Source organism: Crinia signifera, chromosome 5 (assembly GCF_055691185.1).
Source record: "Crinia signifera chromosome 5, ASM5569118v1, whole genome shotgun sequence".
NCBI classification, from domain to species: domain Eukaryota; kingdom Metazoa; phylum Chordata; class Amphibia; order Anura; family Myobatrachidae; genus Crinia; species Crinia signifera.
In genome coordinates, this window is record NC_139221.1 from 213,021,366 (window position 1) to 213,165,544 (window position 144,179).

Sequence of the window (144,179 nt, forward strand, 5' to 3'; positions counted from 1 at the left end):
CCCTCTTATCAGGCACTGTTCTCTCTGCCATAAACTTTTCTAACTTCTGACCCATCTCAATCCTCTCTTTTGCCTCCAAACTCTTTGTGACTCTCTTGGTTGTCCTCCTACCTTTCTGACCATTTTTCTCTGTCTCCTCTCATGATTCCACTTCTCCCACTTTTACTGACTGTAGTTGTCCCACAATGTTGTGTCCTTGGTCCTCTTCTTTTCTCTCTCTATAAATCCTCTTTAGGTGAGCTCATTAGCTTTTGCAAAATGATTTATATGATGAAGACTCAAATCTACCTTACCTCCCTTTGCCCTGCTCATTTTATTTGTATCTCCAACTGTCTTTCTGTCCTATGCTATCTCTTATTGGATGTCCCAGCGCTTTCTTAAATTCATCATGTCTAAGACTAATCTGATCATCTTCCCACCCTACCACATTGTCTGTTAATAGCACAACTATCTCCTCTAGCATCCAAATGTGCTGTCTTGGAGTTTATACTGACTCCTACTTCTCCTTCAAACCACACATTCAGTACCTCTAACAATCCTGCAGTTACAGCTGCAAAATATTTCCAGCATCAGACTTTTTCTCACCCAGTATGCTAATCCTCCCCTGTCCATTCTCTGGTCATTTCCAAACTGGACTACTGCAATCATCTCTTATCTGGCATGCCTGACAAATGCCTCTCTGCACTCTAAGCCATCCTCAGTGCTGCTGCCTCTCTAAAAAATCCTCACAAAATGTACTACATCCACCTCCTCTTTCTTACAAGCCCTTCACTAGCTTCCCTTCCTCTTCAGATTTCAATTCAAGCTTCTCACACTAACTTACAAAATTCTACATCACCAGACACCCCCTTACATCCTAGCTGCCTTGTCTCCAATGGTAGATTGGAGGGGAGACCATCGGAGACACAGCGACCAGTAGACATGGGGGGGTATAATTTTCTCCACATTCCGTGGGGTTTTTAGAACTAAAAATCCTGCAACCATGTTTTTTTTTTATTAACTACTGCTGGTATCGGGTGCACACATACCCATGGTAGTCCAAAATTGTATGCAATGGGATTGAGATTTTTTGTGGAGAAAACATGGCACTTTGTCTCTAATTTGTAGCTTAACTGCACTCTACTTTTTGGCAACACCATTATTTAATTTTGTTTGCTAATTAGCCAATTAACACGATAGCAAGATTATTCATAACCTATGTTGCTCTGCAGTTCTTCAGTGAAAAACCCATCAAAATTGCTTTAGTGGTTGTGGCATTTACCCCATATATACAAAGGAACACAGACAGAGAGAGAGATAGATAGATAGATAGATAGATAGATAGATAGATAGGGTTCTTTATCAATCTTGTCCATAGAGATATTCCTAGATAGATATCTAGCTATCTTTATATAGATATGTATTGGGGAAGTACATACGGTGTAATGGTTAGCATTACTGCCTCCCAGCACTGAGGCCATGGGTTCAATACCCATCATGGCCCTAAAGGTGCGGAGTTTGTATATTTTCCCCGTACTAGCATGGGTTTCCTCTGGGTACTCCTGTTTCCTCCCACATTCCAAAAAATATACTGGTAGGTTATTTGGCTCCTAACAAAATTAACCCAAGAATGAATGTGTACATATACATGTGGTAGCATGACTGTAAGCTCCACTGAGGCAGGGACTGATATGAATGTTCAAATATTCTCTAAAAATGTATAATTATATATATATATATATAGAGAGAGAGAGAGAGTTAAAAATGTTACATTGCAAAAACAATCTGTTGCATTCTTCTAAGAAAATGCAGCCATAAGACAACCAATAAAATAAAGTACTGTAATAATTATTTAAAAAGCAAAACAAAACAAATATGGATGATAAGATATATGCCTTACAACACCATGTAAGTCCCAAAAGTGAAATGAGTGTAAAAAAGTAGTCAGCCTCTGTAATTTGAAGTATGCATTTAGAAATGATGCAGACAGCTGACTTAATACTGATGTGAAACATGGTACTTGTAGAAGCAGACACAATGAAGACACAAAATATGAGCACATGGGACTGTTTTGTTAATCTCTTCTGGCAAATGACCACTTGCACTCATAAAACAGACACCCACAAGATGATTCAAACCACTGCAGACAAACACCTTTGTGAAGCGGATGCATGTCTGTGAGGTGAGTCACACAGGTATAAATACATTCACTAGAGCCAAGCTTACTCACTTTTTTCTGCTACAAGAAACAGCAGGATATTCTCTGGAAAAATCAAGAAAGGCAGTTTGTTATTCCAACCTTTAATAAACACAAAGTGACAGGGAGCAGATTGCTACCAACATTGTCATTTTTCTGTTCCATCATAATGTACTCATAAGGATTTCAATTATGTCATACATTTACCCATTAATATAAAGCCACCTACTTTGTATATTTATCAAAGTATTATGTAACGTTCCGGAGATCATTAGTATTTACAGTAATTTTGCTACCTGTGACACATCCAACATTACTTTAAAGGAAGACTGTCATTGCACTTAAACATGGTCATATTTTTAACAATGCAAAACTTGAATATTTATCTATTTTAAACCACACTGTTGCTAAAATTGCCAGTTAAAAAGATAATGAAATAATCAGATTTGAAAAATATTACAGTTAGCAATCTAAACAGTATAAAAGCAATATCTACTATAGCAAATACAGTCTAACAGTGGTATCACAAGGAGCTGCAGATGGAGTGAGGGGATGTTTCTATTGACCGCACCGGGTGCCACCGAAAATTTCATTTCAAATACATTTTTTTTTTTTTAATTTACAAGTTAAAAAATGCTTTACATCCATAAACAGGTGCCATTATTAAAATATATTTGAAAAATACTGCTGAAACAAGAAAATATTGAAATACTGTAGACTATACTGTATACAGTATATGCTTTTAACTCCAATAATTTACCTTGAGACTTTATAACACATTGAGATGTTTGGGACAAGTGCATTGATCTGTGTTTGCACAATTTATTAGTTTTTGCATTCCAGTTAAATTAACAGTAATATAAAACTTTAGGGCGTAGTAATCTGGGACAATTGTATCTATTTATAAATAGGCCCCTCCCATGATAAAGATATTTTTAACATGTAATTTCACTTTATCAAAGGGGGCAGCTGAGCTACGCTACTGTTTTGGTCACTGTAATTAGACCAGTCTTGGGGGTTTTCAGCTACTAGGTGCTTTGTGAGTATTACAAGATATAACTTGTATTACAAGGCATTTATTGTTCTTGCTTTATGGTAAAATAAAAATAAGTTACTGCACTACCAGGGATAATTAAAAATAATGTAAATCATAACACATCTGGCTTTAAGCCGCTTTTAATAAAGTATTTCAACATAGGATGCGATTTTTGAAAAGGTGCTGGGATCATACCTAAATACTCAGTGGCTTAGGAGGAAACCACACCCAAAGGCTAAGGTATGCATGGAAACAAGTCAAGATGGATCAACCAAAACCTGGAGTGCTGATCCGGTGAGTACATAGAAACTCCACAAAAATTATAGTGACTGCTGCATAAACACCGGCGGCTTGTAACACTAGCAATGGGTTATCCCCTGGGCCCCCTGCAGACCATTTTGAGCAATGTCAGATGTCAGATTAATGGGCCAGTGCAAATTGAAGGGTGGGCCCCACTTCATAAGGGACCTGCCTCTTACCTTAGGACTGCAGGGCTGACCATATCTGTGCTAGCTGATAGAAGTAGTCCTGCCACCTTTCAGCACTCTTGCTCCCAGCCATACTCTGCCTCTAGTTAATAGACTGCTGTACATTTTGCCCATTCACTGCTATATGTATATTAAAGGCAGTTCACACCTGGAAAGCACAAAGGTCAGGGGCCCCTGTCACAGAGTAGAGACCACTGTGTTCCTGCCCCTACCAACATGCACTCTGTTCTCCACACCATGCAGGGCATTGTGCTTGTACCACTTCCACCCACTATCTCTCCCTGTTACCCAATGCTCCCCATCGTCCCCCTACCTGCCGCTTTCACCATCTGCCTCCTTTTGCCTTTTGTTTCACTGTCTTCCTCTACATGTCAACCTCTCCCGGCAATACATCACCATTGGTCACCCCCTGCACTCCCCTGCATTTTGTTGTCACCCTCTACCTATTACAGACTGGTTCCCCCTGCCCTTCTTACACCCCTGCTTTCCATTGTCATCCACTGCCTCCCCCAGGTCAGACAATTGGAAAAGGTATCTACTGTAATAACTATATATTCACTATGGAGCACATTTAACACAGGTACAGATGGAATGTTTGGTTTCTCCCAGCTCACTGAATGGTATTAGTAACCAGTCTAGAACACTACATGATAATAAGAATTCAGAGATATTGGTTACATATACTGTATTGCACAGATTTATGTGTAAGCCCCCAAGCCATTGTCAAGGCTTCTCTGTATATTGGGGGTCACTGACGCTATATCCAGGTGCAGGGCGCGGCACCCCAAAAAACCAGCACAAGCTAGAAAGCCCAGAGCAGCACACCAGTGAAAATACTATAGTGTTAATAGGTATTAGCGATGGGTAGCCTATATATAGATAGTGATAAAGAAAAATATTTGTAAAAAAAATGAATAAAATGAAGTATAATTAAAATATGAAAGAAATAGTGTTAGTGAGAAAATAATTTGTGCTAAGTATTAATAGAATGTAAAGGCCAAACTAGATCTACCCAGCCAAGCCAGTCCATTCAGTGAGCTGGGTAAAACCATGGATTGTTACTTTCTCAGTATTTCCCCTCCTCCCATGCACCTGAATGGTATTACTAAACTAATTGAGCACCTGCCACTAGCTATGTTGTGAGAGGCAGTAGGGAGCCCATATTAGGAGGAGATGTGGGTCCTGATATGCCACAAGGAGTATTATGGGGCTGCTCCAAGGTAGGTAGCTCTTAGTTTAGATATATGTAAGTAAGGAGGCATTATCATGTGGCTCCTTGCTGGATAATCGTAGAACCAATTTAGGGTAAAGGTGGTGTAGGGTTCAGTTACCCATGACTGGTTTGGCTGGGTAGCTCTAGTGTGGCAAACCTTTACATTCTATACTGTATATTCGCTGCCTAGCCACTGGATGAGCACCGCCCGCTTCCCTGATGAATGCTCAATGCCCAAATCCCCTCTGTGGCATGTGAGAGGATGTGTACATGAACACATCCCCTTGCATGCGGTTTCCCGGCTGAAAAAGTCATTTGACGGTCACCCACCATCGAATGATTTTATGCCGTTTGCCGATAAAGGGTAGTCTGAACTGACATTTATCTTGCCTACTGATCACCAAATTGGGGGCATCCGCTGACATCATGTGATGTTAGCCGCCTGTCCCTTGCCTTTCCAAGGGAACACCCAGCTTTCTCATGGCACCCCCCATCCAAACCCCCCCCCCACCCCCACACACACACCCTCCCATACCCGTTTAAACTCCTCAGCGAATGCGATACTCACCGAAGGCATTTGCACAGTTAGTCTGCACATGCACAAATACGCCCCACCATCGGAACATGGCCAAATTTGTCCCCTTTTAAACAAGCCTGAAACAGGCTGAGGGATCAGCCTGTGCGTCTATCAGGGCTGATCATAAGGACCAGCGTCAAGCTCAGCCTGCACTGACAGCAGGTTTTACAGTATATTATAGAACATATTCTTAAAACTGTTACATTACTTACAAATAATGCAATTACTGGAAACCCAATATTCATTATATTATTGATAGGTCAATAAAGAAACAAGTGGAACAATAGCTGGTGACTGTCTTTGGAACACAGTAAGATAAGTATATCACAGTTGAAATCAAATATCAAATAATTTTGCACACGTCAGAAGTAATGTATAAAACTGTCAATTGCTACACTTAACCACATACGTTTACAGTATTACCAGATGGAAATAATATTTTCTGCTTTCACTTGCTATGAATTAGGATTCCTCCTATGAATGAGCATGACCAAGTCTTAATTTGGCTGGGGGATGATATCACAAAGTCATAAAACATCTGTAGTACATGGTTAAGACTCTGACCTTTTCCTATGTCACGTTATGTGGCACCGAGGTTGTACTATATGTATCAGCTTTGTAGTAATGCATTGTCTGCTGTTTAAACTTTCCAAGAGGAAGAAACTTCTAAGAGTCCTCATAGTGGGGGAGAGGGGCTTGGAAAACATATATCAAGGATTACTAAACAGAGGAAAATGAGTAATTAAGGCATCATTAAATTGGTACGATTGATGTTATACATCACTACAGCCACAAGATTTTTATTTTTTTTACTTGATTGCAGCCAGTGATAGTAACTTTTGAGTTTTTATACAATTCCTTATGTTTGATATGTTATATGCTTTTGTAGTTGTGGTTGCCACTGGACAGCATGATGTTGCATTGAGTACATTTCCTGTGGTGTAGCATGATCATTTAAAATTGCCTTCTTGAAAGGAAACCACAAGTTAACACAACTCAGTAATGTACAAAGTGGCAACAAATGATATTATATTTTATATCCGGAATTATGCTTTCTTGCAAGTAATACTGTAGTAGATGCATAACAGATTTAGGAGGTTATTGTAATTGATTCGCTCCCCTGCGCATTCGCACAGGGGAGCGATATTTAGAGACTGTGCACAAGCATTTATGCGCATGTGAAGCCTCTTTCTGCGAGCAGGCATGGTGAATTGATAATTCACCTGCCGCTCGCACACTGCAGTGCCGGTGGGGGGCATGGGGCTGTGGGCCATTGTCGCGCCCATGAAAATGCTGGCCGTTCCCATTGTTGTTCCCATGAAAATGCTGGCCATTCCAATGGAATGTCAACTGCCCGTACTCTTTCCGTACAGGGCACCGCAGGTCTAAGGCTAGCAGAGACTGACTTAGATTTGCCAGCGCTTGCAATATCATTGCACCCGCACGCAAGCTGTGAATGGATGTCTATCCGGGTACAAAAACACATGTGATGTCTCCTGCTGTCGTAAATAAAAGTCAGTCTCAACTGACTTCAACGGGGCGGGCGGCTGAAGTCCTGTGATGTCAGCCACCTGCCCCCAGCAGGCATCGGTCCATCCGCATACCCATGGGAGTGGCCAGTGTTTTTATGGGGCCAATCCTCCCAGCAGCGAATGGCCTGCCCCGTTCTGAGTGATCTTGAATTAGGCCCTTATAGCAGCCTGCTGAGTGTAAGCAAACTCATTTCAGTACAAAGAGTGATGCAAAGAAAGGACAGACCATTCTGTATTTTTTATATACTTTGGTACACCATTCAAAGAGATAAAAATGTATCAGTTATGTACCGCTATCTTTTACAGTTGGATGATAACATTTCAAAGCACATTTTCTCATTAAATGGAATGTGAGTCACTTCAGAACATTGAGGTCATACAGGTTGTGCGGTGGAAGGGGCCTTGCGAACATAGAGTACTGCATATTAATAATTCTGTTCAGTGGGGTGATACTAGCATACTCTCTGCTAGATATATGGTTAGATAAAGAATATGACTTTGTACAATGAGCTCTTTGGAATGATTTTGATATTTTAACTACTTTCTTTTAATAAGTCAACATGCCTGGATTTATTCGTTAATAACCTGAAAGATCGTTTTTCCTAAGTTTTAAACTACAGTAGCAAGTTTTTTGTGTGTTTGCTTAAATGAAATTTGTATTGTTTTTAGAATGCACACCAACAGTGTATTTCTTTTTTTTGGACTAACAAATGAGTAACTAACATGCTGTAGACAAATATAGCACGTTTATAGAGTTATGGGATCCATACATCAACAATAAAAAAATATATTAACTGATTCTGTATTTTTTTTAACAATTTAGCAATTCCTCAATTAACCGATATGTGCCCATGTATTACCAATAGATTCATTGATATGAAGATTTTGTATCCAAATATCAGATCTGCAAATCACGAAAGTGACAATTTTCATTGTAAAATATTATTAACGCCCAGCAAATCAGACTATTGTTGCCATATACTAGCAATCTATGAGCAGCTCTCTGGTCACTAAAATGCAACATATTGGACAACTGGATTTACACATTCTGAACACTTTTTGGTTGGAATAGGCGATTGGTGTACCCAGGGCTGTCCCAAGCTTAATTTGTTTTAAGTAAATAAAGATTTGGGCATATCTCTCATACTTTATAAAGGGATGTATGGGAGGGATGCAATTCAAATGACATCAACAATAGCACAATCACAATGTCCACAGTAATGCAAAGTAATGTCACTTAGAGCGAGATGTATTAAGCTGAAAATGTGGTAAAACCCCTGTTTTACCGCATTTTTCTATGTATTAAAACCTGGCCGCACCGATACCGCATAGTATGGTATTGCCACCTTTGGTTGGCGATAACCTATAGAAGCCTATGGGCTTCTCTTCGCCACCTCCGCCGCAACCCCGCCGCCTCGCCGACCCCCCTCTCCCTCCAGCTTACCTTCTTGCAGGTCCTCCTGGACCCAGGAAGGTAAGCCCTTACTCCCCCTATCAAGGCATTAGGACGTCCTTCCGGCTGCAGGGGGGAGGAGGAGGCACCGGGGACAGCCACGCTAAGCTGTCCCAGCTGCAGGGGAGCAGTAGGTGCCTGGGAGGTGACGGAGACCTCCCGCACACCACAGTACAGGTATTGTGGGGGGCCTCCTTCACCGCACCACGATGCCAGCGGCATATGTTAGTACATATGCGCTGGCATCGCGGCGGGGGTGTGGCGAATGGCGGCGATGTATATTAATACATCCCACCCTTACACAGAATGCCCACAGTATTAGTGCCGCTTATACATAATGCCTACAGTAGTATTGCCTATAGCACATAAAGCCTACAGTAGTTGTGCCATTTACTTAAAATGCACACAGTAGTTGTGCCTCTTACACATAATTCCAACAGTAGTTGTTAATGTCTGCAGTAGTTCAGCCCTTTATTTATTTATTACACAATGCTATCAGTATCCAAGTACAACAAATGCTATTAGTATCCAAGTACAACAAATAGGTGAATCCACCCTAGATTCTCAATTAAAATCACAGAATATTTTGTTCAACCAACCCAGCATCACTAGCATGGTGGTGCTCTCAGAATTTCAGAATTTCATAAATGAAATAGTTTTTCAAATTTTTGGCCTAAAATGGGAAAAACAGTGCTTATAGCAGTTGTGCCCCTTAAATAATGACCACAGTAGTTGTGCTGCACATAATGTCCACAGTAATTGTGCCCCTTACACAGTGCTCACAGTTGTTGTGCCACTTACACACATTGACCACAGTAGTGGTTCCCCTTACACAATGCCCTCAACAATTGTGCCCTCACACAATGCCCACTGCAGTTGTGCCCCTTACACTATGCCTATATTAGTAATATTTACACAATGCGCATAGTAGTAATGCCCCTTACACAATGTGCACACTAGTTGTGGCCCTTACCCATACTTGCCTACTTTTGAAAACTAGTTTCAGGGAGATTATAGTTGGTAGTAGAATTTAGCAAAGCGCCCCATTGAGGAGGCATGTCATGCTCCACCCAAAGGGTGTGTCTATTTCCATATATGGAGAGATTGTGAAAAGAGATTGTGAATGTGGCACCTAGAAGCGCGGGTGTGTACTGCTACATCTGAGTGGAATCTTGAAAAATGACTTATATCCAAATGTAGATGATCCCCAAAGCAGTTAGTAAGAGCTACTATACTTGGTAAAGTGCTGGGAAATGGTGCTGATGGTTCAATGTAAATGTATCTATCTCTCATTCCTTTTTTCCCCCAAAAATGTAACAGTGTAATGTGAGCTAGGTGAAATATGGGAGACTGCTAGACTAATGAGGGAGAGAGGGAGATTGCTGCTATTTCAGGGAGTCTCCTGTAGAATGCAGGAGAGTAGATAACTATGCCCTTACCCAATGTGCACAGTAGATAAACTCCTTACACAATGCCCACAGTCCATACTAAGCCCTGTTCCTGCGCCCATTACCATCCAACAGCTCCCCATGCTCAGCCCTATGGGAGAGATGGCATGATGTTGTGATGTATTTCCCTTCAAATGCTGCAGGAGTAGATAGAGCTGAGGAGTAAACTCCAGCCTCCATCCTCCGGGTGCAGGTAAAGAGGTTTATTTCGGCAGCATCCTCCACAGTATACCCAGCTTAATGGTTGAGCCAGCCCTTAGTGTACAAATACATTGCAGAATTTCTCAATCATCTGCAAATTGTATACAGTAATTGCCCCAATCTGGCGCAGATGTATAGGTTCAACTAGGGTGCAATTGGTGAAACCATATTACTGTATGTGTTAATCATTTTTAAATCTGTGTCTATATAATATACTGTAGGTCTCAAAAAGATTTTTGGCAAATAAATGTAAATCTGTCAGTTATCCGTAAGGTTGTTATTATATTTGGTAAGAAATAAAATATCAAATTTACATATGTTGAAACAATGTTTTAGTACTAAATATTCCCAACTAATTTATTTTTATCATACAGCATAAATTACTAATATTCACAAAATATTATTTATGTTTCTTAAATGACATTTAGTATATAAAATAATTATCGTTTAAGCTTTTTTCTCTTGAAATGTTTTTGACTTCTTGTAAACCATCTGTTTTTGTTTCAGCAGCCTCAAGTATTTTTTTGTTTTATACTTATATAGACTTTTCAATGTACATTTATTATGACACAAGAAAAGAAGTACAGTAGTAATAGCATTACCTTATTTTAACAAACTTAAAAAAAAATGTTCTCTCTCTCGTCTGAGTATTGATCAGAGATCATATCAGTTGTTATGTACTGTAAATACCAGCTTACATTTACATTTTATTTACAAATTAAGCTGTTCTCCAAGGGGTTAATTTACTAAAGCTTCTGAAAATGAAAAGAGGTAATGTTGCCCTAAGTAACCAATCAGATGCTTTATATCATTTCTTTGACGCATCCTAGAAAAAGATAGACAGAATCTGATTGGTTGGTATGGGCAACATCACCTCTGTTAATTTTTAGAAGCTTTAGTAAATATTCCATCCCACACAACAAAGCACAGAAGAATGCCAGTGAGTATTTTTTGGTGACTGTCAAGGAGGAATCTCCCATGAGAATATCTGTGTTTCCTCCTGCTGTCTGTATGGCTGACAGGCAATGTCTAGGTTGACAGTCAATTAGTTGACACCAAAAAGTTGGCATGCACAAGATCAACATTGACAAAAGGTCAGCTGAAGCAAAAGGTGAACATGGAAAAAGGTAGACACATAAAAAGGTCAACATACTCAGGGCCGTCTTAACGCATGGGCTTGATGGGCAGTTGCCCAAGAGTCCCATACTCCTAAGGGCCCAAGGGCCCCATAATCCTAAAGGCCCAAAGCCTAAGCATTCCACCCCAGGCCATCGGATACCTCCCCCATCTGTGGCACTGTTCACCGGCGCCTGCCCTGCATTGGGATGGCTGGACAGTTTGCTGGTCCCTCCCGGTTGGTGTAATGTGGAATGTCTGGTGTTCAACTTCCACTGGTGCGGAGTGCAGACTGCGGAGTGAGGCTAGGAGGAGGTCACTTCCACCCAATCTACATCCAGAATCCCGGCCTTCCACCGAGTGCAGATCCCCACCAGCCTGCACTCCCACCTGAGTGATTACTGCTCCCCATGCTGCCCTGCACCTGTCAGCCAGGAGCTGGCTACACTCAGGGGCAAACGCAGGATTTTCAGAAGGGGGTTTCCAGAGAGGGGCGGAGCAAAGCACGGAGATGGACACTTAGGTGACCCAGTATATGCCGGGTCAGTTAAAGTATTATATATAGACCAAATGTATATAAATAATAATATATATATATATATATATATATATAAAAATATATATATATATATATATATATATACATAAATAACAGCAGTGTAGACCCCTGGGCATAGCAATGTATTGGGGCCCCTACCTATCCTCCAGCGGTGGGGGGGTGCTATGAGTGGAAGCTTTGATGTCCTGTGGGTGGTAGGGGGTATTATTTCAACCGCTCAGCATGTAGGGCCTGGATCAGTAATTTTCACTAATTACCCCTTTACTGCACAGATGGTGGGAGAAGGGGGCATTGGACTGAATGAAGGGGCCCTGATACATAACTTCCAGGGTGGTAGAGGATGTTTAATACTCAGAGCAGGGGTGTATAGTGGAGTCGGCTTATTATTTATAATTTTCGGTACTTATGTAGTATCTGGGCTGCCGATTTTTTGATTGTATGCCTTAAGTTAAGGCATACAATCAGATGCGATGCGATACGATATCGCATCGCATACGATGCGATGCGATGCGATGCGATGACCCGATTTTTCCATAGGATTCAATGTTAAAATGGACTGAGTCCATTTTAACATGGAATTCAATGGGAAAAAGGGGTCCTTTTCATACCCCTACTATCCAAGTGGGCATGGAGTTGGATATAAACCTGTGGCGAGCGTAGCGAGCCACCGAGCCCGAAGCGTGGCGAGCGAAGCGAGCCCCGCGAGGGGACGGTATTCTGTGTCCCCTCGCGGGGCACGCTACGCTCGCCACGCTTCGGGCTCGGTGGCTCGCTACGCTCGCCACAGGTTTATATCCAACTCCATGCCCACTTGGATAGTAGGGGTATGAAAAGGACCCCTTTTCCCATTGAATTCCATGTTAAAATGGACTCAGTCCATTTTAACATTGAATCCTATGGAAAAATCGGGTCCATCGCATCGCATCGCATCGCATCGCATGCGATATGGTCGGGTGCGATGCGATGCGATGGACCCGATTTCAAAATCGGCAGCCCAGTTACTACATAAGTACCTAATTTTCTGTTGGGAGGAGAGCTTGCTTGACTGCAGATATCTCCAGTTCCCGGAAATAGATTTCTTAGATTTTGATGGAATTAAAAAGGAGGCAGAGCAATCCGCCAATGAGAATATAAAACTACATACCAGGTGTGTAGAGCTGGAGCAGTAACCAGCTGCTGGAAGGCTGATATTTCTGGTTCTGGGCACAGTAGAGACAAACTATTAGTGTGCATCAAAGGGGGAGAGCCAGCTTTTGGAATATACCCTCAGAAAAACTCTAAGTCAGACAGAAACTGAAATATCTGACTGGGAAGAGCAATTAACAGGCTTGGATCGGGACCACTGCTTTGAAGTCAGATATCTCCGGTTCCCTAGGGACGATTTTTTAAATTCTTGTACCCATGGAAAGAGGGGACCCTCAGCTTTCAGAATGGGGCCCATAGATTCCTTGGGGGGTTTCAGGGTACTCAGACACTGGCCCGCAAAAGTGCGTGTTCGCCACTGGACTACAGCCTTTAAACTACTTAGTGTATTGCCAGTCTGACGCTCCATCTTAGCACTTGCTGTCCCCTGTGCGGTTCTACATCTGACCGTCAGCTGTGGGTTTGATACCATTTTTTAAACTGTGCAGATTACCATCACCCTGCAGCTGCTCTCGCACTATTACATCCCTGGACACAGACTCTGTTGTACTTGGTGAGCCCATTGACCATTATTTACTCCAGCTATTTCAATATTTCAAATTATGGCTGCTGCAGAGCCCTGCGAGGGGACGCGGAATACATTTTAAGTAATCTCATGGGGCTCGCTGCGCTCGCCACGCTTCGGGCTCGGGGGCTCGCTGCACTCGCCACGCTATATAAAATCAACTTCATGCCCACTTGGATAGTGGGGGTATGAACAGGACCATTTAACATTGAATCAGGTATTATACAAGTACAGGCCAATGGTTGCTGCAATTGCCCTGACCGCTAATATTCTGAGTAATGTATTTTGTGTGCTGGTGTTGTGTAGTTGATGGACTTCACCTCCTGGCTAGACAGGCTAGTTATCTGTACCCCATTCCTATGGGCTGTAGTTCACCTGCAGTGCACTCTTACTCAGCTTGGTGGTGATCTTATGTGACTGACCTCTATAGTCTGAGCTCATACAGGGCAATATCCAATCAATTGCGATAACATCTATATATGCTACAGTACTTCTTATTATTTCAAAGTTGGCAAATGTTTGTCAGTGTTACCGGTCACATTCTTTGGCAACGCTTACTCAGACTTGAGTCTATAGAATCTTTGATTTTTGTTTAGTTTGTGTTTTGCCATAAGATTCTATAACTTTACACTGCAAAAATAATGGCTAATTTTAAAGTTTCTAGAGGGTTAATTTAAAAAGGATTACTACTGTAGTAATGACCAATACTGTGGTGGCAGGTATGGTATGCAGGTGTATATATATTAGGCAGGGGCCCCGCTGCACTGCTTTGCCCAGGGGCCCGTGATGCTGTTAGAATGGCTCTGAATATACTGTAAGCTTTTGGGGACTTTTTTAAGTCTTTTACATTTTTCATACTTTAACATCCACAAGAGCTATGATTGGGAACAGTAAGTAAGCCATGCCAGCAAAAGCAAGCCTTGTGAGGGGACGCTGTACACTAATTGAGGGTTCACGTGCTCAGGTGTCAACATTGACACCAAAAAAAGGTGAAAAATCATGTCACCCTTTTCATGTGTCTGCATGTTTCACATCGACTTGTTGTTTGTGCCCACATTTTGTCAATGTTGACCTTTTGCATGTCGACCTTTTGTTGTATACCTAAGGACTGTCCAGGGAATGCAATATGCAATTTCGGGTAACGCTATACGCACTGTGCTTCTCCGGTCATTTTTGGAGGGACATTCTCATCAGATTCCATGTGGACGTCATGGAATCTGCATAACAGGTGGAGGAGCCCCCAAGCCAACGCATGGTCTGTCGGGGCTATTGTTATGCCGCTGATTTGAACTTGCTCTAAGTTGGCGAAAAGAACCGAGTTAAAACTAAACTGCTTAATAACTAATTTGTCCTCTTCTTATTATTTTAATATATTAATTTGAAGAATTAAAGAAGCATTAGATGTCTAGAAAATAAGTTTACTTGTGTTTTATCCATAATTTAAAAGAGCCTACTTTGCCTGCAGGTTCTATGTAAGCAATGTACAGTATGCACACAATCTACAGTGTATTAAACTCATGTACACAATCTACAGTGTATTAAACTGTTGGAATTACAGATGGAGCCTTGCTCATCCAGGCAGCAGCTTGATGAGCCAGCCACTGCCAACCGCCAGCTCCCGCCAGGGGGCGCACGCACACAAGACGCTCGCGTACCCCCCCTAACCCTGCCTGTCTCCCTGAAGCGGAGACACGCAGGATGCCCCGTGGCCGAAGGATTGGGACGCGCATGCGCATGTGACACACATGCGTCCCAGTTCAATATAGTCCCTGTCCGCCGGCACTCGCCAGAGGGGAGGCTCTGGCAAGCACCGAGCAAAGAGGGCTACATCTGTACCATACAGTAATATTGTACCAAGGACGTAACTACCATAGGTGCAAGGGGTGCAGCTGCTATGGTGCCTAGAGCTGAAGGGGGCCCATCTTTGCTGTCTACCTAATATGAAACAAATGCAGGAGGGTAAATTTGAATCTGCGCAGGTGCAGCAGCTTGGGTGTTCTTCAGCACCCCTACACGTGCATATTGCAAAGAAAGAAAGTGTTAAAAACCCTTCACCAGCGCATGCAAAACAAAGGGTTACCTTCCTGTTAACTGCTATCTGGAGGTCTGTTATGGTATTTTCAATACAGAAATATCACACAGGTATCCACATTAAGGGTCCATATGAAAGAGAAATGCATAGCATAGTGCAATACAGTTTTAATATGTCAAAACCCTAATACAAATAAAATCTATCACATGAACAATTTACAAGATGGCACACAACACATAAGTCTTCCCCTATGTGGGTAACAGCTGTGGAGGCCTTAACTGGAGGTGTTGGAACTGTCTTTTTGGGAGAACAGTTCAAAAGCGCTTATGTGAAACAGGGCAGCAGCCGGGGCAGCCAATAGTCTGGATCACACGTGGCAGGCAAAGACAGCATACAGGTGTCACCATCAATAGGGGAACGCCGACGTGTTTCAACCGGATGCCGATCTTTTTCAAGGCTCCCTCAGTGTGTCTACGTAATATGTTTTACATACATTTATCACCATCAGTTGCTAAATAGGGGGCCCTTACAAACTTTTACTATGGGGCCTACAGTATCTCTGTACTGTAATGTACATCACACACATGTTTAAAGTGCATACATGTATATGAGAAATTATGTCAAGAAATAATTTCTGTTACTTTAGTTGACTTGATATTACAGGATAGGTGCCTTGGTGTTCCTTTGGCACAAATGCTTAGACAAATTTTTGGGAACTATGAATTATCTGTACCAAACCATACTATTGATTAAAGGAATTGTATAAATGTATACAATGTGTGGTCTTGTTACCTTATTTATTGAACCTTCATTATACATTACTGTTTATGTTTCATGTTTTTTTATTTTATTAATATAGGTTTGCTAAAGTGTTCTGAGGGAGTGTGTTCAAACCTTAAGGTGCCCATACACGGAGCAATGTGCTCCGTACTTTTTGTGCTAGATCGCATGGCATCTAGTACAAAAAGCATGCGCTGTGCTGCAGCAATGTTCTTTTTGTACTAGATGCAATGCTATGGGTTGCACATACTTTCTGTTCTGTGCCATGTGATGTGCGCGGGAACACACATTGCATAGCACGGCCAGAATGCACCATCTCTGGGCACCTTTACTTAAATTTGATCCTTATTACTAAATCTAGAACTGACAGTCTTTAGTTTACTGTATACTGTGACATGCTGCATCACATGTATATTTAAATCCCATGGAAACAGAAACGTTATTATGACAGATTTATTATTGTTATGCTAAGAAAATTCAAAAGATCCTTATGTGAACTCAATACCACTTTAGCCTACATAGTTCTCCAAAAATATATCGTATTAATCTATGACAGGCTCATCATATAAATTATTCCGTGTGGAGACGTGTGCAGCCCTCCACGTGTCTCTTTTTACCCTAATTTACCCTGAACATGTATTTATATTAACGTATTTGGAATATTCTCAGAATTGCTAATATGCATTTTAAATAAAAGTATTTCATACTAAAGTATGGAACCTTTTTTTATGAAGCCAAAATCATAAAGAAATATCTGTTTATGCATGAGTTAAACAGCTATTTAGTGTGGTAGGAATTTGACTAAGGCTGATCCCAGTTGATATAACAAATATTTTGTGTGTTCTGTTATTAAGGGATGGCTCTACCATTAGGCAGCTGTAGGCAGCAGCCTAGAGACACCAGAATCTGGGGTGCTGAAACACCCTGCACCTTGCACTTAAGTTTAAAAAATTTTCATAGAGAGTCCCTAAAACAGCTACAGCTATTGTCAATTAGCTGATGTAGTGGGATACATACGATATTCTGCTATGAGCTAGAATCCCAATACGGAAAATCCCAGCAGACGCTCTGTCCTAACCATCCCATGCAGTAGCCTTACCCTATCCATCCCCCACTGCAGGCTGACCCTAACTCTTCCCATTACTGCCTATCCATAACCCTGCATGCTAACCCTACCCCCGCTTGTAAGTGCCTAATCCTAACCCCCCTCTCGGAAGCCTAATACTATTGGAGGTTGGGTGGGGGGGCGCGCACAGCCTCCATTGCTATCCGCTGTACTGAAGAAACAGCATCGGAGGCAGGGAGGAGGTGAATGGGTGCCTGGGTGTGCACAGAGGCTGGGGGCAGCCCAGCAGCTAACCTTGGGGCTGGGCTTGCCCCCAGTGCAGTTATGACATTGCAGGGGTCCCGGCTGGTGGAATTCCCGGTGCTTGGAGATGATGTCATCTCCAACTGCCGGCTCAGGAACCGCCTCTGCCGGGGGGGAGCAACTGTGAAGTTTGCTGGGGAGGACGCCGGTGTAAAAGGTAACAAACTCCGGATCGCAAACGGGTTGAAGCTGGGTTCCAAAACCTGGGTGTGACCTTGTATTTTGGTGTAAAAGGCGTATTAGTAACTTGCACCTGTACATGCAGTGTGTGCAACAACTCGCTATTTGTATTTACAGTATTAGCAGTATCAGGCCCAATGAATGACTAAAAGCAAAAATACTTTTTATTACTCATGGTGCTACATAAGTGTATAACATACTTTATATGGTTATAGGAAACTGATTGAACCTGGATCTCTGGTAATTCCCTCAGCTGTATTGTTTCCCAGCAAGCCTGGAGGGCTTTTACTTTAATTATGACTATATTGTATGTGTCTTGCTTTTATGCATTTGTGTCATTTACAGTATCTTAAACAATGTAGTATTCTTCTATTATTTACACTGTATTGTGAATTACTATTACTCCTATTGTTTTCTGTAGAGAAAACGGCAACTGGAAGCATGCCTCTTTTCAACAGCGTCTGGGTTTTCTTTGAGTGGATTTGTCATGATAAAACACTAATACATGTTCAGCATTCTTATGCCACTACTTCACCATCTGCTTATACTTGCTGTGACCCATTTAGTCTGGAATCAGCCTTCTTCTGTGAGTGTGCATTAGGTAACTGCTAAAAGCTGCTCTCACTGGTATCCAACTACATAATCGTGCACATATTTGAAATATCTTTTGGAATACCTTTAATGTCATACTTCCGCCTGCCGCTATATGGAATATATAACTGTCTTTTGAAAGATTACATTTAAGTCATGTGCTGGACAGGTTTCATGAATGGCTTTCAGTATTGAGGAGTATATGATTTTGTTTTTTGTTAATGGAAAGTATCAGAATAAACTTTTTATTTTAATGAATCTTGATAGAACAAAAACAAACTTCCTTTCATAGTGTCTTGTTTGTTCCTCTCTTTTCCCGAACGTTTTAGCAGATTGCCAATGAAAGTCCTGGTTCCAGCAATTTGTCTGAAGGTCTCAGGATTTGATTATCTGGCCCTAGGAAGAAATACAGCTTGTCTACCAAGGGAACAAGATGCTTTTTGGCTGCAAGAAGGAAATATGGCTTTTTCTTACTTGCATCAAAGCAATAGTCATGATTCAAGACTAATTGGCATGATAATAAGCACTTTTTATTATAAATAGGGGGAAATGTAGAGCAGGTCAATATAACCCAAACACATGAAGAAAAATAATAATAATATTAAAAATAACAATAATATTAATCATATAGAACTATATGATCCATTTTTCTCCCACTCATCTTCAGCCTTCTACCTGTTCCGTTTCTTCTTCTTCAGGAGGTCCTCTCCTCATTCTCAGCCAACAACTGAGCTCCCCCACTTTGCGATTACTAATTTAAGATGCAGCGAGTGGGTGAAGCTATGTCATGGCAAGCTGCTTTGGCTTTCTCTAGCCAATCCTTGTTGGCTGCAAGAACATGAACCTTAAATGGTGAGTGCCCAGGTCCAAATTGAAGAAGCTTTTGCTTTTTCTTATTGGCCATTGGTCCTAACATTAGATCTGTTGTCTCTATGATTAAAATCACATCAGAGTTACAGCCATTTAATTTAACAAGGTACTTGTTTCCTAGCACGGCGCCCACTACTCCATTTGCGTAGAGGGCTATTCAGGGTAAGGAAATCACATCGCATTGCATGCCATTAATGGCATGTTTTTATCGCATCCTTTCTTATTAATGTATTCACTGACAGCCCATTAAAAAGATAGGATGCGATAAAAAATCGCATCGCATGACATTAGTGGCATGAGATGAGATGCGATGCGATTTTTTTATCGCATCCTATATTTTTAATGGGCTAAGTCAGTGAATACATGTAAAAGATAGGATGCCCCTCCCCCCACTATCCAGGCCACCCCGAAGCGTGACGAGCGGCGGCGGAATGCGTCCTCTGAATTTTTCATTACCCCACTATCCACGTTGGCTTGGAGTTGATTTTATATAGCGTGTCGAGCGCAGCGAGCCCCGAGAGGGGACGCAGATTACTTTACATGGATTCCGCGTCCGCTCGCCACGCTTCGGGCTCAGTGGCTCGCTGCGCTCACCACACTATATAAAATCAACTCCACGCCGACGTGGATACTGGGATAATGAACAAGTCGGAGGACGCGTTCCGCCGCCCCTCGCGGGGCTCACTGCGATCGCCACGCTTCGGGGTGGCGTGGATAGTGGGGGTGTGCGTTAGACATATAACCAAAAAAATATATATTTTAAAATAATCGCAAAGCATCGCATTGCATCGCATGTGATCAAATCGCATGCGATGCAATGCGATTTCCTTACGGTGCCGTACGTAGAAAATCTGGGCACCGTGCTAGGAAACAAGTACCTTTATCAGTATTCAAATGAGTTTTATGGGAACAGATTCCTGGATGTGCCCCTTTATATGACATTTGTTCCACAGTCTCCTTTACATACCATTATAGCCCACACATACACTTCATTCCATCAGACACCTGTTGTATGCCAGTGCATCCTTATGCCCAGCCATTTATGCCATCATACAGTCACCCTGACTATAGATCCTATCTTCACAATAGGGCCAAGAGTAGAGGGGATAGGCTGAGAGGTTTGTGTCATGTATCATAATCAGGAGCGAGGATGGATAGTTGATCATATAAGAGATATGCAAGGAATGTCAAAAGAAAAAATTGTTGCAAGACATACAGGTAGATATCTTTGGACAAGTGGATCTGTTTATAGGTGAGCGGATGCATGGTCCAGGCAGGGTTGTAACTCCTAGAGGCAATGGAGTCTCCTGCCTGCAGGATCTAAGTCTTAAAGGAGCAACTGCACCAATGTGGTTTACAGTGGGATCCAAGTGTGTGTGGGGGGGGGGGGGGACTGGTAAGAGGATTTATGCCTCAGGGTCCAGGTAGTGTATTACAGTCGTGCTCAAACCCTTCCACATGCCCCTGTGTTCATTGTTCCCAGTAGAGGAGTTCTTTAATTGGACTGCATTTATTTACCTGACAATCACTACACCCTAAACCAGATGTGAGGACCTGACCCACAAGCTGTGCACCTCTTGCTTTATGCAATCCTCCTAGAACTAATTTTCAATTGTAGATCCAACTCACAGGCCTAATCCACAGCTGCACAATTCCATTCCTTGAGAACGTGCTATTTAATGCTTCCCTCGCAGATATGTCAATTAGTTTAGTCTACAGTCTGCTAAAACAAATATTTTTGGTCACAATTACACCACATTAGTGATATATCTGCTAAAATGTTTCTAGTTATAAATGTGAACGCTTTCATTGAAAAATGACTTATCAGTCCTGCCTTGATAGTGATATATTGCTTTCACATACAAAGGAACAAATAAAAATCCCCACCAGACTAACCTTGAAAATGGTTTTAATGAAATCATTCCAAATGGTTTTACTTTCTTTTAAAAATGACTTTTAATGCAGCGTGTAGTAAAGAGGAAGCTACAGAACACAATCTGACATTTCACAGTAGCCAATGTTGCAGCTGTTGTTAATAAAGAATGACTTTAAAGTACATATACTGGTAGAGATAAAATGTTCAATTGTTATGTGGGAAGAACAAATTTACCAACCATGAGTAGTGTGGTATCCAACTTCCAAAAGGGATCGTTTGTCTTCCCACACATTACATGTTCTTTTTAGTAACATTTGTCCTCTATTGTCAGCAGATGTTACCCAAAATACCAATATGGTAATTTGCTGATTAAAAACAGTAACTACTTTTGAAGATACATATTGTACAGTCAACACAAAACCATAGTAACATCATTACCGGAAAGACTGAGTTCATTACTGGTATCATATGACTGTGGCTGGCATGTGTTTTTGCAGTGATTAAACAGGACATTGATAAAGAAGGCTCTGATGAACCATTTGAAATATTGTAAAGGATATAAGGATAGTGCCCCTTAGTCTGTATTTTGTTTCATTCACATTTAAAGTAACAGTTAACGTAATGAATGAGCTTGTATGGTTATAAGTTAGAAATTGGCAGCTCCGGAGAAGGAGCTGCTGCGCAGTCAAAAATTCAAATAGAAGAGCCCGAATATCACTGACCAGAATTCAGTGGCAGTTGGTGTGGCTCCCCTATTTGAATTTTTGACTGCGCTGCAGCGACATCCTAGAGCTGTTACTGGTTAGGAACACTATCCATAGGATAAATGAACTTTAGTGGCTGTTGACCATTGCAAGCAGGAAGCTATATAATATGAGATGTATTAACTTCTCGGATTCTAGGGAGGGAAAACTTCCTCCTCTGACAATCCCTGTCAAAGCACATAGCCCATCAGCTTAGTGTGTTCAGACTATGGGCCTTATTCAGATCTGCATGCATTCGCAAGCAGTTCCGATGTTGCCCATCTGTGCATGCGCAGACGGGTATCTGCGCATGTGCAGGCATATGGTGCGTGCACCCACGGCGACCTTTCGGGTCACCGGGTGCACGCACCCATGGCAGCGAGGGGGGGGGCGGAGATGGGCGGGGAGCGCCGGGCTGCCCCATCACCATATGGGAACGCCCTGCGTTCCATGGGCATTCCCATGAGAATGCTGGGCGTTCTCATGGAAATGAGGCAGTGACGCGGGTGTGGGGGGCGGGTGGCTGACATCACCGGATGTCAGCTGCCCAGCCGTATCCACGCCAGAGTGCACGCATATATACGCAACTAAAAAGTCACTTATGTATGCGTGCACGCTAAACATCATTCGATGGTTGGTGACCATCGAATGATGTGGGCGGACACCCCAGCAAAACGAATGGATGTTTATGCAAAACATCCATTCGCTGCTGTGCGGGCGAAGCCGCACTTTGCTGGGGCGGCGGGGGGGGGGGGGGGGGGGGGGGGGGGGCGTGCGTTCGCCCGGCAGGGTTTGGTGGACTCGCAAGGCTGCGTATTCGCAGCCTTGCGAATCAACCTGAATAACCCCCTATGTCTCAGTGCCTGGTAAATGCCACAGCCAGGGACATTGCTGTCCCTGCTGCAGTGCATGGACAATTACACTTGCAGCTGTCAATAAAGATAGCTGCAGGTTTCAAAGTGGTCAAAGCTTCTTACATTTATACATTGCTCACTGCTATCTTAACCCCTTCAGTGATGGTTTTTTTAAGGTAGCGCTCCCCACTGCCTGGCCCTGCACCCCGGCGACTCGGCCCTGCATCCGGCAACCCGGTGTGCCAGTATCTGGCATTGCAGGCTGTAATACAACAGGCCCCTCAGCTGTGAGGTGGGGTGAGGAGGAGGTGCAACGGAGGAGAGGGAGCTGGGCAGCACTGAAGCCAGCTGAGTTCAGCGCTGCCCGGCGCCAAACAATAGCAATCCCGAGAATTTTCCTGGCTTGCCAGTCTGCGCACTGAAGCATTGCCCGGAAGGAGTTAGATATACTGTAGCAGCACTGTTAATGACATGCTGAAAAGAGCCTCTTTCATGAAGCCCAGTTCTCCTACTTAACACGTGAGGGAGAAGCAGTATCTGTTCAGATAATGGTGCTGATACCGCCTATCCCCACATAAACATGTCTTACATTTGCCACAAAATTCGGAGTCACATTTAAAGCAGTTTCAATTCTAGTCCCTTACGACAGGGCTGGCCTAACTGGTTCCTGAGATCTACCAAGTGTTCACGTTTTGGAGGCCGCCTACCTCCGCCTACCTCCATGACTTACGGTCACATTTTCCAACATATGTTCAATTCATTCCTAACTGACACATTCTACAGATAAACGGGTGGTCTGGAAAACATGAACTATTGGTAGATCTTGAGGACTGGTTTAGTCAACCCAATCAAACCGCCTGTGGAAAACTTACCCTACATGTGAGCAGTCCATTGCTGCCCATTTCCACCCAAAAAAGCCCATTTAGCTGTAAGTGAGAAGTGACCAAGATGTGTACAAATTGTAATAATTTGCAAATGCTCTATGGCACTTATACAGTGTGCAGCACATAGTCAGCGGGACAAAAATCTAGAGACCTATCTACATTTAGCATTGTGTGCACCTGTTCTTCAGGACTAAAATCTTCAATCAAATAAAACTTGACTTTGTAATGTTCCTTTGGATCCCAATGAATATCAATAGCATAACTGCATTGGTACTTAGTTATATCTGTTAAGCACAATAGTAATTTTAGATTATTTGTAATTATTGCAATTATATCCTATTGTTTATTGAATGTAATGGTTGATTAGGTCAATAATCTTTACTAAACATCTTAACCTGGAAATAATTCAGAGCTTATCACTGTTGTGCGAATTCGCATAGGTCTGCAACCAGATAGCCGCAGCCCAGACAAAGTGAAATCCCGCCCCTGTGTAAGTCTGCGAATGGATTGCTGATCTGCAAATCAATTTTCAGGTCATTCACCATCAAATGATTTTGTAACTCATGGCTCTCTTGGGCTCTCCTGGGGTCCAATGCATATTAGTGCTGGTTAATGGGAGTGCAAAAAGACTATAGTTATAAACCTACTGATACAGTATATACTAGTCCAGCAATTCCCAACCTGAGGTATTTATATCCCTGGGGATACGCTGCAGACAGGTTGGGGATACTTGAAAATAATATCTCCTGATGGTGGAAAAAGTCTTCCATTGACATGGAGACAAATCATGTTGCCTCACTTCCAGTTTTGTATGTAGCGTCATCAGTGTCTCATGCTTTTGCAATCCACTGAGAGCTGCCCACACTGCCCTCAGACATCAGCATTCATCTGCCCCACACTGCCACGGGTGGAGGAAGCAGTGGCATTAATCCTACAGGAATTAGCTGGAACCCAGCGGCCAGACACAGATGGATCCGATTCCTGACCACACACTACTCCTTTGCTACTCCTTAATATAAGGACATGCATAAGGATATGCACACAGCTCACTTCCACTCCACATGCAAGTACTGTGGATAATTTAAGTTGAGAGGAGGGGTACTCATAAATAAATAGCCTGATGAAGGAGTACGGGGAGAATAAAGGCTGGGAACTGCTGTACTAGACTGATACAAAAGTGGCTGGTTCTTTACATTGGCATCCACCAAGTTCACACAGCTGTTCTGGAATGAACTTCAAGAAGACAGTGAACTAAATATTGGAAATTTGTTGAAGCCACAAATTGTAATGTCATAGGAATATACAACCTTTTCTAAGCCATAATTCCTAAAGCCCAACACTTCCAAAAACCTTTTAATTGCTCACAGAACCATCATCATAGGCGTGCGCACGGGGGTGTCGGGGGTGCACAGGCACCTCCTAATCCTGACTTCTGCTTATTCCTCTCCTGACTGACACGGGGCTGGCCACATCATCTCTTCTATCAATGAACCTGCCGGTGTACACAGCGTGCCAGTGTGAGGCAATATTCACTGGTAGGCACATGATCAGCCTGCCAGATCCCCCCAGCAGCAGACAGTCTTGCTCAGGAGGCTGTGTAGGTGTGCAGTGCTGCAGACATGCCAGGAAAAAAAAAAACACCAACAGCAAACACAGGTCAGTGCTCCTATCACATTGTCTATCATTGTTTCATTCCAGTGTCTCCCACCAATGCCACCATTACTGTCCTCTCCATGCCTACCAATGCCACCATTACTGTCCTCTCCATGCCAGCCCAGTGTCTTCCCTCCTTCCCTCCCCAACCACCTTAAGGCACCTACCCAGTCCAGTCACAATGCCCCCCATCCTTTCATTCAGCTCATTGTCCCCTTTCTTAGGCCAGGTGTCCCCTCTCCAACCCCTATCTCACTGTCCCTCCTTTCCTACTAGCCCATTGTCACCCACAACCTCACCGACCCCCTATCTCATTGTCTCCATTTCCATCCAGTTCACTTCCCCTCCACTGACTTTGCTGCCCAATAGGCAGTGGTGGACACGCCCAGTAGGCGGTGATGGACACGCCCCTCAAATAGTGAACCCCCTAAGAAAATGGGCTGCACACGCCTATGACCATTGTCCCTACATCTTACCAGTGGTGACTAATACCTTTTGGGGCATAGGGGAGCTGCCTCTGGCCGCAGGTGCCCCCTCCCCCTGTCGCTGCCGCTTCTTCTCCCGGTCCCCGCAGAGTTCCTGGTGCCTGTGCTATGATGACAGGCTCTGGGACTGGAACATATGCAGTACAAACCTCTGTACTGCGAATGTGACCAGCTTCTATGGGCTGCTTCAGCAACAGCCCATAGAAGGCACAGAGATGGACTCGTGCGCAGTGATCAATATTGGATTTTGCTTAGCAGCCCGCAGAAAGATGTTCTGGATGGAGGGAACACCACCCAATGGGACTACCTTGGTGACTGGCAGGTCGGATTTCCAATAGGAATTTGCAACACACCAGAACCACATTCTTTAACTGTAAAATGCCCCCCCCCCCCCCCCCTCCCCCGGAATTTGCCACATAACTGCAACCCAGTCCAGAGTCCAGATCACAGCACAGGGGCAGCGCAGATGGTGTAATGGTTAGCATTACTGCCTCACAGCGCAGAGGTCATGGGTTCAAGCCCCACCATGGCCCTAACTGTGCAGAGTTTGTATATTCTCCCTGTGCTTGCGTGGGTTTCCTCCCACAATCCAAAAATATACTGGTAGGTCAATTGGCTTCCAACGGAAAAAAAATTAACCCTAGAATGTCTGTGTCTGCGTTTGCATGTGGTAGGGAATATAGATTGTAAGCTTCACTGGGGCAGGGACTGATGTGAATGTTCAAATATTCTCTGTTAAGCGCTGTATGCGCAATATGTATGCGCTTTATAAGAAACTGTTAATAAATAAATAATCAAAAATATTCAATAATTCTCCTCAAACAAAAAAAAGGAGGAGCATCTTCAAAAATCAATAACTGAAGGACAGTTTTTCTGGTTATTTACAAGATGCTCCTCTTTGTAATAAAGTACCTTTAATCAAAATGCATGATGAGAGGCAGCCCTATAAACAGTGGAAAGTGTTTGTATTTGCTTCCACATGATTTTTTTTAACAATATTTAGCAGCCAATGCATATGTTTGATACACTGTGCTTGTATTGCTGTGACAATGTAGGGGAATGTACTGTACAGACTTTTTTTTTCAAGCCTGTGCATAAGAAACACTTTCCACCATATAGGGAAATAAGTAAGATTAAAAAGTGAAATCCTCGAAAGTTCAATTATATTAGCTAACAGTTTATATTTGAAAAACCTATTTTTCAGTGCCAAGCAGCGCCTGCAGCAGCCTTTCATATTGCAAATCATTTTATGAAGCATAAGAAACTTTTAAGACAGACATTTTGAAACATTCTTTTCTAAAACTGGAAATGTTTTATTTGATAAAGGAAAGAGCAAAGTCAAAATAATGCAAGCTTTTCACATGCCTCTATCTCCCCATACTATACCCCTTATAAAAGGAGGAGATTTAAAAGGAGCTGGGGGCTTAATTCAGCATAGCATGCTAAAGTGAGGAGATCGTTATTCAGGAAAAATGCAACCGTCGTGCTGGTGGGTGAGGTGATACGGCATTAGGAGGATGGTGATGTGGCATTGGGGAGAGGTATGTAATGGCGGCTGCATGACATCAGACTCAGATGCTGCAACCCGAAACATAGTGTCGCAGTGCCTGCATTCACAGCTGGGCTGTACAAGCAAAGGGCTACCATAAAGATGCAAGTGCTTCTCTGTTCAGCAAAGCATTCACATTTTTTGAGATTTGATTCCAAAGCTTTGCAATCGCATTGCTGGAAGGAACCCAGTATGCATGGCGGAAAGTATATTAACCTTCTCCTCCCAGAGCATAACCCTAACCTACGCAGTAGCGCACGCAGGGGGGGGGTTTCTGAGTACCCAGAAACCCCCCCAGGAGTCTAAGGGCCATAGGCTGATAGCTGAGGGTCCCCTCTTTCCATGGGTACAAGAATTTTAAAAATCGGCCCTTGGGAACCGGAGATATCTGACTTCAAAGCACTGGTCCCCATCCAAGCCTGTTGATTGCTCTTCCCAGTCAGATATTTCAGGTTCTGTTTGATTAGAGTTTTTCTGAGGGTAGATTCCAAAAGATAGGACTCTTCCACTTTGATGGACACTAGTAGCTTGTCTCTCCTGTTCCTAGAACCAGAGACATCAGCCTTCCAGCAGCTGGTTACTGCTCCAGCTCCACACACCTGGTATGTAGTTTTATATTCTCGTTGGTAGATTGCTCTGCCTCCTGAACTCTGATCCCCTAGTCCCCAGTATCATTTGGTAGGTGGGATTCTCTAGTTTCTCTAGTTTAAAATCTAAGAAATCTATTTCTGGGAACTGGAGATATCTGCAGTCAAGCAAGCTGTCCTCCCTCCAGAAAATTGTGAATAATAAGCCTACTCCAGTATACACCCCTCCTCTGCGTATTAAACATTCTCTACCACCCTGGAAGTAATGTATCAGGGCCCCTTCATTCAGCCCAATGCCCACTTATCCCATCCCATCTTCCACCATCTGTGCAGTAAAGGGGTAATTAGTGGAAATTACTGATCCAGGCCCTACATGCTGAGCGGTTGATATAATACCCCCTACCACCCGTGGGACATCAAAGCTTCCCCCACCCCTACCGCTGGAGGATCGGTAGGTGCCCCAATACATTGCTATGCCCAGGGGTATACACTGCTGTTGACGCCCCTGTGTGTGTATATATGTGTGTGTGTGTATATATATATATATATATATATATATATATATATATATATTATTAATATTATTATTATTATTTATATACATTTGGTCTATCTATAATACTTTAACTGACCCGGCATATACTGGGTCACCTAAGTGTCCATCTCTGTGCTTTGCTCCGCCCCTCTGGAAACCCCCTTCTGAAAATCCTGCGTTTGCCACTGCTACCACACCCCCACAGCCTAACCCTATTCTCACCCTAATGTGCAACCCTAATACCAATACTTATGGGATGTGTCAAGATTTTGACCTGATCCTGTTTTTAGCTTTGATACCTAGGAATAAAATAAAAAGAGAAGACATTTAACAGCAAATTGTTAAATTTGAAAATGAGTCAAGTCTTCATTTTTGGAAGTTTGTGTGACATTTAAGAGATGGGTCAGACATGTTTCTTAAAAACAATGAGCTTCTTGCAATATTTTCCTGATTTTCAATAATCCATTGCGTAACAAAATCTATGTACAGTACAATGATGCTGCATGGCTTAGTTGGGGCTGATCTTAGAAAATGATGATTCTCTGACCTCTTCTGTGTAAGCTATCGGGTGCCGGACGGGGTCCTGACAGTCGGGATCCCAAAGTAATTTACCCAGGGTCAGGATCCTGACTATTAAAAACACAGACAGATGGGTTCCCGACGGCCACTGGGTATTCTCCCTCGTGGGGGTCCACGACCCTCACGAGGGAGAACAGAATAGGTGGCGAGTGTAGCGAGCCACCATGCCTGCAAGGGGCTTTGTTGCGCTTGCCATACCACACCTAAATTATCATGGTAGATTTGCTTTTTTGACAAATGTATTAGTTTACTGCAATCCATTCAATCTGGAACGTCAGGGAAATTATACATGCATTACACAATTTTTCAATACTTTAAAAGGTGTGAAATTAAAATTAAATTTGTAATATAGCAGCTTGCTAAAGGGAATATTGATAAACTTCCATAACCTAAAAAACTATGATGAAAGCACCTATGAAAGCAAGCATTAAACATGAAGCTGACACATTTCCTCAAGGGGATACATATAGATGGCCAGTGTTTGGGATGCCGGCATTCAGAATATCAATGCTGGCATCTCAAAGTAAGGAATCCTGGCAGGGGTCAATTAAGTATACTTACCTTTCCCAGTAACCCTCACTACCTGCAGCCTACCCCTAGTCTGATCCTAACCCTCCCCCATAGTGCCTAACCTTTAACTATGCATTATGCTTCCAAAATGTAACCCTCTACCCAGCAGCCTAAACCTAACCCCCTCCCTGCAGCCTTACACTTACTTTACCCCCTTACACACCCTAACCCTAAGTATTCCATTCCTAGAAACTTAACCTTACCTACCCCAGGTGTGACACTAGCGCTCCCCGGTGTACTTACCGGCAGTTGAGATTCTGGCTCCAGCATCCTAATTGATATTGGGATTCCAGCACCAGTCTCCCAGAACTACTGTAGATAGGAGGCCGGTGTCGTTATAGTAAACTCATATATCGCTGAATGCATCCCTCTTTAAGGCCTTTTGCTTGGTACTGAAAGCTAGTTTCCTAAAGTTACGAGGGTTACAGGCACTTCCTGGTATTTAGGAGCCATAATCCATATCCTGCAGCCACATTGAATACAGTAGCTTTATGTACCATCTTCCTCTTCCTAACTACTTCCTCATACAACATCAGCCCACCAAAATCTATGTATAATGTTGAAATAGTATGTAAATAATTAATAACATTAATGAAGATTTTTATGGTAATGCTAACCCTTGTCACATGCAGTATGCCCGCAGCAAATTCCCAAAAGTGTTATCTGATTCTTAACCCTCTTTTTCCCACTTCAGTAATTTCACTTTTATTAATTGTATCAGGTCGTGGAGTCCAGAACTCTGATTCTTATGGTCAACTTGTCTCTGTATGTCCTATTGGCAGTATAACCTGATTCACCCTGCATGCCCCTTGTGGTCTTTCCTCCATCATAGACTGCTGGGAGCTGCCATGACTATTATTCCACCAACCACTAGTCCTATTTCGGTCACCTGGTTACAAGGACGACTCAAGGGTTTTTGCAACCCTAGGCAAAACATAAGCTTACTGCTCCCACCACCACCCACACACCAATACTGATTTTCCTGAAATATAGGTGGTGTCTTACAAGTTCAACACCTGCTGTTCACCTTAAGCTCAACAGGGATGCTTCTCTCAGAGTCACCCATAATTTTGTGATAATCAGACTCAGACTTAGAGGTGCCCTCTCTGCTTAAAGCTTCCTTATTAGTAGAGTCAGCCCTGCCTGATTCTATCAACCAGTCACATTGCAGTAAGGGGGATAAAATGTCTTCCAAAGCATCAGGTGAGTGGCCTGGTGACTTACCTTTATCTATTGTAAACACTTGTTTTTTTTCTTATCCATTTTACTGAGAGGCTTCCTCTTCCTTACATGTTAATATCCTCTGACTGAGCTGGGTTGGTTTAAGATACCTTGATAGGATTTGTTTTTTAAGTTGCTGTCTGCTTACGGAACGCACCACAGTAAGATGGCGACCGATGTTTTTGGTATTCATACTTTTTATCAGTCTTTTAACATGGTGAATTTGGGGTTTTGAGAAGTAAACCTTTATATGCACAGCAGTATTTATCCCAGTGTAAGTAGGGGATGCCTCCTTGTTTGAGTGTCTTTCACCCCTTTCTTCTCTTTCTAATATGTTTTGGGATAATGGTATGAGAAAGTTATATTCTGACTCTAGTTCCTGTTCTACCAGCCTGACTCCAGTTCCTTTTCTGGCCAGTTCAAGTATACATACTATTCCAGATATACACTCCAATATATGCAGTTGCTACTACAATAGCAATCCTTTTCTTCAGCAGCCAGCTCTATCTCCAGTATCGTCTACCTCATGAACAAAATCTACATTGGCCCGCCAACTTTCCTGCATAAAATGCCAATTAATGAATCATTGCTGGCGTCCCCCACAGTGTCACCTCATGTGGAATCAATTTTGTACCCCATCTCACACTATAAAGAATAATATTGATCCTATAGAGATATCTTTGATTCATAGGTGCAAATGCGTACCCAAATTCAAAAGTAGTAATCATACCAAGGTATGTTTGGATGGTTTAAACAAATGCGTATCCCAACTCACAGAATACTAAATGATGCCAAAGCAAAAAAAAAAGTTCTCATCCAAAAATAAAAATTATTTTTTAAATAACATAATAACAAATACCATAAGACAAGGTGAAATAAAATTCAGAAGGGGTACATTCTGAATGTGTGTGGGGGTAACCCCTTTTTTATAGTGTGCATGTGGAAATATATTTGCATATTCCTGTAATCAGCCTTCAGAGAGACTACTATGAGTTTATATTCGCACCCTTTGAGTGTAAGTCAAGTGTGCCCACTTTTCCATATAGCCCTTGTTTTGGAATGTAAAGAAACCTTTATGCATCCATCAGTCTCACAAACTGTTGTGTAATATCTATTTTTAGCCTATGATTCAGATGTTGTCAATTCAGATAAGATTTGTTTGAGTAAACATACTGCACATTGCTCTTTCGACGTTTGGGTTTTTTATATTCATCAAGAGAACATTACTTCAGGATCTCAGCCAAGGGACTAATACCTATACACATGACATTTATATGACCAATTGTATCTGCTTACAAGGGATATAAAGTATACAGTAACTGTGGAATCCAGATGATGATTACTTGCTGGATAGAGATTGAAGTCTGGATGATGAGTATTCGCTGAATAGCCACTTTCTTGCTAAATAGCAACTGGAAACTGTATTGAATATTTGCTAGATAGCAGCTGAAGCTTGAATACTTAATTGGTCAGTTAGTGGCTGTGTCAGGATGAGACACAGCGTAAGAGGGACTGGAAGAACGGTCAGCGGCTGCAGCTAGATGATTCCGAATAGCTGGACAGTGACAAATGATTTGATGTGGCTGGGAAGCTGGGCAGTGATGGTGTATCAATAGTGCTGGTTACAGGTACAGGCATAGATACCAACAGGAGCCTAGAAGCATCAGATAGTGATGATCAGCATTGAGGACAAGGACACGTCAGAGAAAAGGAACCAGGTTGAACCAGCAACGTGGTTCAAGGCAGCTTCCTGTTGTTTGAACAGGATATTTTATCCCCTTGCATAGCATGCATTGGCAGAATAAAAGGATGGTAACTGTAATCTTACAGGTAAGTGAAAGTAGTTGCTCAGTGTTAGAATTAATATTATAATTTATTTATATGGCTCCACAAAGGTTCCACAACGCCTAACAATACACAAATTAGCAAAAACAGATAACGAATTACAGTACAAGACAATTTAGGACAAGTCCATGGTAAATATGAAGAGTTGCAACAGGGGACAGGACACTGAAGAAATCATCAGGGTGGCAGAAGTTCATATATTCTAAGAAAGGCACATGAAGAGAGAGGGCCCTGCTCGTGAGAGCTTACATTCTAAAGAACTGTTCAATAAGTGAAAATTAGATGTGTGAAGGTGTTACATTAATTCAAAAAAATAACAACAGAGGGATATAAATATTAATTGGTGGTGAACCCAAAGCAGCCAAGACAGAGAAAACTGGCGGTGCTCCATGCCCCAAAATTTCTCCTTTCATTTGACTTGCTAAATAATGCTCTGATACTTCACTGCTATCATTTAGTAGGTTCAAAATGTAAGTACCATTGGGCTGTTGTCCCCTTCTACACTGTAAGGGATACTCAGAGATCAGTGCCCTTTTTCAGTAATTTGTCTACTTTCAATAGTCTAATTCTGTAATATTAAATCATATTATTTTACTATTTAATCAATTTAGCTGTGTTGGTCCCCTAATATGGTCTAACTCCAATCAATCCAAGAGAGGTGCGTACTCGTAGTGCCAGCAAATAACTTTTTGGGCCTTGCAAATTATTCGCTAAGCATTGACTTACCACATAGCATTCTGGGTGTGATTATGAGTTGGTATTGAGTTGGTAATACAGGTTGAGTATCCCGTATCCGAATATCCGCTATCCGAATTATTCCGAAAACCATACATTCCAGAAAGTGAACACAAAAAATATTTTTTTGCTAAAAACTTACTAAGGACATCTGTAACAGCACTACTGAGGGAATGATATGTAACTGGCACTATATACAGTATGTACAAGACAATGATTGCTTGGCATTTAAATTCAGTGGCTGAGATTGTACACAAGCTTTGTTTCATGTTTTGAAACCTTGTTTTATGCACAAATAAAATATATTTGTGTTTATTTCATGTGTTTGATGTATATGTACAACATAAATGCAAGATACCTCAAGATACATCATTGAAATATTAAAATATTCCGAAATACAGAATAATCCGCTATCCAAAATTCTCCTGGTCCCGAGCATTTTGGATAAGGGATACTCAACCTGTAAATAAAAAAATGCAAGCAATTGTGCACCAGGGAAAACCACATTTGCAATGCAAGTGGTACAAATACACTTTTGTTTTGTTTGCAGGGAAAAAACTGCCCCAACCTGCAGAGCAGCCCGACTTTACTAATTTCTAACTCAGAATCAGCCCCTTTAAGTCTACATATAACTTTAACAAACATCACATTTAACGTATCAGTAGCGCACGCAGGGGGGGTTTCCGAATACCCAGAAACCCCCCAGAAGTCTAAGGGCCCTAGTCTGAAAGCTGAGGGTCCCCTCTTTCCATGGGTACAAGAATTTTAAAAATCGGCCCTTGGGAACCGGAGATATCTGACTTCAAAGCAGTGGTCCCCATCCAAGCCTGTTAATTGCTCTTCCCAGTCAGATCTTTCAGGTTCTGTCTGACTTAGAGTTTTTCTGAGGGTATATCCCAAAAGCTGGGACTCTGCTTCTTTGATGGACATTAGTAGCTTATCTCTACTGTTCCCAGAACCAGAGATATCAGCCTTCCAGCAGCTGGTTACTGCTCCAAAACCACACACCTGGTATGTAGTTTTATATGCTCATTGTCAGATTGCTCTGCCTCCTGAACTCTCATCCCCTAGTCCCCTATAACAATTGGTAGATGGGATTCTCTAGTTTTTAATTCCATTACAATCTAAGAAATCTATTTCCGGGAACTGGAGATATCTGCAGTCAAGCAAGCTGTCCTCCCACCAGAAAATTATGAATAATAAGCCCACTCCACTATACACCCCTCCTCTGCATATTAAACATCCTCTACCACCCTGGAAGTTATGTATCAGGGCCCCTTCATTCAGCCCAATGCCCCCTTCTCCCACCCCATCTCCCACCATCTGTGCAGTAAAGGTGTAATTAGTGGAAATTATTGATCCAGGCCCTACATGCTGAGCGGTTGATATAATACCCCCTACCACCTGTGGGACATCAAAGCTTCCCCCACCCCTACCGCTGGAGGCTCGGTAGGGGCCCCAATACATTGCTATGCCCAGGGGTTTACACTGCTGTTGATGCCCCTGTATATATATATATATATGGTACTTGTGAGTTATCCGGGCGTCCGATTTTGTACTTACGATTTGCATGCGATTTGCATGCGATATCGCATACGATATCGCATACGATATCGGATACGATTTGCCATTTACATACGATTTACATGCGATTTAGCATGCGATTTGCATAAGATTTGCTATTCATTTCATTACCCCACTATCCCCAAAGTGTGTCTATCAACGTGAACCCGAAGCGTGGCGAGCGCAGCGAGCCCGCGAGGGGCGGCGGTACGCGTCCTCCGACCTTTTCATGCCCTACTATCCACTAGGGCGTGGAGTGAGAATAGAATAGTGTGGCGAGCGCAGCGAGCCACCGAGCCCGAAGCGTGGCGAGCGCAGCGAGCCCCGCGAGGGGACGCGGACACCTGTGAAGCCCGCAAGGGCACGCGGATACCTGTGAAGGTGTCCGCGTCCCCTCGCGGGGCTCGCTGCGCTCGCCACGCTTCGGGCTCGGTGGCTCGCTACGCTCGCCACACTATTCTATTCTCACTCCACGCCCTAGTGGATAGTAGGGCATGAAAAGGTCGGAGGACGCGTACCGCCGCCCCTCGCGGGCTCGCTGCGCTCGCCACGCTTCGGGTTCACGTTGATAGACACACTTTGGGGATAGTGGGGTAATGAAATGAATAGCAAATCTTATGGAAATCGCATGCTAAATCGCATGCAAATCGCAAATCGCATGCGATATCGCATGCGATATCGCATGCGATCTACTAACAAAATCGGACGCCCAGATAACTCACAAGTACCATATATATATATATATATATATATATATATATATATATTTGTTTTTATTATTATTATTTATATACATTTGGTCTATCTATAATACTTTAACTGACCCGGCATATACTGGGTCACCTAAGTGTCCATTTCCGTGCTTTGCTCCGCTCCTCTGGAAACCCCCTTCTGAAAATCCTGCGTTTGCCACTGCGTATGTTACTGTGCATGTAGCTTAAAACTAAAAGGAACTCACAAAATACATTGGGCTTGAACAATTTCCTGGTAGAATTCCAAAACACTTGTCTGTGAACGAACAAGACGACTATGCTTAGTTAATGAAATCATTAGCATGGAATTACTGTAGGTAGGCAAATGTATGCTTAATATTTTTGCACATGAGTTACCCTAAATTGTAAACAATGGTAATTTCTGGCTCATTGATTTCTAAGTTTTGTTGTTTAGGTATTTTGGATGGCACATTAATGTATTGAAAGTTCAGTTTATACCATTGTACCATTGATATTTTTATTATACTTTTGGAATACATCCCAAATTTTAGCTGTTCTCACATATCATATTCGTGCATAGATTAAGTATATTACAACTAAAACAAAATGATAAGAAATGTAAATAAAATAGAACAGTATCATGTAACTTTTAGAAACTTATTTAAACTTAATCTTTCTGTTCTCATAACAAAAAAATGGTTTTAGTAAGGCCCTAAAGGACTATGATTCTGAGTCCTTGTTGCAAACATCTTTTAGTCTCTATTTTATTCAACAATATGTTTACATTATTAATTTTGCCCCTGGAATAGTATGTTCATGGTAACTATCTTTACTGAATCTTGACATTTTAATCAATACCCTCAAGAGAGAATTAAGGAATGATGCAGACTACTTGGCTTGACTTGCTTGGAAATATTTTGATCGGCTCAAAATAATTTCCTTCATGCTGCTTGTCCTCGATGACCCTGTCTTAAATTTTCTGGTTATATTGTCTTCAGAGTATGCATGTCTGCTTGAATAAGTCAGTAGACGTCTCACAATTTCATATTGCTTTGATATGGTTTTGCTCTTTTTTCATTGCTGCTGATAGTCCAAACTATTTTCAAGAACTGTGCATTTATGGAGTTTTCGTTAAGTGGCATGATGTATTAATGTTGATTGATTTTATACATATGTTTGTTATCATGCTTTAATGTGAGTTGGTTTGAATTGTAACATCTAGGGTAGTCTTTTAAGATATTATTTTCTCTTAAAGCTGTATAATATTAATTTATTTAGCATATGGTAAAAACTCTTGTGATTAATAAGTATATTCATAAATGATATGTAATAGCATTAGCTTTTGGAAAGTATTTACAGTATATAGTTCTCGTAAAACACATAGCATAGTTTTTGGAAAACAATTATTTATCTGTACAGCAACCAAACCAGTGTATTTGACTTATTAATCAGTTAATTAAATCTGGCATACCTTCTAAAATATAAAAACAAACAAGCTCCCCCCCCCCCCCCCCTCTCCCCACCAGCTGGGTTCACCCAACTATGAGCACATATTATTAAAATCACAACAAATCCCATCAAGTCATTCCTCTTTTTAGACTGGAAACTCTGGATTAATTCCAATAATGGTACATTTGTTGAAAAAAAAAAGGTTTCTCTTTTATATCAAGAAACTGAGCATTATGCACTGTTAATGCTCTAAGGGGCAAATCTTCAGTAAAACCATAACATATCTTTGAGTAATGTTAATTATGCTGTTTGTTAAGTGAATCACATTGATTGCGTTCATAACGATCTGTGTGATTCTGAGTTGTGTTTATCGGGAAGGGAAGTCTGCTTCTGATTTCTCTTGCATGTATCATGGGACTTGGTGCAACTGCAGATATTAATGATGGCACTTGAGGTGGCCAGCATAAAATCAATGGGTGCCATGAATTCTTACTTACACATGTCTGATACCCCCAGATTAGGACCTCACATTCGTAATATCAGTAATCTCTCTAGCAAGTCTGGCTTTCATGCCTTATGGCGCCATATAAATAAATGATAATAATAATACAGGTTGAATATTTCTTATCTGAAATGCTTGGGACTATGAGCATTTTGGATTTGGGATTTTTCCAGTTTTTGGAATTTTTTTTTTAAATACTTACCTGGTCTCCTGGTGGTGCCCCGATGGTCCCCCGGTGTCCACGATGTCCCTTGGCATCCATGGTGGCTTTCAGGATCCTCTTTAGCTGTCCCAGGGGTGCATTGTGCGAGTGTGTGGGCGCGCAATGCACCCCTGGGACTGGAGATGCCGCTGAAGAGGATCCTGAAGCCTGCCGTTGATGCAGGGGGACGTGGTAAGTATGAAAAAAGGGGCAGGGGGGAAAAAAACAAAATATTCTGAAAAAACACGGTTTTTGGAATATTTCTGTTTTTGTATATACGGATAAGAAATACTCAACCTGTAGTTAACAGCCACTTTGTGTGTGACTCAGAACCTGCCCAACTTGAGGTGCAAGTTACATACAGAGTGGTGCTTCTTGTAAGGTTGAAATAATCCTTTCATTGATTTCAATTTAAAATAATATATCTACTCTGCTAAAAAGTCTAAATATTCAATGTTTAAACTACCATGCAAAAAAAGCAATATTTCTAAAGAATGTATAAGGAAATTCCTTTTGTCTTTCTACGTTTTAACCTCCATCAAATACATCTACAGCAACCCCTACAGCAACCCATTCCAAAAAAATAATACAGACATCATTTAAAACGAATCATTATGATTTATTAATAATAATGTGCTCACTCACTTCTCTTCTGTATAAACACTGCTTTAGTTGTCGGAAGTCTGTAATGTTTTTCTATGAACCTAGAACAGCGACACAATGTGAGGTATTATAGAGGTTACCAAAACAAATGTAGTCAAATTGCAGCTATTTGTTTTGTCATCTGATGTTGTTTCAAGGGCTGGGCCCATCTATCTCTGGTGCATACAAGTGAATACTTTTTGTGTTTGGAGGTGAAATTCTAATTATTTTTTGTTATATCACTTAAAAGAGAGGAATCTGGTACTTGTCTAACATGACAGAATCTATATTAAGGATTTATACCCTCAATTATGGTAAACATTCTCTAAATGTTATTCACTTAATTTAACTATGGATGTATGAGTACAACTCATTGACTAAACTAAATGAGCAAATGAAGAAACAAAACAACACCAATATAACTAGAGATGTGCAGGTTCGGATTTACACGGATTTACTATGATCTCAAAATAGGATCTTATTGGCAATCCAAATCACATGACAGCCGATAGCCAATAGGAAAAATCTGAGATTGAGATAATTTGGCGATAAGAACCAAGTAAATCCAAACCGCTTTTGCGCTTTACAATTGGAAACAACCAGAGGTTGAAGTGAAAATTTTGAAGTGGGGGTATGGAAAAGCTAAGAATGTTGTTCTTACACTCCAGAAAATGGGGTGTGGCCACATAAAGGGGGCGTGGTCATATAAAGCTAGAGCGATAAGAACCAAGTAAATCCAAACAGCTGCTGCTGCTTCCTGTTTCTACCTCTATGGAATAAAAGGATTTCTTCATCCTTGAGTGCCGGTTCTGACTCCTTCCATGCTGTGGGGGGTAAGTATTGCTTAACTTATGGACCAGGCACCATGATTATACTTTGCCTAGAAGTGCCGCCCTGTGACCCCAATATCTACATATAACTAATAAAATAAATTTAATGAATCCATTGCTATTTGTTATTTACGTTGACTCATTTCTTTTTCTGATGATACAGCTTTTATAGAACCAATAATTTATGAGAATACAGATGGAGAATTATTTTAATATTATTTCTTACTTGTCTCTTTCCTCTACACAACATAATTGTTTTTGCAAGTACTGTATTTCACACATATGGAGTGATCAAAGTACTGTAATTGTGAACACAGTAGAAAAACTCTACTAATGCCATCCGATGTTGTAAACAATGTAATGAACTGGTCCCCAAAATACAACAGAATGCACAAACTGTTTCCTATTACTGGAAATCATCTGAACTACTGTTGATCAACCTGTACCTTTCCCATCCCGCTCTTCCTTCCACCAAACTACCAAACCATTATCAGTGAGTTACAAAAACTTTCTGTTGGCTGCTCTAGTTTCTTTTCTTACACTGAACGTATATAGGGTACTGCAGATCATTGATAGGCAGTCAACAACAATCTGTCTCTCTCTTTCTACCATGCTTAGGGGTAAAAATAAAAGCGCTGCTGTGCTGATATGCGTTTCTTTCTAATCTCTCTACTGTAAATGCCAAAGATATAACACTGAGGGGGAGAGTTTACATGTACCCTTCTTCAGCACGACAAATCTAAGTACTAAGGGGATCTCCAAAGCAACATCTTCCTCTACTGGGTAAAAAAATGCTGCACTGCAGGTGGAGCAAATGTAACATGTGCAGAGAGAGTAAGATTTGGGTGGAGTGTGTTCAAACTGAAATCATAATTGCAGTGTAAAAATAAAGCAGCCAGTATTTACCCTGCATAGAAACAAAATAACCAATAGTCTATTATTTCCTGGATGTATTAGAATCAGAAGAAAGTAGTTTACAGCAGCATGGGGATGAAATGTGGTGCTGGAGAAAACAGAAGATTGTAAGTAAAAAAAAAACTTTGACATCTGAGGCACTTTGTGCTGCTATAGAAGCCTATGGCAGCACGACAATCACCCACACAGCTAGAGACCAGAAGAACAACGCAGTGTCTGAATAGACATGAAGTGACTTAAACATCCAATAGCTGGGTGGGTACCTTGGGATAGCATGTGACTTGGAGTGGGCCAATAAGGTTACTAGGAATGGCTGGGTTAGCTGGGATATAGGCATAGGCGTGCGCACGGGTAGGTGCCAGGGGTGCACAGGCACCTCCTAATGACCACCAGCACCCCCCACACGGTTGCACGCAAAATTGATTAATTGATTAATGGCCGGCTGCTGTCAGGATTGCATTTCTTGCCTGCTGCTGCCGGTCTCCAGCCTGCGTGCCAAACAGATCACGGCGGCCGGGTGTTGCTGCTGCGGCGCGGGGCTCCATTGAAGTCAACACCAGGTTCTGCCCCTATAGACGTCACGGCGCACAATGCTATGATGTCACAGCGTGTACCCGATCTCCCGCCTGCACTCCCTCCTCCTGCTGCGACCTCTTAGAGCCAGCAGCACGCCACAGCACCATCACTCAGCACTTCTATCCTCACCAGTGATAGCCACGCTGAGCAGGAGCCAGTGTGAGCTGCAGCCAGGCAGCCAGTGTTCCACCTAGGAGGAAGCAAGGTAGTTTGCTATTTAGCACATTAAGTACTGTACTACCGACTACTGAATTTACTGATGTGGGTAGGAGCTGCTGCAGCAGTCACTGAGTGTCTGCTACAAGCATCTGTTAGGGGAGAGGGCCAAGGGGGGAATCTATTGTAACAAACTTACTGCTTGATGCACTAAGGCTAAATTGGTTGGTACTTTAAAGCATTATTCACATTTGCTGATCCCTGCAACGCCGATATTGGGGGGAGGGGGCAGCATCTGCAAGTGCATACACACTTGTCGATGTCGGCCCCAAAGGGATGCTGCCCCCTCCCCCCAATATCGGAGTGGCAGGTGGGAGGACTCTCTTGTCCGAACATGTTTGGACGAGGGAGAGGGTCGTTTTCGATGTACAGTGTACACACTAGGCGATATTGGTCACAATATTGCTCAGAAAGTCCTTTCGGAGCGATATTGTGAACAATATTGCCTAGTGTGTATTAGGCTATCTGATATCACTGCTTTGTTATATACAATTAAATCATCTGCGTGAGTTCCGGCCAACACTGTATAGTCTATTTAATATAATTTAGTTTGCATTGATGCCCAGTAGGCGGCGATAGACACGCCCAGTAGGCGGCGATAGACACGCCCAGTAGGCGGTGATAGACACGCCCAGTAGGCGGCGATAGACACGCCCCTCCATTGTGCACCCACTAATAAAATGGGCTGCGCACGCCTATGGATATAGGGGCAGGAAAAGGAGGAGTTATCCTCTTTTTCCTGAGAAAGTTCTCCCTCCCTCCCTTATTAGGTGGGTTTGGGGTGGTTTAATCGCGTTGGCTGATAGGCGGGAAAGAACGGCAAGTTGATAGATCTTAAGTCTTCATTAAGTTATGTTTGCAGCGTATCTGGTTTGTTTTCGGTGCGCTCGCCTCTCATTGACTTAGGCCTTTGCTGGATCACCTGTTCAGGGTCAGCGATCCCACCTGGCTGGGTGGGGTAGTCAATGCAGTAGGTGGAGCGGATACCGCTTGTTAACTTAGGCTGGATTACGTATGCTAGTTTGGGGTGGAGCTTAGTGTAAATAGCCGTTCTTTCTGGGCCACCATTAATTAATTAATAATCAATCAAAATTAGCTTAAACCATTTAAATAAGTTCAGCTAACAATTTTCTGCCAAACCCATGTCTCTGAGTCTTTATTTCTGATTTAGTCATATAAGTTATTATATGCTAGGTCTTACAGGCTAAGAGGTCACACAACTGCAGATAGGAGGTTTAATGAAATGGTAGAGCATATGGAATGGTATTTACATGAATATGCAATGCAGTTCACATTTTAAGAAGCACGTGGATCCCTAAGTACAGTATTAGATACAGTTTCTCTTCATATAAGATTTCAAGTGTCGCACAATAGCTCTGAGCAATCAACTTTACACTAGGTACAGTATGGTTCTGTATTTAGGGATTGTCACTAGATATGACTTTTCTCATTAGATTTGTCACCAGATAATGCTTAATAGACTTTGCACCAAAAATTGCTCGACTTTGTACTGTATATTTATTTGTTATTTATTAACAGTTTCTTATATAGTGCAGCATATTCTGTTGCGCTTTACAATTGGAAACAACCAGAGGTCGAAGTGGAAATTTTGAAGTGGGGGTATGGAAAAGCTAAGCATGTTGTTCTTACACTCCAGAAAATGGGGTGTGGCCACATGAAGGGGGCATGGTCACACAAAGCTAGAGGAGTGGCTTCATCACAATAGGGGTGTGGCCGTGAATGCCACATACCATAATTCCCGATGCACATGATGCCACACACTGTAATGTCCATTACACATGACGCCACACACCATAATGCTCATTACACATGACGCAACACACCATAATGCCCATTACACATTATACCACACAACGGAATACCAAATACACACAAATTGGAGTTTAAAACTTATCCTTATAAGTTTTAAACTCCAATTTGTGTGTATTCGGTATTTTGGTTGAGGTCTCAAGGAGAGCCTTGTCTTGGGAGTTGAATTCAATTTGGCTGCTCGATTTGCACACACTTTTCCTTCTGTCACTTGTGTATTCAGACAACGGAATGCCCACTACACATGACGCACCACACCGTAAGGCCCATTACATATTGTACCACACACTGTAATGCCCATTACACATGATGCAACACACCGTAATTCCCATTACACATTATACCACACAACGGAATGCCCATTACACATGATGCAACACACTGTAATGCCCATTACACATGATGCAACACACCGTAATGCCCATTATACATGATACCAGACACCGTAATGCCCATTACACATGACGCGATACACACTGTAATACCATTTACACATGATGCCACACACCTTAATGCCCATTATACATTATGGTACACACCATGATGCCCATTACATAATATGCTACGTAAGTGCCACTTACCCACATGCTCATTGCTAGGAGTTTATTTCACAATGCCAGGGACTTATTGCTTGATGACAGGGGCTTCATGGCCGATGCCAAGAGGGTTCTATTCTTGTTACCACGGGGGATTACATGCTGGTTGCCAAGAGGGTTTCATGCTTGTTACTATGAGGTATTACATGCTTGTTGCCAAGGGGGTTTATTCTCATGGTGACAGCCACCACTATGGAAGCGCCGCGGCCGTCTGTCCACCCGGCAGACTGTAGCTGCTGGCACCCAGCGATATGGATAGGGTGGGGAGATGACAGGCTGGGCCAGGGGTCAGGGTGCATAATATGCCTTGAGTAGCATGGCTGGGATCCCCTGATGATTTTTTCTCCCCTCCCTGCAGCAGATATGGAGGTGATTCTGCAGCCATTCACTGCAGCACACAGGAGACTGGCACCCGGTGATAGCTCAAGGTGGGGAGATGACAGGCTGGGCCGGGGCTCAAGGTGCATTGTGCCCCCCACTGTCATTTATTTATTTAAGCTCCATCATGGCCACCCACTGAGGGAAAGGCAGCAAGGTGACCGTCAGGTGGCAGCCGGCAGAGAGTGCAGATCGGTGAAATGCCCGTGCCCGGCAGTATTCAGAGCGGGTTGCGGCTATATGGAATCTCATGCTGGGTTGCGAGACCACTGATTGGCTGACATTCTTCCTGCGCTAGATTGTAAAAAGCCGCAACCCGCTCTGAAGACAGCCTGGCAGCACAGGCAGCTCGCCGCTCTCTGCCGGCTGTCAACTGGCTGTCACCTCACTGCCATTCTCTCGGTGGGTGGGTGGGCAGGCGGGAAGACAGCCGCAACGGAGCTTAAATAAATAAATGACAGCGGGGGGCACAATGCACCCTGACCCCCGGCCCAGCCTGCAATCTCCCCACCTTTCCCTATTGCCGGGTGACAGCAGCTACACAGTCTCCTGTGTGCTGCAGTGAATGGCCGCAGAATCTCCATCTCTGCTGCAGAGAGGGGAGAAAGAATAACAAAGTTCAGTGCTCGAAGTGGCGGTATGTCATACCGTTGTATACCGGCCCACTTAGAGCACTGGAAACAACAGTATATCAAGCAGTAATTATGCTTTCATATACAGTACTACAGGTTGTGCTTCCAGTGTGCACAAGGAAGCACTTCTCTGCAGCCGTCTGTCTCCAGCAAGTCCTCTTAACATGCAAGCACTCAGGCTGCTTTTCTAATTTCCCTCCAAAACTTGAATATGGGTGCAGCCATGTTGGACTTTGTCACATGACTATGCACCAGTCACAGTGCTGTTCCTGGACAGTTAACCTCAGCAGCAAACCAGCTCAAACATGTAACTATACATTCATCTTCCTCAATGCTTAACATTTCTTGTACATCTACTAAGAATACATGCAGAGCAAAGCTCCTCTGGAATGCGAACCAGTTGTTCCAGGTTACAGTTTCTAAGTGCTTACATTTATCCAATTTAATCGTGGAAACTAGGAATTGTCACCAATTTGGTTCCATTCCAGTGTAAGTCCATTCTCGTGCAAGTTCAGTCTGGTTCTGTTCCAGTGCAATTCTATATTAGAGCAATTCCATTCCTTTTCCAGTCTAGTTCCTTCAGGTGATATTCTCTTCCATCATCATCTTCCTAATTTTTCTGGTTCTGCTCCATAAGCAAGAGTTTCATCAAGTCACACAGGTTCTGCTACAGTCCAAGAGCTCCTTCTACAGAAACCCACATCAACCCAGGTCAGATCAGGCCCTCAGGCATGCCATCTTGTTTCATATAAACCTTATACGCATAGCCTAGAGGTACTTTTGGGCAATATGTTTAATAAGTTTATGAATTAAATAAACTTTGTGTACATTGTAGCGAATGTGGGTGTGTGTTTGTACTGTGAGTGGTGTGTTATGTGTGTGTGTTAAGTGTATCTTTAAACATCCCACCTCATATGTGCACCTTAGCGTGTAAAACCTTATACATTCTAACTTATCTAAATAACCTGAAATAAAGACTCGGAGGCATAGGTTGGCAGAACTTGTTAACTGATTTTATTTATAGCAACCTTTTAAACTAGATTGATTATTTTATTTTGAATTAATCTTAATTAATGGTGGCCAAGAAAGAACGGCTAACCACGACAAAACTCCACCCCAAAATCTGACGTAATCGTCCTAATCAAAACCAACGGTATCCAACTACACCACCCCATTGACTACCCACCAAGCCAGGTAGGTTGCTGTCCCCGACACGGGTGATACAGCGAAGGCCTAAGCCAATGAGAGGTGAGAGCACCGCGAAAATAGGCCAATAAAAATGGCAACCTTACACTAAGTATGAACTAATTGAATAACTCTGCCGTTCTTTCCCGCCTATCAGCTAACGCGATTAACCCACACCCCCCCCACCAGAATTCCAAAAAGGGGAGGGAGGGCGGGAAATTCTGCAGGGAGAAGAGGTAGATCCCTCCTCTTCCTGCCCTATTAACATCAGCCCCTTTTGCCCAGCCTATGCCCCTATTGGTCCCGAGTCACATGCTCCAGGTGACACACTCATGGGGGATGTTTAATCCACTCCATTTTGACTGCTGGCATTACGTTATTCTTCTATGTGTAAGTGTGTGAGAAGCTCTATGTATATATGTGTGTAGTGTGCTGTGTGTATTTGTGCAATGTTTAAGTGTGTGTTCTCTGTGTTTCTGTTGCTGTGCAATGTTAAAGTGTGTGTTCTGTGTGTTTGTGTGTTGTACTGTTTTCGGGTGTGTGGTAGTATATGTGGGTGTGTGTTGTACTGCATGTGGTTTGTTATATATGTATGTATGTATGTATGTATGTATGTATGTATGTATGTATGTATGTATGTGTGTGTGTGTTGCATTTATCTGTCCAATGTGTAAGTGTGTGAGGTGTGCTACGTATGTATGTGTGTGTAGTGTGCTGTGTGTGCGTATGTGGTGTACTGTGTGTGATGTGTGGTATATGTATATCCCAAATAATCCTTATTGTTTAAAGCCTCCCACATAATGTTAGAATGTGTTTGCATTCATGCTCAGTGACAGCAATGAAATCAGGTGTGGTGTTGTTCCTTCGTCATTTGTTTCCTGTTGAACCTTGGTGTTTTTGAAATTTACTAATGCTGCTTTCAGACCGCATAACTGGCTTTGACCCTGTATTTGAAAACGTTTCCAAAAACGGGTCTGCCAGATAAAACCCCTTTCACACCGCAGCTCTTAAACGGTATATTACCGTTTAAGTGCCGATTTTTTGACACTGGCAGACCCGTTTTTGGAAACTTTCCAAATACAGGGTCAAAGCCAGTGCAGCCTTCAGCCCTCCCCTCCCCTCCGTGCAGCTCCCCCCTCCCCCCCGCGCGCGTGTCGACACCCCCCACGCGCGTGCCGACACCCCCCGCGCGTGTGCCGACACTCCCCCCGTGTCGACCTACCCCCGTGCAGCCGGTACCTCCGTTGTGGATCCCGGCACTGCAGTTCTGTATGGTCGGAAGCACTTATGAAAAAAAGTGTCTTTCAGAAAATGGCCATTTTCTTATAAGAAAAGTGACTTTTGGAAAATGGCTGCCCCCATACGAAAGACAGTTTTTTTAAACAGGTTTTCCTATGGGGCAGCCATTTTCTGAAAGACACTTTTTTTCATAAGTGCTTCCGACCATACAGAACTGCAGTGCCGGGATCCACAACGGAGGTACCGGCTGCACGGGGGTTGGTCGACACGTGGGGGCGTCGACACGCACGGGGGGTGTCGACACGCGCGCGGGGGGGCGCGGGGCGGCTCCAGTGCTATGAATATTTAATGAGCGCTCATTAAATATTCACTGTGCTGAATTTAGGACCCAGCTCATTGGCTGGGTCCTAAATACCGTTTCAGAACCCAATTTTGAGCCTAAAATACCGGTTCTGAAACGGGTAGGACCCTGCATTTTAACCGGTTAGAAAAAACGGTATTTTCTAACCGGTTAAGTGGTCCTGCACCTTTCAGACCGCACAGATTACCGTTTTAAAACGGTAAAAAAACGGCAATATACCGTTTACAAAGTGCGGTCTGAAAGGGGCATTAGTGAAGTTTCCCAAATAAGTCTCTGAGGTGCAGACCACCAGAGCCACTTTGTTGCCAAATTTGGTGGCTTTGAATGCCACGGTGTCTCTGCAGTGCTGCAGACACATTCTCTTCAAATTATTATATAGATGATGGGATAGAGAAAACTAACTTGTTGAAGTGATTCTGCAATCCATACTAGATAATGTATGTAAAAACAAAATACAATATTGATTATCTTAAATCCAAATAAATGATAAATAATGTGTAAAATATGTTTCTAAAATAACAAGCCAACATTAATAGAATCATTTTATTTAAGTACAGATGTGTCCACATACATCTTGGTTTTTTTTATGCCATGTATGGCAGAATTTGGCAAACCTTGGACTCTGAATCAGCCACACTTTGTGATTTTTCTAAAAAGTTGCTTCTCTAATCTATTGCTTTATATTATACTACAAATTCTACTGCTGCAAAAAATTTTTTAGAATCCATCTACTTGCTACTTTTGGAAAAACAGCTAAGCCGTGTTTTATATGTTGTGACAAATTGAGAAAAATATCCAAGATGTATGTGGACACATCATATTCCATTTTTTCTAATGTACAGTAAGCAATTTCCACTAAAAAAGCAATAAATGAAATAAAAAATCCAAATCATTCAAATTTAAGTAAAATGTCCAGAACTGATCTGCAGCAGCAGGTCCTAATCCATGTTTTTTTTTCCTTATTATTTCAACTACAATATCTTCTCCAGTATAAAAAAATGTGCCTAAAAAAATGATGGAGGTCTGAGCAAGATGATTATTTACTAAGAATGTGGCACAGAACATTGATTGGCACAGCCATTACCAGGTAGAAAATCTAACATGATTATTCCTAGGGTACCATTCTCTCTAAGGCAGACCTTAGGAATTCACACCAGTACATCTGCTTATTAACTATATAATCATTTCAGGGCTCACGTACGACAGCCTAATCATTTACAATAAACCAAACACAAGAGACCTGACAAATGCAACATTTATTCCCCATAAGGATCTGGGTAGTGGTCCAATAATATAATAAAATATAATTTATAAATATAAAGAAGGATATGCTTATTTCTGCACCTGCAAGGGATGCTGATGTCTCTCAATAGAGAACTCCTGCAGAAAAATAAAGTACATTATTCAGCTCTGTAGGAAAAAAAAGGCAATATCAGTTATAAAATAAACGATATAACTGTAGAACGTAGTGTAATTAACTAAAACTATATTTTACTAATGAAAATGGTGAAATTGTACAAAAACAAAGGCTGCAACTAATGCAAACAAACATAATTATCAATAACTACAGTAAATGTACAAGGACAAAAATGTGCTAAACTGAAAAGCTAGGCAAACACCACTGCAGCATGGGTGGGCCTGTATTTTGTGAATTAATCCATTTATTCTCACTAATAACTAGCCAAGAAACAGTATGTCACATACTGTTAATAGGGCATTTGTTGAGGAATTCAACAAACTCAAGATGCACTCACACAGAGCACCTGGTTTAGTACAAGCTATCCTCAATTTGGAGTAATTATATTTGCAATTGGCCCTTGATCTCTGCATTAGCCTATTAATGCTGGTGTCCAGATGGCGGACAGGTAATGCCTAGGTTGACGGTCAATAGATCCACCTCAAAAGGTCAAGACTGAAAAAGGTCAACACAAGCACAAGGTCAACATTAAAAAAGGTTGACACAAGCAAAATGTCTACATATAAAAAGTTGGGTACTTGTTTCCTATCTGGGCGCCCACGATCAAAATCGCGGTCATCGGGGGTAAAAATCGCGGTCATCGCGGTCATCGCGGGCATCGCGGGTAAATTGGGATGGCCGCGATGCCCGCGATGACCGCGATTTTCCCATAGGGAACAATGTTAAAAATCCTGATTAACCGCGATTTTACTGTTAAATGCCTCAATGGACCCGATTTGGGTCCAAATAGGGCAAATTAACCCTTAAATGTCCCCCCCAATTTTTGACGCCACCCCACGATCGACGCCAACCCGAAGCGTGGCGAGCGCAGCGAGCCCGCGAGGGGCGGCGGTACGCGTCCTCCGACCTTTTCATGCCCTACTATCCACTAGGGCGTGGTGTGAGAATATAATAGTGTGGCGAGCGCAGCGAGCCACCGAGCCCGAAGCGTGGCGAGCGCAGCGAGCCCCGCGAGGGGACGCGGATACCTTCACTGTGAAGCCCGCGAGGGGACGCGCATAACTGTGAAGGTATCCGCGTCCCCTCGCGGGGCTCGCTGCGCTCGCCACGCTTCGGGCTCGGTGGCTCGCTGCGCTCGCCACACTATTATATTCTCACACCACGCCCTAGTGGATAGTAGGGCATGAAAAGGTCGGAGGACGCGTACCGCCGCCCCTCGCGGGCTCGCTGCGCTCGCCACGCTTCGGGTTGGCGTCGATCGTGGGGTGGCGTCAAAAATTGGGGGGGACATTTAAGGGTTAATGGGCTCTGTGGCCCATTTAACATTGATTCCTATGGCCAAATCGGGTGGATTGAGGCATTTAACAGTAAAATCGGGTCCATCGCGGCTTTTAACATTGATTCCTATGGGAAATCGGGAGCATCGCGTCGCGGGCATCGCGGGTACATTTATGGCCGGCCGCGACGCGACCGACACGATTTCCAAGTTTAACATTGGTTTCAATGGGAAATCGCGGGCATCGTGTCGGTCGCGTCGCGGCCATACATAAATGTACCCGCGATGCCCGCGACGGGCGCCCAGATAGGAAACAAGTACCAAAAGTTGACACATGAAAAGGTTGACAGTTGACAGTTTTTTTAATAATTATTCTTATTTTTTTTGGACTTTTTTTATAATTTACCACCCACGTGGACTGATTTGTAGAATGGTAGAAAGATTCATAACAGAGCGAGCCATGCGAGGGATGTGGCACACTGACAGTCCACCTGTACGGATGTCAACATTGACTCCAAAAAAAACATGAAAAACACATCAACCTTTTTATGTCTAAACATATTCCATGTCAACTTTTTGATTATGTCGACCTGTGTGAATGTCGACATTGTACATGTTGATCTTTTGTTGTCAACCTAATGACTGTCAACCTACTCTTTGAGCTACACCACACTCATTAACGTTCATAGAGTGAACAGGAGAAAGCATTATACTTCTCTATATAACTCGATCCTACGCTAACAGCAACAGGTAATCAATGTTTCAACACCTCAGTCACAAGACAGACAATGGCCCTTATTCTGATCGGTGCGAATATTCCCGCATTCTTACGGTGCGGTCCGCACGCCACGGTGTTCTGCCGCGTGCGGCCATCGTCCGTAGAAACGCCCACGGGTCCTCCGCATTCGGACGGACTCACTCTTTAAGAACAGGGCGTGTTTACGGACGACATACAAACCATGCGTGTGCGGGAGAAACACTCAGATTCTGCACGGTATTACAGAGTATTACAGAGTATGCTCGGGAATACCGCATCCGAACGGGAGCCAAGCGGTGCTACCGCACGTAAGCGGAGTATTTACGCCAAACAACCCACTATTATGTATCTTCTGCAAGACATCACATGACCCACTTATTCAAATACCTATCCTCATAAAAAACTTCTTATTTGGAATTGGAATCAATTAGATGCCAATATATCCTTACAAGCATGCCTAACACATGCATTGCACACATTAACCCTTACACCAATGTAAGTGCAATGGTTTGTATTACACCCTGTGTAAAAGATTATAAACAATCTACACATATACTGTTTCAAGTGCAAATAAAACCAACAACTGTGAACTTGCATAAAGAATTTATTTAAAATCAACATTAACATAAAAAAAAAAAAAATATATAATAAATTAAAGCAGCAGATCGCGGATGTCCTGCAGGTCTGCTAGAAGGAGCCTCAAATGCTGCTCCGCTCGCAGGACGGCCCCACGCACCCCCTCATCTGCCGGTGTCGTGTCATCTGTGGGCATGTCAAAGGGGCAAAAATTAGTCATGTTATTCATGCATACATTTCACATACTGCGACATAAATTGCACAAATGCTAGGTGACATGTGTGTATATAAATATATATATATCTATCTATGTAGAGAGATAGAGACACACATAGATAAATAGATATGAAACATACATATATACATACATGCTAACTTATTTACTACATACTGTCTTTTTTGGCCTCTACCCTTTACTCTGCAGAAGACATAACAGTCATATTGTTTCTTCTCAGTCACAACCCACCCATGACTAACCAATGACAAGCATGTCATGGCCTCCGTCAATAACAACTTGTCACAATCTGCTCAGTCTAAGTTCAGTGATGGTTCGTGGCATGGGAGTTATGCAAATGTCAGGAATGCACAGTACACATCCTCAAAATAATAATTCTGTCTAAACCAACCTACAATTCTGTGAGGGCAAAAAAACAATCTGAACTACAGGGGGTGTTTAGGTAGAGGAGGCTCCTGGGACACTGGCAACTTGTGACTCCATTCCAAGGTAGGCCGGCCCATACTCCATTTATAGCATACATCCTATAGTTTATAAATAACATTCACCAACAATATAGATTCCACTATTTGATGGGTCATAATCAACGCTTGCAGCAGGTGAATTTAATCCACAAATGATCCACTCATCCCTTTACTCCAGGATCCTGTTTAACTACAACGGTTATGTGGCAGTCAAAATGGAGCTCCAAGCCATCCCACAAACCTGTGTAATTCAGAGGTGTCCTGGATGAAAGGGATGCCTTGGACACCCCATCTAACCCGTACCTGTATCTGTAGCTACCCACTTTGGGGTCTATATGAATAGTATGGGCCAAACATTTTTTATCACCAGTGCTACATAACAAATACCAGTACAACTACTTCATGAATGATGCATTATGTTAACATACCGATCTGCTGGTACTCCGGGGCCTGGCACGCCTCCTCCCCCTCGTCATCAGACTCCTCCGGGGCAACCGTGGCCTCCTCAGCCCCCTCCTCCGCCAGCTCCTCTGCCACAAGAACCTCCTCCTCCAACTCCTCCTCCAACTCCTCCTCCACCTCCTCCTCCTCCTCCTCCTCCTCCTCCACCACCTCCTCCTCCACCTCCTCCTCCGCCACCAACACCTCCTCCTCCGCAACCAACTCCGCTTCCACATCCTCCTCCACCACCTCCTCACGCACCTCCTCCTCCTCCACCACCATCTCCTCCTCCTCCACTTCCTCCTCCTCCACCCTTGCCGCCACCTCCTCCTCCGGGTCTTGGGCCTCCTCCTGGCCCAGGGCTGGCTCCACCTCTTCACGGGCCTGTCTGGCTCGGGCTCGTGCTGTGTGGTAGAAAAAAACATCATGGTCAATGTCGGGTCATTGGGGCACATGTATTAATCCATAACAAGACATACATGGAAGGGTGATAATGATGGCAAACGATGCAGGAAAGTACCTCCTTACTGTTAATGGATTCCAAATGGTGACATTTAAATTATTATGTGATTGTTAGTAATTTGTTCACACATTACAACCCAGGCATTTATCAATGTGTAACACATATTAGGGGCCAGATTCTATAAGCTTCAAAAGAGATAAGTTTCACAGTGATAAACAGCCAGCCAATCAGCTCCTGCCTGTTATTTTTCAAACACAGTCTGTGACATGGCAGGTAGGAGCTGATTGGCTGGCTGTTTATCACTGTGAAACTTATCACTTTTAAAGCTTATAGAATCTGGCCCCTAGAGATCTGGCACATTGTATGCATCAGAATCCTCAATGCTATGGCATTACATATAAAAGCCACATGACTGCATGTTAACCAGGAAGAAGCACACATAACAGTCTATGGACTTTGAAACCCATGGACACCCACTTATCATGAAACACATTTTATTGTTTATATATGCTATGTTGTAAGTGCGAAATTTCATAGCTAAAATACTCACAATCAGCAATTTCGCCCCTGAGTTGCTGGAGCAGCTGGGGCTGGCGCCTGCGGAGGTCCGACCACCGCCTCTCAAGCTGCCCGAGGGACCTCCGCACCCGAGTGCGGGCGTAAATTCGGCGCCCTGCCGCAGCATAGGCCCTCCGCTTATGGCGGTTTGTGATAAACGGCCCAGCACGGCCCAGCCTTGTCTCCATGACGGAGACAAGAACCCTCAGCTCCGCATGTGTGAAGGGTTCTGCCCTTCGTGTCTCCGCCATGTTGACAATGGCATCTATCAACCAATCAGGTGGTGGCATTGGTTGATCACAGTTATTTGTGTTAATAACTTTATTGTTCAGCTTTACATGAACAGCGTCTCTGCGCCAACACAAATGGTGACAAATTCGCATGCCTTCAAAACAGTAGTGTTGATGTATGGCAATGAACAAATCTGATATATATAAAACACAGTGTGTATGCACTTAGCAAATCCAATGACGCCTCGCTCCGCCAAGCAACGCGTGCTATAGCTTAGCAACGCATAGCTGTACTTAGCATTATTTACTCTATGCATCTATGTGTATGCGTACATTTATGTGTAAAAGACACATACACACACTTGCAGGTATCCTGAGACCAGCATTATACACCAGCCCTGCCTGCCTGCCTGCCTGCCTGCCTGCCTGCCTGGCTGCCTGGCTGCCTGCTCCTTGAAATGTTGAAACATGTGAATAAATTCTAATATCATATATATATATATATATATATATATATATATATCTGCAAACAAATCAGACATCAACACATGAAAAAATCCCAAACACATTACAGAATAAATCAATGTACTCACCAGTCATCAGGGATAGTATCAACTACAATAATGAAGATATAACAAACACATAAGATCCCTTGAACAAGGTATAATAATTAGCACCTATATTTAACTTCCCCCAAAACTAAGCACATATGATAAATATCTCCTATTTCTTTGCCATTAGGAGGGCAGGCTGGCTAATTTTCGTGTTGTAACACTGACAACTAACACACTGTACTTATTTGAAGGGGTGATTTTTACAATAATTGGTGTGTTCTGTCAACTCTATAACATGTACCTGAAGTATCTTTGCGCCACAGAGTCCCGCAGCTGGTATCCCCTCCGGCATTCAGGGGCGCGGGATGGGCGCATGGGCGGATCTTGCGGCTCAGATGGTACCTCCCACTCATCAAAGGGTATCTCACGCCGCACAGCAATGTTGTGGAAAAATATACACAGGCCCACGATCCTCGACACCATTTCAGGCGCATACTGTAAGTCACCACCAGTGCGGTGGAGCACTCTAAATCGACCTTTTAAAAGGCCAATTGAGCGCTCCACCACTTGCCTGGTGGCAACATGCGCCCGATTGAATGCCTCCTGTGGGCCCGGTGCTGGGTAGCTGTACGGCGTAAGTAGCCAGGGCGTACATGGGTAACCGGAGTCACCCAGAACCCACGCATCACGGCCTTCCAGCTCTTGGAGTCTTTGCCATATCCCGGTTTGTCGGATGACATGAGAGTCATGGGCACTTCCGGGAAACTTCGAGTTGAAGGCGAGAATCTCCATGGATGGGCCACATACCACCATCACGTTCAGTGAGTGGAACAATTTGCGGTTCCTATATATCTTCTCACTTCGAGATGGAGGCACAAATGGTACATGGGTGCCATCCACAGCCCCTATCACATTAGGGAAGCCAGCAATTTGATGGAAGGCCTGCTGGCTTCTGCGCAGGGTCTCGGTGGCAAATGTCATGGCCATGAAGTGCCCCTTGCGCCTGAACATGGCCGACGTCACACGCCTCAGGATTCGGCAGAAGGCCGGCTGAGATATTCCAGCAAGTACTGCCACTACTTGTTGGAATGATCCTGAGGCGCAGAAATGCAACACTGCCAGCAGCTGTGTGTGAGGCGGAATTGCTGTCGTGATCCCGTGTAGAGGTTCCAGATCGCTCTGAATTAAGGTGAGCAGATCCAGAATTACATGTGGCGGTAACCGGTACCTAGTAAGTACCTCATCATCGGGCATAGCAAACAGAGTCACCCGTGTGCGATAGATTCTAGCACGTCCTGGCCTCCTTGGCCGACGAGTGGGGAGAGCCGCAAGTGCCCTTAGCCTCCTCTCCATGTAGCGCATAATAGCTTCAGCAACCTATAAAGAAATGAACATAAATACTGATGCACCTATGCACATAATGGCCATATCCCACTACAAATAGATTTGTAGCCTTCAATACGTACAATAGATGGCCGCCCCGTGAAATCCCGCAGATCCATTTGACTCTCTAATGATGACACAATAATATGAACTCAATACACACCGTCCAAAACACACAGATAAAGGTGTCAGCATTTTTTGCCGACATCATGTACTATGACACATTTCATCTATTGCTGGGACATGTTGTCCTGCAATAGATGAACCCACACAGGTTTAAGACCTGTGAGTGAAATAGTGAACATGTGACATGTTGCAATAATGATACACCCACTTTGCTGGCCCAACAATCTGTAGTCAGTGAGGCAATGGTGCATACATTCATACACTTACATTGTTAATGGATATCATATCTACAAGGAGCATGGAAGAGCTTACCTTAGACCCTGACAAGTCCAGATCTGGAGACAAATGATTCTAGCAGGAAGTCACTATTTATAGGGCTCTCACATGTGTGGTCTATAACAGTAGAGATGAGTATTGCATGACTTGTGGCCTGGATTCTCTAAGGGATTGGGCTACTTTTAGCTTGCACTAAAACGCCACAATACCACAGTAGTCATGAATCAAATGTCATGTCATGCTAGCAAATAGCATGTGTATTGTGCAATAGTCACAGGTGTATCAGAAGATTCTATGCAATGTTAGCATTGGTGACCAGTATTTCATGTAGAACTTTCGCCAGGTTTTACACAATGGAATTTCCGCCACCGTATGCGGCGCGAAAAAACAGCGACGTACGCTCACGCACGGAACGCAGCTGCCGCTGATGTCCGCCAAACAGAACAGTATATAAAGGTGTATTAGAAGGTGACAATGTTGTTGCTAACATGTCTGGATCACAACCAGAGGTGGACCCAGTGCTGCAGCAACTATTTGACCAGATGGACTCCAGCACCACCTATGTGCCACTGCACATGCGGGCAGTGGGTAATGAGGAGGCTGCTGGCCCTTCTACAGCAGGGGAACCTGCACCTGACCATTCTACAGCAGGGCAACCTACACCTGGCCCTTCTGCAGCAGGCCAACCTGCAGCTGGCTCATATGCACCATCAGCAGAATTGTTTGGAACACAACAGGGGACTTCACAAGGTAGTACCATGGCCAGCACTTCAAGTGCAGCGACTGGTGCCAGGGGGCGTGGCCAGGGACGTGGCAAGGGGCGAGCCAGTGCAACAGCGGAACCACCCAAAAAAAATAAGGCATATGAAGCACAGGAGCTGGCCATCCTGGTTCCCCGAGCACGTGATTGGATAGAGTGTCCATCCGAGAAGCTGACACACACACGCAGATGGAAGATTTGGGAACAGATAACGGCAGAGATTAATGAAGTAGCGCCACAAGTTCGTGAGACGGACCATGTGAAGAAGAGGCAAGTTGTTTTGTGATACATGTGGCCAGTAATAGCCAAGTAATGATTGAATTGATGCTTAGATGCATTTAGCAAATGGGCCGTGAGGTTGTTACGATACACATACATTATTGCCATGTTATTTCGTTGAGAGTTCGAGTAGGGTGATTGTGAATGTGTATTGTAACGGTTGATATCATAGTTGCATGTAATATTATATATGGGACATTAATCACATGTTGTAATATGTAGCACAGAGCAATGGCTGCAACAGCTAACATTGGGAGTGACATGTATTAATATGTCAACTTACATTGCAGGTGGCAGGACTTCAAAACCAACCTGAAGAGGAAGATGACCAAGCGGTGGGAACACAGCCAGACATCTGGGGCCGGGCCCATGCCATCAGGGCTAGAGCTCACCCCCCTGGAGGTGATGGCCGAGAGCTGTATATCAGTTGAGGAGATCAGGGGGGTGAGCACGATGGATAGCGAGGCCCCAGCTGAAGTGTTTGCGTCTTTTCTGGAAGGTAAATATTGGTCATGCCATAAACTTGTGCAAGTAATTATCGTAGAATGTCTCCTAATTGTGTTTATCTTTTCCCACAGACACCCCACCGCTTGGTGACGACTCTGCTCAGGAGGTGGAGGAGTCCGTGCCACCTGGCCCCAGAGGTAGGCCTGTGCAGCAGCAGGCATCGGGCCAAGCCGATTTGGCCGCCTTGGCCCAGGTGCTTGGGGACATCAACCAGCAGGGAGACTTGGCATCAGAACGGGTGCGTAGGACCGAGGAGATCCTGGCGAGCTTGGTCAGCACCCAGCAGTCCATGGCTGCGAGCATGCAGGCCATGGCTGCAAGTGCTCAGGTGCTGGCCGAGCAAGCCACCCGCCAAAATGATCTCCTCCTCCACCATAATGAGCTTATGGTGGAGCTGGTTACCAGCAACAGGGTCCTAATGTCATCCGTTTCTGGTGCATTACCACCGGCAACACTCCCTGCTGGCAGGAGGGGTAGACCAGCCAACCCCTCCACATCATCTGCTCCACCTGCCCCAGCATCTGGCCGTCCCCGAAGAGCTGCTGCACAGGCCAAGGAGCCTACCAAGGCCAAACGTGGTCGGAAATGAACTTGTGGCTGCATTAATCTCCGCCGTTATGTGTTCCCAAATCTTCCATTGTGCTGTGTGTGTCAGCTTCTTGTGTCCAATCACGTGCTGAGGGTAACCAGATGAGCCCTTGCTTCATATGTCCTTTGTGGTTCCCCTGTTGCCCTCTTTTGCCTGCCATTACTGTCAGCTGTACTTGAAGTGATGGCCATGGTACTATCTTGTGAAGTCCCCGGTTGTGTTCCAAATGATTCTGCTGATGGTGCATATGAGCCAGCTGCAGGTTGGCCTGCTGCAGAAGGGCCAGGTGTAGGGTGCCCTGCTGTTGAATGGTCAGGTGCAGCTTGCCCTGCTGTAGAAGGGCCAGCAGCCTCCTCATTTCCCACTGGCTGCATGTGCAGTGGCACATAGGAGGTGCTGGAGTCCATCTGTGTGCAATTATATTTGTTTTGTATTATTATTTATTTTGCTGCATTCCTGCCATGTTGTTTATTGTTTGTATGTATTATTTTATGGTCATTGCATCACACTGGCATTGACTGTGACATGAATATAAATAAATGTGTTTACTTTACCCAAAATGTGTGGTTTCATGAGTACATGTCAAATACACATGTGTATTGATAGTATTAATATTCTGTCATGTCCATTGTTAGCAGTTTGAAAGTGTCTGACAAGTACAGCATATGTGGGGGACTAGTAAGGTTTCCTTGAAGCAGCAATGGTTTCAATTAAAGCACTGACAAGCGTCCTATTAGTGAGTAATGAGTAAAGGAGTAGATTCTATTGGGTTCAGGTGTTAATGGTTGTAGTCATTAGGCGTACGTTCGCCTACCGCATGAACGAGTGGTGTCCGCAAAGCAATAGTACACTTGTGGACACCGCACATTTCTGCCCTTTTTGATCGCGTGCATTCGGAGTGGTTTCCGAATGTACGCCCCCCAACATAAGTGTACTCCCCCGTGTCCGCCCATGTTTCCGCCCCGTTTTGCCCACTTTGAAACTACGCCCATGTGTCATTCCGCATGACGCCCATAATACGCCCCTATTTCCCGAATGATAGCGGTGAACAGTTCTGGACGGGATTTGGCCGAACTGGTACCGAGTCAAGGCGTGGCACATGCGCGTTGCGTTCTCCACGCATGCGCAGACGCCGTAAAGACGCGATCCGAAAGTATGCGGTAAAGTCCGCGTCAATCAGAATAAGGGCCAATATTGATAGGCAGTTATTACTGCAGAATATTGTTGAATGGTGAAGACTCTGGTGCCACATAAAAATAAAGTTCTGATGTTTATGACCAGCTCTCACATTCTACAACTGGCCATTATCAGACTGAAAGCCCACAAGGCATATTGTATTAGGCAGTTTATGTGTCTTCACTTATCTATGTATCTATATTATAATGGCCATGGATCTTTTATTTGAATATAGAAGAACTAGAAATGACTACAGTATGTATGTTAATTCCCCCCCCCCCCCATTTTTTTTTCAAACATTTTCCCTACAAGGGCCAAAACAGCACCCAACATACAAAACAATGCACTCATAACATTTTACCTATCTAAATTATCTAACAAAAACAGACAGAAAAGGGGATTGACAAATTGTCCTCTACTACCTGTAGATCTTCTCTAGAGGGAGGTTTATCAAAACTTCCGTAGAGGGCAAGTGGAGGTGTTTCCCACAATAACCTATCTAGCTATCATTAACATTGATCGCTAGGGTTAGATGTATTAATAATTACATTTATAATCGTATCATCAGCAGACACTGGGGTTTATGTATTAAGCTTGGTAAAGTGATAAAGTGATGATAAAGTGGAGATAAAGTGGAAGGTAATTACGCACCAGCCAATCAACTCCTAACTGACATTTTTCTAACACAGCTGATTGAAAGGCAGGCATAAATGGATGGATGGATGGATGGATGGGTGTAGAAAGATGGTCCTAATGTAGGGAAGTGGCGCATAGACAGATGGATAGAGCACCATATGATGGCACAGACTGAGAGATGGATGGGGGGCATTTAGAAGGATGGGCAGAACACCATATGGGAAGACTGAAAGACAGTGGGGGGCATGGAGAAGGGACAGGTTACGATAATGGGGGACAGATGGATGGGTAAGCAATATAGACAGATGGGCGTGCAGGCGCGCGACAAACAGACTGAAGTATGTGTGTGGTGTGGTGGTAAGTGGGGGATGGGGGTTTCTCACCATCAATGGGTCCATTGTCTTCAGGCAGGCTCCAGACTGCGGCACATCCTTCTTTCCCTCCGTGGAGCAGATCCTTTGCAGGGTCCGAGCAGCAGCATCTTCTGGCAGCGGACCCTCCTCCCTCCCCTCCACAGAGCGGTTGCAGGACAAGGTCCAGGCAGCAGCAGTGTCTCCAAGCAGCTGCAACTCCTCCCTTCATGGAGCAGAGTGGATCCAGGGCAGGGTCCGACTCTGGCCAGCAATAGCGGCACCTCCTCCCTCCTCTCCAAGGCAGGGTCCGTTCAGCAGCAGAGGAGATCCTGCCTGTCCTCCACAGAGTATCTTGAAGGCAATGTCCCACCACCAGCAGTGGCATCTCTTTCCTCCCTGCATGCAGCGGCAGCTCCTCCCTCCCCTCCATTTTTACTATTACTACTCTGGGGCAGCCACAGTACAGCAGCAGTGTGGCATCGCCTGCCTGCCTCCCTCCTGCTCAGGTTGAAAAAAGCAGCCCAAAACCCACACACAGTAGCACTACTATTTGAAGAAACAAATTTAAAAGAGTGCAGGGGATTGCCTGCTTGGTCCTTGGGCCCCCCCAAGCCCCCGGCCCACATAGCAGCTGCATCCCCTGCACCCTCTATAGTTATGCCATTGCCACTTTAGCACTTTACCAGGCTTAAAACACCTGCCCTATTATTTAATATTACCTGCAAGAATGTAATTCCCGGGTGACCCGACGACTTATTTGTTTCGCATGGCCGCACATGTTTAAAGGACCAGCAATGGAGAGGGATCTTTTGGATTACTCTCCTGTGAAATTTGTAAAAAGTAGTCTATATAGTATACCCAGGGCCATCTTAACACTAGATTGGGCCCCTGGGCAAAATAATTACAGCCCCCCCCCCCCTCCACAACCAACCCCCCCCCCCACCCCACCCCACAAACCTATGTGCAGCATCGGCGGCGAGCTGCGCAGCAGGGGCTGGGAGCTTGTTGTAGCGCTGTTTGCCTGGCAGCAGGCTGATCAGCGTTCGGACAGTCTTTTCAAAATCAGCAGTGCTTCCCTGGCAAATAATGATAGTACAAGCTCCCAGCTCCCGCCATGTGGATCCCCACTGCCTGAACCCCACAGCGGGAGTCAGGCATTGGCGACTGGTAGCTTGTAGCACTATTTGCCGGGTGGGAAGCAATGCTAATTTTGAAAAGACTAGCCGGACGCTGATTGGCTGAGCGTCCGGCCAATCATCATCCGGCCAGTCTTTTCAAAATCAGCAGCGCTTCCCACCCCACAAATAGCGATAGTACAAGCTCCTAGCTGCTGCTTCCCAGATCCCTGCCGCCCCCACAGCCCCTCCCTGGAGCAATACCATCTTCCCTATTGGGGTAGGCCAATAGAATCCTTGGGCCCCTGGGTAACTGCTCATTAAGCCTAATGGGAAAAATAGCACTGACTATACCACTATATCCAGCATGGATGGTGTAATGGTTAGCATTACTGCCTCACAGCACTGAGACCATGGGTTCAATACCCACCATGGCCCTAACTGTGTGGAATTTGTATATTTTTCCCGTACTTGCGTGGGTTTCCTCCGGGTACTCTGGTTCCTCCCACAATCCAAAAATATACCGGTAGGTTAATTGGCTCCCAAAAAATTAACCCTAGAATGTCTGTGTGTGCATGTGGTAGGGAATATAGATTGTAAGCTCCACTGGGGCAGGGACTAATGTGAATGGTCAAATATTCTGTGTAAAGCGCTGCGGAATCTGTGTGCGCTATATAAGAAACTGCTAATAAATAAATAAATAGCCATCACCATCTAATGATGTTGTGAACCAGGCTGCATATGCTCTGGAAAGTAACTGTTTCTGGAGCTTGATGTATGTGGGAAGGTATACACATGTGGTAAAAATCGGAAAACTTTTCTTTCTGAGGTTTTACTACAAAATGCCTTTGATACATCTGGCCCATAGAATCTTATGGTTGCTATGGCCAACAACTCCATTTGTCCTCCTTAGAAGGTTTAGTAAATCTCCCCTCTAGGGTCTTAAACGTAAATAGTATAACAAAAACACTCAGCTAATAATCCTCTGCTTCTTCTACCACAGTGGTGGTTAGTAATATTGTTTAATAACATGACACAGTGATCTGTCTATGGAAATATGTTTCTTATTTTAAAAATTATAGCAAAGCTGAAATTCTGCACATGTAAAAATCCCAGATTTAGTGGGTTGAAACAGCAGCTGTAAAGTTGTTATATAAATTACTGGGTGAGCAGGGAAACATACTGTGGAGACCTTTGCTTCCTATTCAGGGTCATAGGATTCCATGTAGCAGCTGATGATTATTTATTTATCTGCAAGAGCTCAGTGGAGATGTGCAGAGAGGCAAACTAGCAAACAGCAGTTCTAGAGGGACAAAATAACATTTGTATTAAAATTATGTGCAATGGGGCAGCCCTTGTTTTTGTAACCTAAACCTATACCACCTGCATACTTTATATATACAGAGTATATAAATGCTGCATTATTTAATGAGCCAAAGTGTTAACCAATAGAAACTGTGAAGGTTACACCTTGGGTACAGTGATTGGACTGGCTTTCTGTAGCATAAAGATAAAAACTTCAATACTGTATTATACCTCCCAACTTTCCAGCTTTCCACAGGAACATCCAATTTATTGGGCACGTTCCTGCAGCCTGGCCGTGGCCTGCAGTGTCCCGTGGCAGGTTGGGGTGGGGTGGGTGGGGGAGTTAGGGGTTGGAGAAATCAATATGCAGAGTGCATTATCAATCTTTTGCTGAGGCTCTGTAATTGGTTTGTGATGACTGCAGTCTCAGAGCTCTGCTGGCGAAGCTGGACGTGGAGTCCATTAGATTCGGCGGGGAATTTATTGTGGATAGGTGTTTGCCAATGGGCTGTTCTGTTTCCTGCTCCTATTTTGAGAAGTTTTGTACATTCTTACATTGGTGCATCCAGACCGCCTCAGGACATAGGGGTTTTGCTCATTACCTGGATGATTTACTGACGGTGGGAGACGGAGACAGTACCATTTGTGGCAACATGTTGGATGGCCCTTGGCGTGCCAATTGCTGTGGACAAAACCAATGATTCTACACATTGCCTTAGCTATTTGGGTATCGAAATTGACATGTTTGGAAGCTCTTGGGTCTGATAGAGGTTTGCTTGAGTAAACGTAAAGTTTGGCTTAAGCAGGTCCAAACAGTCTTTGCATGCAGAATCATCCCCATGGGGCGAGGCTTTTGTCGCAAGCTGGAACAGTCCATGGTGGGGGTGGTCAGGCACCATCACACCATTTACCTTTCTCATGAGATCAGTGATTAATTGCTGGTTTTGTCCTCGTTCCTGGTGACAAATGGTGTGCTGCTCCATGGCTGCCTTAGTGGGTATCTCTGGGTTTCACTAAGAATCTCCATTTATTAGCATTGTTCCCGATCGACAGTTGGTTTTCCATTGCGACAATATGGGGGTGGTTAACGCCATCAACAACCAGTGTTCCTCATCCCCCTAGGCTATATGCCTGCTGTGCCATTTGGTCCTTCACTGTTTGAGGTTTAATGTGCATTTCTCAGCTCACCATGTCCCTGGCATTGACAACCGGATTGCGGATGAACTGTCTTGCTTTCAGTTGGATAGGTTCCAGGAGTTAATGCTGTGGGTGGCGACTGATGGTTTACCATGCCTGCCTTATATCTGGCAAATTACTGAACCGGTTTAGCTGCCTTAGCCAGGAATGCATTGGCCCCTTTAATGCTTGTGTATGACACAGCTGGGAGGGACTGGATGGCCTTTTTGAGTAGGTATGGTCAGGAAGGTGAGTCTTTAGAGGACAAATTGTTGGTTTTTGTGTGGGAATATGGCAGGTAGGTCAAAGGCGGCCATGTCCGCTGCCCTTGCAGGCATTTCCTTTCATGTACTATTTCTGCGGCAGGAGGATCCCACTAGGTTCTTTGTGCTGTCTAAGGCTATGAAGGGATGGGCTAGGGCAAATCCTGTGACTGCGGATTCCTGTAGGCCCATCAATTTGCAGTTACTGAGAGACTTGAGTTAAGTTAAGATAGAGGTACATCACAATAAATTAATGGACACCTTAAACTGGATGAGGGCTATCTTTTGGGACATTTAGTTTAGAAACATTTGTAAGGCTAGTTTCAGTTTCAAGTGGGTTGTACTGTTTTAGTCTGGTGATAAGGTAGCATCCTATTAGTATTGTAAGGGACTCTCGCGGGGCTCGATGCGCTCGCCACGCTTCAGGCGCGGTGGGTCGCTGTGCTTGCCACACTTTATAAAATCAAGTCCATGCCAACATGGATAGTGGGAAGCGTACCGCTGCCCCTCGCGGTCTCGCTGCGCTCGCCACGCTTCGGGTTGGCGTTGATAGAGGGGTGGCGTTAACAATGGGGGGGCATTTCACATACTCATAACCCATCAGGGTGGGTATACAATTAAAAATCGGGTCTGGAGGGCCCATTTAACATGGAAATCAATGGAAAATCGCATCCATCGCATCGCATGCCATTATAATGGCATGCGATGCAATGCGATATTAAAATTGTATACACAGCCCCGGGAAAAGGCTGAAATCGGGTCCATCGCATGCCATCGTATACCTTAATTAGTGGCATGCAATGCGATCCGCGCTGTGATAATACACAAGTACCACTGGGAGATAGTGTATACCATAGAAATCTACACCAAACTTTCTTCCTGATACAACATCCTCCATATTTTTTGTCTTTTCCCTGTATACGAAAATCTCTGGGAGAGAGAACTACAGACAAATAAGAAGATAGAGAAAGAACAAAAGAAATCAGGAATATATAAGATAAGTAGTTCCATCGACACCATCCATGTTTGACTTCGTGTAGCGCCATACCCCAAACCCGAAACCCCTTCTCTTCACAGTTTTTCATTTGGGCAATTGAGGAATAGCCCTGAGAGGTGAGGAGAAGGCAGCAAAACACCGAAGAATACAGCGCCCAGGTCTTTGTCTCACCTTTATTCCTGTACAATACACAAGTACCGTTTGTGTATTTATTTTGTGTCAGTGTGATTTATTTTAGGTTAAGTTAGCTTAAGTTACTGTAAGATAGAGGTACATCACAATAAGTTAATGGGCACCTCATACATTTAGTTGTACTTCATGGTGTATATAATGAAAAAAAAAAGTTAGAATAGCTTTTTTTATTATATACACCATGTAGCACTTTTTTTTCCCCACAACTTTCAAGAATTTGAATGTGAAGAGCAGTAGCAGATTTAGCACCCTCAAGTCCACCCAACTTTTGCTGCTCACCTGTTCACACCTGCCGGGTAACATACAGCACGGATTTAACAGTGGATTACACTGTCAATCTGCCGCCCTCCTGCAGAGTCCATGATATATGGACCCTGGAGGATCGCTACCAACTACCCTTATACTAGCGGCAAAATACCCAAGTGCTTAGTGCGGTGAATTCATTCAATCCTGCAAAGGACTATTTTTGTTTTTTAACTGCAGCAATTGCAGGGACACCGGCTACTTACACTCATTACAACAAAACAGCAAATATCCTATTGAAGGACACTTCTGTGGCCTCTCAGCCACACAAATCTTCAGTACCACCTGTATTTTAAGATTCAATTTTTTGATAAAGAATTGCATTATCTACTTATTGTTTTTATTAATGATTATATGTATGGTCTTATAAACACACCAGTTTTTATATTTTTCATTGCTAATTTACAGCAAATATCTGTGCTAAATAAATATATATTTTTATCATGCATGGTCTTCCTTCAAACTGTGAACACTGGCAACCCGCTACAGATTCACTTAAATCCCTTATTATATGAACTATTTCCACTCCATTTTAGTGATTGATTATATCAATTATTATACCAATTATTTAATTGAATTTATCTTTACAATTATTGGCACCATTCCCAGATGCTGCGATCCAACCCATTTTTCCCTTCTTTTTTTATTTTTCCCTTCTTTTTCACCTATTAGTGGGGACAGCCAATTCCAAGATCGCATGCAGCAGGGACAGCCAACAATATCTACGGCCTACTCATTCTCTATACTACTGTCAATTTAAATCCAAAGCAATTTGAATTTCATTGATATCAGTGTATTAGCGCCAGGTGTAAAATAGCGCCCTAGGAAGCTATTCTCTTTTTTATGATTGTTTTCCTAGTTTATTTGAACTTGTCAGTGACATTATACATATGTATGATCTACATGCAAGGCTTTGCTGCTAATATTGCCACTTGCTTTTATCTGCTATTTTAGTGACTCTATGGTCTTTAAGTTTACATTGCCGTTACTCTGTGTTTAACTTTTGACAGTGTAATATTCTCCCATGCAGTTTGCGGCCAGTAATGACAAGAGGGAGAGGAAATCCAAAAATATACTCTTTTTGCTGGGGATCTCTATGTATTGTTTAAACCATAATTTTGTATTTATTATATAGACTTACTGTACACATAAATGGTAGTTATTACAAACCACAACCCCCCCTTCCCTGCAGCATTACCATCCTGCCAGCAGCCTAACCCACATGCTGAAACTGTTGATGTTTCACATTGCGATATTTCAGATTTTAACATTGTAAACCTGTGGACAGTTTGAGGATATCAATCTGATGCCTGTCAACAGTTCGGACCATGCCAACATGTTGGCATTGTGTTGTCGGCTTTATGAACATTGACACGGGAACTGTTGACCATTTGACCGGATACATTCTAACAATCATGTCCCAACTTTATCTTAAGGCGGGAGACTTCTCCCCTCGGATGTGATCCCAGCTAAACCTTCCTGGCTTGGCTGTGATCCCGCAGATTGCTTCTGCAGCCGCTCCAACTCACAGGCATCAGTGCGATGTGCACATGACCCTGCACTGCATTGGACCTGCTGTCAAATAAAAGCTATTTGGATGCCTTTTATGGATTTTATCTACGCAATCACATAGCAAGTGGCTAAATTGCATGCATATCGCCTAGTGTATAAGCAACTTTAGAAAATATAGGAAAAAGAAAGGAAAATTATTTATATTTTTAATTTAGAAAAATTTTTTAGGAGTCCAAGCAAAGGTGGGGGTCCAGGAGATGATGGCGTCCAAGCAAAGGTGGGGGGTCCCAGCCTTGGACCCCCCACCTTTGCTTGGACTCCATCATCTCCAAACTTTGGACGTTGCCTAAAAACACCTTGAAGGACCCCAGTACTATCTTTGGGAATACAAACCTTGGGTGACTCCCTTAAGGTGACTCGGCCCACAACACACTCAGGCCTTGAGTCCCAGGGAGCAAATCCAACACCCAGAAACTCCGATCTACAGGTGGACAGTAACAAAAATTATCTGTTTGCATTTGCACTTTATTAAGGCATAATAGGAACGGACAGTCCATATTATATTCCAACCATCCCCCCCCCCCCCCCCTATTCCTCACGTGAGGTTAGCTAAATACCAGTATTTTCCTTATGGTCACTATTGTTGAATAAAATGTATTGATTTTATTTTACAATCAGTCCAATCTCATTTATTAAATTATTGACATACATACTGTATTTTATTTTTATTTAATCTTACACCAAACAGTTAGCGTTGCTTCTCTTGTTTTTTTCTGATACTTTGCTCAATGTACCCCGCAGTCTATACCTCACAACTGTCCCTATTTCCAGGGCCAGAAGGGTCTGCAGTGAGGGGTGGGGGGTTAGGAGTCCCCCTGTCATAACAGTGAATAGATGCCATGCACACAGTGTCTATTCACAGCAGAAGGAGGGACAGGGGGCATTTCCAGGAACTCTCTGAGTGCTGCCCATGAACCTCCAGGGTCGAAACAGAGACTTGGCTTTGCAATCGTGATCATTTTCATGAGACCATTCCCCTTTTTGGGAACACATGCGGCAGGGTGTCCCTATTCTCAATGCTTACAAGTTGGGAGGTATGCACAGTCTAATACAAGGCTGACATTCACAAGTTGCCTGAGAGCCTGAACTGGCTATTTATGCATGCACTATACTTTCAAATATTGTTGGCATCAGTTTTAAAACAATTCCAGGCTGACAGTTTCCCATTGCAATGGGAGCTGGCTGTTTGGTTTATATCAGACTTACATCTCTTGAATTGAAAGCATTTGTGGCATTTCTTTGAAAGGATGTCCGTGATGAAGAACTGGTGGCACATTTGTTTACAGTATATCAATATTATTTTCAGTTGCTGTCTGCAATAGTAGATTTAGCCTTAAGGACTTTTTAACACATTTAAGGCCTAAAATATGATCGTTTTTGTAGTTTTCTTTGTGTCATTTTCATTCAAATAGTCTTCTACAAAATGTGAATTTTTTAAATAAATTTAATATACTTTATACTAACTTCACTGAATACAAATGCAATCAAGGATGGAAAGAATTAAACATAATTAACAGAGTTAAATAAATTGACTTATATAGCTTTTATTGCAGGCATTTAAGGAAAAGAGTATTGTGTGGTGCGCTATCAACAGCAGCTGGCACTGGGTTTGTCAGACCCAATAATAATGGGTGAATGAAAAAAGAGGGTGTGCCAGCGCTGGCTGTAATCAAATATAACAATACACGGTTCTCAAAAATGTAACAATTTATTAATAACAATAAAACAATATTTAAAAACAATTAATAAAAATAATGGGTCGCTCTAGAACCTAAAGTCCATAGTGCACAATTATGAAGATTATCCCAGGGGATATTCAAATAGATTTTTATAGCTGTTAAGCTGATGAAATGATATGAGGAAAGCTGTATATTACCATCCCATTTTTCCTGGTCGATTGGAAGTCAGGGTCTGTTACACAGTGTCCTTGGATTGTCCTATAATTTCAAGGACTCAGGATATCCCAATTGAAATGTCCTCTTGGTCTTTGCTGGATAATTAGGGATCAAGCTGTATCCCAGATATTCTTACGTCCAGAACGATTTTCTGAGGATTATCGATGGGAGAGTGGGCACGTCACTTAGTAGATGGAGGGATGGATGATGGTTCAAAACAGCATTTTTCACTAAAGTTCAACGCGTTTCCCCGGAATCTCCGGCTTCATCAGGAGCAGATATGTTTGTTTGTAGGCTCTAGGCATGGTTTTTATACCTGGTGGTTGATTACCTAGGTGGTTTCACCTGTGCGCTCATTAGTGTCTAAGAACATTTTAATTCTATGAGAACCGTGTATAAAATATGATAATATTCAAATTTATTCTATATAGGAGGCAATACTTTACATTATAATATATTTTGATGAAGGCAAATGCAAAGAATCAAACAAAAATATACATGAACCCGTTTGTATGGGTCACATGACCCGGAAGTTGTTATCCACCATTGAAGGGAATTAGTAAAATGAGATTATAAGCATATAAACATAATGTATGGCAGCGGTGAACCAAGCTACACACCAAGAGCATCGGATGCGCCCCACCGTCGAAAGCCGATTGCCGGTATCGGCATTAACAGCGGCGGTACACATCCCGTGCTCCGTGTGTATCTGTCGCGTTGCTAGGCAACGGACGTGGTCAGGTGATGTCACGTGACCCGCGCCGTATCCAGCAACTGAGTGTGCGTCCCCTGCACGATCCTTCCGCCGGAGAAGGACGTATGCACGTCTCCATGTCACGTATCACGTGACAGACTCCGGCTGAACGGGCAGCACAAGGGAACGCACACTGCATTGTCATGACAACGCCCGAAAGCCGATATTCCCTATCAGGAGACCCGGTCAAGGTACCACAATATTTGAAGAAAAACAGAGGGGTTGGACATTCATTATATCAGAATATATAAATCATCTCCACCACCACAATAAAAGTCTTTTTAAAGAGGACCGATAGTAGTTTTTTCTTTCACATATAGAGGAATGATTTTACCAAGGGATACATCTTAATAGCAATACATCATAATAGAGATACGTCATAATAGCGTTATTATTCATAAGTTCTTATACATTAGTTTTGAAGAGATTTTTTACAAAAAATAATAATAATAATAATAATAATAATAGATAATAGATAATAATGGATAAATAAGACAGAACACAGGATTTAGGAATTATATTAGTTAGAGTACTGTATTAAGTTCAATTGTCTCGTTTAATCCGTCTGGATGTAGTGAGTTGAATTTTAGGGTCCAAAAAATTTCTCTTTTACACAGTGAGTTAAATCTGTCTCCACCTCGTGAAGTACATGAAACATGTTCCAAACCCACTATAGATAGACACGCTGGATTGGAGTTATGTGAAATTTTGTAATGTCTAGAGACACTGTGCTTCTCAAAACCTTTCAAAATATTTTGTCTGTGTTCCATGAATCTAGTCCGCAAACATCTGGTCGTTCTCCCAATATAAGGGAGGTTACAACTACATTTCAAGAGGTAAATTATATATGTGGATTCACAGTTTATGAAAGTTTTTGGTATATGGGGTACTTGTTCTGAGGGTATTGTTATAGAGTTTTGTTTTTGGATGTGTTTGCACATTGTGCATTTATTTTTCCCACATTTAAAAAAGCCTTTTGGCTTTTCTGGAAGCCAAGCGAGATGGTCGTTGGGTTTCTTTAGTTCTTTTGTATAGTATCTTTTTTCAAATGACTGGGTGCTAAAATGGTTTTAAGGGTCCTATTCTTTTTATATACAATCCTAGGTTTTTCTGGGATAATATTTGCGAGAATTTTATCTTGGTGTAGGACTCTATAATTCCGTGTCATTATGTTCTTTATTTCATTGGCACAATTATTAAATTTGCTGATAAATGTAAGGTCTTTATTGTTTTCTGAATCAATTTTGTTTTTATTTCTATTTTTTTCTTTTGTAGTTTTCTGTTTAAGAAGGTCTTCTCTGTCCATTTTAAGTGTCTCTTGTAGAGCTTCTTTTAATAGATGGTGGGGATATTCCCTTTCTAAAAAAGACTCGGACATAGGGCCTTATTTTGGTTCATTCTTTCTGACAAAATCCTTCTTAGATGGACAAAACCATGTGCACTGCAGGGGGTGCAGGTGTTACTTGTGCAGAGAGAATTAGATTTGGGTAATTAATTTTGTTTCTGTGCAGGGAAAATACTGACTGCTTTATTTTTACACTGCAATATAGATCTCACTTTGAAGTAAAACCCCACCCAAATCTAATTCTCTCTGCACAAGTAACACCTGCCCCACCTGCAGTGCACATGGTTTTGCCCATCTAAGAAGGATTTTGTCAGAAAGAATGAACCAAAATAAGGCCAAGAGTGTTAGCCTGTGTTAAAAATTGTTCGGTTTCGGTACAATTACGCCTAAGGCGCATGAATTGGCCCTTGGGAATATTTCTTTTCCAGGGCATATAGTGTACACTTTTAAAATGAACATAAGAATTAGTGTTCACCGGTTTAACATAATTTGATGATATAATTTTATTATTTTTAATCTCAAGAGTCACGTCCAAAAAATTAACAAAAGACTCACTAAAGGTATGAGTGAAGGTTAAATTATATTGGTTAAGATTAAGTGAGTGAACAAATTGGGTGGCAGAGAGAGAATCCCCATCCCAAATTATAATAAGATCGTCAATATAACGGCCATAGTAGACCAGGCTCCGCGCCCAGCTGCTCCCCCACACATGGGTCTCCTCCACCTCCCCCATGTATAGGTTCGCATAGCTTGGCGCGAACCTGGTCCCCATGGCCGTCCCCATCACCTGTAAAAAATATTCACCATGAAATGTGAAATAATTATGTGAAAGGATAAAAGAAATGCTGTTTAGAATGAAATCCCTATGTTTCGACTCCAGATCTTCATACATCTTCAATCTTCTCTGTATCACCTCACATCCCAACTTATGTGGGATGTGGGTGTACAGAGCATTAACATCTAATGTGAGGAAAGCATAACTATTTTTCCAACTGATATCCTGAATTTTGGTAAGTAGATCTCGAGTATCTTTGATGTATGACCTAAGAGTCGGAACATAGGGTTGTAAAAAGAAATCAACATAATGTGAAAGGTTAGCTGTGGTAGAACTAATACCAGATACTATGGGACGTCCGGGAGGTGAGGAAAGGGATTTGTGTATTTTGGTTAAAAAATAAAAGGTAGGTGTGATAGGGTGTGTAGGTAGAAAAAATTTGTATTCTTCTTTGGACGTGACTCCCGAAGAAAGTGCCTGATCGAGTAATAATTTTAGTTCACCCAGAAAAATATGAGTGGGATCCTTTGTGAGTAAAGAGTAAAATTGGGTATCATACAATTGTCTATAGGACTCATCCAAGTAATATTGTTTGTTCATAATAACAACCCCGCCCCCCCCCCCCCCTTGTCTGCCTCTTTGATGATTAATTGTTTGTCTTGTTGCACATTTTTTAAGGCATTTTTCTTTTTTTTATTTAGATTAGAGATTTTAAAAGGTTTATCATTTTCTTTAAGACACAGTTCTTTGAAGTCTTCTAAAGTGATTTTATAGAAGGACTCTATGCTAGAGCTCTTCGCACTAATCGGAAAAAATTCTGATTTGTTGTGAAATTTCGGTGGGTTTGATCTTTGAAGATCAAAAATTTGTTATATGGTGGGTTCTGTGTGGTTCTGTTCCCACAGTTCTTCCAAAAGAAGTAGAGGTGTTTCATCTGTCTTATCTAAGATAATTGGAATTGAGTCATCCCTCTTGGTGTTTAACATTTTCTGTGCAAAATAGCGTTTTCTGCATAAAGTGCGTATAAACTATTTAATTCAACAAACAAATCAAAAATGTTGGGTGGACTAGTGGGACTAAATTTAAGCCCTTTTTGTAGGACAGAAAGGTGACTCATCCAAAATCTTATCAGACAGATTAAATACACATTGTATTTTGGGTGATTTTAAACATGCTTCAGATTTCTTTTTGAGGCGTTTGCCTCCTCTATTTCCCCAATACTGTCGTCTCTTCATCTTTTTGGGGAGTCTCTGACATATTGAGATTGATTTAGATCCCATCTGGATGTTTTTGGACGGGCTCCCAAAAAAGACGATGATGACTCTTGATGTTCCCTCCGTTCCTGCAAAAATTCTGTCTTTTGTGGTTTTTTATAATGGGGTATATCTCTAGAGAACCCATCAGTCGGGCGAGAGTCTCTATTTGTGTATTTATTTTGATTTCTATATACAGTCCGTGGTGATTCATAATTTCTATCCTGTGGTTTATTGTATCTATTTGGATTCTGTACATAGTTTCTTTCTTTATCATCTGATCCCATTTGGTTTCTAGGTTCTATTTGTCTCCTAAAGGATCTAACTCTTTTATTTTGATAGTCCCAGAGGTCCCGTTTGAACTTTTTTTGTTTGGTAAAAACTAGATCTTTTTCAAATTTAAGTATTCTATCATTTATCTGTTTATCCTTCTCGATGAAATATTCATCTGTTTTATATTTATCAAGGGATTTTTTCAATTCTTCTATCTCCCTTTCCAATGAGTTAACCTTATTCATCCTATATTTTGTTAGTAACCTCATTAGAGAAAGAGAGCAAGAGTCCAGGAGCTGGTCCCATTCCAGTTGGAATTCTGGGTCATTTTGAAAGATAGAGTTTTTAAAAATGCTTAAGCCTCTTGGGATCATTTTTTTCTCAATATAATGCTCTAAATTGGTTGCATCCAAGCAGTTCCTGGACTCTGCTTTCATTAGATCCTCCATTTTGTACAGATCTTTATACCATTCATTATTTTCTTTTCCCTTCTCTGGTGGAACAGAATTAATATTACAGTCTGACCATTGTGTCATATATGATTGCCTCCTATCTCTGCGATCAGAGTAATTTGAAAAACAGCTCATGATTGCTGCACCACACTGACTAAAATGCAATTAAGGAAAAGAGTATTGTGTGGTGCGCTATCAACAGCAGCTGGCACTGGGTTTGTCAGACCCAATAATAATAATAAGGGGATATTCAAATAGATTTTTATAGCTGTTAAGCTGATGAAATGATATGAGGAAAGCTGTATATTACCATCCCATTTTCCCTGGTCGATTGGAAGCCAGGGTCTGTGACACAGTGTCCTTGGATTGTCCTATAATTTCAAGTACTCAGGATATCCCAATTGAAATGTCCTCATGGTCTTTGCTGGATAATTAGGGATCAAGCTGTATCCCAGATATTCTTAGGTCCAGAACGATTTTCTGAGGATCATCGATGGGAGAGTGGGCACGTCACTTAGTAGATGGAGGGATGGATGATGGTTCAAAACAGCATTTTTCACTAAAGCTCAACGCGTTTCCCCGGAATCTCCGGCTTCATCAGGAGCAGATATGTTTTTTTGTAGGCTCTAGGCATGGTTTTTATACCTGGTGGTTGATTACCTAGGTGGTTTCACCTGTGCAGGCATGGCCAAACTATGGCGCTGCAGCTGTTGTGAACTATACACCCAGCATGCTGTGCCATAGTTTTAACATTCCCTAATAGAAAACTGTGGCAAGGCATGATGGGAGTTGTAGTTTCAAAACAGCTGCAGGGCCATAGTTTGGCCATGCCTTTTTCATTGTCTTCTGTTTTCAGTGTTCAAACAACTACACAAATCACATTCACTTCAGCCTGGGAAAACAGCAAATAGTAAATTCTCCGCAGACCTAATTATAAGAGAAGTGTGTGTGTGTGATGATTGTTAACAAAGTATAAATGTTTAATTACAATTGCCAATAGTGACTAGTGAAGAAGCCTAGTTTACATACATTGGATAACACAAGTAGATATCCAAATTTGTGAGAGCAGTTGTTTCTGCTGGATTTGGTAGAACTTGGCTCACGGATTGTAAACTGAAATGTAGTGGATGTTGTATAATGGGGCCTGATTCAGCTTCACTTATAGATTAACAAATAATCGCTATTCTGCGAGTTCCCATTAAACTGGTCGCAATCAATTTAAGTGATTGGAATTTGTACCAAGTAGAACATTTTCCAAGTGCTTAAAGTTCCAGCTTTACACTGCTATGGCAGCTATGAGAGGGTAAATGTCCCTTGACATGCAGGATGCCCTGCAATGAATATGGCTATGAGAAAACTGGGGTATAACACAGGAGGACATAAACCCAGGCTTATTGGATCTGTGGGGCTGGGACAGTTGTAAACAGGTGGGTTGTGGACTTACCCGAGTCCACGGACAGATGCCAATCTTCCCAGCAATTGCCTGGACCATCGCTGTCCAATGGGTCAAAGGATTGCTCTGGCCACTACCACTTGCCCCTGTCTGTATCAGTTTCTGTAACTTGACACAAGGGCAGACTCCAAAAATCTTGGGCAACATTCTGCTTCTGGATTTCCTGCACTTAGAGCACTTACTGAGCTGCAAACCAGGTTGTGCAGCCAGCAACATTGTCTCAACCTGAGGCTGCGGAATACCTTTCAGCCCTGAGGCTATTACCGGGTGCAGGCACACTTGCCTAGTCTCCCACAAGTGAAGGGAGTCTCGCAATCTGTCTTGAGCAGTCCCCCACATGGGTTAAGTAAGTTGGCTCACTTAGAGCGTAGCCTCAAAGTGAATGCCATATCCATATGATGTGAAGGTGGTAATGCCTTGTAGAGGCAGAGGGGGACAGAAGAGACAGGCTTATGGGGAGATAGTGACACAGGGAAAGGCAGGGGGTGAGGCAGTGTGTTGCCCCTTCTACATTACTCCCTCACAGTAATAGTACTCCTTAGATATTATGCCCACATTTTAGCAGTGTCCCTTACACATTACATCCATACAGTTATACTCCTTATATGCTGTCCTCCACACAGTAGTGCCCCTTATACATTACACCCTTATGTACATATACATGTTACGCCACACAGAAGTGTCCCTTACATATAACACCCACACAGTAGTACTTCTTATACATGTTACACCAACCAGGCAGGACCAAAAGCTGGTTGGCCAGTTTTTCTGATGTCTAACTCCAGAAATACTAAGAAAGAAAACTAAGAAAACTTAGATAGCAAAAAATGATATTGCTCTCTAAGTGGGCGTTGAAATGATTAAAGAATATACAGAACAATCCTCAATAGTGTAACAATGTTTGTTACAGAAATTAAAGCAAAGCATGAAATAATTTGGGGTACTGCTTTCCTAGCACGGCTCCCGTCTCATTGATTGTATGCCTTAAGTTTAAGGTACTTAAGGCATACAATCAACGCGATGGACCCGATTTTTTAATCTCATGGATTTTATGCATCCATAAGATGCATGAGATCCATGAGATCCATGAGATAAAAAAATCGTGAGCCCCCAATAACCATTGTTAACGCCACCAGCACTATCAAGGCCAACCCGAAGCGTGGCGAGCGCAGCGAGCCCGCGTGGGGCGGCGGTACGCGTCCTCCGACCTTTTCATTCCCTCACTATCCACGTCGGCGTGGAGTTGATTTTATATAGTGTGGCGAGCGCAGCGAGCCACCGAGCCCGAAGCGTGGCGAGCGCAGCGGACTACTTTACATGTATTCCGCGTCCGCTCGCCACGCTTCGGGCTCGTTTGGCGTCAATAGTGGGGTGGCGTTAACAATGGGGGGGGGGGCATTTCACCCATGAGGGGGGGTTAGCAATTAAAATTGGGGTTTTGGGGCCTTTTTACATTGATTCCAATGTACAAATCTCGTCGATTGCGTTGATTGTAACATCTCATGCATCTTATGCCGCACAAATACATAAAATGCATGAGATGCTTGCAATGTAAAAATCTCGTCAATCTCGTTGATCGCGTCGATTGCATCATCTCATGCATCTTATGCCGCACAAACAAATAAGATGCATGAGATGCTTGAGATATCAGCCCCACACATACAATCTAGATCGTGGGCGCCGTGCTAGGAAAGCAGTACCTAATTTGGTAATATTTACCAAATATTTATTTTTGTTGAGTACAGTACTTGATTAATAAATTTTTCACACTAAATTGATCTCTTCTTCAGGTAGATGGAGACAAAGAGCTTCTTATAAGGTTTTTCTGTTTTGTTCACCGAATAAAAATATATACTGTTGAACTTGCATAAAATTAGATACAATATAGTAATTTGCTTTATTGCAAAAAAGTCAAAAGTGTTATTGTCAGTATCACCTGGCATTCTTTGCTTTTGGGGTTACTCCCCAAAATGTATTAAAGCTTACTTATATGGTAGCAGCAATTTCCATTGCACATTACAATTGCGTAAAAAACAGTAGTAGAACCAGTCTAGATAATTACAGGAAAACTCAGTTGCGGCAAAGTGAATAACATTTTATTATTATTATTGTTTATTTATATGGCACCACAAGGGTTCCGCAGCCCCTGGCAATACATAGATGAGCAAAAAAAATAAACAAAGAAAAATAGTGAGTTACAGTTTAAAAGTACTTGGCAAATAAAAGACAGTTGCAGTGGACATTAACGCAATTATAAAAGTGGCTGAGATATATCTTCAGAAAAGCACATGAGGAAAGAGGGCCCTGCTTGTCACTGCTTACATTCTAAATTTGATAGTACAATATTACAATTAAACCAATAAGGGAAGGGGCAGTATGACATTCCATATAAGGGCTTACTTTGACTTCTTGTCATTATGGGGGTTATTCTGGTTCACTCCTTCTGGAAAATTCCTTCTTAAAAGGACAGACCCATGTGCACTGCAGGGGGGCAGATGTATGTGCAGAGAGAATCAGATTTAGGTGAGTTATTTTATTTCTGTGCAGGGAAAATACTGACTGCTTTATTTATACATTACAATATAGATCTCACTTTGAAGTAAAACCCCACCCAAATCTAACTCTCTATGCACAAGTTACATCTGCTCCACCTGCAATTTGCCTTTGCGAGTGAACCAGAATAAAGGCCTATATCATTCATCTTTGTCTTGCTTGAGTATGAGCAATTGCTAACTATTGTGGGACATTGTATGACTTTCATTGGCGGTCAGGTGAAGCCTATTCTTTTAAACTAAGTAATAAAAATCTAACAGGTACTTTGCTTAGATACATTTTTCAGACCACAAGGCTGCTCATTCCATAATTTGTGCGTGAAATTCATATTGATTTAATAGAATGCATCTTACTCTTTTCAAATATTTTTGTGCATTATGTCATCAACTGCTTATAATTTTGTTAGAGGGATCAAACAACTTTGTCATCTTCACACCCTAATTACTCTAGTTATGCTATCATTTATTTATACTTAATGTATAAGAGTGCAAATTTGCTATTTCCAGATCCAGCATGTCATCATTAGTGAGACATGGGCGATGGATCATAGAGGAATACTCCTATGAAATAATTGCAAATCTGAAAGTCCTGCCTAAGATAACAGTAGTGGGAATTATTTACTGAAGTTAGAACTAATTTGTTAGTTCATCGTTTAAAAAAAAAAAGTGAAGTGTTCCACAACTGAAGTTGTAACTAATATCAGTATTTGTATCATACTGCACCCCATCCACGGAAGGTTGGATACTCCTCCCACATGTCACCCGTTGGCTAGTGAAATGGGCAGAATGTTAAAACAATTGCTGTAATCGTGGATCCGAGTACAGAGGACAGGGCCAAATCCTGGGATTTTGCACCATTTAGTTCCCCCTTCACCATTGACTTGCTAACTGTGGCAGTTTGCCATAATGGGGCAAGGCTGAATAAAGTTTTTAGATGCTTCTGTCCTCCAGGCTTCTTCTGGATAGGAGTAGGTAATTGTGATTTGTATATACAGTATTAATAATAGCTGTATTGTTTGATATTTTGCCTATACTCTATTACCTCCTGATGCTTTTATTTATAATGTAGCAGTGTTCTGAAAATAGTTTTATTTATGAATAGCTGACCCGCCCGGCATTGTCCGGGAAAACCTTGGGGGTTTTTTAATGTCCAAAATTGCTGTAAAATTTTCATCTTATGCTGTGCCAAAGGCCCAAGATTGTAATTTGTTAAAGCCTCCACCATAATGTTAGAATGTGTTTGCATTGATTCTCAATGATAGCAATGAAATCAGGTGTGGTGTTGTTGTTTGAAACACACTGCTCCTGACTTGATAGCTTGTGTGTTGATGAATTCCACATCCACTCCTGAGATTTAGCACTTATGATGTATTTATTTTTATGTGTTCTGTGTGTTTGTGTGTGTTGTACTGTTTTTGGGTGTGTCTTGTTGTGAATATGGGTGTGTGTTGTACTGTGTGTGGTGTGTTATGTGTGTGTGTTGTGTTGTTTGTATCTGTCCAATGTGTAAGTGTGTGAGGTGGGCTATGTATATATGTGTGTGTGTAGTGTGCTGTGTTTGTGTACAATGTGTACGTGTGTGTGTGATACATATATATCATCAGTGATTCCCAATTGTTAAAGCCTCCACCATAACGTTATAATGGGTTTGCATTCAGACTCAACCATAGCTCCCAACTTTCCCTCTCACCTCAGCGGGACACATGCCTGAAATTTGGTGGCATGGCCTGCCCGAAAGGGGGTTTGGCTTAGAATTTTCTAGGCCAGGCCCCTACTTTGCCACTGTGGGGGCATGGCCGAGAGGCTCTGTGAGCTTCTAGACATGCCCCCAGCCCTTCTAGCTGTGTGAATAGACGCAGTTGAAAGTGACATTTTCCAAAAATGTCTTTGAGGCGCACACTACTAGGTCCAGAGGTACCTTGTTGCTGAATTAGGAGGTTCTGAGTGCCCCAGTGTGTCTGCAATGCGACAGACACGCACACACACACACACACACACACACACACACACACACACACACACACACACACACTTCAATTTATTATATACAGTAGATTCACTTTTGATGGCATTTGGTAGATTGGTAGAACCACTGATTCTTTAATTTTCATTATTTATTTACCTTAAATTAGCTAAATTATTTTGCTTACTCTTTGCAACTTTACTCCTGCTCAATTAGCGCTTATACTAATTAAAAAAACCTTGACAATTGTCAAAAAATAATTTACTTTCTTAGGTCACAGTATCACTATTCTGTATACTTCAAATGTATGTCATTTCCTTTATAAGGAAGTCACTAATATTTTTTATAGTGTGATTTGGTAGGTTAAAGGGACATCCTAACTGCAAGCCAATTATCTGGCTTTCCTCTCTAAGACAAGCTCTACAATAAGCCATTGGGAAATAAAACACTAAGAGAGAAAAATTAAAGGGATCTGTGTGGCCACCATGAAGCAAAGTTCAGACATTTCCTACTGGCTGGAATCACTTTTGGCACAAAACGATAAACTATTTCCAATCTAAACTTCTACTGAAAGCTTTTAGTGGATTGTAGTTCTTTACCAAAGCCTTAGTATTATGCAGCAATTCATTCAGCAATACTGTTTAAACCGTCACTCAAACTGGCTTTTACATTTGTTCTGAAGCAAAATGTCCAAATTCTAATCATAAAAAAATATTTAAATAAAATCATAAAATCGGTGTGTCTCAAATTTACAAAAATATTGTATACATTGCTAATGGCTGGATTCTATAATCCGCATTTTATTAGATGTGTACTCCTGTATTTATTATTTGTGTTAATGTTTATGATGATAACAATTTCCACCATCCAATGACAGATGTCAATTTGTGGTCACACATAAATACTGTGGGGGACTTTTACAAGATGGAATGGATACGAATGCACCCAGGGATCCCCTGCTTGGCGAATTTGCAAAAGGACAAATTCAGCCAAGTTGAGATTTTACGAATTTGGCTTTACAAATGAATAGACCATTGATAGAACTCAGCCACATTGTCAGCACCAGGGATTTCTGTGTTCCCGGCTGTGACCTTGGTGGGCCAGTGGAGAGTGCTGGAAGCTAGATACTTGATGATTTGATGAAGTATGAATACATACACTGGTACACCAGAAAACAGTTAGGGTTAGGCTGTGGGAGGGGAGGTTTATGGGAGGGGGAAGAAAAAAATTTACTTAATTGACTCGTCGTAATTCCTTCCTTCAGGAAGTCGGCGTCTTTATTCTAACTATCGGCATCCCCACTGCAGGTAATCCATACGTATTTCTTCATATAAATATTTTAATTAGCATATTATTAACCTCATTCACTGTAATAAAAATAACCATTAATTCCTATAAAAGTAATAATGCCTTTATATAAACCATTTCCCCCCATAATGACCCCCTTTCTCCATAACTTACCCCCTGATATTTAATAATGGTCCTTAGCTAAACCATTAAACTCCTACCTTTTCAACTTGTCTGCTGGGTCAGATGAATGGATCCCCAATGTACATTAGCATTGTATTTGCTGCCATCAGCAGCTTGTAGGAGTTCTTAAACAGTCCGGGAAGCGGAGTCACTGGGAGGAGGCGGCACAAAAGCAAGGAAGAAGCACCATGGAGAGGAGGCTGAAACCCCTGGGATGGCCTCAGTTCGATGGAGGGGGAGCCAAGGACTGCAGCAGCGGTGCAGCCATCACCGCTGCTGCCAGGACCAGTGAAATTAATGTATGAAAGGCAGCCACAGCATGGTCCCATGGTCTTCATGGAACAGAGCAGGGGATGTAATGTGAGGCCTGTCACCTGCCCCTCTTATGCTTGAGGCAGCTGGACAGCTCCTGGTGTGTGATACTAAAATAAAAAACACACTGTATAAAGTATAACTTTCAAAACATACATGTGTAAAACATGCATAGATATACTCACCCATGTTGACAGGTAGTTCGGTCCCCTTGTCCAGTAGCAATCCGGTATGGACCTCTGGAAAATAAATTATACTCACCTACTCCAGTGTCCTCTTGGGTCCAAACCCTAGCGGACCAAGGAGATGAGTGTTTACACATGCAGCTCCACCCAAGAATGAAGGGAATTCCACTGATGGCAGTCAATGGGACTCCCCTCTGCCTATCAGGGCTGAGCTCCAAAGGAACTCTGTGCTTGATAAGCTGTTGGCATTTTTATAGACGCTCATATTAAAAGTTTAACATTAACTCATATGGCAGTTCCCACAATAGAGATAAGATTTAACATGGGCTCCTATGGTAAGAACCTGCAAAACAGCCTGACCGCAAACTTAATTGAATTTGCGGGCATACTGAATAATTGGTTATGTTTTTGCGTAACTGCTAATGTAAGGATATCGTAGAGAAAAAAAGAGTTAAACTCCATCAATCCACCTTTCGATCCAATTATAGAGACAACCACATGAAATTCTCACTTCAGAATTCAGCAGAATTAAGGTGTTATTGTACTTTTACTTAACAATTAACTAGGTGAACCTAGGACCCTACATTATTCATTAGATACAGTGTGTGTGTTTAACAGTATATTAGTATACATTTAAATGTCTCTGTTTTGTATTTATACACATGCACACACACACACTTTGCACTACAGGCAACGAGGATCCAGCTAAACCTTTATTGCTTCACTGCCAGGTGATCTATCCTCATGTGCTTCTCTAAGAATACTGTATATCTTTGCGACTGTTAAAATAGCATCATTGTCCGCTACTGCAACTGTTTTTTATTTACCATGTACTTGTCCTAATTTGTATTTGTACTGTCAATCACTGTTTTCTTGTTTTCTTGGTAACCTTCGTATTGTCAGGCGCTGCTGAACCCTTGTCATGCCATATAAATAAACTATGATAATAATAATAATAATAATAATAATAATAATAGTACTACAGTATGCACAATCAGGATGCCCATTGAGCATGGTCATTAGATAACAACCCCCCATACCAGCAGACTTGGCTGCCAGCAACTCAGAACAGAATGCCGCAGAGGAGGGTGACACCATGGGATTTGCCATGACAGTTAAGTTGTTGTTATTAATATATATTATTTATAAGTCAGCACAGTGGTTCATAGCCCCATACATATGGCAAAGATCAGGACAATACAGGGCACACAGAATTTAACATTACAGTAACTGAAAATCTAAAAAAAGAGCACATGAAACTAGAGATGAGCGGGTCCGGATCCCCGAGATTCGAATATCGGGGATCCGGGTCAGATTCCGGACCAATAACGAGGCCGAACGTCATCATCGCGCTGTCGGATTCTCGCGGGAGCAGGATCTTATAAAAGACGCACGCGCGCCCCGCCATCTTCACTCTAATCTTGGAGAGGGAAGAGGGTGGTTGGGAAGCTCCGTGTGCCCTGTGCTGTGCTCTGTGCCCTGTGCCATGTGCTCCGTGCTGTGCTGTGCTCCGTGACCTGCCCTGTGCCCTCACTGCCCTGTGCTGTGCTCCGTGCCATGTGCTCCGTGCTGTGCTCCGTGACCTGCCCTGTGCCCTCACTGCCCTGTGCTGTGCTCCTTGACCTGCCATGTGCCCTCACTGCTCTGTGTTGTAGACTTGTATTGAGAGTCAGTGACTGTTTATAGGCCTGAGCCCTGTAGTGTGATTTAACTAACTAGGTGCTGCAGTGCTCACACGCAGGGGCTGCAGTGTCCACTGTCCAGGGGCTGTCCTGTGGCCCGTGCCCTGTTGTGATTTATTTAGCCCTAAGCCCTGTGTTGTGATTTATTTAGCCCTGAACCCTGTGTTTTTTGTGAATTAACTAACTAACTCAGTGCTGCAGTGCTCACACGCAGGGGCTGCAGTGCTGCTGAGTAATACACTGTGTACAGGGGCTGCAGTAATACAAGGGGCTGTGTCCAGTGTGACGGCCTATATCTTATCCATTGTCCAGTGTCACGAGTCACTCACAACATATATCCTGTGTCCTGTGTGACGACATATCCTGTGTCCAGTGTGACGACATATATCCTGTGTCCAGTGTGACGACATATATCCTGTGTCCAGTGTGACGACAATATATCCTGTGTCCATTGTCACAAGTCACAACATATATCCTGTGTCCAGTGTGACATGTAATGTGTGCCGTCATATATCCTGTGTCCGGCGTGACATATATCCATTGTCCAGTGTGAGGACATATATCCTGTGTCCAGTGTGACGACATATATCCTGTGTCCAGTGTGACGACATATATCCAGTGTCCAGTGTGACGACATATATCCAGTGTCCAGTGTGACGACATATATCCTGTGTCCAGTGTGACGACATATATCCTGTGTCCACTGTGACGACATATATCCTGTGTCCAGTGTGACGACATATATCCTGTGTCCAGTGTGGCGACATATATCCTGTGTCCAGTGTGACGACATATATCCAGTGGCCAGTGTGACGACAATATATCCTGTGTCCAGTGTCACAAGTCACAACATATATCCTGTGTCCAGGGTGATGGGCTGTGTCCAGTGTCCAGGGGCAGTGTCCGGTGTGAAGGCTATGTCCAGTGCACAGGAGCTGTGTCCAGAGGCTGTGTCCAGTGTGACGGCTGTGTCCATTGTCCAGGGGCTGTGTCCAGTGTGATGGCTGTGTCCAGTGTACAAGAGCTGTGTCCAGAGGCTGTGTCCATTGTCCAGGGGCTGTGTCCATGGTGACGGGCTGTGTTCAGTGTACAAGAGCTGTATCCAGAGGCTGTGTCCATTGTCCAGGGGCTGTGTCCAGGGTGATGGGCTGTGTCCAGTGTCCAGGGGCAGTGTCCAGGGGCTGTGTCCAGGGGCAGTGTCCAGTGTCCAAGGGGCTGTGTCCAGTGTGACAGGCTGTGTCCAGTGTAAAGTAAGAAAAATAAATAAAAGTAATAAATGAGTAGTACACTGTGTACAGGGGCTGCAGTAATACAAGGGGCTGTGTCCAGTGTGACGGCCTATATCTTATCCATTGTCCAGTGTCACGAGTCACTCACAACATATATCCTGTGTCCTGTGTGACGACATATCCTGTGTCCAGTGTGACGACATATATCCTGTGTCCAGTGTGACGACATATATCCTGTGTCCAGTGTGACGACAATATATCCTGTGTCCATTGTCACAAGTCACAACATATATCCTGTGTCCAGTGTGACATGTAATGTGTGCCGTCATATATCCTGTGTCCGGCGTGACATATATCCATTGTCCAGTGTGAGGACATATATCCTGTGTCCAGTGTGACGACATATATCCTGTGTCCAGTGTGACGACATATATCCAGTGTCCAGTGTGACGACATATATCCAGTGTCCAGTGTGACGACATATATCCTGTGTCCAGTGTGACGACATATATCCTGTGTCCACTGTGACGACATATATCCTGTGTCCAGTGTGACGACATATATCCTGTGTCCAGTGTGGCGACATATATCCTGTGTCCAGTGTGACGACATATATCCAGTGGCCAGTGTGACGACAATATATCCTGTGTCCAGTGTCACAAGTCACAACATATATCCTGTGTCCAGGGTGATGGGCTGTGTCCAGTGTCCAGGGGCAGTGTCCGGTGTGAAGGCTATGTCCAGTGCACAGGAGCTGTGTCCAGAGGCTGTGTCCAGTGTGACGGCTGTGTCCATTGTCCAGGGGCTGTGTCCAGTGTGATGGCTGTGTCCAGTGTACAAGAGCTGTGTCCAGAGGCTGTGTCCATTGTCCAGGGGCTGTGTCCATGGTGACGGGCTGTGTTCAGTGTACAAGAGCTGTATCCAGAGGCTGTGTCCATTGTCCAGGGGCTGTGTCCAGGGTGATGGGCTGTGTCCAGTGTCCAGGGGCAGTGTCCAGGGGCTGTGTCCAGGGGCAGTGTCCAGTGTCCAAGGGGCTGTGTCCAGTGTGACAGGCTGTGTCCAGTGTAAAGTAAGAAAAATAAATAAAAGTAATAAATAAAATAAAAACACATTTTTGGAGGATGATGGAGGAGGAAATAGTGGGAGATCAGCAACCTGATAGAAGTGCTGAAGCTTCTACCACCAGTCATAACAAGGCCGATACCTCTTTGTATTTGCTCTTTGGAGCATTTCTCTTTTTTGGGATAGTTTATTAAACTGCCACCCTGTCTGCCCCTGCAGTGCCGCTCTGCCAGGTTGGAAGTGTAAGGTCCACATGTATGTGATGCCGACTGCTGTCGCTTAGCTTAGTCATCCAGCTACCTCGGTATACCCTTTTGGCCCAACTACAGTAAATGAAAACAATTTTGTAAGCTGTGAAGTGATCAAAATTGACTAGAAATGAGTGGAAACTAATGTTATTGAGGTCAATAATACTTTAGGGGCAAAAACAGGCCCAAATTCTGTTATTTTAGCCATTTTTAGCATTTTTTCATAAAAATCCAGATTCAAAACCAAAACCAAAACCCACAAGGGTGGTTTTGCCAAAACCAATCCAGATCCAAAACACGAAGGGAGATCCAGATCCAAAACCAAAACCCGAAAAAGTGGCATCACCCGCACCTCCACAAGCAGCGAAACGCGTCAGGTTTTACCTGGACCAGGATAAGCTGAACCCCATTTCTGACCCACCACTTGGACTCCCTACACCCTGGGCCGCTCATTTCCACTCTAAGAGCCATTTCACTCTTGTACATCCCGTAGCAACGGGGCACCATTTCTGGCACCACGCTAACCAGGATTTCAAGCAGGAATCAAGGTTGGTCTCACACCATTGAGATCATTGACCAGCCGGTCTTAAAAGTCACCAACCCTGAGGACACCTGCTTATGGTCATCTCTTCTCATTGGAGCCTCTAGCGACGTGAGAGACATCTACAGCTATCCATCAGCTTTCCACCCCATAACATCTCAGGGGTCTGGACCCTCCGAGGTCCCACAGTCGCACCTATTTGAGGACCATTACAAGTATTGGAATTTGATGACAACGGCCACCAGTGGTAACTATCAGCCCACAGGGTTATCTGAACCTTTCAATTAACCAAATTCCCTTCCGAACTGTATTCATTGGGTCCACACGTATTCAGCTCCCGGTCCAGTTATATTGTTTTATATCATTTTTATTGTCATATGTATTCCCCCATTGTATATCTTTTATGGTAATTTTGTACAAAACTGCCACATGCAATGTTGTTTTAAACAATATTAAATATTTTGTGATTATTTCATCAATACCAGCGCCACTTCCTTTTTCTTTTGTATTCTGACTTTTTGGGGCTGACTACCCCTTTATTAAGTGGCTGCTCTTGGCTCAGCACCCATGGTAGCGCCTGTCCGTGCACCCTAGGGATCACTCCAGCATTCTAGTTTTAACTACTACACTGCTGATAGTGAAAAGTTCAACCTTGCGTGGTGTAGTAGCTCTACACTGCTGATAGTGACAACCTGTGCATTGTAGTAGTTTTAACTACTACACTGCTGATAGTGACTGACAACCTGCTGAGTCTGACTGTGTTAGTGTAGTGTAATGTGGTGGTACACTGACAGAGTCTGTGCTGTGCTGTGTATTATATATTTATCCCTGTAGTCTGTGCCTGTGCCTCATATAAATTGATTTACCTGTCCTCTAGTGTCCAGTTCCAGTCCCTACCACCAAATTCCGTAATACAGTAATAATCCGTTTAAATGTTTCTGTGTCTGCTGCTGTGTGACTAAGCTGGAACAGGGTACTCAAGTCTCACCTCACCTGTGCAGGCCACACGTCAGTGCAAAATAAATTGCAAAATATAATTTTTATTTTAGGGGTTAATAAATAATACTGACTTATTAATAATCCTTTAAAAATTGACTGTGTCTGCTGCTGTGTGTGTAAGCCGGGATAGGGTACTACAAGTCTCACCTCTCCTGTGCAGGCCACACGGCGGCGCAAATTACAAAATATTATTTTATTTTACAATAATAAAGGGGTTACTGACTTCATAATAATCCTTTTAAAATTTTCTCTGTCTCTGCTGCTGTGTGGCTGTACTCCAGAAAGATAATAGAAAACCAAAATATGGAGGCTCCAATGGTACAAGAACCACTTCCTCCAAGTGCTGAAGCTGCTGCCACTAGTCAAGACATAGGACATGATGATGAAATGCCATAGTTTTCTGCCATTGCCGATGCCCAATGTCATCGTCGAGGGCTTGTGAAATCCAAAAAGGCAAATTTGAGTACATTTAAGAAAATAAATAAATGTAAATCCTTGGAGGAGAAACCTAAGCTTGCCAATATGCCATTTACCACATGGAGTGGCAAGGAACGGCTAAGGGCCTGGTCTATGTTCTTGACTAGTAGTCCAGTCTCGCATGATGATCACAGCCCTCCTCCTCATCTTCCTTTCCCCTCTCCTAGAAATGTAAAGAGAGTTAAGCTGTCAACAAACAATAGCAAACAACTCAGCCTTCTAAAGACATGGTATCACAAATCCCCAAGGAGAGTCCAAGGGTGTTAGTGGTTGCGAAGCCTGACCTTCCCGTCACTGTACGGGAAGAGGTGGCTTCTTCCACCATTTGCAGCACGCTCTCTGCATATGCTGGTAGGATCACCCACAGTCCAGTTCCTGATTTTGAAGTTGTCAAGGTTGTACACCAGAAGGAGGAAATTGATGTAGCTGGTGCTGAGGAGGAAGTTGATGAGGAGGAGGATGCTGATGATGGTGATGACATATCACAATAGCAGACTCAGATTTAAACTAAGGCAAGGCCAATTTTATTTTAATGGAACCCTGCACTAATCTAAATATTGCACCGTATACTGAAATCACAAATGCCAGACAAGGACTAAAAAAGGCGGCTGCTTCTCACACCTGTCCTGCTACTGAATCACACTTAGATAGGGTGTTAGAGGTGTCTCCAGGAAGCCATTCTGCAGTGTTAATGGAAGTGTTAATGGAAGCACTATACCTTAAGCACAGATAACATGTACATGACTGTGTCACATTCACAGACACACTGTAATGCAGATGAAGTTATTCCAAATATTATTCCAGGAGCCTCACCCTGCATCACACAACCAGACACCGTCAGAATACAACCTAAAAAGTGACAGCAGTGTGCAGGAGATACTTGTGGTGGCCCGCAAAATTGCTGGACACTTTTGACATTCTGCCACTGCCTGCCGAAGGCTGGAGCGGCTGCAAAAACTCCTCGACCTGCCCTGCCATCACCTCAAACAAGAGGTTGTGACGCGCTGGAACTCCACCCTCTATATGCTGCAGAGGATGGAGGAGCAGCAAAAGGCCATTCACGCCTACATAGCCACCAACAACATAGACAAAGGAGCGGGGATGCACCTTACTCAAATGCAAGTGCATATACTAAAGGGATATAATAAGGAAGGGGGACGATATGTTTAGTCAGTAGGTTCTGTGCCTTTGCAGCTCTGCAGTGCAGTTATTTCATTCATTGGCTTTTCTATTCGACCCATGTAAGAAACCCTTGGCCATTGACAGTGTATTGCTTCCGCTCGCCTAACTTGCTGGAAAACTATTTATTTTGGAAGCTCCGTACAGATCTCGCAGTGTGCCCCAAACCATCCACTGCTCCTTGGCTGTATGTAGTTAAATACCCATAAACCAATTATGTAAAATCGGCTAACATGGCATCCAACAGTGCTAGGTGCAGAGCCAAGCGGTGTATGACTTCCAGAGCGAAATCTTTGGGCAACTGTGTAGACATTGGACGATCAAGCCATATAGTGGGGTTATCGTTTATTAAACTGCTTGTAAGTCAGCTTGTAAGTCTCGCCTAACTTGATGGAAAACACAGAGTTGCTGAATTTCTTTTGGAAGCTCTGAGCAGATCTCAGTGCGGCCCAAATCATCCGCTGCTCCTTGGCTATATGTATTTAAATACCCATCACCAAATGATGTAAAATCAGCTTACATGTGCATGTCCTATTTCCGCAACAAAAGGGTGGGTGGGAGGGTCCAAGGACAATTCCATCTTGCATCGCCATTCATTAATCCCACTGCTGAGAGTCAATAATATGTAAGATAAGTGGACTTGTCTTGAATTGCATTCAACTGTTTGGACTCCACTTCTTGCTTCGGCAATGTATTGCGAGACGGTTGGTAATAATCACAGAGCTCAGCAATCCCACTGCTGATAGTCAACGATATGTAAGATTAGATTAGTGGACTCGTCTATATTTGCATACAACTGTTTGCACTCCACTTCTTGCTTTGGCAATGTATTACAGAACGGTTGGTAATAATCACAGAGCCGAGCAATCCCACTGATGAGAGTCACTGATATGTAAGATAAGTAGACTCTTGCGAGATGGTTGGTAATAATCACAGAGCTCAGCAATCCCACTGCTGAGAGTCAAATCCAGCTTCCTCGGTGCATTCATTGGCTTTTCTTTTCCAATGTATTTGTGTATTGCTTCCTCTCGCCTAACTTGCTGGAAAACAGAAAGTTGCTAATATGTAGACATTGGACGATCAAGCCATATAGTGGGGTTATCGTTTTTTAAACTTTGCTTGTAAGTCAGCTTGTAAGTCTCACCTAACTTGCTGGAAAACGCAAAGTTGCTGAATTTCTTTTGGAAGCTTGGAGCAGATCTCAGTGCTGCCCAAATCATCTGCTGCTCCTTGGCTATATGTATTTAAATACCCATCAACCAATAATGTAAAAACAGCTAACATGACATCCAACATTGCTAGGCGCAGAGCCAAGTGGTGTAAGACTTCCAGAGCTATTTCATTTTGCAAATGTGTAGACATTGGACGATCAAGCCATAAATTGAGGTTATCCTTTATTAAAGTTTGCTTGTAAGTCAGGAATGAAACTTGTGAAGACGGCATGTTGAGCGATATAACAGCTTGCATCAATACTCATTGGCATGCCCTGAAACATCCATTGGTGGTTGTAAATTTGATATTCTTCCCAATGACCTTCGTTTGAAAGCTGGTATCAGTTACTACATATAGGCTAAACGTGTATTACGGGCACAGGACCGAGCACAGTGCACACCGCCGGCAGCAACTGCAAACAACCGCACCCTCCTAAAGACATTTTATCACAAATCCCCAAGGAGAGTCAAAGGGTGTTGGTGGTTGCGATGTCGGACCTTCCCATCACTGTGGTGGAGGACTACTTTGGTGACAGCATCCAAGTAGACATGTCAGACAGTCCTTACCTGTACTGGCAGGACAAAATAGGCAGTTTGGAAGCCCCTGTACAAAGTCAAACTATTTTACCTGAGTTGTCCCTCTATTTTACCTGAGTGTGTACACTGAAAGTGTTTTTAGTACAGCAGGGAACCTGGTCAGTGAACAGTGTAGAAGGTTGCTTCTGCAAAATGTGGAGAAGATGATGTTCATCAAAATGAATTGAATGAGGATGACATCTTGCCTCTATAGAGCCAGTTTGTGCAGGGAGAGGTGATTTGCTTCTTTTTTTATGAGGCCCACACAAACCAATCATTTCAGCCATAGTTGTGTGGCAGACCCTGTCACTGAAATTATTGGTTTGTTAAAGTGCGCATGTCCTATTCACGCAACATACGGGTGGGGGGAAGGGCCGAAGGACATTCCCATCTTGCACCTCTTTTTTTGCCATTATGTGCTTTTTGGGGCCTAGTTTTTCAAACAGCCATCCTGTCTGCTGCTGCAGTGCCACTCCTAGATGAGCCACAGGTTTGTGCTGCCCACTTGTGTGGCTTAGCATAGTTATCCAGCTACCTCGGTGCAACCTTTTGCCCTAAAAACAATATTGTGAGGTGTTCAGAATAGACTGGAAATGAGTGGAAATTAATGATATTGAGGTTAATAATAGCGTTGGAGCAAAAAATTTTTTTTTTTGCAATTTGTTCCTTTAAAAAAAAAAAATCTGAACCCAAAACACAAAAATGGTGGTGTTTTGGAACAGATCCAGATCCAAAAAACTGTCTGAGATCCAGACCCAAAACTGTACCACGGAATACGAAAAGTGCCCAGTGCACATCCCTATATACAATATGTATAAATCATTTATGAGAAATATTTATATATTTATTTATACCTTTCTTTATTTTACTAAAATAACTTTGTCTTTCTATTTCTGTAGATTGAGATTACACAATTACTTCTTTTTCTGGAGAAGTTTGTCTCCTTTAGTGGATATTAGAACTTTGTTGACATTGTTGAGTAATTATAGATAATTATTTTGTCATAGTGCCTATATTTTCTGCTGTGTAGCATCTGTGAAAACACCCATAACATTTAAAAGCATTGCAGAGCCATAAGAATATAATGATGCCAGTGTAATTTCACTCTGACTTTGAAACACTCAATGCACTTTTATCATTAAGATACCACAAACCTTGTTTTACACAATTACAAGGCATTACTGCACAGCATGATGCAGAGCATAATGCGAGGTATTCTGTATCGGCCAGCCACCTGTGTGAAATCACACAGTATTTCTGGATTGTGTCAGTGGTAGAGACTTTTAGGTCATCCATATTCATGTAAAAGTGTAGTTGAGCACAATAATCCCACACAGGGGCTAATTAAGAATGGTCTCTAAACCTGAGAAATACAGATCACTGTGAGCAGAAAGCTGCCATCCAGCCTGAGCATATGTGAGTAGTTCTAAAGCTGTCACTTTTCTGCAACTGAAAGAAAAGACATCTTTCTTCCCCCAATCGCCACACTTCCTGTGAATCAAACTGCGGTTGCATTGCGATTACAGTCCGTTCACATTTTCAGTCACTGATTTTGTTGAGCACCTGAAATGTAAATGCTGCACAAGCAATGTTGTTTGATAATCGTTTGATTTTCAATTTCTCTAATTAACTATACACGCTGAGGGGTAAGTGTGTCCCCGGTGGACTATTCATTTGATAAGTAATGATACCCATACACAATGTGATGGTCGCATGCATTTTGAACATTTTACAGTAGTTCAAAACGCATTGCATGTAGTTCAAACGCACTGTGTTTCTATTTGGCTTGCAATGCAAATTGAATGACTTTTGGAACCCATTGTACATAGGAGAACTCCATTGGTGCATATTGCTTAGCAATACTGTGCATTAAGCAAATTTAATTATTATGTTTTTATTTATTTTGTGCTTGATATTTGATTATTTATTACTTATTTAATTTATATATTTGTATATTAAATATATTATTAAATGAATACATTAAATTGCCATTGCTCTGATCAACTAAAAATATCCTTTGTATTTTAGTGCTCCCTTATATTATATTCTTATGATCACAGTACAAATTTGTTTGGAAAATGGGCAAAACCATGTGCACTGCAGGTGGGGCAGATGTAACATGTGCAGAGAGAGTTAGATTTGTATGAGTTATTTTGTTTCTGTGCAGGGTAAATACTGGCTACATTATTTTTACACTGCAATTTAGATTTCAGTATCAACACACCCCACCCAAATTTAACTCTCTCTAACATGTTGCATCTGCCCCACCTGCAGTGCACATGGTTTTTGCCCATTTTCCAAATTAATTTGTACTGCAATCAGATCTGAATAAGGGCCTATATGAGAACTGCTCTATTCTAAGGTGTAATTCTGCAACTTTAAGATACATGTCACTAAAGTTATTATCACAGCTCCCGCTATTCTAGTTGTCTTTTAATTGGTAGATATGTATTAAACTCACCTATTTTGGCGTTGATTCCACCTACAATTGATTTAATGCTACCCACATGAGGCCACTTTTAGAAATTGTACCAGGGCCGCTTTTAGTTCCCAGTCCACCCCTGATGGAGTACCTGGGTAAATTGCTGTAGAAGTTCAGTTTGCAGCTGGAAGTCAGGGAAGTTGCAATTGCCCATTCACCTCCATGAAAGGTCTACACAGTCAGAAGAATTGTGTAACTATGTAATAAATACCTTTGCCAGATGCCTTAAATCCACCTCTTACTGTATATGGAAATGTCTGTTAGTGCAGGAAACACCAATAACTATGAACAATGTGAACATAGACATAAAACTGACTAAGACAGTCTATATCAGTGGTTGCCAACCTTATTTGAGGTGTAAGCTACTCGAGAAACATTAAACCGCTTCAAGAGCTACTAAAAATGTTTTTAGAAAAATCTGCTAATTTCTCATGTGGTCACCAATCTGGCCAATTTTTAATGGATCCCCTCTCCATCTCGCAGTGACTCCCAACTACCTTCCCACTTATCTCTGTGGGAGTGTCAGCTGTTCTGCTGTCGCCCACCAGTGGCTACTGGTGGTGTACATCTTCATGGGTCCCAGGAGCAGCCTCTAGTCTGCTATGGGACAATGACACTGGATCCCTCTGCAGCTGCCGGTGGCTTCCAGGTTCTCTCTTCCTGCCTTGTGGTGGCTCCCGGATTCAGGTCCTGATTTCAGGCACTTAATCCCAGCAGACAGCAGTACTGTAGCTAGGCGAGCTACCCAAACTATGACCACAAGCTCCTGGTAGCTCGCGAGCTACAAGTTGGAGACCACTGGTCTATAGTATAGTTTTCAATGTTTAATACAGTATATGACACCTAGGATCAGTCTTGGGATCAATATTGTTTTACAGTTAAGGTAGACCACCGATAATCCGGCACCTTGATTCCAGCACCATGTCGGATTATCCCTTTTTCCAGATTATCAGTGGTGCATACATAGCTCTCCCACCTGCCACTAATAAACCCTAATATTCCACATCTTGACTCCCTTCCACAGCCTAACCAAGTCTTCCTGCCACCTACCTGAGCCCCCATGCAGCCTAAAACTAAAACTCCGGCACCCTGATTACCCCCTGCAAACTAACTCTACCACATGGACAAATTGAGCTCTCCCTCAGCCTAATTGAGCCACCCCACAGCCCAATTTCCTATGCAGACTAACTTCCCCAGTACCTTATGTGCCTGGATTAAAATACTGTAGGTTCGGGACCATCAGGTGCTACATAATCGTTGGTGTACCTGTACTAAAAACTGTAGTCTCTGTGTTGCAGTTAACACTCAGTTACTGTGTGTAATATCCATACAAGATGTATTATACTTGTGGGTGGATATACATACAATTGGAGATTGTTCAACAACATTCAGATGAGGTAGAATGTGGATAAATGTAAGTAAATTATGAATTTGGAAACTGAGCATCTATGTAGTTTTGATTGTTGGCATTTAAAGACAGCAAGTTATTAGCTTGCATCAAAAGTACTATAAACCCAAGAAATAATCCTTGTATGATTTATAAAGCACTAGTGCAGTGGTTCCCAACTCTGGTCCTCAAGTACCCCCAACAGTGCACGTTTTTCAGTTCACCCAGAAGGTGCACTCACTATTCAGACACATTTTAAAAAATCCACAGGTGGAGATAATTATGTAATTTGTGATTCTGTGAGGAGACCTGGAAAACATGCACTGTTGGGCGTACTTGAGGACCAGGGTTGGGAACCACTGCACTAGTGGATGACTGTTCACAAAAAGGATGCCCTGGATCTAGAGGTGATACTGAGAAGAACCTAATGATTCTTTCCCAATTATTAGCCCTAAACCAAACATTAGCCATAGCATTTATCAAGCCTGTATTATACAAAGTAGTACAGAACTAAGGCCCTCATTCTGGTTTAATTGAACGGGGAAGAATTTGACCCCATCCTGATGTTTGGGGCTCTGCGCATGCACATGGTATATTATGCGTACAGATAGTGGTAGGTGCTCAAATTAGTTCAGTAATACCACTCAGGTGCATGCAAGGGAGGGGTTAATACTGAGTAAGTAACAAGACATTGGTTCCCCCGGCACACTGAATAATATTAGTAACCAATCTTGAACACTACATGATAATAGAATTCAGAGATATTGGTTACATATACCTGCGCAGGTGTATGACATGCCCCCAAGCCACGTCAAGGCTTCTCTGTATATTGAGGGTCCCTAGTATGCACATGGTATATAATGCGCATGTGCAGGTCCCCTTTGCAAATGGCTTTTAAGACTTGCATAGTTGCCAAGCCATTCGCAAGGATTGGGGCGGCCTGGGGATGGATTGCGGCGGGTACTGGGGCCGCCCATGGGAGCGCTCAGCATTTTACAGGTGTCCCCATGAAAATGCTGGGTGTTCCCATGGGTATGCGTCCTGGCCAATGCCTGCTGGGGTGGCCGGCTGATGTCACAGGAGGCCAGCTGCCTGGCCCGTCTTCGTCCTGACGGCCGCAAATAATAGTCAGTTTTCACCGACTCCAATTTGCAAATGCAGGAGAGATCATTCGATGGTCGGCGACCATTAAATGATTTCTCCTGCTGTGGAGACATGCGAGGGGATGCGTTATTGTTACACATCCCCTCGCAAGTTAAAGAGTGGAATCCTCAGCAGCAGGAGGGTTGGACGTTTGGTGGCCTGTGTCTCCAGCTTACTGAGCCCACCAGTATCACCCACTAAGGTCCAAACATTGCACACCCCAACCTAGTGAAAAGGAATGTGTGACATACTTGTAGATATTAAAGGATGAGGGATCTTGCTGATCTTACTTCATATAAGTCTAGTCTTCTTTAATCTAATTTACATATAAACATGATGATGATGATGATGATGATGATGATGATGATAAATATGTCAAACTAACTGGATGTTCTTAAAGAGGTCGTCCTCGGGAATACACATTAACATTTTTGCTATTTCTACCATGAAGCAAATAAATGAGTGCACACCCTGTGATCATCCAATAATCAATGACATTTTCCTATTTGTCAAACTTTTAAAATAATTCCCACAGATGTACCATAGTAATCTAGCGCTCACACAGCCCTGTATCTTAAGATGCCAAGCAGTACACTGTATTTATTTGTCTTCAGTTCGGCTTTCATAGGGAGTATTGCGCATCTTATCTAAGGATCTAGCAGTAAAAGTCATGAACAGAAAAAAGAAAATAATTACATGAGCCACAGCGGGCCCTTACACAACACCCATCTTGTTGCACTGACAGGCAGTTTGTATGCTTAGTCTGCATTAATACATGATCTATCAAAGTATTCCCATTTATTTTTCAGCTGAATTCTTAAAGGTCACATCCCAAGTGAGAAGTGAGAAGTTAGTAAAAAAGATATACAGAACAATATATCATTTACTATATTCTTTATCTAAATGCTTATGGTTTATTATATTATTGTACAGTGATGATAAAATATTAAAGATTATTTAGCATTTTATTTTAAACAAATTATATACAGGTACAACCCCGATTTTCCGGAAACCGATGGTCCGGAACCTCTTTTAATCCGGACACATCGGGTGCCAGGGGGAAGGTAGGAGTTAATGTATTTTGTCTGTAAAATAATTTGTGGGAGGGCTTAGGACGCCAGCAGAAGCAGCAGGAGGGCTTAGAAGGGAAGTGGGAGTGTATTGGAGTGCGGAAGGGGAGAGTAACGCTGCGGGGAAGGGTGGCGCCGTGCTGATTAGGTGAGCCTGAGATGTGCTGCGGAGGCTTGTAATCATTATACAAGCTGCGGGGGGTTGGGGAGGGGGGAATCAAGCTGCGGCGGGTCACGCTGCGGGGGTCTCCCTGCATACAGGGTACACCACCGAAAATCCGGCAAAATCGGTAATCCGGCTCAGTGCTGGAACCGATGATGCCGGAAAATCGGTGGTGTACCTGTATAAGTAAACTGGGGTGGATTGGCCATAGGCCTTACAGGGAAGTTTCCCGGTAGGGTGGCACACCTGTGAGTCTGCCTGTCAACCAGTGACTTTTTTAAAGATGCATTATGTGCTTAAGTGGTGCCCTACTGTGGGCACTATGTGCATAAGCAGCATTATTACTGTTGGCACTATGTACATACATGAAGCAACACTGTTGGCTTTATGTTCGCAAGCGGCACTAATCCTGTGGATGGTTAAGCAGCACTATTACTATGGGCACTATATGTGTAAATGGCACTACTACTGTGGGCAATATGTGCGTAAGTTACACTACTCCTGTAGACATTCTGTGCTTTTCCGGCACTCCCCAAGATGAGGGGTGAGTCCCTCTGAAACAGATAATCTGCATGCTGATACATCTCCTGATCATGGCCCACCAAGCTCAATTCTGGCCTGCTATCAAGAAACGGTGGTCATGGAGCTATGACCGCACCTGTCCCAGATACCTAGTTATGGCCCTGATTTTATCTTGCAATTGTGAGTAGGTCTAATGCTTCCACTAATCTGTGACTGAGTCATCAGTGACATCACAGACCCTCTTCAAATCTACCTGGCATGCCTGCATTTTTTCAGACACACCCAGAAAATGGCAGTTTTCCAGTCCCAAATACTAGGCTACTCTCAGTCAAGCCGTGGGAGATTATGACCCGCACACATTTTCTGTTGCTAGTTCCCTCACACATGTACAATGTGTATGGTACATATGCACATATGCAGTTATTGGATAATTGCTCACATGAAGAATTAACCCCCAAATTTGTTAAAATTAGGTATTGCATAAATATACAGTAAACATAATTTTTTTCTTAATTACAGGTTTATTAAATGAAGAAATAAATTTAAATTAATGAGCAATTGATTTTACAGTAGTTGAAAAGCACTTTTGCTAAATGGCAAATTTTACGATAGATACGAACATTTTCAAACCTCCACTCTCAAAATGTTCTTAGTTCATAATTAAACTTCCAGTTTTAAAAACACCTAGACCAAATTTAAAGGTTAAATACAAAAAAAATTTGCAAAACTTGTTTTGAGTTCATTTCAAAGTGTTGTAATTTTGATGCAAAATCGCTGCTCTCATTGCTACATTTTACTGACCCTTTGGTTCATTTATTCTTTGTATTGGAGTACAGTCAAAATCCTCTGCCAAATGAATTTCTTTACTCCCCAAATATTTGCACAGGTTTCAAAGTTCTGTGAAAGTGGAAATGACAGGATCTATAATATATAAATATATAAATAGCTATTTTAAGAGAGTGATGAGCTAAGCAAAAAGTGATTGACAGTTTTTTAAATAAAAAATGTTGAAACTGGAAATTGCTCAAACCCCTTTTCATCTTTTTATAAAGTAATTGGTATAGGTATAGTGATCACTCTAGGATTTTTTTTAGGGCAGGGTGCTGGCCACTGAGCAGGGCACATTTTTCAATTGGAAGGGCACATTTTACTTAAGAAGCAAAAAAAATCATATATAAAAAAAATTACACACTGCACAAGTAGGTACTCTTTACCTAGCACGGCGCCCACGATCTCCATCGCGGGCGTCGCGGGTAAAGAAATTGCGGGGATCGCGGGCATCGCGGTCATTAACGGCCGTGACGCGATGCCCGCGATCCCCGCGATTTCCCATAGGGTTCAATGTTAAATTTAGTGCTGCCCGCGATTTCACATTCAATGCTTCAATGGCCGCGATTTGGCCATAGGAATCAATGTTAAATAGGCCACAGAGCCCAAATAGGCACAATTAACACTTAAATGTCCCCCAAAATTTGTAACGCCACCCCACGATCCATGCCCAAATAGGCACAATTAACACTTAAATGTCCCCCAAAATTTGTAACGCCACCCCACGATCCACGCCAACCCGAAGCGTGGCGAGCGCAGCGAGCCCGCGAGGGGCGGCGGTACGCGTCCTCCGACCTTTTCATACCCCCACTATCCACGTCGGCGTGGAGTTGAGAATAGAATAGTGTGGCGAGCGCAGCGAGCCACCGAGCCCGAAGCGTGGCGAGTGCAGTGAGCCCCGCGAGGGGACGCGGATACCTTCACAGGTAAACGTGGCCCTACGCAGGCTTCACAGGTATCCGCGTCCCCTCGCGGGGCTCGCTGCGCTCGCCACGCTTCGGGCTCGGTGGCTCGCTGCGCTCGCCACACTATTCTATTCTCAACTCCACGCCGACGTGGATAGTGGGGGTATGAAAAGGTCGGAGGACGCGTACCGCCGCCCCTCGCGGGCTCGCTGCTCTCGCCACGCTTCGGGTTGGCATGGATCGTGGGGTGGCGTTACAAATTTGGGGGGACATTTAAGTGTTAATTGTGCCTATTTGGGCACAATTTAACTATTTGGGCATTTAACATTGATTCCTATGGCCAAATCGCGGCCATTGAAGCATTGAATGTAAAATCGCGGGCAGCACTAAATTTAACATTGAACCCTATGGGAAATCGCGGGGATCGCGGGCATCGCGTCGCGGCCGTTAATGTACTGGCCACGATGCCCGCGATCCCCACGATGGGCGCCCAACTAAGTAAAGAGTACCCACAAGTATTATGCCCATTGCACCTTGTCACACACCGTAATGCCCATTACACATTATGCTTCTACCCCTAATATGCCACCCTCACCCACCCTCCACATTCCAACACCCCCTTACCCACCCTCCACATTCCAACATTCCCTTAATGCCAGCCTCCTATTCTGCCCCCAAACCCCCCCCCCCATCACACAATTCCATCAGCATCTCCCCTCATTCCAGGAAGGGCGAGGAAGGTCACAGGAAGGGGTAGGGGTATCTGTCAGGTGACCCTGTTGGGGATGTGAAAGGAGGAGATGTTCATCACTTGTAACAATAATGAGACCCCTGGAATGAATAAACATCTCCAGTCATGTACAGAAGTATCAACCTGCTGTACACACCGCAGTGAACGGTACAGCTAAAGCAATGGAGAGAGAGCAGCATTAGCCACGATCCCCTGTATGCTCCTAGCAGCAGCACCACCAGTAGTATGCATGGTCAGTCCACAATGTTCCGGGATGCCGCCTTTCACGGCTGACCTTAGCAGGAGTGCAGTAACTGGTCCAACTTGTTACCTCTGCTGCGTAGGGTGAGCTGGCCAGAAGGTGGGTGGAGCTGAGCTGATGGGGAGAGCTGTGCCACCTGTGACTTTACAATTCATACTGCCGCTGCTGCTGCCTGTCATACAGTGGGACAAGCGCAGGCTGTGGCAGCCAGCAGCACCTTAGCACAGTAGCATGGAGAGCACCCTGCAGACCCTGCAGCACTGGCTCCCCCAAGCCACCGCAGGTCACTTGCAGCAGGCTTCTCTCCCCTGGCTCCAGCTTGCGAGGCCTCTCCTCCCTGTCCAGGCTCCTGTCCTTGCACTCCCTGGAGCCAAGCCTCCTTAACTCCATCTCCTCTGAAATGTGTCTGGCCGGAATAGGTGGTGGGACCGGCGCAGAGTCCTCCCTGTACTGTGTCCGGGTTGGCTGGGCATCTGCACAGAGTAGCTCCCTGTGTGTCTCCCTTCTTCCAAGCTGTCAGTAGGTCCAAACACACTGGGTGATTATGCCCAGTGTATATGGACAACGATGATTGCTATCATCGCTGGGGGGAAAGCCGCTCAGTGCATACACACTGAGCGGCTTTCCCCCTGCCTGGTGCCGTCAGTGGGGGGAGGACAGCTTTGTATAGCGCAGCGCTATGCAAAGCCATCCTCAAAGCAGCTCATCTGCTGGTAATACATAGAAACATAGAATTTGACGGCAGATAAGAACCACTTGGCCCATCTAGTCTGCCCCTTTTTTAACTCAAACCATATTTGATCCTTATTTTTTTGTAAGGATGTCAATATGCTTATCCCAAGCATGTTTAAATTGTACTACTGTATTTGCGTCTACCACCTCTGATGGTAGGCTATTCCACTTATCTACTACTCTTTCTGTGAAGTAATTCTTCCTCACATTTCCCCTGAATCTTCCTCCCTCTAGTTTCAGTGCATGTCCTAGTGTTCTGTTGCTCCTCTTCCTGTGAAGAATGTCTCCCACCTGTACCTTGTTAAAACCATTGATATATTTGAAAGTTTCTATCATGTCCCCCCTTTCCCTTCTCTGCTCTAAAGTATACATATTAAGATCTTTTAGTCTTTCCTGGTACGCTTTGTGATGTAGGCCATGCACCATTTTAGTTGCCCTTCTTTGTAAGTCTCTAATGTATTTATATCCTTCTGGAGATATGGCCTCCAGAACTGAACACAATACTCTAGGTGAGGTCGTACCAATGACCTATACAGTGGCATTATTACTTCTTTCTTTCTACTGCTGATACCTCTCCCTATGCAACCAAGCATCTGACTTGCCTTCTTCATTGCTTTGTTACATTGCCTACCTGCTTTTAAGTCCCCTGAAATAGTGACACCTAGATCCCTCTCTTCCTCAGTAGTTTCCATTATAGTGCCATTTATACTATATTTAGTCTTTGGATTTCTGAGACCCAAGTGCATGATTTTGCATTTTTTGGCATTAAACTGTAGTTGCCATGCTCTTGACCATTCCTCTAATCTACCTAGATCCTCAATCATTTGTTTTACCCCTCCTGGTGTGTCTACCCTGTTGCAAATCCTTTGTGTCATCTGCAAAAAGGCACATTTTACCCTGAATTCCATTTGCAATATCACCAATAAAGATATTAAAAAGAACCGGTCCAAGTACAGATCCCTGGGGTACTCCACTTGTAACCTTTCCCTCCTTTGACTGTACTCCGTTTACTACAACTCTCTGTTTTCTGTCCTGCAACCACACTCTTATCCATTCAACTATCTTAGAATCCAATCCCAAGCTTTCATGTTTATTTAACAGTCTGCGATGTGGGACAGTGTAAAAAGCTTTACTAAAGTCTAGATAAGCTACATCTACAGCCCCACCTTGATCTATTACTTTAGTCACCCAGTCAAAAAAGTCAATAAAATGTGTTTGACATGATCTTCCCCCAGTGAACCCATGCTGTTTTGGATCCTGTAAATTGCTGGTTTTGAGATATTCTACAACTCTTTGTTTTAAGAGTGTTTCCATCAATTTCCCTACTACTGATGTAAGGCTCACTGGCCGTTAGTTGCTTAACTCTTCCTTGCTTCCACTTTTGTGCAGTGGGATTACATTCGCTGTTTTCTAGTCCTCTGGGATTACTCCAGTAGCTAGTGACTGGTTGAATAATTCTGTTATTGGTTTTACCAGCTCCCCTTTAAGCTCTTTTAGTATCCTTGGATGTATCCCATCTGGCCCCATTGATTTATCCACTTTCAGTTTTGAGAGTTCTGTGAGGACTTTCTCCTCTGTAAATGTCTTGTCTCTCCCTCAGTTTTCTGACTATACTTGCAACTTAACTGTGCAGATGAGCAACTTTCCCGGCAATAATACAGGAGCGTGCAGCAGCACTCATCGCTGGGGCATACAGACTGGGCGGCTTTGAGCTGAAACATGCTCAAACTTGCTGTTTTGATTGTCTTTCAGCTCCAAGTTGCCCAGTGTGTATGGGCCTTAAGGCTGCTGCTGGTGGTGGCTCCTCTGCACTGACTGCCATAGGATTGCACAGGGGGGGGGGGTGACCCTGGGGGCTCCTTGAAGAGGTGACTGCCACTGTAAGCATAGAGCTCAGCAGCTTTCAGTGCAATGGGGGGAAGGGCATATTCAAGAGTCTATATTATGGGCAGGGTGCGGTGCGGTGCCCTGTGAAAATATCTTGGTGTCTACGATATGGCGGCCCGATCTGGATTCAATGACAAATCCCTAATAGCAAATTTGTGGCTAGGCATGCTGGGACTTGTAGTTTCACAACAGCTGGAGAGCCACTGGTTGCCCATGCCTGGTCTAGTGTGTACTAAGCTTAACACTGTGCACCTTATATATAATGTAGTTTTCATCTAAAGCCTAGGAATTCCCTCAACATCTCATGCATTCCTATACCATCATCCACACTGTGGCTTGAAAATACTGTGGAACTACACATCCCAGCATACCCAAACAGCAATACTGAGGCAATACCTGCTGTAATGTGTAGTTCCATAGCATCTAGAGTGCAACAGACTGCCTACAACTAGTGTAGAAGATAGGTAGATGGCTGCCTATCCCTTCTTTACACCATTGTTCTCAATCTCTATCCCCATGGGACATTTACCAATACACCACCCCAGTCCCCACCATCACCATCACTGATGATATATATATATATATATATATATATATATGTATATATATATGGTTTCTGTGGCACTTAAACACTCCACCTAGCTTGGCCTAAGGCATGCTGAGACTTTTAATCCACACAGTATCCATCAACGCATTACTATATACTAACCCTTAAATTGACTTTCAAATATTCATAGTAAGACATCAAGGGACCAGGACACTTTGCATATTCTATAGTTTGTTTATTATTATATTTAATATTATTGGGTGCTACCTCTTGCTTTCTGTAGGCCCCGCTGGTCTGGGGCCACCTTTCGCTTCCGATGGCCCCCTTTGGTTGGGGGCCACCCCTTGCTTCCGATGGCCCCCTCTAGTTGGGGGCTGCCACTTGCTTCCAGCATTCCCCTCTGGTATGGGTCCACCTCTATCTTCCAGTGGCCCCCTCTGGTTATTGGCCCCCCTTGCTTTTGGTGGCCTACTCTGGCTGGCATCCACCCCTTACTATTGGCAGCCACCTCTGGTTGAGGGCCGCCCCTTGCTTCTGTCTGTGCAAGTGGCTGCCGGAAGCTGCTTGTCCAGTCCCCAGGCAGCACTCAGCTACCGACGCCACAATCGGGGACCTCTCTAACTCTTCTGCCCGCTGAGGAATACACACTGATGCTGTTCCTCTCCTGGCCTAGCAGCGCAGCGAAAACCATTGTTACGGGGGCAGCCTCCCACAGCAGTTGATTCCCGGGTGGCTGAATGCAGGGAAGGGTAGGGTGCATTAAGTAGTTTAAAAACCGGGTAGGGCGCGGTGCCCTGCAAAACAAGCTTAACGGGAACACTATAGGTATATTGTCTTGTTACTTAGAATTGTAGATTGTAAAATTTCAGAAAAGCATTTGTTTTGATTTTCATGACTAAAAGTTATTGTTTATTAGTAAAAAAAAATATTGTATTGGATATATAAATATAGATATTTAAGATATAGGGGGAAATGTAATAGGGCTGGTCCTGGTTTTACATTTATTAAAATACAATTTAAACACAATTTAAACAATTAAAACGTTAGTGTGAGAAGCCTCATATGGATATTGTTGGCAGTTTAGGTAGTCCTCTTAGAGTATAAATGTTAAATGGAGCCACTGCTGAGAGCAATAAGTGTCAAAGTCTCACCATTAGTTAGAGGGATTGTTCCAGATAGGATCCAGTGTCCTCACTATGGATGCGGCTGTCCTTTGGTGGTATTGTGTCGCTGGAGGAAGTTCTTGGACCTTGTGGGGCTTCCCAATCAATTTGGTGGTAAATTTAGGTGTAGCTTTGCTGGGTATCTGGTCGACCAAAGGCTCTTAATATTAGCAGTATCGTTTTGTGGGGAATCCAGTCAGCCAGGGCTCTTACTTTATCGGCAGAGGATGAAGTGATGCCAAGTGATTATTAGAGGTCTGCTCAGGTAGCCACCTGGGGTGAAATGTAATAGGATGAGATATTCAGAAAGTTAGAGATTTGGTAAGAAATCTCCAGGTTTTTTAAAGCAGCAATCATTTACACTTCAAAATCAAACTGGTTTTGCAGTGTAAATGATTGCTGCTTTAAAAAAACTGGAGATTTCTTACCAAATCTCTCACTTTCTGAATCTCTCATCCTATTACATTTCACCCCTGGTGTTTTTTTCTTCCCTATTATACTATGACTATGTGTGGGAAGTTTTTTAAATGAGCAAAGTACAAACATTTAGAGTAAGGGCAGCCATGTGGTATTTTTAAGTTTAATGCGGCTGGGTGGACTCACACCCAGAATTAGTTAACAGCTTAAAATAAATCTAGGGCTGCACATGCAGCTTATGAGGGAGTATTGTTGAAAGTTGAGTGCACTACTGCACAGACTTCATGTTTTACAGGTAACTCCTCCAGGGAAGCTTTGTTGCCTGTACCAATATGACCACCAAGGTTACTACTGAGCATATGCAGAGCCATCTTGGGACAGTATAAAAGTACCTTAGGGGAAGACAGTAGTTTTGCACTTAGCTCTAGTGAGACCCGTGTTTACCTGCAATATAACTGCTGTTCTAGCATCCAGAACCGCTACAAAGTACCTACAGACATAGTTACACTCACCATAGCTACATCGTAGCCACTAGTGCCTGTTTGGTGCACCTAGTTGCACGCATGACTCAGGCTGCTGTGCTGTACAAGACTGCCAGCCAATGCATTGCTAATGGGCCGTGGGTGCAACTAGGACACACACCAGCGTGCCCGTGCATAGTAGCATACACATAAGGGCAATGTAGTCATGATAAGTATGGTAACATCTGTATGTACTGTACACTCACCAGCGGATAAGCTGTATGACACCTTGACACCTAAGATCCATCTACCTAACAGTGAATATAGCTGTACCTGCTTTATCTCGAATAAAACTAGTCCACTGGTTAAATAACTGGGCTATTCATAATTGTAATCCAACTGCTGGTGTGTGCAGAGTGTTATTTTATAAAGAACTAATAAAAGCTAAGTTTTACTAATAAAATCCACAGGGGAATTCCCCCTACTACACCCCAATAAACACTATATTACCACTCAGATTCCTAGGACTTATACAACCCTCTAATTGACTGAGCGCCATCATAACAATCATATTGTCTAACAAGAGTGCCCCAACAAAGAGAGTCTTTTTCTTTCTTTATTCCAGTGTGTGCAAAACTTCTGTTACATCCTCAACCCTGTCCAACCAGTAACACAAAATGGACCAATAAAAAGCTATCAAGCCACTTTATTCAGCCCTAGGTGTTGCACCTGGCAAGGTGCAGCCTTGGGTTTCGCACCTGTCTTTTAAGAAATGTGATTGAAGTCTTGGTTGACTGATATGGTATTTTCACACAGAAAGGCCTCCTCAGCTGCACAGAATAGTGTTCCAAATACAACACATTCTGTAAGCGACAGTTCTAAGGATGAAAACTACTTGCTAAAAAGACAGGTCAGGTGATAATGGCCAGACTGGTTCAAGCTGCCGAAACGCTAACAATAACTTAAGAAATGCTAACAATAACTCAAGAATGTTAAATAATAAAGTGGATGGACTACAACAGCTAAATACCACTTTGGGTTCTACTTCTGTCAGCTATAAACTGGATGCAGTGGGCACAGATAGGACAACCTGTAAACAATCTATATGTTAAATAAAGGAAACTGTACTGCCTTGTAAGTAGATGTTTAATACTTTCTAAAGTAAATAGTTGCAAAATAAAAAAAAGGAGTCAATGTCTTAGGCAATCACCTTGACATATGGAGGGAGACAGGACAGGTCTCTGCACCGATTTGGCATGTGGTATGTCTTCCAAACAGCTGACATTGGCTGACTTACTAAGATATTACCAATGGAATTAGAAGAGTGTGAAATGGAAATGATAATTACAATATATGGTTTGAAAGCCATTAAGCATTCATTCCTAGGTCTCCAAGGATCACCAGATGCAAAAGGTATCTTTCCTAGAAGTCCATATGCTACTAATTATCACAAATCTTAACAGCTGTGAAAATACGAGTTATATGCACCATGAGATCTAGATCATTAGAGTGTACCAGAAGACTCGCATTTACAGAAAACATTTACCAATATTGTGTCTGTAAATGAATAATACAATATTAACTGTGATCATTTAGGTTTATGGATGTAAACATAGCAAAAGCATGTTATCTGTACCAATATTATTTGCTAAAAAACAAAAAAGAGATGTAAGTTCTTTCTACGATCAGCAATGATTGTGGATATCATTAGCCTTACAATTTTGCAGTCGAAAAAATATATATTTTTGCTCTCAAAATAGCTATAATCCAATACATCATTGGCTCAACTTGTATTCAATTAGATTTGATTTACAATCTTTCACTCCCACACTTAAACAATGTTACATCTGCGTCTGATTAGCCAACCCCATTGTAACCAACTAGGAACACTCAACACATTTCTAATTCACTTTTTGATGTGTGCATCTGAATCTGTACTGCAACTCTACAAACACTGTCAGACACATGCGTGGTGCAACTGAGATATGTGTGGATTAAAACACATTGGCTCCCACAGGAATAAAATAAAACACATTAGCCCCATAGGAAAAAAAATAAACACATTGGCTTCCACAAGAAAAAAAGATCTTCGAACCAATAGGATAAGACAAACACATTGTCCCCCATACACAGAATACACTGGCCTCCACAGTAAAAAAAATAGAACACAACCCTACAAGCTGGACTGGACAAGTGATCAGTGCATGGGGCTGCTGTTGCAGGACCCTCATAACAACATGTAGTACTCTCACACACCTGGCTTCCAATAAATCTGTGGGCTCGCTGATAAATAAAGCTACCTTGCACTGAACAACTCCTCGCTCACAACTGTGGGAGAGATGCATGTTATACACATTATGCCTAGTTAGCACCTCTTCTGCTTATTTCTGCACTGCCTCTCCAGCACCAACTTAATGGCTCTTTGTGCAGGGCACTGTGGGTTTGGACTGGGAGATATGTCATAACATCACTCCGAGTCCCTGAAACACTGCAGGAGAAGGGGTAGGGAGCAGAGTACAATGTACAGCTGCAGCACTGCCTGCTAAAATGTATAATAGTAGCAGTGTGCCTGACAGAAATGGAGCAGGGTACACCACTGCTATTATATATTGAAGCTTGCAGAAGACAGCAGCTACTAATGGGCCGGTGGCTTTGCAGGGCATACACCAGAGCTGGACAATAAGCGGCCCTCCAGGTGCTTAAGAGCTTCACAGCCCAGCATGCCTTGCCTTGGTTTTGCTATTTGTCCATGCTGATACTGAATGCTGAGATGTGTAGTTCATCAACATCTGGAGGGCTGTTTATTGCCCACCCCTGACATACACAGTAACATAGAAATTACATCGGCAATCATGGATGTACCAACTGTACCATCCCAGTTATTGTCTGGTACCCAGCTCTCTAGATCATCACTCAAAGGGCCAGATGTATCAAGCTTCAAAAAGTGATAAAATGGAGAGTGATAAACAACCATCCAATCAGCTCCTGTCTGACATTTTTCAAACTCAGGATGTAACATGTCAGGTAGCAGCTGATTGGCTGGCTGTTTTCACTCTCCATTTTATCACTTTTTGAAGCTTGATACATCTGGCCCTAGGTGTCTGTAGCTGCTGGTCTCTCCCCAAAGACTAGTCTGTGTGCAGTGCCAAGTCTTACACTGTTACATAATGTTACAGTACAGCACCTGTCTCCTGTCACTAAGGACAAGTAGGTACTTTGGTATAACCCCTTGTGGTGATACCTGGGTGCACCCTGCCCCCTGTAGTGTTTCACCAAGTACCAGCATTACATGGGGGGCTTGCTAGGAATTGAAGTACACAGTGGTCAAAGTGGGAATTTAGAAGTAGGGGTATGGACATTTTTATAGAACTAGACATTTTTATAGCTAGAACCCCAGAACATTTATTTAACAGGTATTTTGATAATGCAAAATCCTCTTACTTACTCCTTCCCTTATTCCCTCCCAAACCCCTACCTATCCTCCTCTCACTCCAGCACATTAGTACTTGCTTCACTCTCTCACCCCCAGCACATCCATCACCAATTCCCCCAGTCATCCCAGCACATCAGTCCCTGCTTTCCACTTTCCCCTAAGCAAATCAATCACTGATTCCCTCTCTCACCCCAGCACTCAGTCCCTGCTTCCCCTCTCACCCCTGCATATCAGATACTGATTCCCCTCTTACTCCAGCACATCAGTCACCATTTCCCCCCTCACCTCAGAACATCAGTCACCATTTCCCTCTTACCCAGAACATCAGTTCCTGGATGCTTCTCCCTCTCACCCAATCACACTCTCTTCACCGCTCATCCCTGGACAACACTCTCCACTTCCCTTGCTCACTACCTGCACCTCACTCACCACCTCCTTTCCTAACCTATAGTTCTCTGACCAGCAGCATGTATTAACTAAAGCTGCTGGCTTCTACTGTACATGCAGCATTTCTGAGCGGTGGGTGGGGATGGAATTCAGAGGCATGTTTGAGGCAAAGGAGCCCACGTCCCAACTGCTTCTCCTTGCTACGCTGCAGTATCTGAAACTGCCATGATGGGAGTTTGGGGACATGTTTTTGACAGAGAATCCCTGTGACTCCCCCTTTCTGCCCTTCCGGGTTCCAGCAAATAAGCAGGCATATGTGGAGTTTGTCATCCCCTCACTGCCCTTACAGCTCACTAGTGAATGGGGGCTGCAAGTGACAGCCAGAGGGCAAGTTTTGGAGATCAGGGAAATTCTCACTGCTCTTACCATTCCAGGCTCCAGCACCATCAGACTGAATCTGGGGGTGGTGATTGGAGCTCTCAAACTGTCCTCCCTCTGTCCACAAATGAGCCAACATCAAGCTTTGGGACTTTTGGAGCAAGCCCTGGTTTGAACCAAGCTTGAACCAACATCAAGCTTTGGGACTTTTGGAGCAAGCCCTGGTTTTAAAAATATGGAAACACATTGTATATAGGTACCTAATTTCTAGCCCAGTTCTTGAGCTAGAAATTAGGTACCTATATACAATGTGTTTCCATATTTTTAAAACCAGGGCTTGCTCCAAAAGTCCCAAAGCTTGATGTTGGTTCAATTAAATACAGGGAACTTATGTTCAACCCTGAGCGCTCCTGGGTTGAAATCCCAGGTCTAACGACCTTGGTAAGGCCACTTACACTGCCTGCAAATTTGGGATTTTGCCTGCAAATTTGGGATTTTGTTTGATTCTGTGCAGGGCTGATGGAAAAGGTGTATTACAGTAGTAGTAACCCTAAGATTATGCAGTAGTTGGTGTAGTGCTCACCACTCACCAACATACTCGTTATGCTTGGTACAATAGTAGTGCAAGACGGAGAAGTAAGAATCAGCTTCCTAAATTTGCTCATAACCTGTGCAGAGAAATAATTTAGTGTTATTACTATAACTTTTACACACTCATTTGAAGACACAGAATTACACTTTAAAAATAGAAAACACTTAAATGTAATGTATATCATATATGTTTTCAATTGAAAAAAGACAAAGCACATCTGTTAGATCCGAAATGCTGCACTGTTTCTATTTTTGCTTTAGAAATATGGGCCATTGCCTTGAAAGATATTGGTGTAGTCATCAATGGTATTACCATGTTTGTCTCTTCACTCCGCTCACATTTCAAATAACATACATCTTGGAATGCAACCCATCATAAAATACTCTTAAATGTTATTTATACTTTCAGGGACTCATACTGTACAATGACCATATATATACATGTATGATGTATGATGTAAACTACCTTTACCATTAGTATAAAAGTTCCATATAATTTGGGAAATATATTGTCAATAATCTTTAATCACTCAATGTAAAATCTCATCATGTATTTTCATATATTATATATGCCAAAGATATATATATATATATATATATATATATATATATATATATATATATATATATATATATATATATATATAGTTTTGTGGAACCGGCACACTCAATCCTCATGAAACAACTGCTGGGGTGCCATACTCAGGCTACAGTCCAGGAAGGGGTACAGCCACAATATATATCAGTATAGAGAGCACTCACCAGTCTTCAAATAAGATGCAAATAAAAGGCTTTTAATACATCACCAAGGTTTCATGCAAATAGACTATTTGCATGAAACCTTGGTGATGTATTAAAAGCCTTTTATTTGCATCTTATTTGAAGACTGGTGAGTGCTCTCTATACTGATATATATATATATATATATATATATATATATATATATGCCGATCAACTACTATATGTAGATATATATATATATATATATATATATATATATATATATATCTACATATAGTAGTTGATCTGCACTCCAATTTGTAGTCCAAAATAATGTGCCCGGTTGCCAGCCAATGTGAGTACACACAATAACTATACAGTAGAAATGGTAGGCATCCTGGGACTTGCAGAAGAAGGAAAACAGACTGGGCTGGTTTAAGCGACGTTTCAGTCCTTTATTGACCGTTTTCAAGCTCACAAGCTTGAAAAAGACGGGCCAAGCCCAAAACGGCATTGACCACACAGTAAAAGTTTATCTGCACTAAGACCTGGAGTGTCACCTGTCTTTATTGATACAATGTTTCGGGCTGTAATGCCCCTTATTGGATTTTGTCTTGACAAAGGGCATAACAGCCCGAAACGTTGACCATAATCTTACACTTGTATAGTGTCTTATTGGATGAAAGTCTCTTTGAGGGCCAGCCAGCAACAACTATGGGCCTTATTTTGGTTCATTCTTTCTGACAAAATCCTTCTTAGATGGACAAAACCATGTGCACTGCAGGGGGGGCAGATGTAACATGTGCAGAGAGAATTAGATTTGGGTGAGGAATTTTGTTTCTGTGCAGGGAAAATACTGACTGCTTTATTTTTACACTGCAATATAGATCTCACTTTGAAGTAAAACCCCACCCAAATCTAATTCTCTCTGCACATGTTACATCTGCCCCACCTGCAGTGCACATGGTTTTGCCCATCTAAGAAGGATTTTGTCAGAAAGAATGAACCAAAATAAGGCCCTATATACTGTGTATATTATATATATATATATATATATATATATACACACACACACATACACACACACACACATGTGGTGCCTCCATTTTTGTGGAGGCACCAGACCAAGTAATATCCTTTATTGGGAGTGTCGGACCCTACAAATCTATATATATACATATATATATATAGAGGGTGGTAGATGACCGGCACTCAAAGGACTTGTAAAGAAGTAGACAGACTCAGTAGTCGTGTAGCAACGTCTCAGTGTATTAAGACCGTTATCAAGCTCAACTGTACAGATAAACATAACATACATTTATAGACACTCACCAGCACCTCCGTGACGGCTGCCCGCTGCCTTCCGTCGGCTTGGATCAGATGACGTCACATGCTTGCGGCGCACACCAGCCGGTGCGTCCGGACCAGCGTTGGGGTTGCTGGGCAACCTAGCAATCAAAGTGAAAAAAACGTGAGGACACACATAATTTAAAATTGCTAAGGCTGAACACTCAGTTTCACTGTGAACAAAAACAGTATATGAAAATTAAAGAAACTGAGATGTTGAACATCATACAAGAATAGGCTCATCTGTATAGTAACAGAATACATAGCAAATCACCACAAACTTAGTGGTGGGCGCAGATCTGTGCTGATAGCCGGTCTGTCATAATTATAATCAGTAGAATTACAAAAAGTAAAGAAAACTACAGGATTCATTGAGACCAAATGGGTGCACCGTATTTAACCTGTGTATCCATTTGGTCTTTCTTTGAAGCAACAATTTGTTTCGATCGCCTCCCCTGATGTTCAGGGGAATGTGGTCGATAATCTTGTACCTTAGTGCCACAAAGTTGTGTTTAAATTCCCTAAAGTGCCTAGGGACAGGCTGCTCATTGGTAGGGATTTTGCCTTCTAAGGAGGCTCTTATATGGGAACGGTGTCCTGCCATCCTGGTTTAAACAAACAGGTGGTTTTACCCACATACCACATATAGTAAACCACATGGGCATCTTATGATGTAGATGACATGTGTCGACATGCATGTCAGCACATGTTTAATCTGTATCCTCTCACCAGAGTGAGGGTGTGCAAAATTATCACCGGTCTCGAGGTAGCTACAGGTAGTGCAACTAGTGCATCTGTAGCACCCCGGTTTGCAATGTAAAACTCATGGTTTCTTGGGCAGTGAGATATTTGAAATATCATTGTGGACTAGGTAGTCCTTCAAGTTGCGTTGTCTTTTATAACTGGGAAAGAGTTGTTGGTGGGCAAAGACTTTCAAGTCAACATCATTAGTGACTATAGGCCACATTTTTTTGGCCGATTGTGTGATAGCTTTGGATGCGCAATTAAAGGATTGTACAAATGGAATTTTGTTAAGGAGGGCAGACTTCTCCTTTGGCACTAGGGCCTCACTTTTGGGAGTCGCTAGTGCTTTGGTTTTAGCTTTGATTAACTCCAGAAAGGAATAGCCCCTGCAAATAAATTGGTCAATCATGACATCAATTTCTGCCTCAGCAGAAATTATATCATCACAAATGCGTACAGCTCGTACAAATTGAGAAAAAGGTAATCACCTCTTGGTGGATTCCGGGTGTGCACTGGAACAATGAAGGAGGGTATTCCTATCTGTAGCTCTCTTCTACAGATTGGTGGAGATCTTATTGTCTGATAAGGAAATACGGACATCCAGGTAATGCACTGCGTGCTCACTGATGTTGTAAGTGAATTAAATTGGGGAATTGCGGGAATTAATCTCAGTGATTTAACGCAATTAGGTCTTTCTTGGTACCTGACCAGATGATCAATAAGTCATCTATGTAACGTAACAGCAAGATGATCTTACTGCTGGTACTGGGGTTATTGAAAAATAATTCCTCCTCCATTTTGAACATGTAACAATAGCAAACGCAGGGGCCACGCAAGATCCCATTGCACAGCCCCTGCATTGCAGATACCATTTTTTATCAAACAGAAAGTAATTTTTGGTTAATGTCAATGACAACAATTGAATGAAAAACTTAATGTCAGGTCCCACATACACCTGACTGTTCTCCAGGAAGCATTGGGCAGCCTCTATACCATCCCTAAGAGGAATATTGGTATAGAGGCTAACCACATCCATGGTGCATAACAGGCAATTATCCGGAAGAACCGGCAGATCGTTCAGTCTGTTAATAAGTATAGTGGTTTCTTTAAGATAGGTGTTTTGTACTTGAATGGAGGGTTGGAAATAAAAGTCTAAATATTTCGCCACAGTATAAAACACTGAATCTCTAGCCGCAATGATGGGGCGGCCAGGTGGGTTGAGAGCCAGGGGCGTAACTATAGTACCGCAGCCCCCGCGACCGCAGCAGGGCGATGTGCATGTGCAGGCGCCTGGAGCTGCAGTGCTATAGTTACACCCCGCCGCCATCCCCCACAGTCTTTACCTGTCAGTCTTCAGTACGCGCTGGTCCCGGCTCCCTTCAACAAAATGGCACCACAACAAAATGTCCGACCCCATGTAGCAGAAAGTTCTCTGAAACTGTCTGCTGCATGGGGGCAGACATTTTGTGGTGGTCCTCATAGCAGAAGAAGGGAACCAGGACCAGCGCGTACTGAGCGTAGGTAAGACTGCGGGGGATGGCGGGATTGCATGGGTGGCGAGGCAGGGGTTTGTGCGGCGGAGCGGGCGAAGGTTGGTGCGGCGGGGCGGGCGGGCGCGGGTTGGTGCGGCGGGGTGCGTGTGTGGGTGGTGCGGTGGGGTGCGTGGGTGGGCGCCCTCCCTTTAAAGCTAGTTACGCCACTGTTGAGAGCGTCTTTATGTAATTCAGGGATGGAGTATAGAACTGGAGCAATGGGAAAGTCACGGTATAGAGCTTTGGCAGTGTCAGTTGTAATAATGCCCACCACGGAGGCATCTTCCAGCATGGATTTTAAGTCGATATTGTACTCCATGGTAGGATCTTTAGGTAATTGGATGTAGACCTCCTCATTGGCTAACTGTCGTAGAAGTTAATTTCTATAGACATCTATATCTTGCACAACTATTCCACTGCCCTTGTCCGCTGGGCGGATGATTATCGAGGGATCTTTGCCCAAATTTTTTACACATTCCAATTGAGCTTTGGAGAAGTTGATGGCCTTGGTAGTTGGACGATGTCCCTCTGTGATGGTCATATGGTCCAGGGCTTTGTTAAAAGTTTTTAGCGACAAATTGTTAGATGTGGGATCAAAGGATGATTTGAGGCGAAATGGATCAGTCACTTGTATTGTTTGCGTGTTAGATGGCACTTCACCTTTCTTGGAGAAGAATTCCTTTAAACAAAGTTTGCGCTGGAACTTGAATTAATCTATCTTCCACTGGAATTCATTGAATGATGGGGTTGGGATGAATGCGAGTCACATCAAGGTTACCATATATGTTTGTTTGTATATATTGTACATATTCACTGTCTTAATATGCATATGAAGTGGGTACCATTGTTTATTGGTTTGCATCTGTATTTATGCTTCTTGTCCCCTTCTAGTAATGTGTCTAATAATGTTTTCATTGGTTGCTAGGTTACTCATTCTTTGCCGTCTGAGCGGCTTTGTTCCAAACCGGACGTCCGGTCCTGGTTGGCATCACGTAGTGGCGGGGGTTAGCGGAAGTCAGACATTATTACGATCTTGCCGCACGCCAGCTCCTGAGCCGGCGTGTAGAGCCTCCAGGATGGCACGAAACTGCTTGGCTGTCGGGCGTGGAGGGACGGCTGCAGCGGCGGGACCTTCCTGTCTACGCTGATGGTGCGGCAGGGACCTCTGCCCGGCAGGTGCAGAGAATTAGTAAGTGATTGATTGGTGAGGGAGGGATCTGTACCTGGCTGTGGGGATATACAGTATACTGTGTTTTGTGCTTTATGTGATTGTCAAGTTGTTTGTCCCTTATGACGGGGGGTAACCACGAAACATGTCGGATTAAAGGACGTTTTTAAATGCAGTCGTTCCTATATATATATATATATATATATATATATATATATATATATATATATATATAAACCAGAGAAGCGCACGAATAAGCAATGTAAAAGTAACACTTTACTATAATAATATAGCTCATGTACATGTAGGTTTAAGACAATATGTATGCAGTCAAACTGCGAATTTTAACCCAGGCGGCAGGAGTCCGTCATCAGCACGATGTGGAGACACCAGACCGGTATAAGGACTTTGCGGCCAGGACCAGACAGATCGAGAGATGTCAGCGGCGTCACAGGGGTGTCAGCGTCAGCCAAGGATCCGCCCCAACGCGTTTCGTCAGGGTATGACTTCGTCAGGAGGCGTGTCTCATACTCATCTGACCCTCTCCTTCAGGGAGAAAATGCTCTGTTCCTGGGCTTCCCTGGTAATGTATGATATATATATATAACTTTTACCTTAAATTATAATTGTGTCAAAATAAGTTGTCTACAGTATTTAACCTCCTGGGAAAGGAAAGAACAATTCACAAATTCATAAACACTATTGGTAAATGAATATTGTATTTCAACATATTTCATTATATCCAAATTAGTTGGTAAACCTGAAATATAACAATGTGACCTTTGCATTAAAGTTCCCTTGTAGTCGAATGTTACCATGGGTGGCCTGTTAGAATTGCAATGTATACTTTCACTGTGGACTCAGCAGGAGATTAGTGAAATCTATTACAAACAAGTGGAAAGTAAATTTACGGGTAGAGGAAGCCCTCAGGAGGAAACATATTTAATTTGTGAAATACTGCCACTTGCTACAAATCTGTAGGAACTTTTCGAAACCTGAGTAACCCAACTCTACTCAGTTGGCCAGTGAGTAACTTAGTGATTTTGTGGTTTGACCCTCATCTGCTACATCAATCATAGCAAAGCTACTTCTCTCCATCCAAGTAAAACCACCACTTCCCACGCAACATGTCATTACCAACACAATAGAGTCAGCTTAGCAACAGCACTTGGAAGGATTCCTTCACTTTAAAGCACTGTTTGAAATCAAAGCTTCCTTCCTGTTGTAAGTTAGCTTTAAAACAGACTTTGAGACATATTGATATAGAATACTGTATATGTGTTTTGTACTCCAATTTTTGTTCCAATAAAGTTCTCAATTATAAAATGACTAATCTCTCTCTCATCTACCTGCCTTTCTATATCCCTTTAATACTTATATAAGCTAAATATAGGAATCAGAAGCATCAGTTCATCCTAATCACCCAGAGGCAAGTTGGAGCTTGGTGTGTGAGTGGGTTATGTGCTACAGCACAGGCTGAGCTGTTGCAGCCAGCAGCCGACCTTTTTGTTTTATTTATTAACAGTTTCTTAGATAGCACATACATATTCCGCAGCGCTTTACAGAGAATATTTGAACATTCACATCAGTCCCTGCCCCAGTGGAGCTTACAATCTATATTCCCTACCACATGTACATGCACACACAGAAAGTCTAGGGTTAATTTGTTGGAAGCCAATTGACCTACTAATATATTTTTGGATTTTGGGTGGAAACCAGAGTACACGGAGGAAACCCACACAAGTACGGGGAGAATATACAAACTCTGCACAGTTATTGCCATGTTAATATACAACAGAAACAGCTTTAGTGACTGGCAGTACAATATGTAATATTTTCTGTCATTACAGGTAAATATCGCTATTGGTATACTAGCCTGTCTGCTCCTGCAGCTTAACAGGGAATCCAATATTTTGATCGGGTAAATATCGCTATTGGTATACTGGCCTGTCTGCTCCTGCAGCTTAACAGGGAATCCAATATTTTGATCGGGTAAATATCGCTATTGGTATACTGGCCTGTCTGCTCCTGCAGCTTAACAGGGAATCCAATATTTTGATCGGGTAATCCAAGACAGTGCTAATATTATTTATAGATTTGAGAGCTCTTGTATAAGTTTAAACTAATTTGTCTTCAAGTGCTGGCAATCTGCTATTTGAATGTTTGTTTATATTGGAGTTTTTTTGCCTGCCTTGTAATTGGGGAGGGGTTGATTGTTAAGGCTTTGATTAGTTGTATTGACTGCACATGGACAGAATCCATCATTTATAAGGGAGCCTCACTAGGCTGTTGGGTTATTTTATAAGGGTTTATTTAAAAGGGTTCTGCAATGATACAACAAATTCAGGACTTATTCAGGACTTAAACAGGATGAAAACAGATGAACTCATCACCAAGACATCTTCAAGCCTAAGAAAGTTTAAAAACCCTTTGCTTTAACCTCGAAAATTGAACGTATGTACCTAACCTGCACTCCTATATACTCACACTGTCACTATGCTGCCTGCTTGTGTATGTGATTCATCCATTCTAATAACATAATCTGTTTCTATATTGCAATACTTGTGTTTGTACATTTAGACATTGCAAACTTGCTAATTGGAGCCATATTAGGCTGGTGCCTGCTTCACAAAATACAGGGTAACTCTACAACTGAAAACATTTACTTCACTGCATGCCATAGCATTGTATGCAATCTATGGTCAGCTGTGCTAATCTGCGTGCACTCACATATATGTAGGGTTTATAAATTACTATCTGAGCAACACCAGTAAGCTGGTATTAACTATTGCAAGTCTAATATAACTCTTGGCCTATAGAACTGTTCAAATACACCATGTACTACAAACTATTGCTCTGCTTCGCTCTCCATGGTTTTCTCTCAAAATCAGTCTCTTCTCTCTCTCTCCCTGAAGCTCAGCCCTCTATACACATTTCTGCCTCCATTATCCACACCCCTCTTATTAACACTCATGAGATTTTTACATATCTCTCTACATTGACAATAACATCCACAAACTGTCGCCAGAAACAACATTCACAAACCACCTGCAGCTACACCTATCTCTCTCTACTGCTTCTATTAGCTGGTGACATTTCACTTAATCCAGGCCCCAGCTGCTTGCCCCGCTCGCAGGCACCTAACGCTCAGGCACATAGTAATCCAGCTAACCTCATAAACATCAAATGCCTCCCTTCATCCCCCAAATCACTAAAATGTGCGTTATGGAATGCATGCTCTGTTGGCAACAAATTAACATCCATCAACGACCTCTTCATTTCAAACAACTTCAACCTGCTGGCTATAACAGAAACATGGCTCTCACAATCAGACACAGCCTCCCCTGCAGCCCTGTCACATGGTGCTCTCCACTTCACACACACCCCCAGGCCTGGTGACAGCAGAGGAGGTTGGGTTGGAATATTACTATCCCAATCCTTCACATACAAAGTTATACCACAGGTTACATCACTCACATTCACATCATTTGAAGTACATTCCATCAGAACTTACACTCCTTTCTCACTGCGTGTTGCAGCTATCTATCGCCCACCTGGGCAGCCAACACGATTTCTGGAAGATTTTTCTGCCTGGCTCCCTCACTTCCTTTCCACTGACATCTCAACCATCATCATGGGTGACTTAAACATTGCTATTGATAGCCCAAAATCTGCTGCTCATGCCTCCAAACTACTCTCTCTAACCTCCTCTCTCGGCCTCTCCCAATGGACTGACTCCTCTACTCATCGGGATGGCCACTGTCTTGATCTGATATTCACTAAGCTGTGCTCAGTGTCGGAATTCTCCTTTCCCTCTCTCAGATCACAACCTTATCACCTGCATGCTGTCCTCTAGTACTTCTAACTCAAAAACACAGAAATCCTTTAATCCACCTCAAGCCCGCAGAAATATTAATGATATTAATTTTCAAGTACTCTCCTCCTCACTGCAACAACAGCTTGCTCCTATTTCTGCATTCACTACTCCGGAAATGGCGGTATCACACCTAAACCTAACCCTCAAAACAGCCCTGGATGAAGTGGCTCCAGTTACCCACCACACTCCACGTAGGCCTAGACGCCAACCGTGGCACTCTAAATTAACGAGACACCTACAAAATATCTCACGCAAAGCTGAGCGTAAATGGCGTAAATCTCACAGTCCAATGGATTTCTTTACATATAAGAATATCTACCAGTACTATAGTTATGCCCTGGAAACTGCCAAACAAACATATTTCCAAACTCTAATTTCCGCTCAAGCTTCTAACCCAAAATGTCTTTTTAATACATTTAAATCCCTTCTCAACCCTCCCTCACCCAAGCCACCAAACACTATCCATGCACAAGATCTTGCTTCCTACTTCAGGGATAAGATTGACAAGATCAGAGATGAATTGGTATGCTCCAACTCAGTTGGTGATATGCTCAATTCCATACCTGAGCCCTCTGAAGCATTTGCTTCATTTGATCCCACAAATGAAGATGAAGTATCTGCACTTTTCTCTGCCTCCCACTCTACTACCTCTCCTCTTGACCCTATACCCTCGCAAATAAGTAAATCTCTGTCTCCTGTGCTCATTCCAATCTTAACTAAAATCTGTAACCTCTCTTTCTCTACTGGTGTCTTTCCTTCATTGTTCAAACAAGCAGTTATTACTCCGATTCTGAAAAAACAGAATTCTGATCCAAGCTCTCTCTCAAACTACCGTCCCATTTCTCAACTTCCATGCACCTCCAAACTACTTGAAAGACTTGCTTATACTCGCCTCACACACTTTCTTAACTCGCACAACTTAATGGACCCGCATCAGTCAGGCTTTCGTGCCCAACACTCCACAGAGACAGCACTGACTAAAGTTGTGAATGATCTGGTCACTGCTAAGTCTAAAGGCCACTACTCACTACTAATTCTTCTAGATCTCTCTGCTGCTTTTGACACTGTTGACCACACACTTCTCATACAAACACTACAATCCATAGGTCTTAAAGACACAGCCCTCTCTTGGTTCTCATCCTACCTCTCTAACCGCTCCTTTAGTGTTCGTTTCTCTGATTCTACCTCCTCTTCGCTACCTCTTTCAGTTGGAGTACCTCAGGGTTCAGTTTTAGGTCCCCTGCTTTTCTCAATCTATACCTCATCTCTTGGCAAACTAATCAGCTCCTTCGGATTTCAGTATCATCTGTGTGCGGATGATACTCAGCTCTACCTATCCTCCCCGGACCTGTCCCCATCTGTATTGAGCCGTGTCTCTGAATGCCTTTCTGCTGTTTCATCCTGGATGTCATCTCGCCACCTCAAACTTAATATCTCAAAAACAGAATTAATTATATTTCCGCCAATAAATAGTAGTTACCAACCTGATATCTCTATCGCTGTTGAGAAGATGACAATCACTCCTACCTCTCAAGCTCGCTGCCTAGGTGTTATCCTTGACTCAGAACTTTCCTTTGTACCCCACATTCAATCTGTCTCAAAATCATGCCACATGCACCTAAAAAACATATTTAAAATTCGCCCTTACCTTACACAAGACACTGCAAAAACTCTAATCCATGCTCTCATCATCTCACGCATTGATTATTGCAATAGTCTCCTTATTGGCCTTCTCCAATACAGACTCTCACCACTACAGTCCATTATGAATGCAGCTGCAAGGCTAATCTTCCTAGCCAGACGTTCATCGTCTGCAAAGCTACTCTGTCAGTCACTTCATTGGTTACCTGTATTCTACCGTATTCAATACAAAATTCTTTTACTTACACACAAAGCCATAAACCAAACTACACCAACATACATATCTTCTCTTATCTCAAAATATCATCCAACACGACCTCTACGCTCCTCCCAAGATCTGCGTCTCTCATCCACACTCATTACTCGCTCCCATTCCCGACTGCAGGACTTTCTTCGGGCTGCACCCACTCTGTGGAATGCCCTCCCAAGCACAATAAGACTCTCCTCCAGTCTCCAAACCTATAAGCGTTCCCTGAAGACTCATCTCTTCAGGCAATCTTATCAAATTCCAGAACCAGTCATAGAACCTTGCGTTCTGGTGGAATCGATGAAATAAAGAATACAGTATCTATCCTTATGTATCAATGCCTATTTCCCTATAGATTGTAAGCTTGCGAGCAGGGCCCTCCTACATTTTGACTATCTGTAAATACACTGTTTTGTTGTATCACTGTCTGCTATTGTAAAGCGCAACGGAATATGCTGCGCTATATAAGAAACTGTTAATAAATAATAAATAAATGGCCTAAAATTAGTTAGAATAGAAAAATAGTGGTCCAGAAACACTCAAAATATACAAATTTAATGTCACTCAAAATACATAGAATCTTGAGTAAAAAATAAAAATATGTATATATTTATTTCAATGCACATACAGGTCACATTAGGACCCTTAAAAAGTAAAAATTTACTGATGCTGGTACCAATATTTCCAATAAGTATAGAGATGGGGTCTATTTCCCCACCAAGGAGCTGCTAATCTATTGATAGAATAACAAATACAGTTTTTTTTCTCCATTAATCACCTTTGGAACTAGCTACTGTGATTTCACCACTTGCAATTGTGTATTTATTGGGTGACACCAATTGCACATCTTTCATGTTTTATATTTGTAAGCACACTTTTTTTATTACTGCTTAGGCTACTGTTTCTTCTGATATCTAAATAGAGATAATTGCAGATAGCAATATACAATAGAAAGCACTCCAGTGGCTGATCAGCAATACATAGATCATTCAACTGACTGCAATGCAGGGATCATCCTTGTGTGTGCTGAAAAATACAAAGAGAATCCTAGTAACTCTCATACAATACAGAGAGCATCATTGTTGCCACAATACAATATAAAGAGCATTCTATTGACCAAATGCATATGCAGAACATTCTAGTGGCTCTGCCAGTGGCAAACGCAGGATTTTCAGAAGGGGGTTTCCAAAGGGGCGGAGCAAAGCACGGAGATGGACACTTAGGTGACCCAGTATATGCCGGGTCAGTTAAAGTATTATAGATAGACCAAATGTATATAAATAATAATAATAATAATAATAAAAAAAAATATATATATATATATATATATACATATACTTTGTCACCTACACCTTGACAAAGGGGCATCTGCCCCGAAACATTGGTTGTTGTACTTTTGAATACAAAATTTAAGCACAAGTCCCAGGAGTGCCAGTTTCTTTCTTCCATTTATTGTTCATATACATACAGTACATACATATATATATACATACAAGGGCATCAACAACAGTGTAGGCCCCTGGGAATAGCAATGTATTGGGGCCCCTACCGATCCTCCAGTGGTAGGGGTGGGCAGGGGCGGATTGGGTCATAAAACCAGCCCGGGAAATTTCTGGGAGCAGCCCTAAGGGGGCGGGGTCTCTTGAGAGGCGGGGTCTGTTGGCGGGAAATGATGCTCTCTTCTCAAAAGCAAGAGCTTTATCAATGCCTGTAGACAGGCATGGCCAACGTTTCAACCCCGGAGGGCCGTTACAAATTTTTCACTGTGTCACCACAGTGTGCCCTCTCTGACCTAAAAACCGGACTGCTATTATTGGAATAATATTTCCTTAGGGGAGAACCCCGTATTCTAAACTCCTGGATAAGTGTGCGGATCCCTGGACAAAAAACAAATATATATATATATATATATATATATATATATATATATATATATATATATATATATATATATATATATATATATATATATATATATATATATATATATATATATATATATATATATATATATATATATATATACATAAAGGCAGCACTTACCCAACCTTGCAGAAGGGAAGAAGACGGACCAGCACTCGTTTTTAAGTTGAAGAAGGTTAGAAGGTTGAATGTATTTACAGAATATTTACAACATATCAAACATCTTATTAAACATCAAACAGACCCTAAAGCAGTGGTTCCCAAACTGTGCGCCTAGGCTCCCTGGGGTGCCTCGGGACACTTGCAGGGGTGCCTTGGGTTGGTCGTCAAGGACCAATTCAAATTATTTATGATCAATTATTTCTGGACAAAGTTGTCGTTTGGCTTGAGAAAGGGGCGCAGCCCTGAAACGTTGCCTGTATGCACCAATAAACCCTCTTGGTTTTTGTTCACCTTTACCTGAGTGCCGCCCGTCTCTGCTTCCCATATATATATATATATATATATATATATATATATATATATATACAGTGCTATTTTTGTAGGAAAATAGGTTCAGGAACTGTGGGCGGGGGCCAGAAAGTGGGCGGTGATGTGGGAGGAGCTACCAAAGGGGCGGGGCATTACATTAAAAAAAAAAGAGAGAAAAAAAAGAAAAACATAATTCCTCACTCCGTCACGCTTATTATACATATGCCCCACTCCGTGATGCCCATTATACATATGCCCCACTCCGTGATGCCCATTATACATATGCCCCACTCCGTGATGCCCATTATACATATGCCCCACTCCGTGATGCCCATTATACATATGCCCCACTCCGTGATGCCCATTATACATATGCCCCACACTGTAACGCTTATTATACATATGCCACACACAGAGATTTGCATTATACATATGCCACACCGTGATGCCCATTATACATATGCCCCACACCGTGATGCCCATTACACATATGCCCCACACTGTAACGCTTATTATACATATTCTGCACACAGAGATGCCTGTTATACATATGCCACTCACAGAGATGCCCGTTATACATATGCCACTCACAGAGATGCCCGTTATACATATGCCACTCACAGAGATGACCGCTATACATAAGGCCCACACCAAGATGCCCGTTATACATATGCCACACACCGTCAAGCCCATTATACATATGCCCCACACCGTGATGCCCATTATACATATGCCCCACACTGTAACGCTTATTATACATATGCCGCACACAGAGATGCCCGTTATACATATGCCCCTCACAAAGATGCCCGTTATACATATGCCCCACTCCGTGATGCCCATTATACATATGCCCCACTCCGTGATGCTCATTATACATATGCCCCACTCCGTGATGCCCATTATACATATGCCCCACTCCGTGATGCCCATTATACATATGCCCCACTCCGTGATGCCCATTATACATATGCCCCACTCCGTGATGCCCATTATACATATGCCCCACTCCGTGATGCTCATTATACATATGCCCCACTCCGTGATGCCCATTATACATATGCCCCACTCCGTGATGCTCATTATACATATGCCCCACTCCGTGATGCCCATTATACATATGCCCCACTCCGTGATGCCCATTATACATATGCCCCACTCCACTCAGATGGAGGAATAGAAAAGCACTCTTACAAACAGAGGGACTCAATGAACACTGATGTTCCTCGGCTGGCCACAAAATGGCGCTGTCGGACACAAAATGGCGCTGTGCTCCTACAGATGAGGACTCAACAAATACGGGCGCCCTTAGGCGGGATGGAGGCTATTACGTGGGCGACAAGCCCAGGCGGGGTGTCCTGAGGGCCTTAATGACTCTCCTGTGGGGAGGTGATGTTCAATTGGGCCTGGCACCCAGCCCAGGTGGGGTATGGTAGTGGGACCGCTGGGGAGGATTCAGTGCTGGGAGCTCTGGTACTAGAGCGGGGTAGTGCTGGCAACAGTGGGCAAGGGGAACGATTGTGTGGGGTGGCAGGTCAGTACCTGGTGACTGGTCACAGTTGCAGGCTCCAGCCCGTCACGAACTCTGGCTCCTGACATCCGGCTTCTGGACTGGGGTCCCTTGCTGGTCTTCCTCTTCCCTGGTGGGGCACACTAGTGCGGGCGCTGCAGCCGTAGTGTTGCCGGCCACCACGTCTCCCCTTGTGCTGGGCCCCGCTTCAGCGTGTCACTCCGCGTCCTTGCTCTCTACTCTGATGCGCGAGAGGGGGGGAAAGGGAAGCTGCCTGTCGCCCGGCGCGGATCACGCTTTCCGGCTGTCGCGCATTCTCCTCCCAGTTTCGGCACCTGTCGGCTCTCTTCCTCCGATGCACGGTGCCGAGACAGGTGTCCTCCAGCCTTCACTCCCGCCGCAGGTCTCGCCTCTCTCCCTCTTCAGCCGGTCACCGTTCCGCTCCTGCTGTCCGCTACACTCCACACCTTACCCTCACGTGAGTCCTCTCTTCAGCCAATCCCGTCTGTGCCCTGCCAGATGATGTCGGAGGGCAGGGGGCGGGTCACAGGAAGCCGCAGCGCATCCACCCGGCCACCGCAGGGACGCATACATTTGTGCTGGACAGCCGGGCATAATTGAACTTCCGGAACGCCGTTCCTGCTGAGGACATATTTGAACAGAACTGCAGGAACGGCGTTCCGGAGCGTTCCGGACGAAAAATAGCCCTGTATATATATATATATATATATATATATATATATATATATATAAATTCGACTGTAGACAAAGCAGAGGCACTCGGTGGTCTTAGAAAACAATCTTTAGTGTAGAACTGGTGTCCAGAGATTGTTTTCTAAGACCACCGAGTGCCTCTGCTTTGTCTACAGCCGAATTTATATCCATTAGTTCCAGAAGGGCAACGGGGGCAGTTGTCCACAAGTAGGAGAGAGTGCCGGACTGACCATCTATATATGTATATATCAGTAACTAGAATTTGGGTGCCCCCCCGCCGATAATAAAGCACGCCCCCACCACCACCCTGGCCGCCCATGCCCACCCACCCCATCCCCCGCATATTTACCTGTATTCGCTGCGCTGGTCCCGGCTTCCCGGCGGGCTTCATTCTGATGCTATGAAACACGGACCATCACTAAATGTCCGCCCCCATACAGCAGACAGTTTCAGAGAACAGTCTGCTATATGGGGCGGACATTTTAGGATAGCCCGTCGCAATAGCATCAGAATGAAGCCAGAGGAGCCGGGACCACCGCAGCGAATATAGGTAAAGCTGCGGGGATGGGGCATTACAATAGCACCGCAGCCCCCCGGTGCCCGCACTTACCCAGCGCCTCCCCGCGACCGCGGGGGCTGCGGTGCTGTAGTTACGCCACTGGTATATATATATGATGTAGATAACCCAGCACGTCTCTAGTAGTTGTCTTGGTGCCATCTCATTTGCCGCTGGGTGAATTTTGGGGAGGGGGAGCGTTACTCCACAAGACTGTAGGATAATGACAGTAAAGCCAAGAAACCGGCAGGTGGTCTAAATCGACGTTTCAGTTTTATTAACCTCTAACAAGATCTTGATAAAGGTTAATAAACCCTAAATGTCGAATTAGACTAACTGCCAGTGGAATGGCGTGATTAATCCCCCCCCCCCATTCAAACACAGGCATTGACAAGTGTCAGACATTACACTGACCTGTGGGATGCATCATGCAGGCTTCACCTCATCAACAGTGACAGCTGCCCTGTCTGTAGTTCTCTGGGCAGCTCAGCCTCTGTGGTGCTGCTGTTCTAACTTCCTCACTGCCCAGGCCAGGACCAGCTGCCACCTCCTGTCACTGAGGGGTGAATGACAGGACTTCAGATGCCAAGGGGGCGTGGCTTCATGGGCGCCGGTGGGCGTGGCTTCGGCTGCAGACAGACTACAAATGGAAGGAGCTTCAGGCATCCAGGAGCAGGTGAATGAATGGGCTGATTTTGATACGACTGATCCCCCCTCCTCCACTTCCATCTGACCTCTAGTGCACTGCAGCAGCAGCAGCAGCAGCAGCCAGTGTCTAGAGCAGGCATGTCCAACGTTGGCCCTCCAGATGTTGTGAAACTACACATCCCAGCATGCTTTGCCACAGTTTTGCTACTAGAGAATGCTAAAACTATTGCAAAGCATGCTGGGATGTGTAGTTTCAAAACATCTGGAGGGCCAACGTTGGACATGCCTGGTCTAGAGACTGAGCCGGCACAGCAGCATTTCTTGTTCCTAGTGTGGGTGGGACCTAGAGGTAGCCTGGGAGCTGTAGTAGCTGCATCGCCAGTAGTTCAGCCACTGGCTGGCTCAGGCTGAAAGTCTCTGACTGGAAGAGGCAATTGCGCTTATATTGAAGTCTAACCTGATTGGTGGATAACCCAGTGATCTACCAATCAGCGGTTAGTACATATGACACACTGCACAGCAGTACAGCCGCCCGCAGCATGACCACGGGCAGTCACTGTCTCACAGCACAGCAGTAGAACTGGTATGTGCGCTCCCTGCTCTGTCCCTCTTTTCCATTCAGACACCCCACCTGGAGCCGCCCATGCTGTCGCAAGCACATTCACACAGCCAAGGCCGGCCGCGGCCATCTTTTAATTAGAGCATTTTGCTGCGGCCGGTTACCATGGAGATGGTGGTACAGCGGCCAAGCCATGGCAGGTGGGCGGCCGCTACTCCTCCAAAATGTGCCGGCCCACCAGGAAACGGCCCGGTTTCCCGGTGGGCCAATCCGCCCCTGGGGGTGGGGGAAGTTTTGATGTCCCGCGGGGTAGTAGGGGGTATTATATCAGCCGCTCAGCATGTAGGGCCTGGATCAGTAATTTCCACTAATTACCCCTTTATTGCACATATGGTGGGAGATGGGGTGGGAGAAGGGGGCATTGGGCTGAAGGAAGGGGCCCTGATACATAACTTCCAGGGTGGTAGAGGATGTTTAATAAGCAGAGGAGGGGTGTATAGTGGAGTGGGCTTATTATTCATAATTTTCTGGTGGGAGGACAGCTTGCTTGACTGCAGATATCTCCAGTTCCCGGAAATAGATTTCTTAGATTTTAATGGAATTAAAAACTAGAGAATTCCACCTACCAAATGGTATTATGGACTAGAGGATCAGACTTCAGAGCAATCTGCCAATGAGTGTATAAAACTACATACCAGGTGTGTGGAGCTGGAGCAGTAACCATCTGCTAGAAGGCTGACATCTATGGTTCTGGGAACAGAAGAGACAAGCTACTAGTGTCCTTCAAAGGGGGAGAATCCCAGCTTTTGGAGTATACCCTCAGAAAAACTCTAAGTGAGACAGAACCTGAAATATCTGACTGGGAAGAGCAATTAACAGGCTTGGATGGGGAACACTGCTTTGAAGTCCGATATCTCCGGTTCCCAAGGGCCGATTTTTAAAATTCTTGTACCCATGGAAAGAGGAGACCCTCAGCTTTCAGCCTAGGGCCCTTAGACTCCTGGGGGGGTTTCTGGGTACCCAGAAACCCCCCCTGCGTGCGCTACTGTCTGCATAATAAAAATGGCAATCTAGTGACTGATGCACAATACAGAAATCATTCCTGACCACCAAACATTACACAAAGCATCCTAATTACTGCTATAAAATACTGTACATACAATACATAGAACATCCAATATTTGGCTTTGCAATATAGATGGCTATTGAATGTCAGTGATACAATACATCTTAGTAATCACATAATATTCATAAAGCATTCTAGTTACATATATTTGTAAAGCAAATTATCTTTATACATGTGACGTACAGTACCTGATTGCTAATGCCTTTTTTCTGTGCTTCCACCTAATGCCTTATCCTACATCTTAAGTCTTTTTCAAAGTCATTTAGCACCACCACAATCACTACACCCCATAGTAATTGGTTTGTTGTTTTGCTGATATCTGCAATTAGATTTAATAATAGTATGCACTACTTCAACGGTCTGCATATAAATGGAGACTAGTATCACAGCTAATGTATTATTATTAATGAAATAATTAATAGTATTGTACATATTACTGGGCATCACTGGTACTGTAGTTCTTTCATTGTTTATTCTGTCTATCCAGTGGTTCAGTTCCTAAGTTATGACACTAGGGCTAATGCTTTAATGTGACTATGCACAGGGGTTAAAGTGAGGGGGAACGGCGTAGAACGGAGTTCCACAACCTCTGGTGAGGTGGAACATTTCAACCTCCACATTGACCATGCACAGTAATTCTCACAGAAAAGCATTCTAGTTTGCAAGGGGGTGCAAAAAACTCTACCACTGGGCCTGTCTCTGCCTAATGGAGGGAGGGGATGGGAGTAATTAGGTGGCATAGAGAAATGAGTTCCCCCATCTCTGCATGACCACTTTAAGGCCCTTATTCTGGTCGGTGCGGATATATCCGCGTGCGTTCGGCCCGCCGATGTTTTGTGTCTGCGCATGTGCAGAGGCGTCTCTGCGCATGTGCGAGCGGGGCGTACGGCCAAATCCCGCATGATATGTGAACACTCCGAACAGGGGGTGGAGAGGGGCGTGAAGGGCTATTTGGGCTCATTACCATATGCATACGCCCCACGTTTCATGGGCTTTCCCATGCAAACGCTGGGCGTACGTATGGTAATGCGGTCGTGACGCACATGTAGGGGGCGGACATATGACATCGCCGGATGTCAGCTGCCCGCCCAGATCCCTGCTTTTGCACGGAAAAATGTCCGTGTGGTCTGAGGTTGCGGGAGCTGGTGGAGCACTCGGTCCTGCATTCGATGGTCTGCGACCATCGAATGATGGGGGAGGTTCCCTGAGATGGAGGAGGCGTATTCCGTGAAAAATACACGTGCGGTCCATTCGGCCAGCTTCTTACCGCGTACGGACGGAGTTGGCGATCCGTATGGAAGGCGGGGTTTCGCACGCACGGTCCTGGTTGCATAATCGGATACGGCCACACCGATCAGAATAAGGGCCTAAGTCCTGACTATGCATAAAAAAAAATTCAAGACACTTCTTATTTTCCCTATTGTAAAACTTCTCTTACAAAGAATGCAGATGGCATGTATTATGAACATTAAGTTGAAGCAATGGCACATAACAAAACTTAGAATGCAAAGGGAAGAGGATGTTAACCTGTTTGCAGTCAAAGTCTTGTAGAATATTTAAAGGGTTTGTCAACTTTCAGACAGCTGTCCTTACCAGTTTTATAATTCATTGAGTCGCGGACACCAACCATAAATCAACCAGTGAATATTGTAATAAACTAATTGCTTGTATAGCTATATCAATTTGATTGCTGATTTAATTAGTCTCTGACAGTTTAGGTTTTGGCCAAAGTTTCTTATTGAGAAATTTAGAAAAAAAAACTAAAATTAAGTTAATTGTATTAATATGTCATCCTTAGGGTCAGTCCATGTTTAGGATTCGCTGCACATTCGCAGGGTTCAGGAGAGCTGCAGCATTCGCTGCCAGCCCTCCCTGTCACCCTATTCAATGCAGCAGGGGCTCGCTGCCCCTGCTGGCAAATTTTAACCCCTGCGGCGAATGCTGTAGGGAGCCGGGGGACGAAGGCAGGCAGGGAGATGAAAACCTCCCTGCCTGCCCCAGAATTTGTGGGTGGAGGGCTCCCGGGGCACAGGCAGCAGAGGCTGCCCCCGGGAATGCTGGCATGGGACAGGGGTAGGGAGCTGCTTCTCTGGTCCCGCACGTAACAAGCCGGGACCAGTGTGAAGTGAATATATGAATATCTAATGAGCGGCTCCCGGCCCCCTGCTGGCAAATGTGTAAAAAAAAAATTAAATATATATTAATGTGTGCTTCAAGCACATGAATAAAAATAGCATGCCCCTTCACAGAAAAAAAAATCAGATTTTTTACATAAAAAAACCCTTTATTTAAAAAGATCACTTTCCAGTTCACCTTAAAAAGATGTCGAATGCAAAACGGTGAATCATGGCAAAAATCAGGGAGAAAGCAATTCGCCATACTAGTAGTGAATACACTCTCAGCGAATCCCAGTGAAAACCCCATTGAAATACACCAGCGAATTGCAGCGAGCATGAAACGGAGAACTGGCCGGCATTCACTGTTCGCTTTCGGTGAACAGTGAACATTGAATAGGGTGATCATATTTTCAGTGAAAAAGATTCACTGCAAGGAATGAAAACAGCCCGATTTGCCGGAAAAAAACGGTGAATCGGGAGCATTGAATACTGGCCCATATATGTTATGATTGGAAGCCACAAGCCCTTGTTTGCCTATTACATTGATCATGAATAATTTGAATTTATCCTGTGACTTCAACCTAGGGCACACCTGTAAGTGTCCCAAGGTACACCTGGGTGCCACGCCAAACAGATTGGTGACCACTGGTGTAGAATACAGCAACATTCCTGGGGTCTTGTGCTCTGCATAAACCCCCTCTGTGTGCCAAACGTAAGTGTGTCTGGATATGGGATGTGGCATTGGAGAACAGGGCATGACCTTGAAAGGCCTCATGGTATGTCCAAATTTTCATCAATTCCAAGGAATCCTGAAGATGATGGACTGTCTTTAGATACTTTGCACTGCTGTTTCTCCCTCTGTGAGAGAAGCTGTACACTGCACAATAATGTCAAAGTGCAGCACCCGTCATCTGTCACTTAGGAGGAAACGGCAGTGCAAGTGTCACCCCCTGGAAGGTCGACAGCATGGGTCGAACAATACCTCCCCACACAAACACACACACACCTAGTTAATCCAGTGTCAGAGTATACTAAAAGCTTAAGCCTAATGCTTCAGTGGCAGCCTAGATGGGCTAAATGGTTCTTCTCTGCCGTCAAATTCTATGTTTCTCTGTTTTACAAATAGAGGTCCCTTAGCGCACATTCAGCAAATTAAAGTGGAAATATAAAGACTGAATAGGCAAAAATTCTAATATTAAACAGAATTTTTGTGTTAAAGCAGCACAAAACATATCACAATATAAATATAGAATGATCATGTTTACAGAAAATGGACACCGGCAGGTGAAGAGTATAACTGGTATTGTACACCTGTCAAATCATAATATATGGGTCCAAAAGTCAGGGAGAACAAGTACCTCCATTCAATTTACTGTACCTATTTTAAATAGATCTTTCCAAGTATGATGGTCAAAAATGTTATGTCTTTAATATAATAAGTTATTATGCAAGGACATTAAATGATTGAAACAATATTCTATTCAGAGCAAATAACTTGTAGCTGAAAAAAAATCTGAAAATGATTAAAGAACATGATTGTGGTAGAATAGTACATTATTGTGCAATAAACATTAATGGTGGTTTAGAGAATGTTTCTCAATGACATTGTCAAACTAAATATAAATCTTGTAAACAATAAAAAAAACCTTTGGGAAATGTCAAAAGTATAAATTCAAGGAATATGAAAAAAAAAATATATATATATATATATATACATATATATATATATATATACTGATGATGGATTTGTGTGTTTAAGTGCTTTTAGGCATACAACTATTTATGTTCTAAGATTAACATCTTTGAAAATATAAACTATTCTAAATTGTCCCATTTACTCCTAAAATAAGATTTGTAAAAGTTGGTGTAAAGTGAAATACAAAATGTTGCATGAATAACAAAAAATTGTAGTATGAATTCTACATTTCAATCTAACATTCATAAAGTTCTTGTAACTTTCAGCTTCGGACATTTAGGAGTAGTCAGCATCTCAATGTGTGAAATGCCCCAAACACACAGTGTGATTCAGGGTAACTTAAGATTTGATTTTGGCTATATATAGTCAACTGAAATCAAATCAAACTCGAACTGTTTTCAGCCACATTCGATCCCGATTTGATACTGATGCATGCTCCCGTTTAGTCAATATTGAATAGAAAAATAGACTGTGCAGGCAAGATTCTGGTTAACTTGCAAAAGCAAATTCACTCTAATGGACAAAACCATGTGCACTGCAGGGGGGAAGATGTAACATGTGCATAGAGATAGTTACATTTGGGTGTTATTTTGTTTCTGTGCAGAGTAAATACTGGCTGCTTTATTTTTACACTGCAATATAAATATCAGTTTCAAGTACAAACCCCACCCAAATCTAACTCTCTCTGCACATGTTACACCTGCCTTGCCCATGCACATGGTTTTGTCTATTAGAGAGAGAATTTGCTTTTGCAAGTAAACCAGAATCAGGCCCATAGTACAGCTCTGTACGATATACTACTATATAGTCATAATGGAATTGGTAAACTGTGTCGTGCGAATCAATCCTGATTCGATCCCGATTCAGTACCGGTCAAATCAGGATTGAATACAAAAGGAATCGCACCCTGTGTATACCCATAAATGGTGTTTTTATTAATTAATTTAATTATTTATTTGTTTACTTATTTATTTTGACTATAACATTTACAATGATTTTTTAAATTCCATTTAAGTTTATTTTGTATATGGGAAAGTGCTAAAGACCTTACTAAATTGTATGCAAATGTAGGCATTTACAGCCTTTGCAGTTCACTGCCAAAAAGTTTTTAGGAGAACCCAGGGTCTTTTCTAGGGGCCCATTTACCTAAGAGTATTAGCTATTTAAAACTTACTGCATATGACAAATGGCGGCCTCCTGTTAATCAACTAGCATACAGCCAGCCATTGGATTTATGGACAGGAAAGAATGTCACTTTGTGGTGCACCTCAGAAAATCTTTATTAAAACGTAAACTTTATTGATATGCGTTTAAAAATATTCATGGCGATAAAAAAAAAACACAAAACATGAAAACATACACAAAAATCGTTAAAAAAGGACATAAGTATCCTTAGAACGTGGGACCCCACACTCCCAAATATCCCGAATTTTCTCACTATAATAGTGATATCTATATTGTCTAGTTAAGGTGCAAGAAGGTTTTCAAATAGTTTTCAAGTAATAATGTACGGCGGTGTGGTGAATTGGCACATTATTAATGCCCATACGTAAGTCAGAATTGACCTCTGCCCATTGGTTTAATAGGATTTTCAGTATATCCTCCAAGGAGAGAATCTGAGGTATGTATTGGGCTTTGTTAGCAGTGTAACAGTGTTAGCTCATACAATAGTCATTAGGTTATAATCCCTATCAGAAATGTCTGGTGAGCTAGGAGGCTGCAAATAACAAACAGTCCCCTTAGTTCCCGTGTGCTACAGGATGCGGGGCGCTCCACAAAGACATGCCGTCTCGCTCTAACTGTAAGCCGGGGGACACCGATACTGCTTTTGTAATGCCCTATTGTGTTTCAGCGGAGTAGGCTAATAGTTCACCACAAGACTCGCCGTTTTATAGTTTACATACAGCGTGAGGTAGCGGTGATATGTTAGCACACGCTCCATCACGTCCTTCAGCCAGCCGGATGTATATGCACGAACCGCTCACCGTCTCACACTTAATGTCAGGCGAGAGGTAGCAGTGGTATATTGGTATGTGTGCTATCGCGCCTCACAGCCAGACGGGCTGATAACTTAGACGGACCGCACGCACCAGATTGTTAAGCTAGACAGTTCAAAATTTTTAGTACATTTCAAAGAGGAAGGGAGAGTGGGGGTAGCCCACGAAGTGACCGTACACTTCGTGGGCTACCCCCACTCTCCCTTCCCTAGCCTACTCCGCTGAAACACAATAGGGCATTACAAAAGCAGTATCGGTGTCCCCCGGCTTACAGCATACCTCCCAACTTCTGTGTTGGGGAAATAGGGGCCGTGCGAGCGCCCGAAAAGGGGACGGGGCATATGCAAATGAGGGCGCGGCTTATGCTAATTAGGCGCAACCTCATTTTCATACGAGAATAGACGCTGTGCGCATGCGCACAGCATCTATTCTATTCGATTGGGGGGTCTCCCAACTGCCACCCCCCGCAGCGGGACAATGCCTGCCGTGGGTGGGACAGCGGGACAGGACCCTAAAATCGGGACTGTCCCGCTGTAATCGTGACAGTTGGGAGGTATGTTACAGTTAGAGCGAGACGGCGTGTCTTTGTGGACCGCCCCGCATCCTGTAGCACACGGGAACTAAGGGGACTGTTTGTTATTTGCAGCCTCCTAGCTCACCAGACATTTCTGATAGGGATTATAACCTAATGACTATTGTATGAGCTAACACTGTTACACTGCTAACAAAGCCCAATACATACCTCAGATTCTCTCCTTGGAGGATATACTGAAAATCCTATTTAAACCAATGGGCAGAGGTCAATTCTGACTTATGTATGGGCATTAATAATTTGCCAATTCACCACACCGCCGTACATTATTACTTGAAAACTATTTGAAAACCTTCTTGCACCTTAACTAGACAATATAGATATCACTATTATAGTGAGAAAATTTGGGATATTTGGTGTGGGGTCCCACGTTCTAAGGATACTTATATCCTTTTTTAACGATTTTTGTGTATGTTTTCATGTTTTGTGTCTTTTATTATCGCCATGAATATTTTTAAACGCATATCAATAAAGTTTACATTTTAATAAAAATTTTCTGAGGTGCACCACAAAGTGACATTCTTTCCTGTCCATAAATCCTGTTGTAAAATTAAATGTCCCGTGGTAGCACACCCTCAATAAACTGTACAAATTTGTACTAAATAATTGTATGAGGGGCCACCCACCCAATTGAACCATTCACTCTTCCTGTGCGATTACAAGTCCTTTTTTCTTTTCTACAGCCAGCCATTAAAACTGACACTGGATTTTATCACAGGATGGCCTTGCACATGCATACTGCGAGCCATACGCATGCACAGTCGACCAATAATCACCCAGCCTGCGAATTTGCACCATGTGATCTCAAGTTTCCTGTTGGGTCCCATTGGTGATATGTGTCCAGCCATATCATATCTGGAGAGCAGCCACAATGGAAGAAAAAAAGAGGCCATAATGGTGCCTGAGATTACTCTCAGCAACAATGACTATGAATTTACTGGGTACTAAAAATCACAGGCACTCGTTAGGTTATAGTAACCTAACCTTCTCCATTCTGCGGGCGACCCCCTGAAATACTAACAATATCCCTATCTTCCTGACGAGTCTAGCAATCTCCCTGAATTCTTCTAACCCATATTATGCAGCTTTTACTGTTTTTTTTTTTTATTTTTTTGGGGGGGGGGAGAAATCAGCTACACTTGCAAACAGAATCATCAGTGCCAATACCCTGCATTGGTTATAAATGACAGTTAGGAGCTGAATGGCTGGTGCATTATCACCTTCCATTTTTCACTGCTTTATCATCACTTTACCATGCTTAATTCATCTGCCCCAATGATCTATATGGTTAGTACATTTCTCGTGGCCACTTGTAAAACACAATAAATAAACAAGCCCTGACAAGTTTCAGTTGGTAAAATTGACTAAGAATGCCGATTATGGCCAATCCCCTGTATGAACGGGTACGACTGGGAATAGCCCGAAAATATGAATGGAGAATACAGCAGATGTACTAAACTGCTGCACTGTCCTGATTCGTATTTTCCAAGGGTGAAGCCATTCGTATTTGGCTGCCAAATTCGTATTTGGCTGCCGCTAGATTCGCACAGATCAGTCAGATCTGTACGATAATTCTCGGTGTAAAAAAAAATAAAAAATAGAAAAATGAATAAATAACAAATAAAAAATCTTTTTTTGCTTTTCAGTGCGAACTAGTGCCCATGTGTGTATATTTGTGTATATAACATTTCTGCACAACATACTGATTTCCATTCTAGACTTTTCTAGTTACAGTACCTATCCACTATAGGTTTCTATATTCAGTGTGGCACATACTGTATTTCCTCTTTCAGTATCTTATTTTTACAAGTTTCTAACTCATTTGCTATATGTTATTCTAATAATTGTGCTAAATTACTTGGGCAGCCAAGCAGATCTGATTTGTAATTGAAGAAGTGCACTGTAATTTCAGTATCTAATAATATCCACTTATCTCAATGTCATATTTATCTGATATAGGCAATGCTGTGTGACGAGAGCTAACTATTGTCAGTCATTTTATATAATGTTCTCCTAAGCTTCCGTCATGCCATGGGTGATAATGATCTCTATCCACATCTGTACTGCAATCATTTTAAACATGCTTTATAGTATAATATAAAATACCCAATGGTTTTACTTTACTTTACCGGGATGGTAAAGTATGAACAAATCCTATTTTTTTTTTAAAGAAAAAAAATAGGATTTGTTCACACTTTACCATCCCGGTGGATGTGGAGGGAGACTATAATAGTGCTCGAAGCATAGCAAGTGTAGCGAGCCATGCGAGGGGACGTGGTAGACTTATACATTGTCCATGATGAACTACGTTGACATAGTTAAAGAAAAAATAAATAGACACGTCAACCTTTTTGATGACGATCTTTTGCTTGTGTCGACCTTTTGACCATGTCAAACTAATGCACGTCAACCTTTTTTATGTGTTGACCTAGACAAAAGATTTTTTCATTATTTTTAGTTTTTATGTTAATCAGAAAACTAAAATCTAAAATTATTACTTGAATATTGGATATATTAACCTTAGTAGAGCAGCGATGATTAGCCACTTTGCTCATGTGTACAGAATCTATACACTAGGAAGAGGGACAGAGGACATAGTAGCAGCTCACAAAGTGCTGAACATGGCCCCAAGTGATGAAAATGTCTGCCAGGCAATACCCCACATGTCCCTCAAGATGCCACCACAAAGTTGAGAGGTTTGGTCCCCGGCATTTATCCTCCTCACCACCCCGTGAATGCTCAGTCTGTTGGCAGCCCCATGGCTGCAAGATCCCTTTATAATTATTGTAACACCTAAACTCCTGCAGTATATAGGCCTGTTATGCATGCACAGGTAGTAAGAGCCACATCTATGGAACTGACCAGCGGCGAGAGGCAGGAACCGGCCCCCGCTCTGGCACTGTTACCGGCTGTGGCTGATGGTTAGGGAGCTTCTGGGAAGGTCTATTTGTTGGCAGACTTGCACCTGTAATCAATGCTAGTGGTGGCAGCAGAGTTGCTGCTGCCATTTTGGCATGGTGAGGGGCCTGATGGTGCCTACTCCATCATGAGGGACACTCTTAGAATGCTATGCAATTCGCTCCTGAGGAAGCCGGAATTTTACTGATCCGGGGAAACACGTTGAGCATCACACTGGACCTTTTTGCTCCCACTGATGGTCATCCTTGATCCCTGAAAATAATAGAGCACCACCCCCAAAATCTGGATTCAAAGTTTCAAACAGAGCTGCTGGGACACCAAGCCAGGTCCCTAAGAGACTTTCCAGTTCAAAGAGTGGTTGCCATCAGGTTTCTACCAAGCTCTTTGCATACAAGAGCCCATCATCGCTACAATCATCTACCCATTTACAACTGGAGGGTACACACCTACAATCCCTCATCCAATTTCATCAGTGGAGCAATTTCCCAATCGGTAATATAAGTTCCTATCATGGATGTTTTATGACATTTGACTTCTAAATCCTGCCACATACCACTTTATGTCACTATTGTGACAATTCCCCCATCCTTTATTTTTATTTTTATGTATTTTGTTGTACATTTTCTAAGTTAGATTTTAGTGTGTTTTACATTTGCTATTATTAGAGTTAAATGAATTTAATTTTATTCGGATTACCGTCTGAACAATCATTCAGCCAGCGCTGGCACTTTGTATATATTTCACTCTTAGAATGCTGCTTGCAGTGCCTGAGCCCCCTGTGTTGGGGATGTCCCTGCTATCCTTACTGTGCCCCTCTGGGGCCCCAAGTGTAAGCCTTCCCTTGGGGAACACATATTTAAATAAAATTAACTGAAGTAATACATATATACATTGGCATTGGCATGTGGTGCCTCAGCCCATTCATTGCATGACTGTCAGTAGCCGGTGAGGTAATAGGAATTGGTAGGAGTACACTCTCACCCTCGTCCTTGGCACTGCTACTGACATACTGTAAATAACAAGCTGCTGTGAGGTACAGATCTGCTCTGTATTATTGCCTTTTAGACATAAGAGTACCAGTTTGTGAACCGGTACTGTGAACAGTAATGTCATTGACTGTGAAAGTCATGCAGTTTATTTCTGCTCCAATACCAGACAACAAGTTGCATTTGTGTATGCGGATTCTATTTGCTGGCTGGCTGTTGTAAAATGCGTCACCTGCTTCAGTGTTATTGCTGGTTGGCATGCTACAAAATGTATTGCCGTAATGCTTTAAACTGCCAGAATACACAACATTTGCTGTCTACTGCTCTTGCTGCTTTCGGTGAGTGCTGAGAGCAAGTACTGTAGTGTTGCTTGGTATGTGGATTTTGTTGGGAAAGCATGGGTGGTGTAGAGGTTAGCATTACTAATGCATGGCACTGAGGTTGTGTTTAAGTTCCACCACAATCCCAACCAAGTAGTGTCTGTATTTTTCTCACCATGCTTGTGTGGGTTGTCCTCCAGGTTTCTTCATTCACTACCCACGTGCGTGTGCCTGTGCCATGCTTGTGTGTACCTGTGGCATCGAACATACTTGCTAGATCTTTGCTTGCCAATCCCAACCAAGTAGTGTCTGTATTTTCTCACCATGCTTGTGTGGGTTGTCCTCCAGGTTTCTTCATTCACTACCCACGTGCGTGTGCCTGTGCCATGCTTGTGTGTACCTGTGGCATCGAACATACTTGCTAGATCTTTGCTTGCCAATGACTTTCATGCATTCGGATGTTGGTGGAATTTTTGCTATGCTTGCCTTGTAAATAAATAATTGTGTACAAGATTAGGGTTGGGGTAACATAGTTGCATTCATTTTACTGTGCATTTTTTGTTGTGCCCAAATTCTTCTGAGTTACTGGGTTCTATAAAAAAGCGTTAGAGGCTCTCCTACAATGTGAATAATTACCAACATTTTCCAGTGTTTTCTTTTCCAGGTTGTAGCATCTTTGCCCTGTGGCAAGTAACGGTATTGTTCTTGGCCCCTCCGCCCTTTTGTACTCAACCGAAACACCGATTATTTACACTACATATTTTGAATTGTCCTTACCTATGTTTCCAGTTTCACCTATTTTCCTATGCACAAACTCTTTCTCTATCTTTAATCTAGCATCTTCCTCTCTGCCTTCTAGTTTCTAATGCCAGTAGGGTGCCTGGGTGCTGTGACAGATACCACAAGTCATAAGATTGTTGTGTTAGAGGATTGTGAAGGGGTGTCTTGGAGCCATTATAACCAGCCCGACTTGGATCATTGGTCAAAGTAAGCGTGAGTGACAGTCGCTGTAGGCACTCACTTGGTGTTATTCTGCCTCATCTGTTACCATTTGTTTACCTCACCGGGATTTTGTCAGTCCCAGACCTCACAATTTCTGATGGCAGCCCTGACTCCCGGGCTCCTCCCTGCACCTGGAAGGTGAAGTTCATGTTGATACAGAGAAGGAGGTTACTGTATCCTGAGCGGGCCATGAGGCTGCCAGGACAGATGGGGTGCCAGACTGAGTGGGGCAGCAAAGACAGCAGGATGCAGGACGCAGGAAGATGCCCATAGGCCTCTACAGGGTCAGTTTCTGTCCATTTCAGAAAGTTGGCGGTCAGCGATTAATACATTTGAAAATGTGGTAAAATCCCCCACAGCTTTCCTTTGATATATCCCGCCTTTTATCTCTCTGCAAGGCCCCTATACAAATATCTCATGTGCATTGGTAGAAGCTTGGCTGCACAACTACCATTTACAGTACGGTAGTTTTAGGCTTGGTGGGTGCAGTGGAGGTAGGTTGTGAAATGCAGAGTTGAACACCAACAATAGTTGTGTGTGTGTGTGTTTGGTTTGTCCTGTCCATTCTTTAGTGCTGCTATCCTTTCAAATATTTAAGTATTATTTCAATAATCAATTTGTAAAAAAAATGTAAATGCCAGCACTGTTGCACAGTTTTTTTTTTATTCTGAATGGTTAAGTTATATACTGTAGATGAATATCCCCCCCCCCCCCCCCCCAATTTTTTTTTATTTGGCGAGTGCACAATGGGAGATTCCCCCAAGCTGAAGTTTATAAAACATTACTATTAACAATAGTAGCTCTAGATTCAACAGACACTCATGCTGCTAGATATGTTCCTGTTTATTTTTCATTGTCTCCAACGTCACTCAGTACTTCAGATTCTCCAGAATTTGTCTAGTATAAACAAATTCTACTGTATTTCCTCAACTCCGGCTGGATTACTGTAGTACGAGTCATTTACAATGAACGTCGCCAAATATATTTAGTTTACTAGACAGGAATTGTGTAAAAAGGCAATTTTCGGGGAAGTGTATTATAGTGAGAGATAAAGTGAAGAGAGATAAAGTTCCAACAAATCAGCTTATGTCATTTTAAAAGCTGTGTTTGGAAAATAACAGTTAGAAGCTGATTGTTTGGTACTTTTTGGCAAAATACATCCCGACAAAGATAGCAATGATACTAATCGTGATCGCTATGACAAAGGGCGGCTTTTCTGAACATAAAGGGATGCCCTTTATGAAGCCGCTGCTGCTGGGTGAGATTGTGCCCGCAGGTGTTCTTTGCCTCCTAGCCCTGGGAGCCTCCTGCTGGTGAAAGCTGCATTGACTCCGGGCTCCTCCCTGCCCCTGGAAGAGCAAGTAGATAATGCCAGGGAGGAGGAAGATACTGGATCTATGGGAGCTCGGCAGGACAGGAGGGTAATGTGTGTGGAGCAAGCGGTTCAAGGCGGCTGAGGCAGCAGGATGCGGAAGGAAGAATATGTAGTGTAAGAAAAAGCTGGCGTTACCCTCCATATCTGAAAGCCATCAGTCAGTAATTAATACAAATGAAAATGTGGTAAAATCTCCGAAAGCAGGGTTTTTATACTGCAGTTTTTCTTAAATACATGCCACCCTTTATTTCCCTAACTTATACTACACACACATCTCATGCACCAACGATACGGCTGGCGGAATGCGTGCATATGATAACTGTTTTGGCCAGTGGAAGGATATGGGTGGTACAATTGCAAAGATGTGGCAATTGTTTCTGAACGCCTAAAGCAGACTGAATTGTGACCGTTTCAATGCACATCTGACTAAGGCAGTATATTTCTATAAAAAAGAATGTCATCACATCATACTTCAGTTGCTTTCTTAATATTAACATCTGAATATAGTGATAAAGATCAGGACTGTTTAGTCTGTTAAGTCATTGCAACTGCACATACTCAATAATGACAGTTTTATACTGCACAAAAAAGGAAACGAGTTGTGTTCATTTAGGGTAAGAGTACGACCCATGATATATAGACTAGTTTGAAATATGAAATGTTTAAAGTTATACTATCAACCTCTGTGCTCTGTAGTGCTACTATCAACTATATCATACAATACAACACAGTTACATCAGGTTGCCTGTAAGATCATACTTTACCACTATACTACCTACACTATGTAGGAGCAGTTGAGCAGTATACAACAACAAAATCTTCCAGTGTCATTTGATGCCATGTTACAATACAACGGAGAGTTATAAACAACCAATCAATCAGCTCCTAACTGCCATGTCACAGACTGTGTTTGAAAAATGTCAGACAGGAGCTGATTGGTTGGTTGTTTATCACTTTTATTTGAAGTATTTATCTTCTATACGGTATGTATAAATACTGTAAATAATGGCTACAATTGTAACGGTTTTATATTATTTAATAAAAATAGTAATTTTTATTTAGAAAATAAATGATCAATTTGTTACCGCATTTTTCTGGACTGTATTTCTACTTAGCAAATTGTCAATGATGTCACCCTTTACAGATACACCGGTATTTTTAGCTTTTAAGTATTTTTATAGCCGGGTGTTCTGTCTTTTTTCACAATTGCACTTTCACTTGGAAGATTACGTTACACTCTTTGTTAAGATTATGTCTCATAACTTTAGAATTAATATGAAGTGTCTATCCACCACTGACTTAGCTTTTATCTGTTCTTTTGTTGTCATGTCCTGGGGGGAGAAAACACTAAAGGGAGGGACATTTTTGTAGCATTCTAAAATTATTGCATAGCTTTCATACCATGGGAATGTCATCTTAACTGTGCGTACAATGCCTTAGCCTGTCTAAGACTAACTGGCTTCCATTTATAGGTATAGACTGATCCCTAGCACATTATTAGACATCCTTTCAGGAAAACATTTTTAAGAAATAGTATGTCATGCACTGATTCATCGTGGGCTCAGAATGTATTCTTGTGCCATTACTATGGAATATGTTAGCGTGTATAGCAAAAAGCCCTACTGTATGTTCTTCACAATAATAAGAATATTTTTGTTGACTAGAAGTCAACAGTTTTATATAGCAAATGGATACAAAACGTTCTTAGTACTGTGTACAAGAACAAGAGTGTGCTTATCTCATGTGTTGCTACCTTAAAAGCAGC